The 121,896-nt window shown below is 43.0% G+C and overlaps 4 protein-coding genes across 8 annotated transcripts; 2 read left to right on the top strand and 2 right to left on the bottom strand.

Annotated features, from left to right (window-relative positions):
• Nucleotides 1-47,837: 47,837 nt before the first annotated feature.
• rps29 (ribosomal protein S29) lies at nt 47,838-51,873 on the bottom strand. Of its 3 annotated transcripts, XR_013888550.1 has the most exons (5): nt 51,747-51,873; nt 51,530-51,629; nt 50,568-50,687; nt 50,048-50,108; nt 47,838-47,984 (listed from the first exon to the last, which is right to left on the bottom strand). XR_013888550.1 is itself a non-coding variant. In XM_080202476.1 (3 exons), exons 1-3 carry the CDS (start codon nt 51,806-51,808, stop codon nt 50,679-50,681), a joined length of 171 nt encoding a protein of 56 aa, XP_080058602.1. In that variant the 5' UTR covers nt 51,809-51,873; the 3' UTR covers nt 50,547-50,678. The 3 variants fall into 3 exon arrangements, 1 of the variants encoding a protein (XP_080058602.1); XR_013888549.1 differs by lacking the exon at nt 50,048-50,108; XM_080202476.1 differs by lacking the exons at nt 47,838-47,984; nt 50,048-50,108 and having other exon boundaries at nt 50,547-50,687.
• A 14,473-nt stretch (nt 51,874-66,346) lies between these two features.
• On the top strand, nt 66,347-93,458 carry lrr1 (leucine rich repeat protein 1). 2 transcript variants are annotated; one of them, XM_080202478.1, is made up of 5 exons: nt 66,347-66,544; nt 75,430-75,623; nt 75,712-75,810; nt 89,595-90,322; nt 92,073-93,458. In XM_080202478.1, the coding sequence occupies exons 2-5, from the start codon at nt 75,435-75,437 to the stop codon at nt 92,323-92,325; spliced, it is 1,269 nt and encodes a 422-aa protein (XP_080058604.1). In that variant the 5' UTR covers nt 66,347-66,544; nt 75,430-75,434; the 3' UTR covers nt 92,326-93,458. The 2 variants fall into 2 exon arrangements, with proteins under 2 accessions (XP_080058604.1, XP_080058603.1); XM_080202477.1 differs by lacking the exon at nt 66,347-66,544 and adding an exon at nt 74,804-75,133.
• Nucleotides 93,459-97,703: 4,245 nt separating this feature from the next.
• On the top strand, nt 97,704-100,527 carry mgat2 (alpha-1,6-mannosyl-glycoprotein 2-beta-N-acetylglucosaminyltransferase). The gene has a single exon (XM_080202480.1). It carries the CDS (start codon nt 97,943-97,945, stop codon nt 99,248-99,250), a length of 1,308 nt encoding a protein of 435 aa, XP_080058606.1. The 5' UTR covers nt 97,704-97,942; the 3' UTR covers nt 99,251-100,527.
• Nucleotides 100,528-114,569: 14,042 nt separating this feature from the next.
• Nucleotides 114,570-121,609, bottom strand: dnaaf2 (dynein axonemal assembly factor 2). 2 transcript variants are annotated; one of them, XM_080202482.1, is made up of 3 exons: nt 119,463-121,609; nt 117,521-117,667; nt 114,570-115,643 (listed from the first exon to the last, which is right to left on the bottom strand). In XM_080202482.1, exons 1-3 carry the CDS (start codon nt 121,551-121,553, stop codon nt 114,984-114,986), a joined length of 2,898 nt encoding a protein of 965 aa, XP_080058608.1. In that variant the 5' UTR covers nt 121,554-121,609; the 3' UTR covers nt 114,570-114,983. The 2 variants fall into 2 exon arrangements, with proteins under 2 accessions (XP_080058608.1, XP_080058607.1); XM_080202481.1 differs by having other exon boundaries at nt 117,521-117,670.
• Between the last annotated feature and the right edge of the window lie 287 nt (nt 121,610-121,896).

The following is a 121,896-nucleotide window of genomic DNA, read 5'->3' on the forward strand; positions in this document are numbered from 1 at the left end:
GTAGGAAAATGTGAAATTGCTCACTTCAGTAGGAAGAATAAAAGAGAAGCATGTTATCTAAATGGTGACAAATTGCGGAGCTCAGGTGCAGGGGGACCTGGGTGATTAAGTGCATGAATCGCAAAAGGCTTGAAAGTTGGTACAGCACGTAATTTGGAAAGCTACTATATGTTACCATTTATTGCGAGGGGAATTCAATACAAAAAATAGGGAGGTTATGCTTCAATTATGCAGAGCACTAATGAGACCACATCTGGAGTACTCTGTACAGTATTGAACACCTTATTTAAGGAAGGATGTAAATGCATTGGAAGCAGTTCAGTGAATGTTTACCAGACTAATACCTGGAATGGGCAAGTCATCTCATGAGGAAAGGTTGGACCTGCAGGTGCAGCAGGTGGTCAGGAAGGCGAATGGGATGCTGGCCTTCATAGCGAAGGGGATTGAATATAAAAGTAGGGAGGTCTTGCTGCAGCTGTATAGGGCATTGATGAGGCCACAGCTGGAGTACTGTGTGCAGTTTTGGTCGCCGCACTTACGCAAGGATATTCTGGCCTTGGAGGGAGTGCAGAGGAGGTTTACTAGGCTGATACCGGAGTTGAGGGGGTTGAGCTATGAGGAGTGGCTGAATAAACTAGGCTTGTACTTGTTAGAGTTTAGAAGAATGAGGGGAGATCTCATTGAGACGTATAAGATGATGAATGGGATGGATAGGATAGAGGTGGAGAGGCTCTTCCCGCTCAGAAAGGACAGCAGGACTAGGGGGCACAGCCTCAAGATAAAGGGGGGGCGGTTTAGAACGGAGTTGAGGAAGAACTTCTTCACTCAAAGGGTGGTGAATCTCTGGAATTCTCTGCCCGTTGAGGTGGTGGAGGCTGCCTCGCTAAATATATTTAAGACGCGGGTTGATGGGTTTTTGATAAGCGAGGGGATTAAGGGTTATGGGGAGAGGGCGGGAATGTGGAACTGAGCCACGACAGATCAGCCATGATCTTATTGAATGGTGGGGCAGGCTCGAAGGGCTGGATGGCCTACTCCTGCTCCTATTTCTTATGTTCTTATGTTTATGTTCATTCTTTCACCCTCCCACCCACAGATCGGAGCTGTCATTCATTCAGACCACACCCAATTGCCACCCAGTGCACAAACATCAGCACCTTCCCCTACAACCCCCCTTCCACCCTGAACATCAGACCCTTCCCCATCTGCAAGAGCAGCGGGGCAGGGCAGGGGGAGCTGGCGGGAGATCCGAAATCGCATTCCCACGGGCAACATTAGTGAGCTCAGGATCACCCCCCACAACTGTGCTTCTGTCTACAAAGATGCTGCCTGACCTGCTGAGTATTTCCAGCAGGTTGTATTCTTATTTCAAGTTGTTTCATCGCTTCTATTTGCTTGATGCAGCAAAATTGCAACTGCGATATTTATGAAAAAATGTAACAGCAACAAAGTAACATGTAATTTAAAAAGAAAAACTTCAAATCGTTTTTGCAAAAATAATATCTTTTGACAGTCTTGGCTTTCCGCAGCTAAAATCGAATTATTGTTTCTCACTTACCTCAGCTAGTTATCATATTTTTTCTTCTTTTATAAGTGCAGAATTAGTTGGGACAAGTCCATGCTTCTTCTAACTGATTCCTATTATTCCTCATTATCTTCAGTGTTCCAATTCCCTGACTTCTATCTGGAATCAAATACTTACATTACTGAATTTAAACTGTCCTTTGACTTGTGTTTTCAGGCAAGCTATCTTTTTTTCATTTTGAATCAATTAGGTGAACTCTAGACCAATGGTTTATATTCCTTCTCCAAGACAATTTTATTAAGATGAATAATCTTCCATGCCTCAGTTATCTCCTAAGTAAGTTCCCCTATACGCTTGTGCATTTACATTCCAAAATCATAAATCAATTGATTTTCCAATTCATTTGGGCTGGCGAGCCTCTCATTGTCAAACTGTCGTGTTGTTAAACTTATTAATCTCTTTTTTTGCACTTCAGTTATTTCCATCAGGAAAAAAAAAGTGTTTGGCTGTCAGGCCTCAGTTCTTCAGCAAGTCATCGTCTATAGCTGGAGCACTTGTGGTCAAGGTGAACACAGCGTGTTTTCATGCTGCTTAAACGCAGAATACCTTCAATGAGTAACACAAATAATTAGTGAACCAAAAACTGCTCTCAATTAAAATTCAGCCACACTGGCTTTTCTGTGTTGTAAACAGTCCCTTAAGGGATCTGTATAAATCAAACCAGTGAACAGGCAAGGCAAAATTGAAAAGTTCATCTGCAATTATTTTCACTGCTTTGCACAGCTAATGTTTCTGAAAATATTTTGTGGGACAAAGCAGCTCATTTGATTGGTGACCCGTCCACCATCTTGACATTCATTCTCTCCACCAGCAGCCAACTTCTCCAGTGAATAGGTTGATCTCCACTGTGACCGTGGTAACAATGCTTCTAAGGTCATAGGGCCTTGTAATTTGTGCGGGAGGAAAGTAAAGTAACCATGCTTTCTACCCCATCTGCTGACCCTTGTTGGAAATTTTACATACGATAATCACGTAACAAATTGTTGAGCCCAGCAGTGATGTCCTCCATTGTTGTAGGATAACACTCACACCACACAAGTATGAGGCAAGTGACTATCGCCCATTGACATTTAACAAAGAACAAAGAAAAGTACAGCAAGGAAACAGGCCCTTCAGCTCTTCAAGCCTGTACTGATCATGATGCCTTAACTAAACTAAAAAATAAACCTTCTGCCCTTATTCCCTCCCTATTCATGTACCCATCCAGACGGCTCTTAAATATTGCTAATGTGCCTGCTTCCACCACCTCCTCAGGCATCCATCACTCTCTGTGTAAAAACATTTAATGGCATTGCCATTACTGTATCCCTCACCTTTAATGTGCTGGGACCATCTTTGATCAGAAACCAAACTGGACCCACTGGGTCAAAATCCTGGAACTCCCTCCCTAGCCTACCCAGCATTTTAAAATAAATAAAGACTGTGGCTACAAGAGTAAGTCAGAGGCTTGGAATTCTGCTGCAAGTATCTGACATTATGACTCCTCGAAGCCTGTCAACCATCTACAAGTCAGGGATATTCTCACTTGCCTGGGTGATTACAGCACCATTGTGGAAGTTAAAGTGGTCAGATTGAAGTTTCATAGTTTGGAAGTTAAATTCTGCAGAAGTTAGTGTTCAAGTTAAAAATTTCATGCTTTCTCTGTACAGCAATGAAACTGTTTATCAGTTCACTGACCTTCAAATGGAGTCAGTCTCTGCTATTTTTTCATAGGCCCCATAACATTTTCCTTTTTCGGCCTTCATCAGAGGGTGAACAAGGCCAGATTTTTTCCATAACAAATAACAAAGGCAAGATATGGGGATATGCTATGCAAATGAAGGATTAGCAGGAGTCAATTTTTTACTGAATGAGAAAGGGCGGAAGGCCAGGATTTAATTGGCGGTTATGCATGTCAGTGAAAGATGTGAAAAATCTCTTGTTCCTGATTTGCTGTAATTGATTACAACTGCCAAGCTGTTTCTCTGTAACCTCAGAACTGCTCCAGTCAATCCGATTTGGCTGTGGAGAGTTCTCCTTGTACAGAAGTAATTAAAGACCTTGCATTGGATGTATGGTGTCCAGCGCTGTCTGTGTAAAGAGTCGACTGAGTGCCTTTAGATTGCTGTTACCCAAGAGAACTCTGACACGGGCAACACTCAAGAACCTGGACAACATCCAGGACAAAACTGCCCACTTGATTAGACGCCCATCCACTGATGCACAGTGGCAGCAGAGTCTACCATTCACAAAATGCACTGTGGCAACTCAACAAGGGTCCTTTGACAACATAGTACTTACATTTATAACTGCAAATCTGTCTATTTTGTATTTTTTAGTAATATCTATTGTCTGAAGGAAGTTCAAATAAGGAATATTATCTGCATATAAGGAAACCAATATTTACAATGGTACAATATAACCAACAAAAAATTGATAGCAAATTGCAGGTCATTGTGAGTTTTACTGGGATTCTCGATAATTCCACTGAGAATTCTGTCATTTCACCATGATCCATGCTTTTCTGATCCAATGTAATAAATGTCAAAAAAAAGGAAAGAAATCTACAAAGTCCTTTGGGAAGTTGAAGACAGTAAGGCTAAAGTACAAAGACATCAGTGGATTCGGCCAGTTAAGCCAGGTTCGCAGATAACCTGAAGCAACGGTTCTAACTCAGAAACAATTAAAGAAAGATTTTTCACTTCGCTAGCCTCTTTGGCTAAGGCAAGACATGTCAAAGTGCTTCAGAGCCATTGAACGATATAATGGGCTCTTTTCTCCATTGATTCAATTGTCAAAAGCCAAAACATTAGCATACTTTATTTCTTATGTAGCAAAGCTGTGTGAAAAAAGAGATAGTTAGGCAATCAGAATCATTCCCTTCATCAATATTTCACCTCTTATGTTTTGATAACAAATGTACCTTCTGTGTCTGCTAAAGGAAAAGGCCGCATGTGATAGGTGGGATCAATGTCGGAATCCTACCGCCCCGCCCGCCACAGGAATCAGAGCGGTCAAGGGGCAGAAAATGACGAGGTCTATTGACCTCAGGCAGGATTTTCCAGTTTCGGGTAGAGTGAGGCTATGAAAACCCACCCCAAATGTCAAGAAAAAGTCATTCTTACAATTACCACTTCTTATCTCCTTTCAAATGCTGACACTGGAGGCCAGAGAGGGAAGTAGGAAAGTTCAGAGGCCCAACTAAGCCCAAAGATAGGAGTATTCTTTTGTCATTCATTTTCTCACTCCATTGACTCACTCATTCACTCACTGACTCAAAGAACATGCATGGAACGCATAATATTTTTCTCAACTATAAATCAAATGTCCTACACCTGCTCCTAATTCATATACTTGTGTGGATGCATTGCCACAGCATCCGAGTATTTGCTCTTTCTCTAACCCTATAGCTTTTCATGAGAAAGAGAGCAGTAAGGACATGGGGCCAAGTGCCAGTAAGTGGGGGTTCAAACGTTTCTCACAAACAAGTGCAGACCTGATGGCTCAAAGAGCCTGTTCTGCACTGTATGATTCTATGATTCTGAAACCAATTTCTGCAAATTATCAATATCTCATACCTGCCCATATCACACACTCTTACATTGGTAACACAACTGTACTCACTCCAAAGGATTCAGCTAATTCATACATACCAGTTGAACATGACCATTCATGCAGTGGGCAGGATATGCACTTAAGTGAAGATCTTTCAATAGCTTTCACCTTAAGGTGTTTCCTGCCTATAACTGGTCTTCCAACAACAAGGCCTAGGACTTGGTTCCTAAACAACATGGCGTATCAGAGAAAATGGTTGGCACTGGAAATGAGGGTGAGACCTCTGGATCTGTATCCCAGCCACCATTGAATTTTGCCAATAATTTTCACTTAGTCTCATCTGACCGTGAGAACCTGAGTCTGGCCTCCCAGGCTGGGAGTTCCAGATTTCATGCACTGGTCAGAGCATTAGTGGGACAGCGCACTGTTTGAGACCAGTCCGATGACAAAAATAGGTCGCCCTGAAAAGCTAGGCCTGTTCCATGACCTGAGACCCAATGGAAAGAACAAGAATTCAAGTTAAATTTCAAGTTAAAGTCCCTTATAGAGGGACTTCAAGGAGCAGGTGAATGCCACTATGTGTCTGGCTAAGTTTGGTAAGGCCATACCAAAGGTCTTCCCTAAGGATATCAGCATTACAGGTCTTCATCCCACATTCAATATATTGTAGTCAATATCAAAGTATATATTGTATGGTTGCTTAGCATTACAGAACTTGAATGTTGTTGAAAAGAGAGACATGTGGAAGTGTCAATTACAAGGGGACACAGGTTCAAGATGCGATGGGGGAAAGTTTAAGGGAGATGTGTGGGGGAGGGTTTTCACACAGAGAGTGGTGAGTGCCTGGAACGTGCCGCCAGAGGAGGTTGTGTAGCAACATTTCACAGGCATGAATAGGGAGGGAATAGAGGAATATAGTCTGAGTAAGGTCAAAAGTTTTTTTTTAGTTTAGTTAGACCATCATGATCGCTACAGGTTTGGTCCTTGTGCTGCACTTCTCTTTGCTATTTGTTCTGTATTGTTCTATTTGTTCTATGTTGTCCAGGCTTCCCATCTTGAACTCATCAGGATAATCCAAGGATGCATTGTGGTTGTTTGAAATTTGGCATTCTTGTGTTTGTCCAGATTGGTTTTAAACAAAAAGAATCAACAACATGTCTCTTTTCAGCAATATTCAAATTTTAGATAAAAATAAAGGCAGAACATTCCCCTCCCTCCGCTCTCTCCCTCTTGACCCCCTCGCTCTGCTTCCTCGCTCTCTATCCCCTCCCTCTGCACCCTCCCTCTCTCCCCCCTCCCTCCACTGCCTCCCTCTCTGCACCCTCCCTCCACTCCCTCCCTGTCTCCCCCTCCCTCCCTGTCTCCCCCTCCCTCCACTGCCTCCCTCTCTACCCCCTCCCTCTACTCCCTCCCTCTCTACCCCCTCCCTCTACTCCCTCCTTCTCTACACCCTCCCTCCACTCCCTCCCTATCTATCCACTCCCTCCACTCCCTCCCTCTCTATCCCCTCCCTGCACTGCTTCCCTCTCTAACCCCCCCACTCCCTCCCTCTCTACCCCATCCCTGCACTGCCTCCCTCTCTACCCTCTCCCTGCACTCACTGCCTCTCTGCCCCCTCACTCCGCTCCCTTCCTCTTTACTCCCCTCCCCCCACTCCCTCCCTCTCTAAACCTTTGCTCCACTCCCTCCTTCTCTACCACCTCCCTCCACTACCTCCCTCCCTATCCTCTCCCTCTGCTCCCTCCGTCCGCTCTCACCCTTTCTTATCCCCAACTTCCACTCCCTCCCTCTTCACTTCCCTTCCCTCCGCTTTCTCCATCTCTGCTCCGCCACTCCACTCATTCCCTCTCTACCCCTCCCTCCACTCCATCCCTCTCTACTCCCCTTCTTCTGCTCCCTCCCTCCCCGAACAAATTAATCTCCAACCCTTTGACTTTGTTCTATCTAATGATTGTTTTGAATCTTGCGTAAAATTCTGCAGAAAATCAACCGATGCATGTTTATAAATTTGATAATTTGACACCTATCTACATTTAATTGCCTGCCTATCTAGGGATGATTTGTTTTCAAATTCCTACCTCCAAACCAATTTCCTATCTGTGCCATTAATTCCATGACCACAATGTGAGCGAGCAGCCTCTTAACCAGGACCTTATTAAATTATTTTTGATCCATGACTAGAACACATATTTATCCTCCTCTAGCTACCACCTCAGTTGACTCTGTCAAGAAATTTTTATTAGGTTAGTTAGACATGACCTACTTTTTTATAAAATTATGCTGATCTCCCTCAGCAATATATATATATATTTCTTCAAGTACCCATTTACCCTGCACTGAATGCTAATGAATTCCGGCAACTCTCTCACAACTGACATCAAATTCACTGGCCTGAGCATTTTCCTCCTTTAATGAATAAGGATAGAATGTTTACTATCTTCTAAACCTCCAGTCCCTCAATCCAATGCACTTTTGAAGGTTGTAATCTCTGCATTCACAATTTAATATCTTTGGGGTGGAAATCGCTGACTTTGTTTATTCATGTGGCCATGATTGACCAGATTGGCATTTATTACAGATCCCTAGTTGTCCTTGAGGTGGAGATGGGCCTTCTTCTTCAACTTGCTGTCATCCTGTTAGAAAGCTGCTTTCACACCAGTGTTAAGTAAGGAAGTTCCAGGCTTTTGATTAAGTGACACTGAAGAAACAATGATATATGTCCAACAATGTACCCAAGGGTAGGAGAATCCAGACCTAGAGATCATAGTTAGAGGATAAGGAGTAAACCTTTTAGAACTGAGGTGAGGAGAAATTTCTTCATCCAGAGAGTGATGAATCTGTGGAATTCACAACCACAGAAAGTAATTGAGGCCACAATGTTGTGTAACTTCAGGAAGAAGTTAACCCTTGTGTAACCCTTGGGTTAAAGGGATCAAGGGATATGGAGGGAAGGGGGGGTGGAATTAAGATATTGAATTTGATGACCAGCCATGATCATAATGAATGGCAAAGTTGGCTCGAACAGCTGAATGACCTACTCCTCTAGTTTCTATATTTATATGTGTGGCTCAGAGACGAACGTGAACACTCAAAATGAAGGACTTTGGAACAAAACTGCAAATTGTAACCTGGCAGAAGTGAACCAGCTGTGAAGCTGGGAATAACTAGGGGTTCATTCTTGTATTGCTTTATATTTGTAAGAAATGTGTTGCATAGCAAAAGAACTAGAGGATATATCTCTCTTGTGCAAGTTAGTGTAACAATGCACTTTCAGACACTTCATGAAGGAACAAAAAGGGATTTAATTGGTGATCTTCAAGAGTAGCAGCATGTTTACAGCGAGCTCTAAAATACTTCTGCCCAGGAGAACTCCATCCCCTGTGTAATACCCCACTCTGAGTCCCAATTTGTCACCCAGACCAGGTGACTCATACTCTACTCTGTTGCCTTTAAAGGGACCAAACACCACAGTTAGTTAATGAAAAACTACCTTCTCTTTAGTCAGATGTTAGTAGTTGCTAGCAAAGTCATGTTAAGTATGTTGATTTTAGTTGTTTGTTACAGTAAAATGTTAAAACATAAATTTTATCCTTTGATTTTTTTCCATTGGTCAATGGAAAATGTATCTTTTTTTAAAGTTATCAGTCTCTACCGGGATTGTAACATAATAAAAGAGTTGAATTCCTTCCCACCTTTTCCTAATACTAAAAAATGTCTATTGAAATCAGACACTTGTTTATAAACGAGCTCCTCAAAATCCACACTCTCAGAGCTCTGCTGACTCGATATCGCCTGTTCAATTCCATCGGACAAAGTCAAATCCTACTGCAAAGATTCAAAAGATGTGTCACCCCAACAAAAACATATATGGGACCTGCAATAGGGGAATATGTTAACATTAAAGGAGTTCCACTTTATTAAGAATTACTTAAATTATAACACTAAACTGATCAGCCATATATATTTAAAATTTAAAATTCATCAAGACACGCGGAGCTAAACACTTTATCAATTTGTTCTATTTGCATTTTTGAATATAAAAGTACTTACACGAGCAATTTCAACACCAAACTCCTTTGTCATGTCCTAGAAATAGCACATGAGCCAAAGGAAGTCCTTCTGTTACATATCAAGAACTCCTGAACCATGAAGCAGAATTATTTGAGCACTTGTCTTAATTAAAAAAGCATTTTTGTCCCCTCAAAGGAAAGCAAAGTACTTACTCCACAGGGATCAGCTCACAGCTGGTTTTTTGACACAAAATGAAGATTGTTTTCTTATTCGAGTTTCCAAAGACTAACGGAATGGGTTAGACCTAAATCAGGGGCCATAAAATTTAAGGGACTGACTAACAAATCCAATAGGGAATTCAGGAGAAACCACTTTGCCCAGGAAGTGATTACCGCAAAGATTTCTTGAGGTGAATAGTATAGACGCATTTTATTGGGAGCTAAATAAAGACATGAGGGAGGAAGGAATAGCAGAATATGCTGATAGGGCAAGATGCAGAGGGATTTGGAGAAGGCTCATGTCGACCATAAACTATAGCATGGACTAGTTACACCAAATAGTCTGTTCCTGTCTTGCACACTTGAGGTTCTCCAATGCACAGAAAATGAGACTGCATATGATGATAGAAATAATTATTTACTGACAAAATATAAGTGAAAAGGGTCCATTTTATTTGTTTATATTTACACAAATATAACTTCTGAGTGTAGGCCAATTAATGTTAAATGAGAGAAGGCAGGTGATTGTACCTCAGCGTTGTTAACAAATCTTTGATATCCAATAGAACAATCCCTGCACAATTCCTCCAGACACACAACCTCAAGTTAGAGAGTGAGGGCACAATTATCCACCTCAGGCCTAAGCCCATTGGTGGGAGTGGGAAGTCATAGAATCCCTACAGTGCAGAATGAGGCCATTTGGCCCATTGAGTCTGTACTGACTCTCTGACAGAGTACCTTACCCTGCTCACCTCCACCCTAACCCGGTAACCTCACATCTTTACCCCACTAAACTCCTTAACCTACACATATTTGGACACTAAAGGGCAATTTAGCATGGCCAATCCACCTAACCTGCATATCTTTGAACTGTGGGAAGAAACCAGAGCACCCAGAGAAAACACACACAGACACAGGGAGAACATGCAGATTCCACACAAACAGTCACCCAAAGGCCAGAATTGAACCCGGGTCGCTGGCTCTGTTAGGCAGCAGTGCTGACCATTGTGGCACCGTGCCACCAAAAGACAGACTGACAATTTAATCCGTGCCATCAGGCTAAGTGAACCCTCTACTCTCTATACTCACCTCACCACATGGGCACTGGTGGCAAGGCCAGCATCAGTGCTGCTCACCCCTAAAAGCCCTTCAGCAGGTGCGGAGGTGCTGCCTCATTGCCCCACTGCAGTCCTTGTGGTCTGCTGGTAGGGAGTATAATGGGACTTGCTGACACAGCCACACTGAAGGCACAACCATTGAATTTAGAGTATATTTACTGGTGTTACAAGCTGGTTTACATTAACGCTGCAATGAAGTTACTGTGAAAATCCCCTAGTTGCCACACTCGGCACTCGTTTGGACACTGGGGGAGAATCTAGCATGCACCTAGCCAGCACGTCTTTCAGACTGTGGAAGGAAACCCATGCAGACACGGGGGGAACATGCAGACTCTGCACAGACAGTGACTCAAGCCGGGAATCGAATTCAGGTCCCTCAGAGCGCCAGGTGGAGGGAATTGGGGATTGGATCAGAGGGCAATGATGCCATGCCCCTGCTGCCTGCCCTTATCATTCTAGCTGCTGGAGCTCACTGGTCTGCGGCTCCTGCCAAGAATGATAGTAGCAGCGCATCATTCACATGGCACACACAGTTGCCAATGGGTCTGTGGTGGAGGGACTCACCATTGATGGTGCTTGGCAGGGGGTCAGTCAAGTGACCTGCTTTATCCTAGATGTTGTCCAGCTTTCCCTGTGCTGTTGGAACTACACTTATCCAGGCTCATGAACAGAACTTGTTCAAACCCCTCACCTGTGCCTTATACACAGTGGACAGGCATTGGGGAATCACAATGCTACACATCAGCCACAGAACTAACAACCTGCTCCTGCTCCAGAAATGCATCTATCTATCCTTATGCTGAAGGAGACAGGTATGAGAGGCAGAAGGCAGGTGGGGACATGCATGACACCCAGTCTCTCACAGATTTAGCAGCAAGTGGCCAAGGACAGTGACTGTGTCTGTGCCAGTGGCTAAGTTACCTCCCCCTGTGAGAAAACCTGATTAGTGTCTGCAGGTCAGAAGCTGAGTGTGAAGTTCTGTACAATGTAGGAAGCAGCTTAGCCGGTCACCCACTCTCTATTCTCTCCAGTTGTTCATCTTTCATCGTCGATGAGGACCTCGACACCATTTGTCATTTTGAGGCTGGTTGCGGTTTGTCCGAAGGTGACTGATCAGGCCAATTCAGGCATGGAATGTCCTGGCACATATTGGACAGACTAGTGTAGACACTGTAGTTGTTGCACTGGTGGCTCTGGACTTGTGCAGCTCGCGCTTAAGTTATGCTTCAGCAATACATCTTGCTTCGTAAGCTTGACATGCCTTGTGGATGAGGCAGTGAAAGGTAGGGCGGTCTTGTGCTAGTGTTTCCCAGGTGGTCGTGTCTATGTCAAGCAACTTCAGGGAGGCCTTCAGTGTGTCTTTGTAACGTTTTTTTCTGCCCTCCATGCGAGCATCCTCCAGCAGAGAGTTCCCCAAAAAGGAGCTGCTTGGGTATGCGCTCGTCTGGCATACGGATGACCTGACCTGCCCACTGGGTCTGTGCTCATCTCTCCAGTAGGAAAAGGGTGAAGCCACCCATTGCGCCTGAGCCCAGCTCCACTCCACAGGAGACAATGGAGAGGGAAAGGATGACTTCTCATCTGTACAGCATTGCAGCATTCACCTTCACCCTCCATCAGCCTAGAAACACACAGCTCAGTGACTGGTGGATCAGGACTAGGCTCAGGCTCACACACTGGGGGGGATCACTTCACACACCCATCCATGACAGGCAGAAGAGACCCCTGCTACATCTGAGTCAGATGATGTGTGCTCATGGAGAAGATGCAGCAGTACCAGCAAGGCATCTGGAACATTAGGCAGAGGCCTCAGCAGAGTGGCACCCGAGGCAGAGGCATACATCCACATGCTCTCTGATGTAGTGGCTCTGACATGTCAGCATATCAAATTCTCCATGGGGAGGACGGGGAAACACCATAAGAACATAAGAAATAGGAGCAGGAGTAGGCCATCTAGCCCTTCGAGCCTGCCCCGCCATTCAATAAGATCATGGCTGATCTGTTGTGGCTCAGTTCCACTTTCCCGCCCTCTCCCCATAACCCTTAATCCCCTCTCTTATCAAAAACCCATCAACCCGCGTCTTAAAAATATTTAGCAACGCAGCCTCCACCACTTCAACGGGCAGAGAATTCCAGAGATTCACCACCCTTTGAGTGAAGAAGTTCCTCCTCAACTCCGTTCTAAACCGCCTCCCCTTTATCTTGAGGCTGTGCCCCCTAGTCCTACTGTCTTTTTTGAGCGGGAAGAGTCTCTCCACCTCTATCCTATCCATCCCATTCATCATCTTATACGTCTCAATGAGATCTCCCCTCATTCTTCTAAACTCTAACGAGTACAAGCCTAGTTTATTCAGCCTCTCCTCATAGCTCAACCCCCTCAACTCCGGTATCAGCCTAGTAAACCTCCTCTGCACTCCCTCCAAGGCCAGAATATCCTTGCGTAAGTGCAGCGCCCAAAACTGCACACAGTACTCCAGCTGCAGCCTCACCAATGCCCTATACAGCTGCAGCAAGACCTCCCTACTTTTATATTCAATCCCCTTCGCTATGAAGGCCAGCATCCCATTCGCCTTCCTGACCACCTGCTGCACCTGCAAGCTGGGTTTTTGCAACTCATGCACAAGGGCCCCGAGGTCCCTCTGCACCGTCACCTGCTGCAGTTTTTCGCCACGTAAGTAATAGTCCTTCCTACCATTCTTCCTACCAAAGTGGACCACCTCACACTTGCCAACATTAAATTCCATTTGCCATTTCCTGGCCCATTCGCCCAGCCTATCTAGATCCTTCTGCAGACTCTCCACACCCTCCGCACAATTTGCCTTTCCCCCAATCTTGGTGTCATCAGCAAATTTCGACACCCTGCACTCGGTTCCCTCCTCCAGATCATCTATATAAATGAAAACCTGAGGCTGAGGCCCTTGGGGAACCTGGTCCAGCGGAATGCCCCAGTTTTTGCCAGCGATCCACTCAGATCTCTACTCCATTGTTGTAGCTTTGTGTGATCTTTCACAGCGGCTGCATGAGAGGGAGACAGGACCACTTTGAACTCCCTCCAGGTGCCCCTTCTCCTCATGGAGTCTGGGAGGGGCATTTGGGTACCCAAAGGGAAGAGAAGTATCAGGCAGTCACCCCTGGGGCTTCCACCCAGGAATCTCCAAGGGCATCCATGCATTTTGAATCCCCTGTGCCTGTGACCCCATTGGCTCAAGTTTCTGTGACCTTGAGGGAGCCCCAGAGCAGGAGGGCCAAAGACAGCCAGAGCATTCCAGGCCTTGGTCTCCAGAGGAGTCCTGCCAAAGTCATGAAACAATCTCTGCTGTGGATGTCACTCGACATAGTGGTAGAGTAAGAAAAGTTAAGAACTATTAGTTCACACTGGTGGCATGGATGTACAATCATTGTAAACAGCTATTGCCCCTTAGTAATTAAATTAATCATTGCATTTCACAGACGTCATCTGGGTCTTTCTTGCTGCTGCTTTTGTCATTGCCAGTGGGGGAACATTCCGGTCAGTTGTTGATATGAATATGCAAATCTGGTTCCGAAGACCTTTGGCAAGAATGGCAACATGGCATTATCCCGACATGGCAGTCAGTTCCCACCTTAATTTTGAATTGTTAGGAAACTTGTCACGAACCCCACCAATGGTGAGAGGGGAAAAGTCCTGTAAATCCAGTTGAGGCCGCTATTAAGACTCAGTGGTCTGGCTGTTCAACACTTTGGGATCATTTCTAAATATCATGGAATTTATTGTCTGCAGCAGATTGAACATAAATCAGCTCGTTCATTCCGTAGGCTCCTGACAGATGGCTGTTTACTAGTGTGCTATCCAGCTGGCTGCAAAGAAAAAACTGAATCTTCCTAAAAACAAGGATGACATTTCTCATCCTTGGGAACAGTCCAACTATGTCACCAATTGCCCACTTTAGGGGTAATTTCATAAGCTGACACTACTAAGTTGAAAGTACAATGTAACCCCCACTCTCCCAACTCTCTTTCCCTGATTCACATGTCTGCAGAGGTATCTACAATATCCACTAAATAGTGATCTGAAGAAAATCAAAGAAAAATAGCTAACTGATTATTTTTAAAAGAGTAGGGATGAAAGTGGTCTTTGCACAATAGGCGAAAGAAGCAGTAATAAAATTAAATCAATGGAAAATAAAACTGGATGGGGTATAAATTGGTTGCTAATTTTCTTTTGGTCATTCTGTGATATTGGAGTAGGTTAATGTCCACCCTTGTCATTTCAAACATCACTAATCCATCCCAAAAAATTTCTCCAGACCTCTCAGACTGGTTCAGATTGATGTTGGATTTTGGATCAAACCAGAAGTTTGCAAATCTACTGTGCAAGTGACCATCTTAAATTTCATACAAATACTATGGCTGGAATGTTACCACCATTTATGCCAGTGGGATGTTCCCATCCCGCTGCAGTGAATGGAGATTTGTCTGGGTGCCAAATTGTCCAACGTCACTGCAGCAGAAGCATGACATAAATGGCCAGTATGATTGTGCCCTATATAATTTGTAGTCCTACAGTCGCACACTTTTGCATTTTATTTCTGTTTTGCTCCTGATTTTAAGAGTATCTGTATTAAGTCTGTATTGAAGACTTAAAGGTACTTTGTCAAACTTGGTTTAAAAGTAAATGTGGTTAACATTTTGATTAAAACAAGCAATTAAAAGTCACGCAATCAGTAATGATATTATTAACCATAGACTTGTTTTTCCCGTGGCTATTTTTATACCGCTCACTTTGGCAATGTATACAGTTGTTATTTTGTCTAAATAATTGCTTTTCCTTTCCAGGCTAGACTTGTTAAAATAAAAGTTAATATTGTTTAACATGAGTTATTTACTTACTGCATTCAATGACCCTCGAACTATGAGCCAAGGCAATGGTAACTTTGCACATAGGGTGGTCAACTATGCTGTGGAATCAATGGAGCTTGATTGATGAGCAGTATAACCTGATTGATGGCATCAAAATCTGTATAAACAGTTTGAATATTGCAAAGTCTGCCAGGCTTGCAGTGCCTGCGAGAAAACATTTTACAAGGACTCATGGTTACCAGACTGCTGGTTGGGAAACACCTCAAAAGGCTGGAATGGAGTCAAAAATTGGACTTGGAAAGGAACACAACATCTAACGTTCAGGACTGCAACCAAAGGGAATTAGTCAATCACTCAATGCCACATTGGAATGTCCATCGATAAAGTAACCAGTTGGAGTGTCCATTTCTGTGTAAGACTATTCAGAGAATTGGTGAAATATCAACCAAGGGGAATTTTATCATTTTGGGAAGTTGACTTGAATGCTAAAATTTAAAGTCAATTTACTATTTTGGGAAACTGATTTAAAGATATCAATTTGAGGTTACCATTTGTGACACAGTATACTATAATAAAATTGTCATTCTTATTTTATATACAAAATGTTTGTTTTTCATTTCTATCATTTTAATAAAGTTTTTTTCCCTTTATTTTCATCATTAATATTGTTTGATAAATGTTTAATAAAAACTGATTTTTTTCCACACATTTTGGTATTATGTTATTCATTCATTAACTTCCGGAGTATTTCTGTGAGCCTAAGTGAGACACTGCAAGAGACCCTCACGCCCCCATACCTTGTTCTACTGAAATTAGGATATGAAAAGTGCTCCCTTCTTTTTTTAACTCATTCATAGGCATTGCTGGCAATATCTATTTGCTGGCAGTATCTATTGCAAATACCTAATTGCCCTTGAGAAAGTGGTGGTGAGCTGTCATCCTGAAGGCCTGCAGTTCATGAGGTGTAGGTGCACCAACAGCGCTGTTAGGGAGGGAGTTCCAGGATTTTGACACAGAGGCAGTGAAGGAACGACAATATGTTTCCAAGTCAGGATAGTGTGTAGCTTGGAGGGGAACATCCAGGTGGCGGTGTTTCCATGTGTCTGTTGCCCTTCTCCTTCTAGATGTTAGTGGTTGTGAGTTTAAAAGGTGCTGTCAAAGGAACCTTGCGAGCTCCTGCAGTGCATCTTGTAAATGGTACACGCTGCTGCCACTGCATTTCAGTGGTGGAGGGAGTGAATGGGGTGCCAATCAAGTGGGGCTACTTTGCCCTGGATGGTGTTAAGTTTCTTGAGTGTTGTTGGAGCTGCACCCATCCAGGCAAGTGGAAAGTATTCCATCAGATTCCTGACCTGTGTCTTGTAGATGGTGGAGGTTTGGGGGGGCTGGGAGGGGGAGGTGTTGGGGGGGTGTCATGAGGTAAGTTAGTTGCTGCAGGATTCCTAGATTCTGACTTACTCTTGTAATCACAGTATTAGTACAGCTTGTTTGGTTTCTGGTCAATAGTAACCCCCAGTAATCACAGTATTAGTACAGCTTGTTTGGTTTCTGGTCAATAGTAACCCCCAGTAATCACAGTATTAGTACAGCTTGTTTAGTTTCTGGTCAATAGTAACCCCCAGTGTGTTGATATTGAGAGATTCAGTGATTACAATGCCATTGAATATGAAGGGAATGGATAGATTCTCTCTTGTTAGAGATAGTCATTGCCTGGTATTTGTGTGGGGTGAATGGCCTTTGCCATTTGTTAGCCCAAGCCTGGATATTATTCAGGTCTGGCAGCATTTGGACATGGACTGTTTTAGTATCTGAGTAGTCAGGAATGGTGATGATTGTACAATTGTCAGTGAACATCCCTACTTCTAACCTTATGATAAAAGGAAGATCATTCATCAAGCCACTGAAGATGGTTGGGGTTAGGATACTCCACTGAGCAACTCCTAAGTGCTGTCATGGAATTGAGATGATTGACCCTCAACAACCAAAACTACCTTCTTTTATACCAGGCTTGATTCCAACCAGCAGATAGTTTCCCCCCTGCTTCCCATTGACTCTAGGGTTTCTTGATGCCATATTCAGTCAAACGCTGCCTTGGTGTCAAGGACAGTCAGTTTCACCTCACCTCTGGTGTTCAGTTCTTTTGTTTGAACCCAGGCTGTAATTAGGTCAGGAGATAAGTGACCCTGGCAGAACCCAAACTGAGTGTCAGTGAGCAAGTTATTGCTGAGTAAGTGCTGCTTGATAGCACTGTTGATGACACTTTCCAACACTTTCCATCATCAAGCTGATGATTGAGAGGAAACTGATGGGGCAGTAATTGGTCAGATTGGATTTTCCCTGTTTCTTATGCATAGGACATCACCATCAAATCATATCATCAGCTTTTAAAGCAATCTGCAACCCATTTAAGCATATAACAGCAGGTAGCCCTGACCTCCAGGTTTCCCATTGTCTGCTGACCACACCACTTCAAGCAAGTCAGACATATTAAAATTCAATCCAGTGTGCCATTATATATTCTGGTTTCTTAATATAGGTAATTATTCTGTTTGCTTGCCTTCTTAACATTGTTATACATTTGCAATTTTCCCTTTCTCATTTTGCATTCATTTCTGACGCTATGTGAGTCCAGCCAACAATGTTCACCACTCCTGCCTCCTGAAATATGCTCTCTATACAAGTCTTGCCAACCAAAACAACAGTAGACAGGTTGAGAAAGGTCATATGGCGTATTTCCAGGTTAAAATGATTAATTTGCAGCTCTTGTTTGTATTTCACTGGGCAGCTTAACAGCATCAGTGGCGCTCCCAATACACAAATTATGGCATTTGTCTTCAATCAACAGATTTGCAACTAATTTTCTGTCAAAATTATGAACAAAATAAATGCATCTCAATGTTTCATCGTGTTATAAAATTCAACTCTGCTAGTATTAGTTTTGTGTAAAGAAACAGTTAATCAGCACGCAATATTGAGTTATAATTTTATTTTATTATTTATTTATTAGTGTCACAAGTAGGCTTACGTTAACGCTGCAATGAAGTTAATGTGGAAATCTCCTACTTGCCACACTCCGGCACCTGTTTGGGTACACTGAGGGAAAATTTAGCATGGCCAATGCACCGAAGCAGCATATCTTTCAGTCTGTGGGGGGAAACAGGAGCGCCCAGAGGAAACCCGTCCAGACACGGGGAGAACGTGCGGATTCCACATAGGCAGTCACCCATGCCAGGAATCGAACCTGGTCCCCTGGCGCTGTGAGGCCATGATGTGGCGATGCCGGCGTTGGACTGGGGTAAGCACAATAAGAAGTCTCACAACACCAGGTTAAAGTCCAACAGGTTTATTTGGTAGCATTGAAAGGGCAGTGCTCCGAAAGCTTGTGGCTTCTGCTACCAAATAAACCTGTTGGACTTTAATCTGGTGTTGTGAGACTTCTTACTGTGTTGAGAGGCATCAGTACTAACCACTGTGCAACCATGCTGCCCCTTAGATGACTGGAAAGCTGTCAATCTTCATGGCCATCTTCATTTTAACAAGTCAAGGCTCATAAGGTCTGTTACTCCCATTCAGCTATTTAAACAATCATTACATTTGTAGGTTATTTTTGTAATGTCACATTCCTGTTTATGAGACTGCATCCCTCCGGTGAGGCAGACATTGATCGATAAGACAGGGCATTCAGCAAATCTCACCTCGCCCATTCTGAACAATCTTGTGTCCTCAAATTGCAGCGTTTGTTTCTCTCAGCTCTCCCAATGCCAATAGCTCGATGCAACATAGCAACATCTACCTATCCTCAAACTGAGTAAACCATAGGCAAAGGCAAAGGCAAAATACTGCGGATGCTGGAATCTGAAACAATATCGAGGTTGGAGAAACATAAAGGGGAGATGCCAGAGGTTATGCACAGCTTTGCATAGAGTTTGGAGGAGTCCATGCATGCCATGAGTTCAGTCACGTCTCAGCCATTGGAACGTATGACTTCCTCTATAGAGAGGTTGGCAGCCACCATGAAGAGCCAAGTCAAGCAATTGACCCCAACCTGCCTTCCATGGCTCTAGTCATGTCTTCAGTGCCGTAGTGGCTAGGTGAGAGAGAGATGAGGCACGTTGACCTTCCTCCAGGTGCAGCTTTTCCTCAGGGAGACAGGGAGGTGTCATTTCTACTCAGGTGGAGGAGGAGCAAATGTTAGTTGTCTCTCAGACGAGCAGCTTCTTATCTTTCTCTCCTCCATTGCCCCATTGCTTCCAGTAGGCATGGCCAAAGAGGTTAACCCTGCAGGTGTGTAGGGGAGCCCTTATAGGATGGAGCCCTCAAGGGCCTAGGCCTCTAGAGGACAAAGGCACAGTACGAAACAGAACTCCATAGTCTGCAGCTTGCCTCCATCTCAGCCAGTGATCTCAGGGTCACATCGTAACATACTGGGAGAAAGAGAATTTGTGTTCTTTTAAGGAATTCACAGATAATTGACCAAAATTTGCTTCCCATGTAAATATTGCAAAATATATAGTTTCCACTTAATTCATATGTGCACCATTTTCCTTTTTAGGGAAATGAGTTAGAGATCTAACTATACTGGCATGTTTTACAATTGGCTCTCCTGAAGTCTGAAGAGAATACCAGACAGCCTGTTTATTGTGTAGGAGTCTATGCTTTTGTGTGCTTGTGATCAATCTTTATTTAATGTTCATGTGGGTAGTCATTTTGATGTTCACCAGTCAATGGGACATAAAGGAACATGTGGGCTCTGCAAACAGTGCAAGTAGAATCTGCCCCAAATGCCACATCTTCAATCTCAATCCACGATTGTGATTTCAGTATTTTGCCCCCATCCTGATTAACTCAGCCCATACACCACATTTGCAGATTCTTCATTAAATTCTGTCCAAACTTACAGTTCCTTTGACCGCTGTATCAAAAACGCCTGCTGAGCTGATTTAAGTAGTAGCATTTGGAACTCAGCCAAGCATTTGTAATGAAATTTCAACCAATTGAAAGAGCTCGGCCACCTTTTTAAGCTGTGAAGGAAGAAAACAATTGTTTGCACTATAAGTTAATGAAAAAATTAAATCACAGGGACACTTGACACAACGTGGCAATATCGTTCAATGCTAAATATCATATTATCCAGTGGTTAATGTATTCTAATGCATCCAAAAATTTTTCCACTTTCACAATGCTGGTCAATTTAATAGTCATTTACCTTTTAAGGAAAAAAATGCTATTCTCAACCATTACATTAAAAATATATTTAACTTATCTAAACATTTCATTATGACATGCAAAGTTGACAACTGCTTTCCAGTATGGATGAAGGCATGAAAATGTGGTATGGGGCATGATCAATATATTTTGGTTCATCAACCAAGGTCTATCAAAAGGCACAAAGATTATATAGAAACAAATGACAGGATTCATTCCTAGCCTCAAATTATTGAGTTACATTGTAAAAGTGGAGAAACTAGAATTTCTTAGCCCTGAAACAGACAAAAGTCTTTATAAAAGTAACATATTGTAGATGATGGATCTTTAAAATAAGAACTGAAAACACAGGAATTACTCAGCCAGTCTGTCAGCATCTGTGGGGAGAGAAACAGAGTTCACATGTGAATAAAAGTCATGCATCTGCAGTATTGGGCAGGATCTTACAAGCCCTCTGGAGATAGTCTGGGAAGAATTAGGCCTTGTGAAATGGCAGTATATGGTTTGAGGAGTGGGGGGAGCCATTGTTGTCACACAACCATGAGGTATTGTCCGAGGAAGAAGCATCGACTGCATGGCTGCCAGCTGACCGGAGGTGGGCAGCCAATTAAACCAATTAGTTGATCAATCAATGGCCAATTCCTGCTCCTGCTGGCATTTCACTAGTTTCAAGACAGGCTCCTGCTACATGTAGAGACTGCCTAGTAAACTGTGCTGGCCTCCCAGCAACAAGTTCCTGGGGTGGTGGCAGAGAGGGGGATGGGGGGGCGGTGAGTTTCCTCAATGGCCAGTCCAAGGCCCACGGAAGGGCCCCCTCTGCAGCAGGTCTGCAGCTCCAAGAGGCAGGCCGCAATCCTCAATTGGACAGCAGTTGTGGCAGCAGCCTCTTAATAGGCCTCCACTAGTAACATGAATGAAGCCCAGTCCATCACACAGACCAATCTCCCATCCATTGACTCTGTCTACACTTCCCACTGCCTCGGAAAAACAACCAGCATAATTAAGGACATGCACCCCAGACATATTCTTTTCCACCTTCCTCTGTTGGGAAAAAGATACAAAAGTCTGATATCAAGTATCAACCGACTCAAGAACAGCTTCTTCCCTGTTGCCATCAGACTATTGAATGGATCTATCTCACACTAAGTTGATCTTTCTCTACGCACTAGCCATTACTGTTAACACTTCAATCAGGCCATTGAGGCAGGCTAGTGGAATATGAACTGCCTGATTACGGAGTCAATTGATGGGCGAATTAGGGAATCTTTTCCTTGTATTTAACCAGAAGTGTCAGTTCCTCTGGCACTCCTGAAGGTAGATTGCTGACTGATAGCATTCTGTGTACTGCTATTGGAATTGTAAATAAAGGGATTTTGATGAAGGTACTTCTGCCTCCAAAGACTTATTACATCTTCATTCTGCACTCTCTTCTTTCCTTCTCTATGCATGGTATGCCTTGTCTGTATAGTGTGCAAGAAGCAGTACTTTTCACTGTATACCAATAATACATGTGACAATAATAAATCAAATCAAATCAAATCAAATATACCCAAAGGCTCAATGTCACTTCTGGATGCTCAGGACCTGCAACTAATCCCAGTGGCGGGACTTCCAACTAGTCAGAAAAGCTCAATTCAAAACTGCTACTCTCTCCACAAATTGCCTGACTTGCTGAATATTTCCAAAATTTTCTGGTTTTATTTTAGGCAGCTATCTTTTTGAACTGCTCTCATTGTGCTGCATGCTTCCAATTCAACCTAGCCTTCTAATCACCCTGGATTGTCAAAATTCAAATCGAATTTGCCAAGAATAAATACTCGAAAATAAAAATCACGCCTGGTTTTAGTAAATGTGCTGCAGGGTGAGACAGATGTTTAGTCTTTCCTTCATTTAGCACTGAGTTGTGTCCAACAGTCTACTGGAATTGTCCCAGCTCTTCACAAAACAACAAAAAATATTAGAGATTCCAAGAGGTCAAACATTGTCCAAGATATTCGCCTGGTTTCTCAATAAGTTACACAGTATGAACTATAATCTGCATACAAAACAATGTGAATGTGCAGTATCCTCCATATATTGTATTCAGTCTAAATATAAATGTCATGGATGAACTTAACAAACAGCAGCTGCATAAAACAATTGGGACAAAATAGCAGCTGTGTTTTTTTCTCTAACAATGCAACATTCAAGCTACCAATTTAATGGACCAGATGATTTGAGTAGTTACCATTATTAAAGAGAACCAGATTGCAGATTATGGCTCCCCACCAAAGGCCTTCCTGTTATCACCAACTAAAACAGCAGAATTCATGGAAAATGTGATGTCCTGCCCAAAAAATATCTCTAGGTCATTACTCACCCAGTATAGGAGTATTTCAGAGAGCGAACTATTATGCTGGCTTCGTGCAGATTTCTCTTTATCAATACAGCTCAGCAAATACAAATAACTTGTTGGACAATTTAGTTTCTGATTGAAGGTGTATTTTATTGACCCAGGCTTGGTTTGCACCATTGAGGGAGACTGATTTAACCCAGTTCAAATCACCCTAATTAAATTATCAAGGTTGTCTGTAATTATATTCTTCAGAAATCATCTGTCCGCCACCTACTCTGTCCAGATTAATAGGATGGGCCAATCACATTAAGGTGGATTATTCAACTAGGCCAATGACATTTATTCTCTGGCAACAGCAGCATAGTGGTTAGCACTGCTGCTTCACAGCTCCAGGGACCTGAGTTCGATTCCCAGCTTGGGTCACTGTCTGTGTGGAGTTTGCACATTCTCCTCGTGTCTGCGTGGGTTTCCTCCAGGTGCTCCGGTTTCCTCCCACAGTCCAAAGATGTGCGGGTTAGGTTGATTGCCCATGCTAAAAATTGCCCTTACTGTCCTGAGATGCATAGGTTAGAAGGATTAGTGGGTAAATAGGTAGGGATATGGGAATGGGGCCTGGGTGAGATTGTGGTCAATGCAGACTCGATGGGCCAAATGGCCTCTTTCTGTACTATAGGGTTTCTATGATTTCTATGAACATGAGAATTCAGTGCTCCATAGGATCCGGAAGTTCTCACTCACTTGTTTCTTAGTAAACTCTATTATATAAATAATAAAGTTCAAAGATAACTTGCTCACTGTCTCTCCATAGAGTTCGAGAGTTGCTGCTCTCATCGTCTGCTACGCATCCCCTGTCAGCACTAAATGAATTGTCCCATTCATTTAATGTCTGGGAACCATATTGATAATAACTATGCTCGATTGTTCTTAAACCGTATTGTTCTTAAAGAATATGGTTCATCTCACTTAGTTTTCATCCCATTATGCCTTGGGGCAGTCTGTATTTGGTTAAGATGTGCAGAATTCCTTCAGAAATACATATTTAAAATCTCTACAGTGGTTCTATGTGTTTCTATGCATCTGTACCTTTGTAATTCCAGGTACATCATACCTGTTCTGTTCTATATTCGTTTCTAAATCAATCTACCCTGATTTTATTAGTCTTTTAGCATTAGACTATCTTTATTTCCTCTAAAACCCAGTGAACGTAATAATTACCAGAGGTGCTGGCAAAATATGGGAGTCAGAAAAGGGAAAGTAATTTTTTAAGTTTATTTATTAATGTCACAAGTAGGCTTACATTAACACTGCAATGGACTTACTGTGAAAATCCCCTAGTCACCACACTCTGGAACTTCTTCAGGTACACTGAGGGAAAATTTAGCATGGCCAATGCACTTAACCACCACGTTTTTTTTAGACTGTGGGTGAAAACTAGAGCACCCAGAAGAAACCCACACAGAGATGGGGAGAACGTACAGACTCTGCACAGTGACGCATGCCATCAAACCTGGGTCCTTGGTGCTGTGAGCCCACAGTGCTAACCACTGTGCCACTGTGTGGGTTTAAATTACGCATTGCTCTTCAGCCTATGAATAAAGGAACTGAATAATTATATTTTCAAAGAGTCCAAAGATGTGTGGGTTAGGTGGATTGGCTATGCTAAATTCCTCCTTTGTGTTGGGGGACTAGCTAGGGTAAATGCATGGGGTTGTAGAGATAGAGCCTGGGTGGGATTGTGGTCGGTGTAGACTTGATGGGCCAAATGGCCCTCTTCTGCACTGTAGGAATTCTATGATTCTATGAAAACTCCATTCTAATTAATAATATTTACAAGAGCTTACTTATTTAAAAAAAACCTCTTATCAAATATTGGAAAACCAATATGGAGAATTCGAATTCATTCATAATTGCCAGCACCACTCCTTCATCAGCAGATTCTGGCAGAATAATTTCACTGTAACCCTGTGAACCCACAGCGAAAGGAATTGTTTTTGAATGAAACTTAAGTGCATTATTGCAATAACTGATATTAATGTATAGAAAAATTCCAAACAGATGTAATGTTTATAGTTTTCAAAAACGAAGATACATAATTTTATCTTAGACAAGCTGTCTTAATCTTTGTTAGTCTAGTTCCATTGCTTTGTTCAGAATGACAAGTGAGCTAATCATTATTTATTGACTGTTGAATAAAAATGTTTCTGTTCTTTATATTATCCAGTGCCACAGGAGTGTCATTGAAACACTTGGAGAAGGTTGGTGTCAAATTTGGGGCAATGGTATCCCTCTGGCCTCAAGCCAGGAAGAAGTGAGTTTAAAACAGACTCCAGATACTTAAAGAAACCAAGATTTATTTTTATATGGAAGCTTTCATTACCTCAAGATATTCCAAAATGCTTAACAGCCACTTTCGACGCCCAGTCACAGCTGCAATGTAGGAAATAAGCACATAATCCTGGAAAACATTCCAGTTCAGCACAGAGGGGATGCTGCAATGCTGGAAGAGACATTAAGCCAGTTACACTATAAGATCCCATGTTGCTATTTGAAGAGGCATATAAGAGTCGTCCTGATCACCATTTTTCCTTCAACCAGCTGCATAAAAGCCATTAACCTGCCATGTTTCCCCACATTCTTACAGTGACTAGGAGTCAAAGATACTAATTGACACTGAATGCACTGAATATCTGACTGATTTTCACCAAATGTGCAGTGACAACCTTATGTTGAACACTTCAAATTCCTTGTATGGTTCAGTATTCATGGTACAGCTCACGTGGCAAGGCAGAAACCCAGTTATCAATAAGGTTTCATCTGCAAACTTTAGGCGGAATTCTCCCAAGTGACATAACAATGAGAAAGCAGGAGTGATCCCCATCGATCTCCCAGGAGCGCTCAGCAGCGCAATTGCCCCGCACTTTTTCAGAGAGTGGTGAGGTGCACACCATTATGGGGGGTGGGGGGGGTGCTAAACGCACCATTTTGCAAGGGCATCCAATCTCACAGTGCACAGGGAGATCCCCTCCCTCACCCCACAGATATAGGGACCCCTTCCCATCATTTGTGGCATGCTCTCCCTCCCCGACATGCGTCACCAGCATTGGGGCATCAGGGTCCGCCCGATGAGTACCCTATCATGACTCCAGACTTGTCCTCCCCATTATGACTCCCCCACTACATACGTCCCCACCCCCGTCATAGCCCCCACCCAGGACGCATCCCCTTTGTGCTGCCATAGCACACTGGCAGTGCCCAACTAGCACTGCCAGTGTGCCTGGTGGGCACTGCCCAACCATGCCCCTGGCCCATTGAATTTACATTGACAACAATCCCACCCAGACCCTATCCCCACAACCCCACTGATATTCAGGGGCAATTTATCACAGCCAATCCACCTAATGATGTGGCGATGCCGACATTGGACTGGGGTAAGAACAGTAAGAAGTCTCACAACATCAGTTTAAAGTCCAACAGGTAGCAAATGCTACAACAATGGGCGAATGAACACCACTCAAAAATCACCAGTCAGGAGTGTTGTCTTTCTGTTGGGGAACACTTCAGCAGTCAAGAGCATTCAGCTTCTAATCTTCAGGTAAGCGTTCTCCAAGGCGGCCTTCACAACACATGAAAATGCAGAATTGCTGAGCAGAAACTGATAGCCAAGTTCCACACACATGAGGACAACCTCAATCGAGATCTTGGGTTCATGTCACACTACCTGTAACCCCCATGACTTGTCTGGGCTTGCAAAATCTCACTAACTGTCCTGGCTTGAGACAATACACACCTCTTTAACCTGTACTTATCGTTCTCTCCACTCACATTGTCTGTACCTGTGGAGACTTGATTATCTGTAAAACTCGTGTTCCAACCATTATCTTATAAATTGAGTCTGTGTCTATGTATGCCCTGTTTGTGAACACAACTCTTCACTCACCCTAAGAAAGAGCAATGCCCCAAAAGCTTGTGCTTCCAAATAAACCTCTTGGACTTTAACCTGGTATTGTGAGATTTCTTACTGTGTAATCCACCTAACCCAAATTTCCCAAAGTTCCCAGAAGAAATCTATGCAGACACAAGGAAAATGTGCAAACTCCACATGGACAGTTACCCATTGCTGAAATTGAACCCAGGTCCCTGGCACTGTGAGGCAGCAGTGCTAACCATTGTGCCACCATGCACAAAGTTTATTTGTTAATATTTACTTATACATGTACTGTACCAGCTAACTTACAATAATTGAACTTCAGACCTTCGTGATCTAGACTGGGTAAATTAATTGGCCTGTTTTGGGGAAATAAATAGACTTTTTTTAGATCGAATTACCTAATTCGACAAATATCCAAGTATTTGATGTTCCTGTTCCAATTTCAGGCAAACTGCATTTCTTGTCAACCATTAACCTTTATTTTCTGGTAAGCATGTGCAAGGCACGACCAATCCAAAAATATATACTGCTCTTCAATAATTTACTAGACTCACATCCTTTGATATTATTTGTGAGAAAGGTCTTCAGACATTCCTTAATAACCATGGATAGGTACTCATAATGAAACAATGTAAGTTGGAGCATTATATACAACCAAACAATAAAACAAATGATGCATCGACAGGACATGTGTGCGAGACAAAGTCCTCCGCAGCAAAGCCCACGTGCAGGCACCCTGCTCCAATGCTTTTGTCAATCTTCAGTCACAGAATACAGAACAAAACATTGTAAGGAAATTAGGAAGAAAGAACCAACCTTCACTTTTGTTGGTAGCTTGCGGGACATGGACAGATAGATTTAAACAAAGTACTTCTTCTTTGTGCAGCTCACTCTCACGTTCTGGGCCCAGATTTCCTGACTCCATCAAGCCAACCCAAGATGTTTGGAAAGTTAGATTTTCATTCCGAGGGTGGGGAGTTGGGGATTGGATTAGAAGTCGCACCTGCCACCCCAGAATGCATGTGGAGGCTGCCTGTTGTGGAGGCAACATAGGGGACTTCTGACTATGTGCTCCAGCACTTTGTTGAAGTTTTTTTTAAACCTTTTAGCCCACACCCCTCCTCCACATGTCCTCTGTGCTTCATCAGTATCACTCAATGTCCCTTTACCCACCCTCCATGGATCCTTATATCATCTATGTCCTCTTATTCCCCCCTGTTGTCCCCTCATATCCCTATGTTAACCCACGCCCCTGCCCTCCACTCATATCCAGAGCTCTTTATAGCCCCTATGCCAACTTAGTGCCAACTCATGACAATACATGTCCTTACCCACCACCCTTTTCCCTTACTGTTCCCATGCTAACTAACCCAATATCCACCGTGGGCAAACCTCAAGTGCTATGTATCATAAAATAGAGTAACACATCCATCATATGCATTCTGATTTTTTTAAATCAATACATTGAAATTCCTTCAACTTGTGAAAACAAGCATTTTGCTTAAGCACTTATGAAAACAAATATTTCTATCCGAACTACCACTGAAAGCTATCAATCAAACTGCTCAGTTAACAGGTACCTACTGTGATACTGTTAAGTTGTTAAATAGCTCATGCAGCACAAATCCTATAATGATAACCTTCAGATTTATATGAACTGATAGACTGAAATATCAGGCACTTTTTTTACTACACATGTTTCTGACAGTGCCAGTGAGTTTTGACAGTTCTTTGACAACTTTGACAGATTCACAGTTCAAATTAGTCTATGTAATTTTTACTCACAATTAGTCTACTTTTAATAATCCCAAAGGGCACCTGATGAACCCGAACTGTGCCTTATCTCTTCCAAAGGTTTTCTGGACCATATCCAAAGGAGTGCCTTATAACAAATCCCCAAGTTTCAGAATTGCTCCTACCAGTTTCAAATTGCACACTTCAGATTTCAGATACCTACCTCATGAAAATTACACATCAGTGGAGGCAGCTGTTGATTAATAGTTGCCTCTGCAAACAACAGACGTGCAGGTTAAGACCTACCCAGATTCCACTCCCTCCCAAAAGTGGTGATAGTCAGGGGCTATGTTCAGAGACAGCTCTTCCAAATTCCGGCTACTGATATTTTCAAATAGACAGAAAGAGAACCTCTCAGTCTGCACGAAAATTCAGGCCTTCTTGATACATAGACCTGATTTAACCATTAAGTTGCACCAATTTTTGGGTGCGAAAACTTGATACAGTTGGGCGTGAGGCAAGTAGCATGATCCCTGCCCACCTCCACACCAGTTCCCCCTTTACCAAGGCCCAAAAATGGCTGCAATCGGAATCGCACCTGAAATGGGCACGATGGCCATTTAAATGCATTTGCATTTAATGCAAAACAGACATGCTCTATATAAATCTGATTTGGGCACTCCAATTAGTGAGGAGGTAAATGCCAAGCGTCTGACGGCTCTCTGCTTGAGATCAGTGGGGGAGAAAGGGGGCTCCGCTGCCTCTCTGCCTGTGATCAGTGAGGGAGAAGGGATGTCTGCTGCCACTCTACCTAAGATTGGTGAGGGAGAAGGGGCAGCCACTGCCACTTTGCCTGAGGTCAGTGGGGGGAAGGGGGGTTGGCTGCCACCCTGCCTGAAATCGGTGGGTGGGAAGAGGGGGCAGGGACCCACGATCGAGCCAGATGGCAGAGGCGTTGGGAGGATAAGGGGGTCAGTAATGTCCTGAGGTTGGGACAATGTCTCCCCTTGGGCTGGGGGAGGCATTGTCTGACCCGGGAGCAATGTGGCAGGGGAGATGCATTTGTTTATTTTTTCTGCGCATGCGCAGTTGGACACACTGATTGGAGCTGCAGGATTTTGGGTGTGTTAAGCCCCACCCACAGTCTTCTACAGCACGATTTGCAATCATTGATATTTTTGCAGGCACAGTGCGTATGGGAGTGCCAGAGGACAGGACTAAAATTCGAATCTGAAACACTCCCAGTTTCAAGTCCACCCAACACTTAGAATCAAAATGGTAAAATAGGGCCCATATATTCTTCCAGTCACTGAGGTGAGTAAAACAATTGATTAAGAAGAGTGGCACAGTGGCACAGTAGTTAGCACTACTGCCTCATAGCACCAGGGACCCGGGTTCAATTCCAGCCTTGTGTGACTGTGTGTAATATGCACGCTCTCCCAGTGTCTGCGTAGGTTTCCTCCAGGTGCTCTGGTTTCCTCCCATAGTCCAAAGATGTGCAGGTTAGGTGGATTGGCCATACTAAATTGACCATTAGTGTCAGGGCGATTAGTAAGGTAAATGTGTGCAGTTACATGGCTCGGGGCTGGATGGGATTGTTGTAGGTACAGGCTCGATGGGCTCAATGGCCTCTTTCTCCACTGTAAGGATTCTATAATTTGAAGATTTAGCTACCTTTATAATTTGTTTGTTTCATTTGTACAATTAGAAAATATAAAAACCTAATAATGTAAACAAAGGCAAATGGTTTGATCCACATTTACTAAAATATGGCCAAGAAATCATAAAATTTTGGTGCAGAATTTTTCTTTTTTTTAATAAACAGAATTTCAGTGCTGTTGACCAGGGACTCGTAATAAAGAATTTCTTCATGCACAATTACATGAGCAGCGACCTGGGCTTTTGTGGCAGTGCAATTTAGGTAATCTTCTGTCAGCTGTCTCTTGAGGCAGAACTAGGATTCAGGTGAGAGCAGCACAAGGTAATTTTCCCTTAAGTTTGTGCTCAATGCATCCCCTGATCCCACAGCAGAGATCAAGAACTTACCGTATGCAGAATCCCAAACATGAGCCTTTGTCTCACCATTTTCAGTGGCGTGCTGTGCTGAGACGTCTGATAATAGAACCTTACAGCACAGTAGGAAGCCATTTGGCCCATGATGTCTGTGCCAGAGCTTTAAAAGAGCTATCCGCTTAATCCCACTCCACAGCTCTTTTCCCCATAGCTCTGTCAATTCGTTCACTTCAGGTGGATGTATAGTTGCCTCTTGAAAGTTCTTGTGGAATCTGTTTCTGTCTTTTCAGATTATGCACTCTTAATCTTCACTATCTTCTGTGTGAAGACATCTCTCCTCATTTCCCATTTAATTCTTCGGCCATAAGACCATAAGACATAGGAGCAAAATTTAGCCATTTGGCTCATTGAGTCTGTTCCGCCATTCAATCATGGCTGATAGAATTCTCATCCCCATTCTCTCGCCTTCTTCCCATAACCCTTGATCCCTTTATTGATCAACAACCTATCTATCCCTGTCTTAAAGGCAATCAATGACCTGGCTTCTACAGCCCGCTGTTCCAATGAGTTCCACAGATTCACCACCCTCTGGCGAAAGAAATTCCTCCTCATCTCAGCATTAAAGGAGCATCCCTTCGCTCTGAGGCCATGCTCTTGAGTTCTAGTCTGTCCCAGTAGTGGAAGCAAGCATCCTCTCCCCATCCACTCTATCTAGCCATCTCAGTATTGTGTAAGATCCCCCCCCACCCCACTCATCCTTCTAAATTCCATCCAGTACAGACCCAGATTCCTCAACCGCTCTAATTATTGTAAACCTGTCTCCATCAGTTACAGACCTGCCAGCCACTGGCAACAACTTCCCCCTGTAAAATCCTCCTACTTTTATATATTGCTCCAAAAATTTCAATGGATCCTTCTCTCCCCACCACATTTACGTTTCCTGCAGTTGAGCCACTACATTAAGTTTGAAGATTTTCTCATTAAATCTACGCAAAGGCTAATCGAATAAATGGCAATGGGACTTTTCATTATTGACTTTTCTACCATCTGCTTGACTTTGTCAGTATGGTCCTCCCCACTGCCATAATCTTTCTATCCTCCTATCGCATACCAACTGTCCTGAGGCTAGTAAGATGCTGGAAAGATAGGCTCCTTCCATGTTCTTTAACAGTGATTTTCACTTATCCTACACAGCATGGATAGCCCACCTACCATTCCAAGAAATTACAAGCTGTTCAGATGCTACTGCACATCCTGAGGGCATTAAATATTTATTAAAGTGAAATGCTGCAGAAGGTGCCAAATTTCGTGACTGTTTCTCAATTCTGCTGCAGAATCCCAAAGGAAGCTACTCTGGTGCATAACCAAGTGCAGCTTACGCTACAAACAGAACAGAAGACAACGTTACATTTTCCTTAAATTTGTTCACCGTCCCCAAGTCTTTATTACTTGTAAGTAATGCAGTTGGATATAAATTACTAATATAAATTGTTATTAATATAAATTAATAAATATTAAAGCCAAAGATTGTGTTTTTTAAATCAATTTCATTTTTTAACTATAATGGCATATTAATTAAGTTTAAATGATGTACACTAAATGTACAAGCACTATAATACATCAACATAAAATGACTCCACATTGTTTTAACCCAAATATAGATTTTAATCTGACATTTTACTGAAGCATCTACTTGCATCTTAAGCATGATACAAACGATTAAGTACAAAATACCCTACAATTCAAACGTTTAAGAAAAAAAATCTCTCTGCAGGTGATTTTCTCCACGGTTGCATTGATTCAACAGAAAATAGTAAGTAAATGATGACAACAAAATATAAATAGATCTGGAAATTGGATCATGGTCGAATCAGGGCACAGTCCTGAGACAGCGCGTGCTGAATGAGGATGGAGGCAGCATGGCGAAAGGCTGCTCCATCAGCAACATCAATTATCTCATCACCAGGGAACTGCAGGCAGTCACAATCCCAGAGGGAGCCCATCTCCCCAGGATTCCACAAGGTTAAAAGAGAAGGCAGTCAAGAGTATAATGAGCTATAATGTAGCACAAGAAGGATCAAGTGTGCTTCTTCTGCCCCCAGTATAGGTAAGGTAAGGGGCAACTTTCAGTGGCCCTTTTAAGAAACCAACTGCTGCAATCAAATAGTGCCAAAGGAGAATTGAAACTAGCCTCTTTGTGTCTACGCAAATGAACAACAGCTGCTTGAGGCAGAAGCTCTGGATGCCTACATAGATTTTGACATCAGTATGGGTGGCCCATCTTCAGCATAGAATGAGGGTGTGTACACTGGGAGGTGAGGAGAGAAGAGACTCCCTGAGGAAACAGTATCAGGGAGTGGTCTTGTGTTTTTGGTGGGAGCAACACTCTGATGGGCTGTCACAGACATCTAACAACTGTTAATCCAATCTGGGACTGAGTACCAAACTAGAAGCTTCATGAACAGTTCAAAGTTGCTCCTTCTCTACACCCTAACTATGACTGTAACACTACATTCTGCACACTCTCGTTTCCTTCTTTTTGTACGGTATGCTTTGTCTGTATAGCACGCAAGAGACAATACTTTTCACTATATGCTAATACACGTGACAAAAATAAATCAAATCAAATCAAGAACAGTTTCAGCTAGATAGCGGGTGGTAATGGTTGATGATTGGTTGCACCTCCACTCAAGGAAGAAGTGGAGAGCTCTCAGACCATCCTTGTTGGGGTTAGAGATCTAGAGAGATTAGAGTCCATGGTGAACAGTAGCATAGTGGTTAATACTGCTGCTTCACAGCTCCAGGGTCTTGGGTTCGATTCCTGGTTCGGGTCACTGTCTGTTGGAGTTTGCACATTCTCCTCATGTCTGCGTGGGTTTCCTCTGGGTACTCTGGTTTCCTCCCACAGTCCAAAGATGTGAGGGTTAGGTTGATTGGCCATGCTAAGAAATTGCCCCTTAGTATCCAGGGATGTGTAGGTTAGAGGGATTAGTGGGTATAATATGTAGGGATATGGATGTAGGGCCTGGGTGGGATGGTGTTTGGTACAGACTCGATGGGCTGAAGGGCCTCTTTCTGCACTGTAGAGTTCTATGAGTTCTATGAAGAGACAGGAGTCAAGAAACTGGAAACTGTTCACTCAATAGCGGTGTCCTGGGTGTAAGTGGGATGATATTGGACAACTGGAGGAAAACTGGAGACAAGATGGGAAGAAATCAGCCCAGTGAAGCAGGTAGAGACTGAATCAATGGGTCTAGCAGGGCAGTCATGTTTGTGCATCTTGGGAAGGGGGTAGAAGTGACCTGCTTGGGCTTGGGAAGGGGAAACGAAGAGGCTTGAAGCCATGGAGGTCAGATCTCCAGAGGAAGTAAGGTCACTAACAGTCTGGAAACAAGGCCTTGATGTTCAGTGGTGGGCTCACGGTCCAGGGGGAGATAGGAGGAAATGTCAGGGAGCTGTCATTCAGATTCTGCTAGATATAGGTCAATGCGCAAGACAACACCATTCTTGCCTGCAAATTCAATAACAATGTTAGGTTTATATTTTAGAGAATAGAATGCTGCAAGCTCAGAGGAAGATGGACAGGGCGGCATGGTAGCACAGTGGTTAGCATTGCTGCTTCACAGCTCCAGGGACCTGGGTTCAATTCCCGGCTCGGGTCACTGTCTGTGTGGAATTTTCACATTTTCCTTGTGTCTGCATGGGTTTCCTCCGGGTGCTCCGGTTTCCTCCCACAGTCCAAAGATGTGTGGGTTAGTTGATTGGCCATGTTAAAATTGCCCCTTAGTGTCCCGGGATGCCTATGTTAGAGGGATTAGTGGGTAAAATGTGTAGGGATATGGGGGGTAGGGCCAGATTGGGATTGTGGTCAGTGCAGACTTGATGGGCCGAAGAGCCTCTTTCTGCACTGTAGGGTTCTATGGAGTGGAGAAATTAGGATGGCTGATGCCACATCAGCAGTTTTCAAAGAAAAGATGTAGAGGAGAGGGTAGAAGGAGGGGTCCAAGTGAAAGGAGGACACTGGATAATGTAGCTTGTTATGCAGGGGGAAGATAGTTGGCCAACGTTGGCCTAAGAATGTCTTGGAGATATCTGTAATTGAGGATGCGTCCAAGACACGAGGGTGGAATTTCAGTTGGATTCCCGGCGGAATAAGCCAGAGAGTATTGCCAAGGAAAGGGATGCAGCTGTAAAGGCAAGTTTTTGGTAGCTTTCATATCAAAAATAAGAAGAAAGATAGAGAGCAATCGAGGCGAACAAGATGGAAGAGACAATTGGAAATCCTGTTGGAGAAAAGAGCAGAAATCAGGCGAGGTGAGCATTCTTGGAAGAGAAGTGGCAGTGACCTATACACAGATAGAAAGCAAAATGCTGCATGTTGGAAGCTTGTGTCTAGCAATAATAACACTGGATCTCTAACAGTTCCTTTCATATCAAAACACCTCACATTTACGGAGTGATGTATGTTAAATTTGAGCTACAGAGAGAATTTGGAGGCTCAGATTCTTGCCTCTTTCATCAGCTGGGAGCAACAATACTCGACTCCCCATCGCTGGCTAAACTGCCCCCACAACAGCTTCATTATGTGTTTTTTTAAGCTTTACCTATTAGTGTCACAAGCAGGTTTACATTAACACCACAATGAAGTTACTGTGAAAATCCCTTTGGCGCTACACTCTGATACCTGTTCGGGTACATTGAAGGAGAATTTAGCATGGCCAGGACACCTAACCAGCATGTCTTTCGAACTGTGGGAGGAAATCAGAGCACCCAGAAGAAACCCACGCAGACACAGGCAGTACTTGCAGACTCCGAACAGACAATAACCCACATCGGGAATCGAACCTGGGTCGCTGGTGCTGTGAGGCAGCAGTACTGACCACTGTGCCATCATGCCACTCCTCATGCAAGTCTTTTTTATTTAGATTTTGCTTCTTTTGTTAATCCTTATTTTCTTGAACCACTATAAAAAAATCTGGACCTAAGTTACAAGTGTAATGAATGTAACAAGGCCCACAATGTGGACCTCTTAGAACACGAGTTCCCTGATTTAGGCAGCGTTGGCTTAACAAATCAGGGAGCCTTGTATGTGTACGTAATGTGGAGTGTCAGGATTACTGGCATTCCAGGTTTATACTCAGTACCACCAAGTATCTCTGTGAGCGTTGCTGACTATGTGAATAAATCTGACAAGAGCCATTTTAACGCAGCCACTGAGCAGCATGTCTTCACAACATTCAGAATAAACTCCACACTTCAAGAAGGAAAGTAAATTTATTCTAAGGATTTCAGATTTATTGCAGACAGTGACAAAGAAGAATCAAGCCTGGCACTTCCTTTGCTAAGGTCAACTAAGATTTACCACATATTCATCGCAAAAGTAACTGGGCATTCATTTATCAGAGATGCTTCTGAGCATTGCCGGGAGGAGAAATCCAAACTGTATTAATGTTGTGCCATCTAGCTGTGAATAATGGTAAAACACCCACCATTCCCGATCAAAGGCACATGTATTAGTCCTGTGAAGATACATCCCCACAAATGCTCTTCCTTCAGATCAAAATGGAATATTCATGTATTATTAGATTTATTAGATCTACTTCAATATAAAGTCAAATCTGTACTGGCAGATGATGCAGCAGAAAGGACAGCACAGTGGCACAGTGGTTAGCACCGCTGCCTCTCAGCGCCAGGGACCCAGGTTCAATTCTGGCCCCGGGTGACTGTCTGTGTGGAGTTTGCACGTTCTCCCCGTGCCTGCGTGGGTTTCCTCCGGGTGCTCCAGTTTCCTCCCACACTCCAAAGATGTGCAGGTTAAGTGGATTGGCCACGCTAAATTGGCCATTAGTGTCAGTAGGATTAGTGGGATTACACGGATACGGGCCTGGGTGGAATTGTGGTCAGTGCAGATTCGATGGGCCACATGGCCTCTTTCTGTACTGTCGATGATTCTATGAAAGGAACTTAAAGCTGGAATTTAAATGTTAAGTAGAAAAAGGTGGAAACACAGAGTGGCTCAACCAGCACCTGAGAGTTTGGAAGGTTAATATTTAAGATAGATCCTTCATCAGAAAACCATTTACATCTTTGCTGAGCTATTTTCATTCAGATTCCATGGGACACTTTTTATTGAACGCTTTTCTCTTGTATATTCTGCTCCAGCACCAGTTTAGAAACAATTTAGCTGTCAAAGATTGCTGGTGAGTTTTGTCCTCTTGGACTAAGAAGTGGGCAGGTGTGTTGGGGGGGTACCACGGGTGGGGGATGCAGGTAGGAAGATTTAAGGCCTCCCTGTGCATATTTATTCCCCAGTGACCAGTGTAGGAGAACACAGGGTGAGTATTCAGCTTAGTCCTGTGGGCCACCAGGAGCAAATAGCCACATAAGGCAAAGAGAGGATTACTAACATTGAGGAAACCACACACTTTAAATAGCCACCTTCAGAAAGGAGGAGAATAGAGAGGGAATATGAAAAATAAAGACTATTTACCTTTTAAAGTTTATTTATTAGTGTCACAAATAGACTTACATTAACCCTGAAATGAAGTTACTGTGAAAATCCCCCAGTCGCCAGACTCCAGCGTCCTTGGGAGGATTTAGGAAGAATTTCTGAAGAATTTTGGAGAATTTACACTGAGGAAGAATTTAGCATAGCTAAAGCAACTAACCAACACAGTCCGGCCCTGGGTGACGTGTGGAGTTTGCACGATCCCCCCATGTCTGCGTGGGTTTCCTCCGGGTTCTTCAGTTTCCTCCCACACTCCAAAGATGTGTTGGTTATGTGTTCAGACCGTGGGAGGAAACCCACGCAGACATGGATTGAACATGTAGACTCCTCACAGACAGTAATCAAAGCTGGGAATCGAAGCCGGGGTCCCTGGCTCTCCGAGGCAGCAGTGTTAATCACTGTGCCACCGTGCCGCTCGCATTGGGACGCATTTCAGAGGAAGCCACTACCCAGTGCCTCATGATTGGACCTGAGGAGAAGGATCGAGGCTGTTATTGTCTTTATGTAATAGCTGGGCCCAGTGTCACAATAATGATTTCTTCTTAAAACGACTTTCACAAGCTGTAACACATCAGCAGGCTTCACGCCACTGCAGAACTCCCCTGCAGTTCAACTATCAGTCTCGGCCTAGCGCAGTCTCAGTCAACGGGTGGGAAACAGATAGCTTCCAAATCAGGTCTGGAGTCAGACAGGGCTGCCCTCTCTCCTCCGTCCTTTTTGTGTGTTGCATTGAACCCTTTGCCCAGGCCCTCAGAAGCGACCCAGGCATCAAAGGGGTGACAATCCCAGGCAGCGGAGGCACGCAGGTCAAAGCCTCCCTGTACATGGATGACAATGGCTGTCTTCTGCTCGGACCCCTCGTCTGTTCGCAGGCTTCTCCAGGTCTGCGAGCAGTTCGAGCTGGCCTCGGGAGCCAAAGTCAACCAGGGAAAGAGCGAGGCCATGTTCTTCAGGAACTGGGCCGACAAATCCTTTGTCCCCTCCACCGTCAGGACAGAGTACCTGAAGATGCTGGGGATATGGTTCGGAGCGGAAGGGGCATGCATCAAAAACTGGGAGGAGCGCATCGCGAAAGCCAGGCAGAAACTGGGCTTGTGGGAGCAACGCTCGCTCTCCATAACAGGGAAAAACCTGGTGATCCGGTGTGAGGTGCTGTCCGTGTTGTTGTACGTGGCGCAGGTGTGGCCTATTCCCAAATCCTGCGCTGCAGCAGTGACGCAGGCCATCTTGAAGTTTATCTGGAGATCAAAGATGGATCGCGTCCGGAGGGAGGCGATGCACAAATCTCCAGAGAACGGAGGGAAAGACGTTCCCAACGCCACCCTCATCCTGATGGCCACCTTTGTGAGAGGCTGCATCAAGCTGTGCGTAGATCCTCGGTACACCAACAGCAAGTGCCACTACTTTTTGAGGTTCTACCTGTCCCGAGTGTTGAGAAGGATGGGTCTGGCCACACTGCCGCGGAACGCTCCGAGTAGTTGGACCATCCCGCAGCACCTGTCCTTCGTGGAGAAATTTTTCCGCAAACACACCTTTGACCACACGGCGATTAAGCAGTGGTCAGCGCGTAACGTCCTTGGGGCCCTGAGAGAAAAGGAGATGGCGGATCCTGTCGGATGGTTCCCTGAGCAGACTGTCAGTGTCATCTGGCAGAACGCCTCATCACCAGAACTGACAAACAAGCACCAAGATCTGGCTTGGCTGGTGGTGAGAAGGGCATTCCCCGTCAGATCCTTTATGCACACTCGAGGTCTCAACATCACCGCACGCTGCCCTCGAAGCGGCTGCGGGGCTGACAAGACGGTCACACACCTCCTTCTGGAATGCGCCTTTGCAAAGAAGGTCTGGAGTGAGGTGCAGTGGCATTTGTCGAGGTTCGTCCCGAGCAGCTCAGTGACACAGGACTCTGTGCTCTACAGGCTGTTTCCGGGAACGCACACCGAGACAAATATCGACTGCTGCTGGAAGGTCATCAGCTCGGTGAAGGACGCACTTTGGTCCGCCCGAAACTTGCTGATCTTCCAGCTGAAAGAACTGTCCTCGACCGAGTGTTGTAGACTGGCACATTCCAAGGTCCAGGACTACGTGCTGAGGGACGGGCTGAAGCTTGGGGCAGCCGCCGCAAAGGCACAATGGGGAAAGGCCACACTGTAAGGCCTTTTAACGGAGGCAGACCGAGGGCCCGGGAACTGCAGAATACCCTCGACCTGCGTAACTGTGTGTCAATCTGAGCACTAACGGCACACGGTAATCTATTGAGGCATGTATATAGTTATTAAGTATTGAAATGTAATCATTGTAATTAGTACAAATATGTAAATATTGAGACATGGATATAGTTTTTTAAGTACTGAAATGTAGTCACTGTAGTTTGGACAGATCTGCAAAAATGTTTTGATTCCACATTGCTTTGCTACTCGAAGCCCTGTACATTGTAATAGATTACTTGAGATTTTTATGAATAAAGTATATTTTTGGAAAAAAAAAATCAGTCTCGGCCTTTTGGCTAAGATCAAGTGTAGTATTGACATGCTGCACATGGCTGAAGTCATTAGGTTACATTTCAGCTTCATTTGAAGCAATTTTTAAAAGCGGCATCTCGGCCTTATGGCTAAGATGCAAATAAGATTAAGCCCTGGAGGAGGAGCTACACCTACTCCAATCAGCTTGGATCATGTAGATCAAGCCCAAGACAGGAGGTGTCTTGTCAGCTTGGATCAGGAATGTCCCAACTTGTTGGGACTCTGAATTGGGTTTAATTTGACTTGATTGGATTGGAATAAAGTTTATAAAAAAAAAATCAGTAACAGAGAGAGAAAATTATCAATTAAATTGCAAAGCTTCAACCCAGAAGAGAAACATTTAAAGTTAATCATGAGGACAACTATATGAAATCACTCAATAAAATCTGGTCTTTGAAACACCTACACAGCACAGGGACAACAGTCCCATAGACAAACTCATTTCACAAAATCCCTCAGTAATGCTGAACATAAATATTACCTAGCGCCATTTATTTGGCCCTTCCAGCATTTATATTAAATCCCTCTGAATTCTAACAATTAACGCCAGTTCATCATACTGGAAAAGGTCTTTTTTCTTATAATACCCAAACAATCACAGACAATAACCTCATGCCTTTCACAATTGGTCTTGTTCACAGTATAAATCTGATATCATAACTTACCCATTTGCCTTGAATGATGCAGTTAAGACTGCCGCACTTGGGATATCAAAGTTAACAGAAAAACAATGCGAGCTACAATAAAAGCAGTTTGCTCCACTGTTCAAGTCAGAGTTCTATGTAGCATGAAATTGACCTTTGATTTATATTTATCCAGCAATCCAAAAATCTCAGCCATGGGACTGGAATATTAAGCTGTTACCTGCTTCAGCTAGAAGCACCTTAGCACAAGTGGGCAGTTACTCCAGCTTTCACTATTAGTTCTCATCTATACTCTCAAAACAGGGGTGCTCCAGGGTTATTTAGTTACATGGTTTCAAAACATCAAACTATAAGTGCAAGCTTAGAACACTTGGCAGATCCCGAGCAGGCAACATAATAACTCACTGTGTACGCGATCCTTATCTTTCTTATGCTTCCAGTAATTGATTCCACTGGTGCCCACTGGCTAGGCAGGTAAAGAAATGGAGCTGGTTCTGTGTTGGTGGTCTCCATCAAGGTTTCTATAAAATAAAAGCAAAATACTGCAGATGCTGGAATCTGAAACAGAAACAGAAAAATGATGGAAAATCTCAGCAGATCTGACATCATCTGTGGAGAGAGAAAAGAGTCAACATTTCGAGTCTGGATGACCTTTCATCACATTATCCCACCAGGGTTTCTGTTTGTCCATTTCACCACTCTATATGAGTGCAAATGTCCCATAAAGGGTGGAAGATGGACTCAAATCATATGAATAATTGTGTAGCTTGAACAGGAAGAATTTGTTCAGTATGAATGTATGGGCTTTTTGAAATAGAACCTACCAGGTATGAATTTTTACAGCTGCCTTGCTGCCCAAAACCAGCTATATAAAAACATTTACAGATGCAACTGCTCAAGGTCTGTTGTAAAGGGGCATGAACAGTGATTTCACCATGTTCCACTCTATCATACACCAAATTTAATCTTTTTGATATTAGTCACAAGCAGGCTTGCATTAACACTGCAGTGAAGTTACTGTGAAAATCCCCTAGTCACCACACTCCAGGTACACTGAAGGAGAATTTAGCATGGCCAATGCACCTAACCAGCACATTTTTTGGGCTGCGGAAGGAAACTGGAGCACCAGGAGGAAACCAACACTGATACGGGGAGAATATGCAAACTCCACACTGACAGCAACCCAAGCCAGGAATTGAACCCGGGTCCCTGGTGCTGTGAGGCAGCAGTGCTCACCACTATAAGAACATAAGAAATAGGAGCAGGAGTAGGCCATCTAGCCCTTCGAGCCTGCCCCGCCATTCAATAAGATCATGGCTGATCTGTCGTGGCTCAGTTCCACCTTCCCGCCCTCTCCCCATAACCCTTAATCCCCTCTCTTATCAAAAACCCATCCACCCGCGTCTTAAAAATATTTAGCGAGGCAGCCTCCACCACCTCAACGGGCAGAGAATTCCAGAGATTCACCACCCTTTGAGTGAAGAAGTTCTTCCTCAACTCCGTTCTAAACCGCCCCCCCTTTATCTTGAGGCTGTGCCCCCTAGTCCTACTGTCCTTTCTGAGCAGGAAGAGTCTCTCCACCTCTATCCTATCCATCCCATTCATCATCTTATACGTCTCAATGAGATCTCCCCTCATTCTTCTAAACTCTAACGAGTACAAGCCTAGTTTATTCAGCCTCTCCTCATAGCTCAGCCCCCTCAACTCCGGTATCAGCCTAGTAAACCTCCTCTGCACTCCCTCCAAGGCCAAAATATCCTTGCGTAAGTACGGCGACCAAAACTGCACACAGTACTCCAGCTGCAGCCTCACCAATGCCCTATACAGCTGCAGCAAGACCTCCCTACTTTTATATTCAATCCCCCTCGCTATGAAGGCCAGCATCCCATTTGCCTTCCTGACCACCTGCTGCACCTGCAAGCTGGGTTTTTGCGACTCATGCACAAGGACCCCGAGGTCCCTCTGCACCGTCGCCTGCTGCAGTTTTTCGCCACGTAAGTAATAGTCCTTCCTATCATTATTCCTACCAAAGTGGACCACCTCACACTTGCCAACATTAAATTCCATTTGCCAGTTCCTGGCCCATTCGCCCAGCCTATCTAGATCCTTCTGCAGACTCTCCACACCCTCCGCGCAATTTGCCGTTCCACCAATCTTGGTGTCATCAGCAAAGTTCGACACCCTACACTCGGTTCCCTCCTCCAGATCATCTATATAAGTGGTAAATAGCTGAGGCTCCAGCACCAATTCCCAGTCGGAGTGGTGATGACTGCAGGATTTCCCTTCAATCCCACCCGAAATCGACACAGTTGTAAGTGACAAAATATGTGCACATGATCCTATTACATAACCATCCTCCAGCCTTCTTTGTAGAAATCACCCACATTTTATTGGAGGAGGTTGCCGATTTCTGTTGCTGCAATTTGTATGAACTCTTTTAGGATAGTGTGGTAATGCGGCCCCTTTAAGTGGGGGGTTTGATCCTTTGAGGGCCATGTGATTGGGTCGGGCCCAATGGAGAGGCCACACGGGGAGCAGAGCCAATTGGGAGCGAGGGACCTGTGTCCTGGGATAGGGAGGAACCTCGGATGGAGCCAGGGTGGAGAAGAGAGTAGATGTGTGTGGCAGTTCTGTCAGACCCTTATCTTGTACATACCTTTTATTGTTAATAAATCAATTATTGTTTGATGCCACAATGAGTCACCTTCAACTTTCCCACAGACAGGTTCTGTAAACAGACTTTGTTTGCCATAAAAGACATTACTTGCTCAAAAGTCCTGACCTGCCCCAACCCAGATCATAGAATCGTAGAAGTCCTACAGTGCAGAAGGAGGCCGTTCAGCCCATTTAGTCTACACCTACAACAACCACTATAATTTTCCCATCCCATCCTCAACAGGGGGGGGGTGGGGGGGGGGGCGGGGGCAGGGGGCATCGCTCGACAATCACCAGGCAAGACTGTTCCCTTCCTGTTGGCAAACACTTCAGTGGTCACGGGCATTCAGCCTCTGACCTTCGGGTAAGCATTCTCCAAAGCGGCCTTCACGACACACGACAGTGCAGAGTCGCTGAACAGAGACTGATAGCCAAGTTCCACACACAAGAGGACGGTCTCAACAGGGATCTTGGGTTCATGTCGCACTATCTGTAACCCCCGTGACTTGCCTGGGTTTGCAAAACCTCACTGACTGTACTGTCTGGAGACAATACACATCTCTTTAACCTGTGCTCAGTGCTCCTTCCACTCACATTGTCGGCCACTTTAAGACTTGAACAGCAGGTTAGGTGTAAAGATTTGCATTCTAATCAGTAATCTGTAAACCGTCTGTGCTGTTATATGCTCTGTCTGAGGCCAGAACTCTTCATTCACCTGACGAAGAGGGAAACCTCGAAAGCTTGTGAGTTTACTATCAAATAAATCGGTTGGACTTAAACCTGGTGCTGTCAGACTTCTTACTGTGTTTACCCCAGTCCAACGCCAGCATCTCCACATTATGACTGTGGGAGGAAACCAGGGCACCTGGAGGAAACCCACACAGACACAGGGAGAATGTGCAAACTCCTCTCAAACAGTCTGAGGCTGGAATCAAACCCTGGTCTGTGCCACCACTGTGCCACCGTGTCACCCACTGGCTAACATGGTCATTACATAAGAAGTCTCACAACACCAGGTTAAAGCCCAACAGGTTTATTTGGTAGCACAAGCCGCAAGCTTTTGGAGCAATGCCCCTTCATCAGGTGAGTGGAAGTTGTGTTCACAGATAGGGCATGCATTGACACAAACTCAGTTTACAAGATAATGGTTGGAATGTGATTGTGTTTGTGTAAATTGAGTTTGTGTCTTTATATGCCCTGTTTGTGAACACAACTCCCACTCCCTGATGAAGGGGCAGTGCTAGTGGCTTGTGCTACCAAATGAACCTGTTGGACTTTAACCTGGTGTGGTGTTTACCCCATTCCAACGTCAGCATCTCCACATCATAACATGGTCATGCCAGTGGACACTCCTTGCAACTGTGAAAGCTCTTCTTGAAAGCTGCCTATTCTTTCTATCTCAGCAGTACACAATTCTGGCCACTGGATGTCAATGCACAGAAAGGCAGAATAATAATTTATGAGGGAACAATAATATTCCATTGCACATCCTCCCCCCGGTGGTCAGAGTCAGTACTACAACAGTACAATGAAATCCACAGGACAGAGATTCACCTTTCTCTGTTCAGAGCTAGGAAAGAGGAAAGGGCCATTAATACTGGAAAATATAAAATATTAATCAAAACTTGAATTAAATAAATCTAAAAGAAAGAGTCTGAAAAGTCAGGGGGCAAATGATATAAATGGACCAAGTGATTGAAATATTTGAAATAATCAACAATCTATATTCACACAGCGTCTTTTGACCGTGCAATAAAATATCCCAAATGGTGCGTCACAGGGACATTATGAGACAAAATATGACACCAAGCCACATAGAGATTAATTAGGACAGATGACCAATTGTTTGCTCAATGATGTAATTCAAGAAGTGTCTTAAAGGAGGAAAGATGAGGCAGAAAGGCAGAGAGGGGTAGGGAGGAAGCTTCCAGAGCTTTGGGGTCTAGGAAACCATGGAGGTATGGTCACCAATGGTGAAACAATTAAATTCAGGATTCACGGGAGGCCAGAATTAAAGGGGCTCAGATATCTCACAGGACTATGGGGCTAGTGGAGATTACAGGGATAGTTAATAATTTATATAGCGGGGGCCAATCTTACTGGCTCATCAGGCTGGTTGATCAGTGTGACTAGCCAGTAAGATTGTGAGCAAGACATAAAATCGGGTTCGCACCACGTTTCTCAACGATCTTACTGGCTCCGACCTGTAAGAATAATCAGCCTCGCATCCAGGAAGGTTGCGAGGCTGATCTTAATATTGATAAGTTCATTGGAATGTTATTAGTGAGCCCAGGACGCAATAACCCTGGCTCACTTTCTGTAACAGTCTTGCTGATGGATATCCTCACCGGTGAGCATCACATACACTACCTGGCAACAGGAACCTGACGTGATGAGCTCATCGTCGGTGGGACTGGAAGCCTTTGCGAGCCCCTGGGTAGTTGGGAACAGGGATGGGCAGTGTCACTTGGGTAATGCCAGCTTGGACCACGGCACTGCCCAGTGGGTCCCTGGCAGTGCCCATTGGGCAGTGCTAAGGGGCAGGGCCTAATGGGGTCTAAGGGGGTGGAATCTGAAGGGGTAGCAGCTCATGGGGAATGCATACTCTGCAATCGGGGATCATCAGAGTGATGATCAACTCGGGAAGATGAACGAGACAGTTATCAGCTGGGGGGGAGGGGGGTGGTGGGGGGCAATCGGGGCAGCAATCGGCCTGGAGAGGAGTGAGCGGGGGCCGGAATTCGGCCGGGGAGGGGCACAATCAGGGAGAGGCAATATCCAGGGCTGGGGGGAGTGACAATCTCCCAGTGCACTGTGAACTCTTGACACAGTGCAGTGGGAGATCAGGGCGCATGGGCAATGGCGCTCTCAAGCAGTCAGCAGCTGACTTCCCGACATGAATAGACTCTGTCCATTCCCCCTACTGGAGAGACTCACACTTTGCCTCATTTCTTTTTCTAAGCGTTATAAGATTTGATTTTTTTTCTCGCACCGAGAAAACAGATCTAAACGCTCCCATTTTCACATTTGTTCAGCACTTAGAATTTTTTTGGTAAGATCAATCCAACATCTTTCAGAACCATTGGACATTTCAAAGAGCTTTATAGCCAATGCAACATTTGTGAACTGTTGTCACTGTTATAACGTGGGAAACACAGTAGCCACATTTTTCATAGCAAGCTCCCATAAAAGAACAATGTAATCTTTTATCTGTGAGGTGATAAATAATGCCCAGGACACCTCAGGAATAACCCCCCTATTCTTCTTTGAATGCTCCTTGGGATCGCTTACATCTGCCCAAAAGAGGAGACAGAGCTTCAATTTAACAGCCCAACGGAAAGACACCCAACAGTGTAGAACTCCTTCAGTACCACACTGGATCTTCCAAATGATCTGTGAGCTCGAGACCTGGATTGGAACTTGAGCCGAATGGAGACACTTAGGGGGAAATTGCAGAACACCTTTGAGGTGCAAGGGAGTGAAAGTTAACAGGGGCAACCAGCAATGTTAATTAAAGTTACAGGCAGGTCAGCCGTGATCTTATTGAATGGCAGAGCAGATTCAAGACACTGAGTGACCTACTCCTAATTCATGTTTGTATGAACCCAGAGCCCAAATGGTTGGAGGCACAGCTGCCAATTGTGGGGGAAAGGGGTGAAAACATAAAGCCATATTTGGAGGAATGCAGTTCTCAGAGGTAGGGCCAGTGGTCAAAGACAGGGTGAATTAAGATCAGGAAAGGATTTGAACATCCCAATGAGAATGTAAAATGTGAGACATTGAGAAACAACAGACAAGTCATTACCAAAGAGATGATTGATGAGCAAGACTTGGTGCATGTTCAGTATAAGCAAGTTTTGAAGCAACTGAAATCCATGGAGGGGGGCATCTGAGGGTTGCAACAAATCAGCTGAAGTAGGGGTAGGGAGCTTAGGTGGATTGGCTATGCTAAATTGCCCCTTTGTATCCCAGGATGTGTCGGTCCCCAGTGCCATGTGCAAGCGAGTAAAGAAAACAGGAGAATTGAGTGATTGAACACATGGCTGAAAAGCTACTGTAAGAGGGAGGGGTATTAGATTTCTGAAGCACTGGGACTGGTTCCAGGGAAGGTGTACAAGCTGGGCTGCCTACACCTGAACAGAACTGGGACGACTATCCATGCAGGGAGATTTGTTGGTGCTGTTGGGGTGGGTTTAAACTAGATTGGCAGGAGCATAGGAACATGGGGCAAATTCAGAGCAGGTAAAAGGAAGCGGAGAATAGTGAGTGACTGTGAACAACAGAAGCAGCACAGGTTAAAACATGTACAGCACAGGAACTTGATAGTGTTAAAAGATATATATATGTAAATACATGTAAATATAAGGAGCATAGCAAATAAGATTAATGAGTAGTGGACACAGAAAGATACATGGCAGCATGATATCATCACCATGACGGAAACTAGCTTAAGGAGGGGCAACATCTTGGATAAAGAGGTTTCAGGAAGACAATGAGAAGTTTAAAAAGGTTAGGATGTCACATTATTGGTTAAAGAACTATAGCTCTGAGGAGGGATGGTATACTAAATGAAGCAGCAGATTAAGCCATACGGGTTGGACTCAGAAATAAAAATGGGACAACCACACTGCTATGAACCCTCAAATAGTAGAAGGGACTTAGAAGAGCAAACACACAGACAAGTTTCCGAGTGCAAATAAAATAGGGTAATAGTTATTGGTTATAATAGGGTTATAGTTATTTACCCTAATGTCGATTGGGATATGAACATTGTGAAGGGCATAAAAGGTACAAAATTCTTGCACTGCATTCAAGAGAAAAAGCAGGGCCTACCAGACATGTACATGGTAACTTATCTGAAGTCTGCTACTGCCCTCATTTTCCACAGATGTTTTGAGAGAACCCCACAGAGGAAAGTTAAGAGAAAATGTTGCATTAAGTGTAACGTTACTTAATGTAGTATTAGCAGAAAAACAGAACTGTGCACAAATGATTTGTAAATTTTATTTACAAAACTGAAGCATCACAAAAGTTTGCTTCTTTCAAGTGAAGACAGTAAAAATTGTTCAATAAATGCTGCTTTCCACTTCGTACGGCATTCAAATGCACTCCTGCTCCTTTTGTAATTAGTCCAGCTGTAAAAGAAAGTAAAGTGTCATCAATAAAGCTTTGCTAACATTTACAGCTCAGGCTGATTTACAAAGACTTTAAGCTAACAAATACAGGTAAGGCTCTCAATGAGCACCTTGTCTTTACCAAGGAGACGGATGATGGAGACATTCCAGTTAAAGAGGAGTGTGAAATAGTAGCTATAATAAACATAATGAGAGGAAATGCTAGAGGGACAAGCATCCTTGAAGGTGGATAATTCACCAGGGCCAGATGGGTTGCATTCAAAGCTGTTAAAGGAAGGCAGGGATGAAATAGCAGAAGCTCTGAGGATCATTTTCCTACACTCATTGTGATGCTGGTGAGGCCCCAGGAGATCGGAGGTTGGCAAATGCCACACCATTATTTTGAAAGGGTGTGAGGGATAGGCCAGAAAATTATGGGCAGGTCAGTCTGAATTCAGTGGTGGGCAAATTATAGCTAACAATGGAGAGAGGATAACCTGCAGTTAGAAAGGCACTGATTGATCAGGTTAGTTAGCATAGTTTGTTTGGGGAAGAGCATGTCTTATCGACTGAATTTTTTTAAGTGACAAGGATTGATGAGGGTAGCGTAGTAGATATTTTCAACATTGATTTCAGAAAGACATTTAACAAGGTCCTAAATGGCAGACTGGGCTGAGAGGTGAGATCTCATGGGATACAGGCACAACTAATAGTTTGATTCCAAAAATTGTCTGTGATGGGTATCAAAGGATGTTTATGCAAGTGGAAAAGTACCCTATGTAGTTCCACAGGCCTTAGTCTTTTTTTTATTCTTTTGCGAGACACGTGCATCGATGGGTGGCCAACACTTATTGCCCATGAGGTGAATTGCTGCACTTCACGTGCTGCATGTTGACAAACAGTGCTGTTGGGAAGGGAACTCCAGGATTTTGACCCAACAACTCCAAAGGAACCACAATATAGTCAGGAGGGTGAGCAGCTCAGAGGGGAACTTGCAGGCAATGGTGTTCTCATGTATCTCCTGCTCTTATCCTTCCAGATGGAAATGGTTGTGGTTTTGGGAGGTGCTGTCTAAGGATCTTTGGTGAATTGCTGCTGTGCATTTTGTAGACAGTACACACTGCTGCTTAGCATCAGTGCTGGAGGGAGTGGATGTTGTGCCAATCAAGCAGGGGTCCTTGCCATTTGTTGTACATATTGGTGATTGGAAAGGCACATTAGGGGAACTTACACAACACAAAAATTGGCCCTGTAGCTGATAGCAAATAGTTATCAACTCCACCAGGATATAAATGGTTTAGTTGAGTGACAAACATAATTCTACCTATAAAGTGCTAGATAATGCATTTGGGGACAGCAAACAATACAAGGGAATACTCCCAACAATGTGCTGGAAGAGATTGAGGAAGTGAGTCTTTGGAATGTATATCCACCAGAACTTGAAGGTGGACAATAGAGCTCAAGGAATTCCTTTTGTTGTGCAAGGTATTGAATATAAAAGTAGGAACGTAATGAACCTGTATAGAACACTGATTTAGCAACAGCTGACATTTTGCATAATTCTGCTATTAAACAATTATACTGGGTAAGGAACCAGGTTCAATTCCCAGTTTGCACATTCTCCCACGTCTGTGGGTTTTCTCCAGGTATTTCGGTTTCCTCCTATAGTCCAAAGATGTGCAGGCTAGGTGGATTTGCTATGCTAAAATGCCCCTCAAGTGTCAGGGAAACTAGCTAAGTTAAATGCATGGGATTGTAGGGATAGGGCTTGGGTGGGACTGTGGTCACTGCAGATTTGATGGATCAAATGACCTCCCTCTGCACTGAAGGCTTCTACGAATGCAGAGATTTATAAGGATATTGTCTGGACTTTAAAAATTGCAGCTACGAGATTGGATAGGTAAGAGAGTTGTTTTCCTTATAACAGGGGGCCCAAGGAACTACCTAACTGAGGTATACTTACTGAAAGAGAAATTTAAGGTGACTGGTAGGATTAGAGAAAACAAGGAAAAGATTTTCACCAAGGATGGTCAGCATCTGGAATTCACACCCAAGTTGGAGACTGAAGCCAAAACACAACTCACTTAAAAAGGCACCAGGATCCACATCTGAAGTGCTGTAACCCGCAAGGCTACAGATCAGGTGCTGGAAAGTGGGATTAAAATGAACAGTTTAAAAAAAAACACGACAGGCTGAAGGCCTTCTGCTGCATCAGCTTTTCTATGCTTCTAGATCTCTTCTATGCCCCTTATCTCAGCATTTAAATTTTTTTCACCTAAAAAAGGTAATCAAGTGAGATGTAAATAGTGTTTACAAAGTCAGCATAATTTTGTACTTCCCATATTTAAACCAAACACCATGTTTTTGCTCCTATTCCCATTAAAATGGGGCTATATAATTCAGGTTGCCTCTATTCTCCCCACTAAAACATATCATTTCACACTTTGGTCCAGAACCTCATTGCTCTACATCCTATGAAGGTGCTACCATCTTCATTTTCAGATGTTGAGAACCCCAGAGGAAAATTGAGAAAATGTGACAGTGTATTTTGCATATTAGCAGAAAAACAGAACCAAGCTCAAATGAGTTGTAAATTTTATTTACAAAACTGGAGCATCACAAGTTTGCTTCTTTCAGGCGAAGACCGTAAAAGTTATCCAATAAATGCTGCTTTCTATTTCGTATTGCATTAGAATGCACTCCTCCTTTTGCAATTTAGTCCAGCTGCAAAAAAAATGCATCATCAGTAAAGCTTTGCTAACATTTACAACACAGGCTGATTTACAAAGACTTAAGCTAACAATTCAGAACTGGCCAAAAGCACATTGCAACATTTATCACACACACATACCTAGAAGGCAAACATTTAATACCAAATATTCACGCTCTACTTCAGAGAAAAAGATCAACACCACCCCAATTTTTATTCACAGGCTCAAAACCCACAAGAATTCAATTACAAGTTACAGGAGGATCGAAGTTTTACAACATGCAGTCTGCTGCATAAAGAATGATCTTTAATGATTTATGTTACAGTATGCAGTTTTTCACTTCATCTGCAAGTACACTGTCAGCCTCAAAAATACAAATGTTTTGTAAAGTGTTTAAGTCAAATCCAATTTGATCACTTTAAATATTAAGCGTCCTAAAGCTAGCAGAACGCATACTGAGTTTTAACCCCAGGAGCATTAAAATATTGACTACGTATCCATAGTAACGATGTTAATTAAAACAAGTTACAATGAATTGATTAAATGCGCCGAGCTCACACCATGAGGCGGCTCTGGGATTGGAATGCACCCAGTGGGTATTTTTCTACAAAGCCGATTATAAACTTTTTAAAGAGATGTGATAGTTTCAGTGATCAGCTCTCTGGTTCTAGCTCTGTACAGATTGTGGTGACTGATCGATGCCGGCTGTTATCCGCCCCCGAGGGGAAAATGCCTGGGTGGCGGCTCCTCCCGGACACCGGCTCCCAGCCGCCGCCGCCGCCCAGGTCTCGCCCGCTCAACATGTGCGCTTCGCAGCGCTACCCGCTACGCTAGGCCCCGGTCCCCGGGCTTTACCTTAACGAAGCCGATGTCTTTAGCGTATTGTCTGAAGCACTGGCGGCACATGTTGAGGCCGTATTTCCGGATCAGGCCGTGTCGGTTCGCACATACCCGGCTGCGGGGGGAGAAAGAGAGAGAGAGATGAGTTGGGGAGAAAAACGATAAAAGGTCCCAGCTTGGGACTCGACCTAGCCTGTAGCCCATTCACAGACTCCCGGGTCCGAGTACACACCATGAGCGGGAGCCCTGACCGAATTTCCTGGGGTGAGACCAGTAAAGCTGCTGATGACCCATGGCGACCAGACACAGAGAGAGAGAGGCAGGAATGCGCAGGCGCTCTTCAATCCCTTCCCGTCTGCCCCGGCACGCTCAATTTGAATATCACGCAAACAATGATTATCCATATGCTTTTATTTGAATATCACGCAAAACCGTGATTATGCATCGCTCATTTGAATATCACGCAACGCCGCTCCTCCGTCAAGTGGACAATGACGCGTGGTTATTTGCATATCTCGTAAAGCTTGATTGCGCAATACGCAGAGCGGCACGCGAATATTTGAATATCAAGCAACGGCGTGCTTACGTCTAATACATGACTACTTGTGCTTATTTGCATATCACGTAGCACCGTGCTTACGCAAATACTTTCGTTCGCGTAGCAGGCACCGCCGCGTGTCATTTGCATATCACGTCAAGCTGTGTTTAGAGAAAGTGTAGCGCAACTTGTGCTAATCTGTACTGGAGCCTCTGTTGTTTGTGATATATATAAATGATCTGGAAGATGTAGCTGGTCTGATTAGTAAGTTTGCGGACAACGCAAAGGTTGCTGGAGTTGCAGATAGGGATGAACGTTGTCTGAGAATACAGCAGGCTGTAGATAGACTGGAAAATTGGGTGGAGAAATGGCAGATGGCGTTTAATCCAGATAAATGAGAAGTGAAGCATTTTGGTAGATCTAATGCGGGGGGGGGGGAGCTTTACAATAAATTAGCAGAACCATCAGGAGTATAAGCACACAGAGAGATCTAGGTGTGCAAATCCACAGATCCTTAAAGGTGGCAGCACAGGTGGAAAAGGTGTGAAGAAGGCCTATGGCATGCTTGCATTCATAGGATGGGGCATAGAGTATAAAAGTTGGTGTATGATGTTGCAGTTATATAGAACGTTAGTTAGGCCACATTCGGAATACTGTATCTAATTCTGGTTGCCACACTACCAGAAGTACGTGGAGGCTTTGGAGAGAGTGCAGAAAGGGTTAACTAGGATGTTGCTTGGTATGGAGGGTCTTTACTATGAGGTGCGATTGAGTAAACTAGGATTGTTCTCCTTGGAAATAAGGAGGTTGAAGAGCAACCTAATAGAAGTTTATAAAATTATGAAGGGCATTGATAAGGTGGACAGTTGGAAGCTTTTTCCCAGGTCAGAAATGACAAACACAAGGGGTCACAAGTTCAAGGTAAGGGGGACAAGGTCCAATATAGATTTGCGGGGGACATATTTTACACAGAGGGTGGTGGGGGCCTGGAATGCACTGTGAAGCAAGGTGGTTGAGGCAGACACGCTAGGATCATTTAAGACTTATCTAGATAGTCACATGAACAGACTGGAAATAGAGGGTTACAAACGGATGGTCTAGTTAGGAACACATGATCGGTGCAGGCTTGGAGGGCCAAAGGGCCTGTTCCTTTGTTGTATTGTTCTTTGTCCTTTGTGCGTATCATGTAGACTTGAGACGATGTAACAGCAGCCCCTGTCCACAGTGTCCCCTTACTCATTGGAAAGTGAATTGGGAACCTCAGTGTGACTGCAAAGCCATCACAATACTGGTGCCCTCTTTATCAGGGTGAGGGACTGCCCAAAATTAATCTAACTGGCAGTCCAGTCAAACTGAAAGGAGCCAACGTGAACCTGTAACTAAAACTCAGTAGAGGGCTTAGGAAAAGGGTGGATGAATATCTATTCATAAGAACATAAGAAATAGGAGCAGGAGTAGGCCATCTAGCCCTTCGAGCCTGCCCCGCCATTCAATAAGATCATGGCTGATCTGTCGTGTTTCAGTTCCACATTCCTGCCCTCTCCCCATAATCCTTAATCCCCTTGCCTATCAAAAACCTATCAACCCACGTCTTAAAAATATTTAGCGAGGCAGCCTCCAGCACTTCAACGGGCAGAGAATTCCAGAGATTCACCACCCTTTGAGTGAAGAACTTCCTCCTCAACTCTGTTCTAAACCGCCCCCCCTTTATCTTGAGGCTGTGCCCTCTAGTCCTACTGTCCTTTCTGAGCGGGAAGAGCCTCTCCACCTATAACCTATCTATCCCATTCATCATCTTATACGTCTCAATGAGATCTCCCCTCATTCTTCTAAACTCTAACGAGTACAAGCCTAGTTTATTCAGCCTCTCCTCATAGTTCAACCTCCTCAACTCCGGTATCAGCCTAGTAAACCTCCGCTGCATTCCCTCCAAGGCCAAAATATCCTTGCGTAAGTGCGGCGACCAAAACTGCACACAGTACTCCAGCTGCGGCCTCACCAGTGCCCTACACAGCTGCAGCAAGACCTCCCTACTTTTATATTCAATCCCCCTCGCTATGAAGGCGAGCATCCCATTTGCCTACCTGACCACCTGCTGCACCTGTAGGCTGGGTTTTTGTGACTCATGCACAAGGACCCCAAGGTCCCTCTCCACCGTCGCATGCTGCAGTTTTTCGCCCTGCAAGTGATTCCTTCCTACCATTATTCCTACCAAAGTGGACAACCTCACATTTGCCAACATTAAATTCCATTTGCCAGTTCCTGACCCATTCGCCCAGCCTATCTAGATCCTTCTGCAGACTCTCCACACCCTCCACACAATTTGCCGTTCCACCAATCTTGGTGTCATCAGCAAATTTTGACACCATACACTCGGTTCCCTCCTCCAGATCATCTAATATAAATGGTAAATAGCTGAGGCCCCAGCACCGACCCCTGGGGCACTCCACTAGTCACCAACTGCCAAAATTTAAAGGAGTTAAGACCAGAAAGCAAGGCATGAACATGTCACCAAGCATTATAATGACAATTTACCCTATAAGGCTCGGATTGGAAGGTATCATTCATAGAATCCCGACTGTGCAGAAGGAGACCATTTGGCCCATCAAGCTTGCACCAACAACAATCCCACCCAGGCCCGATCCCCGTAACCTAGAGGTTTACCCTGCTAATCTTAATGGGGCAATTTAGGTGAGCCAACCCACCTAACTTGCACATCTTTGGACTGTGGGAAAAACGAAGCACCTGGAGGAAACCCAAGCAGACACAGGGTGAACGTGCAAACACATGGTCGCCCAAGGCCAAAACTGAACCTAGGACCCTGGCACTGTGAGGCAGCAGTGCTAACCGTTGTGCCACCATGCTTTGTAGGTTTCACAGAATTGCTGGAACACTACATTCTCTGTAGTACAGCAATTTAGTGGTCATTTCTCCAATCGATTATGTAATATCAGCAACAACAGAATGAGTAGCGGAGAATTATCTGTTTTTACTTAGGATACCAAGGACAATTGTACATTTCAAAAGACCATGCCTTAGCTTAGAAAATGATAAAGGTAAAAGGGCAATTGAATTCCTCCATCAACAGTTTTAACATTTAACTTTACAAAAACAGTCTTGCAATGTTGCACTACTTTGATGATCCATGACTATCCATTGGCTCAAATTTTATGCAATCAAGAGCCTTCCCATTAATGAAGGAAGAAAGAAGATGTTAGCATGTGATGCTCTTATGCACATTATAAGAACATAAGAGGAGTAGACCAATTGAGAATGCTCCATCATTCAGTAAATCATGTCTGATCTGGTTCTGGCCTCAACTCCACTTCCTTGTATGCCTCTCCCCACCACCCCAGTAATCCTTGACTATCCTGCCTAACAAAAATCGAACTTTTTAGAGGCAGAGTACCCAAAGTCACATGCAATATTCCAAATGTGGCCTTACCCTTTTATCTACACAAGGCTGAATGTTTCTGCTGTTAGTTAAAATTGCTTGAAATAATTCACTTAACATGATCATTATTGATAACAATTTTAAGTTATCTGAATGTTTTTGGCAAATGACCAGCCATTACGCTGAAATTATTTCATGGACATCCAATTATTGCACATTTTTTTTATTCCATTTGGCAGTGCCTCATAGTTATCCACATTAAAAATTTAAACCCATTCTTTAGCTCTCCTCTTAATATCAAATAGGAATGAATTTAGAACACAAAATTGAGTTATGTAACCCCATTTCTACAGTTGCTGAAGAGGAAGACAGTATGTGAGTGAACCCTCAGCTTGCACCAGTAAGATGTGAATCTTACTGTTATCATATCCATCGGCTGAATGGACTGATGCAATGCCAGAATCCCAAATTTGACCAACATATGTACAGGGAGTATCTTAATTAATGACTTCATGTCATAAGTGATGTGAAGCAAGATGTCTCTATTCAGTGGCCATTTAAATGACAACTGAACATCTTGCACAAGATATTTTTGACACTTTTACTCAAACAAGGTTTATGGAAGTACTATACTGAGCTTCTGGAGATTTTTTGATATATGCACACATTAAGGGAGGAAAGACCAGTGTTTGCACAGGCTTGGGATAGGACATGGAGTAGAGGAGGCAGAGCAAGGAGACTTCACAAGGAGGGGAGAAGTGCAGGTGGGTTCTCCTTAGAAGATTCTGCCCATAAATGGTGTTCTTGGAGCATTACTGCTACCTAGCCATGTGCAATTAACAATGGCTTTGGACGCTCTGGAAAACATCCCAGAGTTGTATTACTTCTTTCACATCTAAATAAAGTCTGCTTTAGTTTTTAGTTTGTTTATTATTGTCACAAAAGTTAAAGTTTATTTATTAGTCACAACTGAGACTTACATTAACACTGCAATAAAGTTACTGTGAAATTCACCATACTGTGAAGTTGCTATAGTCCAGAATCTGTTCGGGTCAATGCACCTAACCAGCACATTTTTCAGACTGTGGGAGGAAACCAGAACATCCGGAGGAAACCCACGCAGGCACGGGGAGAAAGTGCAAACTCCACACAGACAGTGACCCAAGCCAGGAATCGAATCTGGGTCCTTGGTGCCACGAGACAGCAATGCTAACCACTGTGCCACTATGTTGCAAGTAGGCTTACATCAACACTGCAATGAAGTTACTGTGAAAATCCCCTCGTTCTGGTGTAAAGACAGCCTCCCAGTGGCCATGAAAGTTATTACTACATTCTAGTAGTTGAGAATTACTATCTCAGTGGTAACATGTTCTTTATGTTTATGGGGAGTGACAGAGGAATTGCACGGACTACGAATTGGTGGGCAATCATGCCAAGAAGTTAATCTCAGGCAATGCTCACTATTCTAATAGCATTCACTATGTATTTATGCAGCACTAGTTCACAATATCAGCCAAATTCAGCCAATACATTCTGAGAAAGAGAATTCCACACACCAATGACCCTTTGGGATAAAAAGTTTCTCCTCATCTGATCTTAGAGGGAATCCTCTTCATTTTAAACTATGTTCCCTCGTTTTAGTCTCCTCCCATAAAAGGATACACCCTTCAGATGTCAACCCCATCGAGTCCCCTCAGCATATTATATGTTTCAAAAAGATTACCTCGCATTCTTCTAAACTCCAATGGATATTGGCCTAGCATGTTCAACCTTTCTTCACAAGACAACCCTTTCAAACAGACAGAGAGTCATAGAGGTATACAGCACAGGAAAAGGCCCTTCAGCCCATTGTGTCCACGCCAGTCAAAGACAAACCACACAACTGTTCTATTCCCATTTTCCACCACTTGGTCTGTAGCCTTATATGCTTTGGTATCGCAAGTGCACATCAAAATACTTATTAAATGTTTTGAGCATCTCTGCCTCCACCACCCTTTCAGGCAGTGAGTTCCAGATTCCCAACATTCTTTGGGTGAAAATATGTTTGTTCACATCCCCTCTAAACTCCTGCCCCTTATATTAAATCTACACCCCCTGGTTATTGATCCTTCCACCTAGGGCCCAAGGATGAGTCCAGTGAACCTTCTCTGAAATGTTTATAAAGCAATTTTTTTTGAGACAAAAACCGCACACAGTATTTCAAACGTGATCTTACCAAGACCATGTACAGCCACAGTAAAACTCCCCTGCAGGGATGTAGTTCTGAAGCTACATAAGGCTCTAGTCAGACCCCATTTGGAATACTGTGAGCTGTTTTGGGCCCTATTATCTAAGGGGGGATGTGCTGACCTTGGAGGGAATCCAGAGGCGGTTCACAAGAATGGTCCCAGGAATGAAGGGTTTGTCATATGAGGAGCAGTTGAGGAGTCTGGGTTTATACTCAATGGAGTTTAGAAGGATGAGGGGAAATCTAATTGAAACTTACAGAATACCGAGAGGCGTGGAGTGGATGTGGAGAGGGTGATACGGTGACACAGTGGTTAGCACTGCTGCCTCACAGCACCAGGGACCTGGGTTCAATTCCCGTCTTGGGTCACTGTCTGTGTGGAGTTTGCACATTCTCCCCATGTCTGAGTGGGTTTCCTCTGGGTGTTCCAGTTTCCTCCCACAGTCGGTGGATTGGTCACGCTAAGTTGCCCTTAGTGTCAGGGGACTAGTTAGGGTAAATGCATTGGGTTATGGGGATAGGGCCTGGGTGGGATTGTGGTCAGTGCAAACTTGATGGGCTGAACGGCATCCTTTCTGCACTCTATCATTCTATAATGTTTCCACTAGTGGGAGAGACTAAAACTCGAAGGCACAACCTCAGAGTGAAGGGACGCTCCTTTAAAATTGAGATGAGGAGGAATTTCTTCAGCCGGACGGTGGTGAATATAAAAGTAGGGAGGTCTTGCTGCAGCTGTATAGGGCATTGGTGAGGCCGCAGCTGGAGTACTGTGTGCAGTTTTGGGCGCCGCACCTGCGCAAAGATATTTTGGCCTTGGAGGGAGTGCAGAGGAGGTTTACTAGGCTGATACCGGAGTTGAGGGGGTTGAGCTATGAGGAGAGGCTGAATAAACTGGGCTTGTACTCGTTAGAGTTTAGAAGAACGAGGGGAGATCTCATTGAGACATATAAGATAATGAATGGGATGGATAGGATAGAGGTGGAGAGCCTCTTCCCGCTCAAAAAAGACAGTAGGACTAGGGGGCACAGCCTCAAGATAAAAGGGGGGCGGTTTAGAACGGAGTTGAGGAGGAACTTCTTCACTCAAAGGGTGGTGAATCTCTGGAATTCTCTGCCTGTTGAAGTGGTGGAGGCTGCCTCGCTAAATATTTTTAAGACGCGGGTTGATGGGTTTTTGATAAGAGAGGGGATTAAGGGTTATGGGGAGAAAGCGGGAAAGTGGAACTGAGCAGCGACAGATCAGCCATGATCTTATTGAATGGCGGGGCAGGCTCGAAGGGCTAGATGGCCTACTCCTCTCCTATTTCTTATGTTCTTATGTTCTTATGAATCTGTGGAACTCATTGCCACAGAGGACTGTGGAAGCCAGATCATTAAGTATCTTTAAAACAGAGATAGGTAGGTTCTTGATCAATAAAGGGATCAAGGGTTACAGGGAGAAGGCAGGAGAATGGGGATGAGAATCGTGATGTGGAGATGCTGGTGTTGGACTGGGGTAAACACAGTAAGAAGTCACACAACACCAGGTTAAAGTCCAACAGGTTTATCTGGTAGCAAAAGCCAATAGCTTTCGAAGTGCCTGCTGCCCCTTTGTCAAGTGAGTGGGAGTTCTAATCACAAACAGGGCATATAAAGATACAAATTCAATTTGTACTGGAACAATATATTTCGGGCAAACCAAAGAACGTCTTCCACCGAATTGATGACCCTCCAGCAACATCTAGAGATGCTTGTCTGAGTGTGTCGCTGGGAACAACCCATTGAATACAGAATCCTGTATCACAGAACTGCTCAAGATGAATTTCAACCAAAAGCACCTCATCTCGGAGACCGCAGGTATGGTTTAGATCATTTATTCAAACAAATGCCTAACACAACCCAATTTAAGTCAGTGCTCTGCCCTCTGAGTTGGTACATTGTCTCTGATACATTTATGTCTGTATGGCGTTTCCTCTGGGTGCTCCAGTTTCTTCCCACAGTCCAAAAATGTGCAGATCAGGTTGATTGGCCATGCTAATTTGATCCTATTATCAGGGGGACTAGCAGAGTAAATATATGGGGTTATGGGAATAGGGCCTGGGTGGGATTGTAGTGGGTACAGATTTGATGGGCTGAATGGCCTCCTTCTGTACTGTAGGGATTCTATGATTCTAGTCCCCTATCCTTTCATGACCAAGGGTGTTCTCGGTCACATCGACCCTCAATGTATCACAATAGTTGCAAATATTTTAGATTAACTGTCCCATTTTACAACATATCTCAGCTTTCCAGTGACTGACACCTATCTATCAATAATTGCTGGGTTCACACTGCTACAAGTAACCTGGGTTAGTTTTTGCTGTGTCCTTTGTCCAGGCTAACAGATGTCAAGTATCCCAGCAGCCTTTCCTTTATAGGCTCCTTCCTGCTACCTTTTTATGCCTAAAATTACTACTGATATCATGCTATGCTACTGCTATCCTGGGTTACCTTTGCTTTTAAATGACAAACATGCTCCACAGGCCATCACCTACTTTCCAATATTTAGTCTGTAGCCCTTTAGGTCTTACCACTTGAGGTGTTCAACTTATTATTTTCCTGTCCAGTAAATAACATTGAAGCTTGGGGCCGGGGGGTGGGGGGGATGGTGGTGATGGTGGATCCAGAAGAAGCTGAGAGGACAAAATAGGGACAAGTAAATGAGTTTTAAAAAGACCAGAGACAGGAAAGGTAATTAAATGCATCACATTTCTAAATTTTCCGTTCAACAAACTTTTTCATAAAACTCCTTTTAAATAACCAGGAAGTGACAATGGTCAAGATTTCCTTTGTGCATTTACAACAATAGCATTATTCTTTATGGGATTGCAACCTAATTATTCTACTTTTCCAAGATGCCATTGGAGGAATGACGTTGGCAAAATACTGCACATAATACTGACACAAAAACCAAAAATGCTGGAAATGCTCAGCAGGTATGACAGCATCTGTGGAGAGACAATAGACCCAACGTTTCGAATCAGGATGACCCTTCATCAGAGCTCCCTGAAACAAATGGAGGAATGAACTGTTTTGAGTGTCAAACCCGTTTCTGGAAGCCACACAATCCTGTGGATTTTATACAAAAGTCAATAACTAGATCTCTCTACAGGGTCTTAATAGGGTTGCAAACTCTGGTTGGATACATTCCCGACTGCATGTCCTCGAGGCTACTGCCAGTGGTTGCCCAACCCTGACGCCTACCTCCTCAAAGCTTTGCAACAGGTCCCCTTCCCTGTTCTGACGTTTGAAAACCTAGTAACCCCAATGGGTAATAAAAAGACATCTCTGGAGAAAATAAGATGGCGTTAGACTTGCGGGTATGTGAACCCAGCTGACTTCCAGCTGAAAGTTTAATTCTATCTGCCCTCAATTCATAGAATCAATGCAGAAGGAGGCCATTCAGCTTGCACTGACAACAATCCCACCCAGGTCCTATCCCCAAGTACTTAGCCCACCAATCTCCCTGACACTAAGGAGTAATTTAGCATTGCCATTCAACCTAACCTGCACTTCTTTGGAGTGTAGGAGAATCATTAGAAAAGCAGGAGTATGTCATTCAGTCCTGCTCCGCCATTCATTTAGATCATGGCTGATCATCAAATTCAACATCCTGATCCTGCCTCCCCCCTCCCCGTATCCCTTTAGCCCCAAGAGCCAAATCTAACTTTTTCTTGAAATCACACAGCATTTTGGCTGTGACGTGGAGTTGCCAACGTTCGAGTGGGGTAGGCCTTGAGGGGAGGAAACCCACGTAGACATGGGGAGAATGTGCAAACTTCACACAGACAGTCACCCAATGCCAGATTTGAACACAGCTGTGAGGTGTCTTTCAGGTTGTTCTTTCGGGTCGAACCAAGTAAACAAACTCAAAATACATCTGGACAAAGAAAAAGGGGGTGGATCCCCAAAACGAGGGGAAACAGCCCAAACAGAAACAAAAAGTACAAAGGAAACTTAAGACACGTCAAATCAAAATGTGATTGTCAGGGTTTATAAGGCACCTCAACCCCTGCAGCGCCCAACGGGCACGGAAGGCATCGACTGTGCCCACAGACACCGCGTGCTCCCTCTCCAGGGACACCCGGCCGCGAACGTAGCCGTGATAGAGGGGCAGGCAGTCGGGACAGACAGCCCCCACCACCGCACCCCCCCCCCCCCCCCCCACCCCACCCCCCGATCGTCCACTGCCTGGACCTATTGATGGCGTGTCTCACCAGGCCCAGGAGCAGGTTCACGAGGGGATCGGCATCCCGACCCTCCCCTCTCCGCACCGGGTGTCCGTAGATCAGGAGCGTGGGACTGAAATGCAAACAAAACATCAATAAAAGGTTCTTCAGAAAATCAAAAAGGGTGTCCAATCTATAACACAAAACGTAGACGTGGTCCACGGACTCCTCGAGGCCACAGAAAGAGCAGTCTCGGGAGCCCGCAAACCAGTGGATCCTACGGTTGTGCGGCACTGCTGCATGCACTGCCCTCCACCCCAGGTCCCTGAGGTAATTGGGGGAGATCCCTCCATAGAGCAACCTCCATTGGGGACCTCTGCCACCCGGCGGCAACAAGGCCCGCCAAGTTGTATCCGGGTGACGGGCGAGGACACGGTAGTGGAAGGTGTACAGCAGCAGCCCGTACAGGAAACGCCTCCGCACACTGGAAAAGGACATGGAGGACATTTCCACCAGACGGCTCATGCTGCGGTGCACCTGACCCGGGGAGGGGGGGTCTCAGCTTCGGGCCAATGTGAAATTCCGTCCGAACAGGGGAACGCTCGGACGGGATCACACCGCACACCTGAGCCGCCTCAAGCTCGCGTGTACTTTCAGGGCCAAGCACAACCGTCCTAAGGTCTTGGATGGCTTTGGCCGCGCACCAGACGGCCACCCCCGCGCGCTCAGCCAGCACGCGAGGGTTCATCCAGCCCGCTCCTCTGCCATCCAGCACGTCCCCGATCCTGGTCACCCCAGCGTCTGCAGCCTCCCTCTCCATCAGCCACCTGAAGTTATACGGCTGGAGGGGCGGATTCCTGAGCAAGGGCTCCCGCACGAGAGCCACTACTCCTGACGGGGGAGAACTGCGTCACGAGGCGAACGCGTTCCAGACGGTGAGGAGGTCCTGGTAAAAGACGGGCAACTCCCGCAACGATGACGGGATAAGCCCCAGATTGATATGCAGGAGCTGCACGTCGTAATTGAGGCTGCGCCACTGGCAGAAGAAATACGTCGCCAGGGTGCACCATCGTGGAGGAGGCTCGACATAAAGGTATCTCTGCAGGGTCTGGAGGCGGAAGGTCGCTATCTGCGTGCGGAGGCACACCAGACCTTGGCCGCCCTCCTCAAGCAAGAGATGCAGAACCTCAGCAGAGACCCAGTGCAGTCAGTTGTCCCAGAAGAAATGCACGAGGGTTCTCTGGATATTGGCGACAAAGCCAGGGGGAGGGGTCAAAGCGACCAACCGGTACCACAACATGGAGGCCACCAGCTGGTTTATGACCAGAACTCGCGCCCTGTAGGACGGCACTCAGAGCAGTCCTGTCCAGCGAGCCAGGCGGGCGGTGACTTTGGCCTCCAGCTCCCGCCAGTTCTCTGGCCAGGATTCCTCGGCTGGGCAGAGATGGACCCCCAGGTAGAGGAGGTGGGTCCTGCTCCAGGTGAAAGGCCTGAGCTCCTCCGGAAGGGGGTCCATCTCCCAAGGACCGACCAGGAGTCTGGAACACTTGGCCCAGTTGATCCTGGCGGAGGAGGCGGCAGAGTACACCGCCTGGCATTCTCGCATCCTCCGCAGGTCAGCCGGGTCCGTGAACATGAGGAACACGTCATTGGCGTAAGCTGACAGGACCACCCCTACGTCCGGGCCGCGCAGAGTCAAACCCGACAACCTCCTCCGCAAGAGGCACAGGAAGGGCTCCACGCATATGGAATAGAGTTGGCCGGACAAGGGGCAGCCCTGCCGTACTCCTCTCCCGAAGCGAAGGGGCGCCGTCAGCGACCCGTTAACCTTAATCAGACACTCTGCGGCAGAGTACAGTAATCGGATCCAGGCGACAAAGTGCGTCCCAAACCCAAATGCCCGCACAGTTCCAAGTAAATACTCGTGCTCCAGCCTGTCGAACGCCTTCTCCTGATCTAAAGACAAGAAGGCGCTGGACAGACCAGCCCTCTGGGAATGATGGATCAGGTCCCGGACCAGATGGATGTTATCATGGATAGACCGGCCCGGGACTGTGTAGGACTGGTCAGGGTGGATCATGTGGTCCAGCACGGATCCGAGGCGCGAAGACAAGGCCCTGGCAAAGATTTTATAATCCGTGCTGAGGAGAGAGACCGGGCGCCAGTTTTTCAGCAACTGGAGATCCCCCTTCTTGGGCAGCAGGGCAATTGACGGCCCTGCGCCACGAAAGGGGCATCTCCCTGGTCGCAATGCTCTCCCCCAGGACCCCGGCATAGTCGCTCCCCAGGACATCCCAGAATGCCCTGAAGAACTCCATGGTCAGCCCGTCGATTCCCGGGGCCTTACCCCGTCCAAGGCCATTTAGGGCACCGGTCAGCTCGGCCAGGGTGATATCGGCCTCCAGCTGACCGACGCCCTCTGGGCTGACCTGCGGCAGGTCCTCCCACAGAACTCTATGGGCATCCTCGCTGGACGAATCCGGAGAGAAGAGGGAGGTGTAATAATCCCGAGCGACGGCCCAGATGCCCTCCGGATCCGAGACGGGGGAACCGTCGTAGGCCAGCAGCGCAAGGAGCTGCTGACGGTCAGCCCGCCCTTTTTCCAGCGAGTAGAAGAAGGGGGAGCCGTGGTCCAGGTCCACTCGGAACTGGATCCGCAACCTCACGTATGCGCCGCGGGACCCGACGAGTTGCAGGTCCCACAGCGCGTCCTTCTTCTCCCTGTACTCCAGACGCAGGGCCGGGTCCGCGTCGGGCCGACCAAGACGTGCCTCCAGGTTGAACAGCTCCTTCTCCAATTCCTCGAGCCTGGATTTCTGCCTCTTTGTTGACCCCTTTGCGTACTCCTGACAGGGGTACGGAACGAGTCCAGGAAGCGCTCATCCTCCAGCAGCGAGTTGTTAAAGTGCCAATACGCGGACCCCCGCCGGACGCGGGACAGGACAGAGTCCATCCACGCCAGGTGGTGGTCCGTGCTCAGCACCTGGCGTGGAGGCCGAGGAGGCGCCGGACACGTACGCCCTCGAGATGTACAAGCGGTCGATTCTAGACACTCCGGCCCCAGGCCTCACGTAAGTGAAAGCTCTGGAGCCGGGATGGAGCTGTCTCCAGACATCCACCAAGTCGTGGGTCCAGAGCAGGTCCCGCAACTTCACCATCGCCGGGGTACGCCACCAGGGATTGGTGCGGTCCTGTGCCTCGAGGGTACAGTTGAAATCCCCCCCAAGGATGATGCATTCGCCCCCCCCCCCAAGACGGTGTCGAGATGAGCAGACACTTTCTGGTAGAAAGTCGTTTGCTGCGGTCCGGCGGCCGGGGCGTAGACGTTCACCAAGTGAATGACCACACCCCCCTCACGGACCGTCAAGTGCAGCAACCGGCCTGGCACCGGCTCCTTGACCCCCAAGATCTCTGGCTGAAAATGCGGGGCCAACAAGAAAGCCACCCCACTGGAAGCAAGCGTGAGGTGGCTCATGTAGACCCCCCCCTCGCCATTCCAGGAGCCACAGGGCTTCGTCCCGCAGAACGGTATGGGTTTCCTGCAGGAAACAAACCACATACTTCCCGTCACAGAGGACCGAGAAGTTCTGGAACCTGCGGGCTGGCTCACTGCTGCTGTTGATGTTGAGGCTGGCTATGGTCACCTTCATGGCAGAAGCACCGTGCCACCGTTACCACTTATCTAGTTATCTAAGGGGGCGCTGGTGCAAGACACGCCAGTCCGCTCCCTGCTGAGCCCATCGAGGAGCTCCTGTTCCCGACGCCGCTCTTTTCCAGTCAGGCCCGACGCGGCCCGGGAGCAGGCCTGCACGGACCGGACGAGCAGCGCCGGGTCCGACCAACGGTCGAGGGCTAGTCGGGCACTGGCAGGACGACCAGAATGGTCTTTGAAAAAGGTCTCGAGTTCCCCAGTGGGGATGAGGGGCGACTCGGTAGCGGACACGAGGGAGTCCCCCGCCTTGCTCAGGGTGGACTGCGAAACAATCCCCATGCCCCACCGCTGAGCAGCTTACCTCCTCGGGGCCATCGCCCTTCCACTCCGAGTTCCCCACCGCAGGGCATACAGCGGGCGACACGGCGCTGCTGACTAACCCCGGCTCCTCCCCAATCCCACCCCCAGGGCCAACATTCGACTGGGGTAGGCCTTGAGGGGAGGAAACCCACGCAGACACGGGGAGAATGTGCAAACTTCACACAGACAGTCGCCCAATGCCAGATTTGAACCCTGCTGTGAGGTAGCACTCCTAAACACTGGGCCGCCCTCTCTCCTTTGGGCTGGCTCGCCTTCTTTTTGTCTCAGCTTTCCAGCAGCTGCGAGATTTGGCTCTGCAGCGCCGCCCGCGGCTCCCGCGGGTACTGACTGCCACCGGGCCGAGCCAATGGGCGGGCGCCGTGTTGAGGTGTGGCGGGCGGCGCGGGTTTCCCAAACGGCGGCTTGTTTCTGGGTGGTTTCGCCGGGAGTTGGCGGGGGGGGAGGGGAATCCTGCTCTCTCCGGGGGAGAGGATAGGAGGGGAAAGCAGCGCCTCTCAGCCGGCCGAGCTTATACACAGACCCGCTGTCCAATGCCCCACGGAGGTGGCGGTCCGCCTGCAGCCGCGCTCATAAACCGCCATTTGTCAACTGGTGTCAGTCAGTCAGTCAGAGTCAGTCAGTGCTTCATCTCTAACCAAGCGGCCTGCGACTGGTGAGAAAGTCTTGTCCCAATGGACTTTTTACATTCCGCATTGCCTTCTTTGCAGCTTTCCCCACACGTTTGCTTCCTGACAACTTACTTCCAGCCTTATTTGCTTCTCAGGTTGTGTTTTGAGATGACTTGCCCTCTTATTTTATTGACGTTTTCCCTTATACTTTGTGAAATGGCAATGATGAAAAGGCAGGATCTGTGTTCCTTTTGAAAACTGACTAATTTCAACACCTCAACGGAAGGACTTTCCGCAAGTAATACGATTCCACCCTCCAGTCACTTCTGCTTCCCACTGCCAAGCAACTTGTGCATATATGTTACTCAATGGCAACGCTTCTGATGTTGTTGGAATATATGGGCAGCACAGTGGTTAGCATAGTTGCCTCTCAGCGTCAGGGTCCCAGGTTCAGCTCCTGGCTTGGATCACTGTCTGTGTGGAGTCTGCACGTTCTTCCCATGTCTCTGTGGGTTTCCTCCCACAGTCCAAAAGACATGCTGGTTAGATGCATTGGCCATGCTAAATTCTCCCTCTGTGTACTCCGACAGGTGCCAGAGTGCAACAACTAGGGAATTTTCACAGTAACTTCATTGCAGTGTTAATGTAAGCCTACTTGTCACACTAATAAATAAACTTAAAAAATGTGGTGGAGTAGACTGCCTTGACCAATTTTGGAGTAGCGTACATTGGATTTATTTTCTTTTGTGGCTGGTGATGGGGTCCTGAAATGAGCTTGCCAGACCAAAGTGAGTGACTTAGAATTTCTATATTTCAAATGAATATTCAAATAGATTTTACTTACATTAATCTAACCATTGCAAATAAAAATAAAAAGACTAGTCAGACAAATTTCAAAGAATCAAATGCTATTAATAACTTTGTACTATTCACTGCAATATCTTAGTGAACATTTTGCAATCCCAGCAAATTAATTTTAATGAATAAATTGTAGTAAATTTGGTAGGAATGTTACAGCATCTCCTCCTTTCACCACTTCCATTGCCCATTTGGGAGATGTTTCAACCAAGTGTCTGTGTTTAGAAATAAATAGGTTATTCCAAATGTTTCAGTTTAGATTAGGAAATGCTCTATTACAAACATTTGTATGGAAAAGAACTACCTCAGTGGGGTTGTGCTTCACTGAATTTATTGGTCACTGGCTCAAGAAAGTTCTCTGCCTTTGAGTTAGGTGATATTAACAGAGTAGCAATGGGAACCTTCAAATTATCTCTCCCTCTTCCCTAACTCTAAGGCACTATCAGACAGGGTTTCCATTTCTGATTGCTAGCTACAATCTATCTGTAAGTCTTTCATGTGACTATTTGGTGATGACTGGTTTGAGTTTGACTATGATACCCTTGCCTATGAAATTATTTGTTGATATTCATTGTGTTAGCTTATGTTTGAATAATGAACACGGGTGATGCCTGGATTGACAGGTACACTGGAAATGCACCCAAGAGGGGAGACTCCATGGAGAAGCTATTAAGTTTTCTTTTGAAGTGTACTTTCATTTGAATCTCTAAAGTTCTGAATATGTTCTGAATATTGTAGATGTTGAATTTGCTCACAAATGGGTACAATCTTTAGAAAGTTTTTTTCTCATCAGTTACCCAACGCAACACTCAAATTATAATTTAAGAATGTAATAAATTTAAGTCTAAAACTTTTGCAAATTTTAATTTGGAATTAAAAAACTGGAAATTCAAAAACTTTGATTGGAGTTGTCACCGTCATATTTGGTGCTCTAGATAGTATATCCCTGGCTGAAATTTTGAAGGAATTGTTCTCTTGAAAGCAAATTCAGCACTTGAATTTGATTTATTGGTAAATAACAAAATCACTAAACTTTGATCTGGGTGCTAGGCAGCATAGGAGCATAATATATTAACTCAATAAAGTAATGCATTGTATGGTGACTGTTGTATAACTGTTCATATTCATTTTGTCTGGCTGTCCATGTGAAACATGAAGTAGGTGGCAGTTCACACCAAGTCCTATTCACCCATCACCACTCAGTTTGCTGACCTACACTGGCTCCCTATCAGGCACCACCTTAATTTTAAAACTCTCATGCTTGTTTTCATATCTCTTTGTGACCTCCGAAAGTCCTACAACCCTCCATGATCCCTGCAGGCCTCCAATTCTGGACTCTTGAGAATTGATTAAAATCGGTGATGCTTCATTAGCAGCAGTACTTTTAGCTGAAAGGATTTGCCTTCCTCAGCCTCTCTGTTTCCCTACCTCTCTCCCCTCTTTAATGCTACTTAAAACTTTCTTTAATCAAACTTTTGATCATCTGTTTTAATATCTACCTGGGTATCTCAGTGTCTTCTGAAATTCTTTGGGACATTTTATTCTGTTAAAATGTGCTACATAAATGCAAGTTGTTATTGATAAGGACCCCCCTACAAGAGGCAAAATACACAGACCTCTCATTCTAAGAGTTTTCCTACCTTCAATAGCATTGCCAAAGAAGAAAAAGTTTAAAATTCCAGTGGATGATGTCAAAAAAGAGGCACATAGTCACATTATGGTTTGAGAAACAGATATTTTTCTAAGCTTATGAGAATCCTTGTACTAAATATGAACTTTTTTCTGGTGGCTGTAACTAGAATCTTTGCAATGTTGTCTGTCTTATGGTATTGATATTTTGTTTTAAAATATTATGGAGCTTCTCAAATCATTTGCTGTCATTTCTAATTTTATCAGCGAAGTGATGGAAGTGTTTTCAACAATGCTATCAAGCTAATTTTAATCAGCAACAGTCTATTCGCTGATGCTTAGTTTGGGTTCTGCCAGGGCCACTCAGCTGCTGACCTCAGCCTTGATGCAAACATGGATAAATGAGCTGAACTCAAGAAGGGGATGGGAGTGACTGCCCTTGACTTCAATGCAGCATGTGACTGACTAGCGTTGTGGAACCCTAGCAGATCAATGGGAATCAAGGAAAAAAATCTCTATTGGATGGAGTCATTCCTAGCTCAAGGGAAATGCTTTTTGTTGGAGGTCAATCGTTTCAGTCCTAGGACATCACTGTAGGAGTTCTTCAGGGTAATGTCATAGGCCCAACCATCTTCAGCTGCTTCATCAATGATGTTCCTTCCGTGATAAGAGCTGGATCAGCCATATAAACATTGTGGATACAAAAATATATGAAAGTACTTGGATGAGTAAACCTGTCCATCAATTATAAGCCATAATTGGAAACAATTCAGAGTGGGTTTACTAGACTAATACCATGAATGGTTGGATTGACTTATGAGGAAAGGTTGGACAGATTGAGCTTTGTATCCATTGAAGTTTAGAAGAGATGATTTGATAGAAACCTTTGAGATCCTGAGAAGTCTTGACAGGATGGATGTGGAGAGGATGTTTCCTTTTGTCGGAAAATCTTTAACTAAGGGGTCACTCATTTAAGATGGAGATCGATGAGGAGAAATTTTTCCTATTGAGGGCTGAGAGTCTCTGAATCTCTCTTTCTCAAAAGGTGGTGGAAGCAGAATCTTTGGATGTTTTTTAAAGTGGAGCTAAATAGATTCTTGATTAACAAGTGGGATGAAAGGTTATTTGGGGTAGACAGGAATGTGTGACCATGATCTACTTGACTATCAGAGCAGGCACAAGGGGCCAAGCCACCAATTCCTCCTGATTCATATGTTTGTAAGTCAGAAATAAGATGGTATACTCTCCACTTGCCTGGATGAATGTAGCTCCAACAACACTCAAGGATTTCAATATCATGCATAACAAAGCAGCCCACTTAAATTGCACCTAATCATCGCCTTTTAACATTCACTCTTTCCCCCAATGACATACAATGGCAGCAGTCTATCGTCTATAAAATACACTGCAGCAGCTCACCAAGGCTTCTTGGACAGCACCTTCCAAATGCATGATCTCTTCCACTTAGAGCAAGGACAGCAGATGCATGGGATCGCTATCGAATGCAAGTTCCCCCCCAGGCCACATACCAACCTGATTTGGAACAATGTCAGTATTCCTTTACTATTGCTGGAACTCCCTTCCTAACAGCACTGTGGGTGCACCCAAACCTCTAGCAGTTCAAGAAGGCAGTTTACCATCACCTTTCCAAGGGCAATTAAGTCTGAGCAATAAATGTTGTCTAGGCAGCAACACCCATTTCCCATGAAAGAATGCCTAAAAAAAAGTTTCATGTGTCTTGAATTACCTAGATTTTGGAGACCTTGTTACATATCAATAGGACTTTTAAAGAAGCAAATTAAAGAGACTGTTTAATTATTCTGAGGGGAAACACTAGTGAAATCAATAGCTAAGCAGTTTCAAAATCTTTAAAAAACTGCTCAGCAGAGCAGGGTGTACAGAGCTTGACTGACAGTTTTAATAGTTTATTAAAGGATTATCTGTTTCATTTCTGAATTGATGCTTATTGGTTTTTACAACTGAATGACAAACTTGAGGGTATTTAACTTTTTTCAGTGGGTCTGGATTTATGTTCACAATGAATAATTTTGATTGAGTGATGAGTGACAACATTTGAGAGGGAGGAAGTATTAACAGGAAGGCTAGTCATAGCACGAATCAATTCTGCCTCCCAGACTACCTGGGTCCACTACAGTTTGCCTACTGCTACAACAGACTCTCAGCAGATGCCATCTACCTGGCCCAGCACACAACTCTGGGACACCTAGACAACAAGGATACCCATGTAAGACTCCTATTTATTGACTGCAGCTCAGCCTTGAACACCATTATTCCCACAGAACTCATCTCCAAATTCTGTGGCCTGGGCCTCAGCACCTCCCTCTGACTGGATCTTGAACTTCCTAACTCACAGACCACAATCAGTAAGGATAGACAACAACATCTCCTCCACGATCATCCTCAACACCAGTGCCCCACAAGGTTGTGTTCTCAGACCCCTACTATACGCCTTATACACCCATGACTGTGTGGCCAAGTTCCCCTCCAATTCAGTTTTCAAGTTTGCTGACAACATCACCGTAATGTTTTGGATCTCAAACAATGATGAATCAGAACACAGGAATGAGAGAGAGAATCTGGTGAAGCAACAATAATCTCTCCCTCAATGTCAACAAAATGAAGGAGATTGTCATTGACTTCAGGAAGCGTAAAGGAGAACATGCCCCCATCTACATCAAGAGGGACGAAGTAGAAAGGGTTGAAAGCCCACCAACGCCGCTACTTTCTCAGAATACTAAGGAAATTTGCATGTTAGCTACAACTCTCAGCAACTTTTACAGATGCACCATGGAAAGTATTCTGTCTGGTTGTATCACAGCCTGGTATGGCTCCTGCTGTACCCAAGACTGCAAGGAACTACAGAATGTCGTGAATGTAGCCCAATCCATCAACTCTGTCTACACTTCCTGATGCCCCGGCAAAGTAGCCAGCATAATTAAGGACCCCATGCACCCCGAACATTTTCACTTCCACCATCTTCCTTTGAGAAAAAGATACAAAAGTCTGAGGTCACATACCAACTGACTGAAAAACAACTTCTTCCTGGCTACTGTCAGACTTTTGAATGGACTTGCCTTGCATTAAGTTGATCTTTCTCTACATCCTAGCTGTGACTGTAACACTAAATTTCTGCACACTCTCAATTTCCTTCTCTATGAACGGTATGCTTTGTCTGTATAGCGTGCAAGAAACAATGCTTCTCACTACATATGTTAATACATGTGACAATAATAAATCAGATTAATGATCTGGATGTGAATGTAGGAGGTATAATAGGTTTGCAGATGACTCAAAAATTGATAGTGTGATAAATAGTGAGGAGCAAAGCTTTGTGTTACAGGAAGATAGACTGGCCGATTTAGATGCGTAGAACAGTGGAATATGGAATTTAACCCTGAAAAGTGTGAGGTAATGAATTTTGGAAGGACAACAAACCAAGGGAATATATAATGAATGGTCAGACCCTAGGAAATACAGAAGATCAGAGGGATCTTGGTGTGTGTGTCCATATATCTCTGAAGACAGCAGGACAGGTAGATATTGGGTTAAGAAGGCAAAGGGGTATTTTTCATAACCGAGGCATTGACTGACAGTAGGGAGGTTATGATAGAGCTATATAAAATGCTGGTTAAGCCACAGCTGGAATACTGTGACATCTGGTTGCACTAGAGAAGGTGCAAAGAAGATTCACCAGGATGGAGCGTTTCAGCTATCAAGAGGTAGCTGGGGTTCTTTTCCTAGCAGAGAATGCTAAGGGGGGACCTGATTGAGGGACTTGCATAGGAAGGAATTTTCCTCTTAGCAGAGGAGTCAAAAACTAGAGGGCATAGATTCAAGGGGCAGGAGGTTTGTAGGAAATGTGAGCAAAACGTTTTTCACCCAGAGGGTGATGGGAGTTTGGAACTCACTACCTGAAAGGATGATAGTGGTGCGAACTCAAACAAAATGTAAGAAGCATTTAGATGAGCACTTGCAGTCCCAAAGCAAGGCTATAGGCCAAGTGCTAGAAAATGCAATTAGAATAGATAAGTGCTTTAATGGCTGGTGTGAACATGATGGCTGAAGGGTTTCTCTGCGTGCTGTAAAACTGTATGGGTGGAATTTTCCCATCCCATCTGCCATGGGAATCATTGCAAGCGGGACACGAACTATGCAAAGGTCTGTTAACCTCAGATGGGATTTTCCAACCTTGGGGCGAGCGCAGCTGAGAATTCTGCCTAATGACTGTTGTTAGATGTTTAATATTTTCATACCCATTTCAAAGACTGTGCTATTGCTATTACATGGTTCCTGAGCTATGTCCATTGTGGATGTTGGATGAGTAGCAATGAAGATTATTGGAGGGGGACATGAGAGACGTGGGAGGATGGGTGAAAGTTACTGAGTATTAGAATGTGTGAATACCTTGGCTGATGACCCTGATAACTGAGGCGGGCCTTCTAACCTTTCCAGCATGTACGCCCCTCTGATCTTGCCTCAGACCTGTCCATGGTGACAACAGACCCAAACCCTACCTGCCCACATATCTGGGAGATGGAAATATGGGAGAAGATGATGGGTTTGGGGCAAAGTTGAGAATTGCTCTGATTACCCTAAACCCAACTGAAAATTCAACTCCTTGAGTTCGATGGTGGAAGCTGGGAGGCCAGCCCATTCGAATAATGCACCTTGCACCAATTGATAACACCAAAAGTATAGTGCCACTGTTGATACCTTTGAGAAGTTAGTTTTTTTTACATTAACTACACAGTTTAAAAGGAGAAAATGGTTCTAATGATGGTGAAAGTACTAGATTCTAAAAGCCCATTTAAAGTCACAAAATATTATATTGCTCCTGGATGTGCTTAACTGACTTGTCAAGACAATTGGAGGTTTTATTTAAAGTTTGTGTAAGACTGGATTTACTACAGGCTTCTTAATTGTGTGTTTGTTTTCTAAGTGCATTTTTGCAGCATTTCCACTCCCTGAAATTTTAATTTTCCGAAAAAACTCAGGGAAAGGTTCCTGTTTCATTTTTTTTTTGTTTGCAACAATGTTATCTTGCAATGAGCTGTCAAGGTATATAAGCCGGAAAATAAATGCAGTTTAGAAAATACACTTGTTCCCAGGGGTATATATTAACACGCAACTAAGCACATTGACAAACTGGAGTAGCAACGGAAAGGAAATCCATACTGTACAGGGAGTGAGAAACCTTGAACCATAAAAAGCTATTCAAGACTTTTATTGCTGAAGTCTGAATGTATTTTTGCGTCCACGCATTTTTAAAAATCAAATTTGTCAAAATATTCATGTTATTGCTAAGATGTGTAGAAGATGCATCTTATTTAAATAAGATATAGATGATCTATCGAGCTGTGGTAAGTTTTAAAAGCACATGGTCGCGACACTTCGCTGGCCATCACAATGAAATGTCCTTGCCTCTTGACTGCATTGTCGATGTTTCACCATGGTACAACCACAATCGCACAATAAATAAAACGTGGTCAAAATGAATGGTTTGGACCGGTGTAGAAGGGTATTGGTGAAATACTTATGTCAGACATATGTGGCATTTGAGTTATGCTTGTTTTTGTTATGCAGCCTTTTCTCTTTTGTGTGCCTCCCCTACTGAACTCGAACCCGTGCAGAACGTGCAGTGAAATCGTTGTTTGTCCATTCAGTAATGTTCCCTGGTACAAAGCTGGGCTGTTCCCGCCTTTGTGAAAGTACACTACGTGCACGGACGACTGATTCTCATGGCGGTTTCGAGATGTAAATAGTGACTGAAAGCTCTTGCACCGGACGTGGGAAATTATATCTATTACTCAAGCGTAGTTAAAACGATGCTTTGATTCACGACAAAAACGTTATAAACGTGCGTAGTTCTGAAATACAGGATGTTGCGTAATTTTTTAAATAGCCAAATTGTCAGTTCGGGAGAACGTGACAAATTGAAACTTTAATGCAGTTCTTCATGTCGGCAAAAGAGACGGAGCACACGAATTACTTTATACTGGAAAGTAGGAACGACATCTTTTGGAATGTGAGCCCGTTTGAGCTTGAAGCGACTGAACTTTATCCTAGTTGGCACTACCCCAAAACGGGTTTACATCAGATTTTAAAGCACCAAGAATTACCACTGAGTAAGCTCCAATCTCCTAACCCTTGGAGGGTGTTGCCCTTGTAACTGTAATTGTCCCTGTGCCAGCGATTTGTCTCGCTGAAGGAAGGGGAGGGAAGAGGACGGGGTCTTTATTCGTTGTGTCACAGGCTATGGCTCCTATCAGTGGCTGTTTTAGCCAAGACAGCAACCAATCAGGAAGGAAAGCACACAGTACATCCATACTATTAACTTGTTTATGTGGTCGCCGTCCATGGGAATGCTGTGTGCTTCCAATGTCCAGAATTATGACTTCAATGAGTGACCATCTCATTACAGATACTATGAAACTTCAGTGCGAGGTGGAAGTCATCAATCGGATGCTTCCGACCTTCGGTATGAGAAACAGAGGGAGAGGAAACCGAGCTGTTCTGTCTGTGGGGAAACACCACGAAAGAAGCATCAAAAACAACTCTGCCACCGTTCATCTTTTGATCTGTACCTTAAAAGACAAAGCAGGCTGTAAATACAAGGTGAGTTAGTTATACATTGTGGAATAAAATCAATCAAGTGCACTTTGGAAAGTATCCAGTTAATATTTTCACGAAAATCTCTCGGCAGCTGAAAGAAAACATAGAGCAGTTTTTCACCAAATTCGTGGAAGAAGGAAAAGCAACCATCAGGCTAAAAGAACCAGCCGTGGATGTTTGTCTCAGTAAGGTACAGGCTGAATCTTTTATAATTTTATTTAAACTTTTAATTCAAACATGTTACGTTGGAATACATGTCAAATGAAGGTGATTCTTTGACCAGTTAGTAACAGTAGTAAATGTTGAAGACTGAAGAGCTTCTCCAGCTCAAATCAGCAAGACCAAAGTCATCCTGTTTGATTGCCAATAAAAAGTTAGCACTAGTAAGCACTGATTCCTATCTCCCATCCCAAGTTGTTTTTTTTTTACAGATCGAACCCACAGGTTCCATTATGAGTGACCTGATCTGAGGTTCACACCCTGGCTTTGATGTATCACCAGGGATACTTGCTTCAAACCTGTAATACCCTCTTTTGGGTGCCCCTACCTCATGGCCACAGTGCAGATAAAAATTTTAGCTATTATCACCTTATCAGTAGCCTTCTCATTTCTACTGTACAGATATGTCAACAGATCTAAAATTCTGCATCCTTTCCTGCAGAAAGTCCCACATACTTTTTCCACTCTCGTCCCTATTGCCTTGTGTATTAATTATAAAATCTGGTATCCAAATGCCTCCAGGATCTTGCTCCAATGTACTACCATAACTACCTTCATTTTGGTTCCTAGCTCTCACACTTCATTCTTTGTATCTTTGAATTTTCACTTTCTGTGCTGCAATCGGTAGTCGAGTCTTCAAGCACTCTGGAATTATTCTCCTAAACCTTTGCTTCTCTACCTTTCCCACATTCCAAAACTTTCTGCAACTTCTGTTTTCTATCATGTATGTTTCTGGTGTATGAGAAATCATCATAGAATCCTTACAGTGCAGAACGAGGCCATTTGGCTCATTGAGCCTGCACTGATCGCAATCCCACCTGCGCCCTATCACCATAACCCCACTTATTTACCCGACACTAAGGGACTATTTACCATGCCGATCAACCTAAACCACACATCTTTGGAGTGCAGGAGGAAACTGGAGCACCTGGAGGAAATCCATGCAGACGTGGGGAGAATGTGCGAACTCCACATAGACAGTTACCCAAGGCCAGAATTGAACCAGGGTCCCTGGCTCTGTGAGGCATCAATGCCAACCACTGTGCCACCCTGCTGCTGAGGAAAATGCTATGTAAATGCCATGGTTTGGGTAGCAGCTCTCTTGTCTCTGAGTCAGGTCAAGATTCAAGTCCAAAACCAGAATCTTTAGCATGTAATCCAGACTGACACTTAAGTGCATTACTGAGGGACTATTGCACTGTTGGTGCTGTCACTCATATGAGCTATTAAGCAAGGGCCTGTCTGCAGTGTCGGGTAGATATAAAAAAAATCCCACAGTACTATTTTAAGAAGAACAGGACAGACCTGGTCTATGTTTATCCCTCAACCGCCATCACAGGAATTCATGATCTGTTTCTTAATTTATTGCTTTTTATGGAATTTTGCTATATGTGATTTGGCTGTTGTTTCCTTACGATAAACCTGACTATACTGTGAAAGCACTGTTTTTTTTTAAAAGTACTGTTTAAAAGTTGCAGATTTTGACCATTTCTAATTCTCTTGTGTGATTCTAGAAAATGCAAAATTTTTAAGCAAGTTTATTCAACTGTGTTACTTTTGTACCTTTAAACTTTGAAGTACAGACTCCTACCTTAAATTAGAGCAATGTAATATGTACAATCCTTTATTTTGGTGTCTACTTCATTTAATCCTCCAAGATTTGAATCCACTTCAATATAAACTAGGTATTAATCGCATTGCCAGATCCATTTTTGTTTGTAGTATATAGCTACTTGAATAAGAATTGTTACTAGTCAGTGGGGAGGGGTGGGGGGAGAATCAATTGTAATCTTTTGATACATGGGCACCCGTTAGTGTTCCAGAATGTGTATGTACCTGATCCAATACGTTTCTTGCAAAGATAACCAAAGCCTAGGTATTTAAGAGTAAAGGAGTCTTACTGCACTTTTATATAACATTGGTGAGATTACACCTGAAGTACTGCGTACAGTTCTGTTCTCCTTACCTAAAGTAGGATATGCTTGCCTTTTTGGGAATGAGACAAAGGACACTTGGGATTGGGTGATTGTTTTATGAGGAGGGATTAAGTAGACTACGGCTATATATTCTGGAGTTTAGAAATAGGGGAAATTACCACATTGAAATACATTCAATTCAGAAGGACTTGACAGAGCAGTTGATTCCCCCTGGCTGGGAAGCCACTGTCTCAGAGTAAGGTGTTAGCTATTTAAAGTGAAATATGGAGAAATTTCTTCATGTAAACGTTTGTGAAGCTTTGGAATTATTGATCATAGATAGCTGTGGATACTCAGTTGATGAGTATATTCAAGACCAAGGTCAATACATTAAATGCTGAAGAAATCAAAGGATGTGAGGATAATATGGTGAGCTGTACCTGAGGTAAAAGATCCTCCGTGCATTTATTTAATTGTGAAGTAGGCGTAAGGGGCTGAATGGTCGATTCCTGCACCTATTTCTTATCTTCTAAATGGAAGAAAAATGGGCAAGACAGGATGTTGAAGCAGTTCCTGATAGCTGAAATGTGATATTAGCAGATGCCTGGGAGAATATCATTGTCCAATAAGAATGTCCTGAAAGACAGGGTGTAGATCAAAGGTGAAGGGAGATTTAAAATTAGATGGTGTAGAAAGAAACTGGACATGCTTTATAAATGAGAAATAATAGTCAAAAAACGAATTGTATTGTACCTATGACTGTTTTCTTGCAATATTTAAACTAGATTTTTTTTTGATAGATGTGTCCACAGCAGCAAAGTACTCTATGCTAACTGGAGATTCAAAATTTTTGAATTGATGATGCCATTTTATTACAATGCCACTTATTTTAAAATTTTCCTCCAGCCCTAACAGAAATATATATTACAATTTAAATGTTTACTGCCCACTTTTTATTGAAAAGAGTCAATTAACACTACACTCCAAAATCATTATGCTGTGGGAGGGTCACTTCTTGATCCAGACTTACTGTTAGAAGTAACAGCAAGGCTAACACTGCCATTGTTGAAGAATAAGTTGGACAGCAACTTCCTGTGCTATAATGTAGTTTATGCACAAACAATATAAATATGTACATAAATCTATTGATGCCCGCAATAAAGCTGCAAGTACAAATTTTCAATAATGGCCCCACATTGAAATAGTCAGCATAAAACTGCAAGTAGATCCTTTTGAATGTTGGTAAAACAACCAAATCACCCCATTCTCTCCTTGTATGACTCTATCACCACCAAACGGAAATTGGAAGCATCTAGAATGGTCAACAGCTGCCCACAATGGGAACTGCATTGAATCACAAACTGATATTCTCAATTGTGTTTAAACCTTTTGCAATCTCAAAAGCAGCCCTTTCAAAACAAAGACATGCATCCTTCCTCTGGAAACTACTTTTTCTTTCTCTGGTTTAAATACAATTCTATTTCCATCATGCTTATAACAGTTGGCCATTTCAATGAACTGGTGCCGGATGAAAGAGGCTTGGGAGCAAGACCATTGCTAATTCTGAGGTGGAGGATGAAAATTGTACCATCCAATTTTAGTTGGCTAAGAGCAAGTGTTTGACAAAGTATGACTACCAATAATGTGCAGGGATCTTGTAAAATTTGATTTGTTTCAGGGAATGTGGAAGAGTGACATTTAGACTTAATCTTGTAGCATATACTAAGGAGATAATATGCTGCTGTACGTGCAACTGGCACCTCCTTCAAAATTGGCCTTTTAGTTGCTTTCCTTTTTGGATGCCAATGCACTTGCTCTTACTACATATGAACATATGAGTTAGAAGCAAAAATAGGAATCTTGTCCTTTCAAGCCTGCTCCACCATTCAACAAGATCTGACTATAACCTCCTGCCTACCACCTTTTGCCTTCTTTATCATGAACCTATTTACCTATGCAATGAAATCATTCAAAGAACCTGTTTCATTTGCCTTTTGAGGAAGAGAGTTCCAAAAACTTACTACTCTGAGAGAAAAAAATTCTTCTCATCTCTGTCTTAAATAGGTGATCCCCTTATTTTTAAATCATTATTCCCTATTTCTAGATCATCCTACAAAAGGAAACTGTTACTGGTGCATTCCTGTTATTTAGCAGTAGGAGGAACTACTGGGATTTGTCTTGTAGAGATGATCATGTATGCTATCTTGGATTGCTACAGGTGACATTTCCATTGCTATATTTTCCGTTTATACAATATTGTCAGTTGCCCTGGATACAGAGGGTTTAAACTGTTGAATAATATTATCTGCTGTAATTTGAACAGTTGCTAAAACCACACTCTTTGTTGAATTGCTCTTCTAACTAGTTTGTTGAATTATGATCCTGTATTCTGGTCAGTGTACTCAGCAGAGATGAAACATGTCCATTTGGTTATATTCATATATTATATCCATCTCATTAGCACCACATCCACCGCTCTCAATATTTTGCTTCGTGTACTCAATAGGATGCTTATCTTGGAAAATATGCACTTCAATTTTACATTAAAACATGACATCTATGCTTGAGGGGCATTTGGGAAGGCCAGCTTCTTAAGCAACTGACAGTAGAAGTGGCTTTAAACACCTACCAGTTGATAAGTACAACTGTATTCATCTTCTCTCCAAAATACCCCAGTTGCAAATGTTGATGACTCTAACTTCTGTTTTCTGGTTGCCTGTCAGTATGGAGATGATTCAATATATTGCAAAAATATAAAGACAAAAATTGTTGGACTTATACTGAAGAAGGCTGTCCAAAAAACCCTTCAAGGCAAATATTTTCTCAAGCTATTTAGAGTGTTTCACAATCAAGGAAATTGTACTTTCACAGCTGTCCTTTACCTGGCAGTCCCATGTCCTTGTGCTGTGAATCCTGTATGATACCAAATTAAGTTTTAAAATAATGCAGCAGGGAAAAGGAAAAACAGTGAAACAGACAGGAAAGCTAAGGGGGCAAGGAGTATGAGAAAAAGATAAACAATTAAAGATAAAGGTATTTGAAAAGGAAAATAAGATCAATACTACAAATGGAACTAACCCAGATAAACTTAAAAGTAAAATTGGCAAGTAAGATTGCACACACATGCTAAAAAATGTTTAACAGGACATGATTAGAGTACAGATCAGACATTCCACAAGAAGTGATATCTATTAATATGATAGATATTCTGCCACACTAATATGGTATGACAGCAATTTAGAAAAGTATTCAAAATAGTAGCTGGGATTTCTGAATTTTGAAAAGTTTAGCTGTAATATAGTTAAATTTACTTTTAGAATTTCCTTTTGTTTGGACTTTTTTTCAATCTGTGGAATATGACTTTAAAATTAGTTATCTAGGGCATGAAAGTGGTACACTCAATAGTTAAATGGAATTTTTTGAGGCAAGTGTTTTGTTGACTACCTCACACCATATCTGGTGTTTATCTTTGGAAGTTTATCTTCTTTAGTCACCATGTGCCTCGATCTTCTGTTAGTGCATACTTGGTGTTGGCATAAAGCCTAGACTTCTTAGTAATTGGCAGCAAATTCAACATCTCTGAATACCTCTGATATTTGCCAAAATGTAAGCAATGCATTGTCTGGCATTGTTAATTTAACATTTTAATGTCAAGTTAAGTTTAGCTTAGATTTGTCTTCTGTGGCGAGTTTTTAGTTAGCTTCACGTGAAATAGATAGTCAAATTGATTATTTATGGGTAGATCTTTTTAGTTGAGGAGCTGCCTTTTTTTTAATTCCCAGTCCTCCTCTTTGCAGGTTTGGTTATTGCATTTACATTCAAAGCTCTGCAAAATCATTTTACATTCCAGTGCAATAACCTATCACTGCTGAATTGGCCTGGTCAAGTACTTTAAGAAAACAATCTTGGAATCAAAGCAATGGCATGAAATGTAAATTGTGCAAATTTTTATTAACTACATTATTACCCTTTGTATATCTTCAAAATGGGAAAACAATTTGAAAACAGAATGAACCAGGTATTTGTGCCAAGACTTGTTTTTACAGCAACATTTCTACCTAATTGTATCACAGACTATAATCAATTGAACATGTACTTCTTGCCTGGTTGAAATTCAATCATGTTTGACATATTCTTATTTGACCTATAAAAATTTGTTCAGTAGGTTAACTCCATATAGTTTGTGCAACCATTTCTGTAGATTAAAGAATTGTCTTGAATCCCAGTTAGTCTTTGCAAAATCAAAAATTGTAGTGTGACCACAGTGTCTACATAGAACCTTTAGAATCCTACAATGCCGAAGGCGGCCATTTGGTCATTGGCTGTCTGGCAGAGCATCTTACCCAGGCTCTATTTCCATAACCCCATTTATTTATCCCATTAATCCCCCTAACTTACACAACATGGCGCACTAAGGAGCAATTTAGCCTGACCGTTAAATCTAATGTGTGCACTTTTTTTGACATGGCACCAACAAATCTGAAAATAAATCAGTTTCACACCTGTGCTACATGAATTTATAAAGCCTACAAGTTAACCTGAATTGACAATACATGTGTTGCATTCATGAGAATTTCAAACTTATTGATGATTTCACACTCAACAGATTGTTGCATTTATGTAGAACAATATCCAATTTCATAGGACTTCACACAATCAGTATTTTGAAGTGTAGTGAATGTTTATATCGGCAAATAAGACCGCTATTTTACATACACAGGAAATCATAAACAGCGAGATGAATAATCAGTTACTTGTAGTTAGTTGTGATTTTTTTTTTATTATTCATTCATGGGATAGTCCATCTCTAATTGTCCTTGAGATAGAAGTGAACCTACATTTCCAGTCCGTGGAGTATAGTCCCATGATGCTTTTAGTAAAGAGATTCAGGATTTTTGACCCATTGATTGTGAAGGATCAGTAATATATTTATAACTAATAGTTCATGACTTGGAAGAGAAATTGGCGCTATTCTCGTGCACTGTAATCCTCCTCCTCCTAGGTGGTAGAGGTTGCAGGTTTGGGAAGTGAAGTCCTGGCAAGTATACATTGCAGCCATAAATGGTGAGGGAGTAATATTTATAACATTAGTGGAATGCTGACCAAGTATGCTGCTTTGTACTTGTGGTATCAAGCTGTTTGAGTGTTGTTGAAGCTGCACTCATGGACAATTTCATCACACTCCTGATTTGTGTCTTGTAGGTGACGCAAAAGCTTCTAGGAACGAAGAAATGAGTCACTTGTTGCAAAATGCCCACTCTGTTAACTAACCCCAGTATTTATGTGGCTGGGTCAGTTAAATTTCAGGTTGATGATGAAGGACAAATGTTGATTTTTTTTAACACCATGAAAGCCTACAGTCAGATTATTTTTCTCGTGTCCATCTGAACTTCTACAATAGGTTAATGAGATTTTGATTTAATGTTTCCTCAAAGAGTGGTACTCCAACAATGTCACACTCCTTCCATATACCACAGAACTGTCAGCACAGATTATTTACTTTAGTACCTGGAGTACAATCTGAATAAGAAGTCTCACAATACCAGGATAAAGTCCTACAGGTTTATTTGGTAGCAAAAGTTACTAGCTTTCGAAGTGCTTGCTGCCCCTTCGTCGGGTGAGTGGGAGTTCTGTTCACAAACGGGGCATATAAAGACACAAACTCAATTTACAAAATGATTGAAATGCGAATCTTTATAGGGAATCAAGTCTTAAAGGTACAGACAATGTGAGTGGAGAGAGCATTAAGCACAGGTTAAAGAGATGTGTATTGTCTCCAGACAGGACAGTTAGTGAGATTTTGCAAGTCCAGGCAAGTTGTGGGGGTTGCGGATAGTGTGACATGAATCCAAAATCCCGGTTGAGGTTGTCCTCGTGTGCGGAACTTGGCTATCAGTCTCTGCTCAGCGACTCTGCACTGTCATGTGTCATGAAGGCTGCCTTGGAGAACGCATATCCGAAGATCAGAGGCTGAATGCCTGGTTACAGCCTTCACGACACACGACAGCGCAGAGTCACTGAGCAGAGACTGATAGCCAAGTTCCGCACACATGAGGACAACCTCAACCGGGATTTTGGATACACGTCACACTATCTGCAACCCCCACAACTTGCCTGGACTTGCAAAATCTCACTAACTGTCCTGTCTGGAGACAATACACATCTCTTTAACCTGTCCACTCACATTGTCTGTACCTTTAAGACTTGATTCCCTATAAAGATTCGCATTCCAATCATTATTTTGTAAATTGAGTTTGTGTCTTTATATGCCCTGTTTGTGAATCGAGCTCCCACTCACCTGACAAAGGGGCAGCAAACACTCCGAAAGCTAGTAGCTTTTGCTACCAAATAAACCTGTTGGACTTTAACCTGGTGTTGTGAGACTTCTTACTGTGTTTACTCCAGTTCAACGCCGGCATCTCCACATATGAGTACAGTCTGGACCCAGACCACCTCAATTCACAGGGAAGGGAAAGAAACAATTGCATTGATATTATACCTTTCATGAACACAAGTCATCCCAAAGCAAGATGGCGCCGAAGATTGGTAACCTCTTGCCAGCTGTTGCCTGATACCCCCTAATTCTATATTTTACTCTCATTCCACACTTTTAAAACTCTACTCCAACTCTTGTATCTTACATTAAGTTGATTTTTCTCTACACCCTAGCTATGACTGCGAATCTACATTCTGCACCCTTTCCTTTCCTTCTGTATGAACAGGGTATGCTTTGCCTGAATAGTGCACAAGAAACAATACTTTTCACTGTATACCAATACATGTGACAACAATAAATCAGATTTTTAAAAAAGCTAATGAAATACTTTTGAAGTACAGCCTCCGTTGATATGTAGGAAAACCAGCAGTCAATTTTCAGAGCAAGCTCCCACAATCAAAAATGTGATAATAAACAGATAATCTGTTTTTGTGATTTTTTTTTAATGGAGGGATAAATATTGGTTAGGATTTTCAAAAAAAATGCCAAAAGATGTTTTGCATTGACCCAAGGGGGCAAGCTGGAGCCTTGATTTAACTTGTCGTCTGAAAGATGGCATCTTCATTGGTACTCCTTAAGTACTGCACAGGAGCTTCAGCCTTGAGTTTTATGATCATGTCCTAAAGTGGGACTTGAACCCACAGTCTTCTGACTCCTGAAGTGAGAGTACTACTGCCTGAGCCACAGCTGAAAAGAACACTGCAAACTAACATCAGAGTTCACCTGGAGAATAAAGCATTGCGGTGTTTTTCAAAAGTGGGGGTTGTGACGTGTGGATAGGTCACAGGATGTTGAAAAATGGGTCGCCAAACATAATCCCCAAAGATCGCCTGACCTTTTTTCCATTTTCTCTTTGGGTAAATTCTTGCTGCAGTACAGTGTATGACCACATGAGGCAAGAGTAAACGCCCCGTTCATGCACTTGGTGTCGATTCACTTGGCCCTTAATTGCTTTTCCTTTCTAATAAGCGGATTGTAGAAATGGATCAATTTGTAATTCGAAAGAGAGGGCCAGAGGTACCAACAGCTGATAAACCTACTGGCTAGGATCTTGCATCTGAACGCTAGCTGCTCTGCTAAGCCAACAACAGGACAGAACAGTACTAATGTTAGCAATGAACAGAGGAACCATTTGGTAAAAGTGGGTCATCGAAAAAAAGTTTGAGAAACATTTTTGGGTACATAGGCAGATGAAAACAATGTTAAGTGGATTAATTCTCTAATTAAAATATGCAGTAGAATGTTGCATAAATATGTTGAGTGTTTATCTGCTAATATTGCTAATAATCATTTCTAATCTTGTCTTTTTTTTAAAAACTGAATTATTGGAATTACTTCTGTGTTAGAAGACGGCTGGTGGTTTTAAACTTGTATCATTTGCCAATTTCTAACTTCAGCTATAAGGAATTCACTAATTGATGAAATAATCCATCAAGATTCATAGCATAGTCCATGATTGGGATGAAAAGTGTTTTGTTTTCATGTCTCTTTATGCTTCACATTAATTATTGTCTGCTTTCACTCATATGTAATAGTTCAAAACTGGATCGTTGAACAGAATTGAACAAGACTAGTTAGTTTCACTTGAAAATATTTGAAACAAAAACCCTTCCCACCAGGAAAGGCCAAATTAATCGTGGATAAAATGTATATAAATCATTAATGGGATGCTAAGTTGGAGCCTTAACTGGGGATAAATCAGTTGATGGGCCCAAATTGTAAATATCCATTTATTGGAGAGTGCTGAAGAAGCAGAAATGCCAATCTTTTGGTGAGATTAAACTTTTTTTCTGATCCAGTTCAGTGGATATCGTAAACTTATAAAATGATGCAACACAGAAGGAGGCCATTTGGCCTGTTGTGCCTGTGCCAGCTCTTTAAAGACCTATCCAATTAGTGCAACTCCCCACTCTTCTCACACTTTTTTCTTCAAGTATTTATCCAATTCCCTTTTTAAAATAATTGAATCTGCTTCCACCACCCTTTTTCAGGTGGTGCATTCCAGATCATCAAACTCACCACACAGTGTATAGTCTCATAAAAGTTGACCCTGTGAAATATGGTTTAAAAGAACAAAGTTTTTCGTATACCTAGTGTAAAAATCCATCTTAGTTTTTCAGGAGTCAGTCTGCATTGTGATTATTAAATCCCTTAATTACACTAACTACATTAATTTGGAGGTAGACATGGAGCAGTTTTAGATTTTTCCTTTGCCAATTCTATCGGCATTCTCCCAGCCAATAGACAATACTAATGTGTGTCACAATGTCTTTGAGAAAGAATAACAAATTTGCAGATCTATTTTAAAATGATAGTTCTAGCATTCACCAAGAAGACATATAATTGTGCAGCAGCAAGAGAGTTTATTACTTTGGAGGAAATAATTTGCGATTGGAAAAAGATATCCAGTAAATTAGAAAAAGCTGCCTGAAGATTAAATGCAGGAGTCGCATGGAGTAAAATGGAAAGACAACTTATTACCTAAATGGAGTAAGAGTTCAGGAATTTAAAAGTTTTAAAAAAGTTTTTTTTAATTAGTGTCACGTGTAGGCTTATATTAACACTGCAATGAAGTTACTGTGAAAATTCCCTAATAACCACAGTCCGGCACCTGTTTGGGTATGCTAAGGGAGAATTTAGCATGGCCAATGCATCTAACCACTAGGGGAGGAAACCAGAGCACCCAGAGAAAACCCACATAGGTATGGAGAGAACATACAGACTCCGCCAGAAATCAAACTCAGGTCCCTGGCGCTGTGAGGCAGTCTGCCCACTTTGGTGCAAAGAGATCTGAGTGTCCTCATGGAAGAGTCACAGAAACCTGGTATGCAGGGCTGCACAGTGGTTAACACTGCTGCCTCTCAGCTTCAGGGACCCAGGTTCAATTCTGGCCTTGGGTGACTGTGTGAAATTTGCGTATTCTTCCCGTGTCTGTGTGGGTTTCCTCCAAGTGCCCAGTTTCTTCCTACAGTCCAAAGATGTGCAAGTTAGGTGGATTGGCCATGGTAAATTGCCCTTTAATGTCCCAGGATGTGTAGGTTAGACAGATTAGCCATGGTAAATGTGTAGGGCAATGGGAAAGGGCTGGGGTGACGACCTGAATAAGCCACTCTGTCAGAGGGTCGGTGCAGACTCAGTGGGCTAAATGACCCCTTCTGGACTCTAGGGATTCTATGATTCTGTAAAAGCAAATGGAATTTTGGCATTTGTACCGAAAGAAATAGAGTAAAAAAGTAAGGAAGTGTTGCTGCAACTGTACAAGGCATTGGCGAACTGTGACATTAGAAGCAGTTCAGGGAAGGTTCACTGGATTGATTCCAGAGATGAAAGATTTGTTTTATGAAGAGAGATTGAGCAGTTTAGACCTGTACTTTCTACCTCTTAGAAAACAGATCTAATTGAGGCATATAAGGTGATAAAAGGTATTGACAAGATAGATTAAAGCAGACGCTTCCTCTTGTGGAGCAATCTAGAATAAGAAGTCATAGTTTTAGGATAAGGGGTAGCAGATTTAAGACAGATGAGAAAAAATTAATTCTCTGAGGGTCGCAAGTCTGTGCAATTCACTACCCTAGAATGCGGTGGATGCTGGAACATTGAGTAAATTTAAGGAGGGGTAGGCAGATTTTTAATTAGTAATGGATTGTGGGGTTATGGAGAGTGGGCAGGAAGGTGGAGTTGAGGCTGAAATTAGATCAGCCATGATCGTACTGAATCGGAGCAGGCTTGAGGGGTTGAATTGCCTACTCCTGGTTCTTGCGTTCTTTATGTTTCATCTTTAAGTTCAGGATTAGCACCCCATCCACCCCCTTAAACATTCATTGTCTCCACCACTAACATGGTGGCAACAACGTGTATCATTACAAGATGGGTACCATTCCTTTGTAAGCAACTTACAAAGGCTCCTTCAACGGCGACTTTAAACTTGCAATCTGTGCCATGTAGAAGAAGGGCACCAGATGCATGGGAAAATTGCCACCTGCAAGTTCCTCTCGAAGCTACACGTCGTATTGATTTGAAACTGTATCACCATTCTTTCACTGGCTCAAAATTCTGAAACTCCCTCCCTCGCAGCACTATGGGCGTACCCACACCAAATGGACTGTAGTGGTTCAAGAAGGCAGCCAACTATCACCACCTCAAGGACAATTGGAGATGGGCAATAAATGTTGGCCTAGTCAATGGCACGCACATCCATAAACAAAATTTAAAAATGGGATCTATGTATGACTATAGATGTGTGCAATGTAAAACGATGGAAATCCGCTTTGAATGTGAATTCATTTTTGTGTTGTTGATGCAGAAAACCTTGTGTACGGAAAATGTGATTAATAAGAACCTTTGAAAAAGGCAGGTGCAAATGTTCAATAAACCGCCACTGGACCCTGGAAGAGGAGGCAAAAAACAAGCAATGTTCTTATTCATGATTTCTACATAACAGTTAAATGTATGGTCAAGATTAGGAATAGACTATGCTGTATCCTGCAGTCAAATGGCCTTTTTAAACTCCTCTATAGAGAATGGCCATGGGAAGATTAACTGCAATCATTGAACCATGCCACAACATGAATTATTATCTTCATGAGAAGAATTAGGAAAATTCAGTGGAATAGTACTTGGGTTATAAAGTTCAAATATTAGTTATTGCTGTAGAGATGCAACTCAGAAAATAAAGGCCAAGCGTTTCTTTACTACTAATTTCTATTATTATTGCAGTGCATTATTTGTCTTGAAGCATCTCAATAATCATTTCAAAAGACTGGTCACAAATAAACTACTTACTTATAATCTTATTACAGTTTGAATACTACTGTGCCATAGGCTAAACTCAGCTTTTGTTTCAACACATGTTTAACTGAATAAATACCTACCACATTGCAGTAGTGCTTAACGTAGACTTAAAGCAGGATAAATACAAAACAGATAACCAATAATTCTTAGACAGTATGAATGTAAAGGTCAGTTACAGTTTAATTGTTTTCATGCAAGTCTACAGAAAACCTGGTCTCGTCTTATTGCTATTATTAGCTTTTCGTTATGTGTTATATGATTCTAATGAGAAAAGATTGAAATGTACTACTGTGGCTAACACTCTTACAGAAGCTCATTTTTACAAAAGGTACATTCTAACGAAAAATGTTTTAAAGTTTGATCTTGGCTTCAATTACTAATAATGAGAAAGACCAACTTATCAGCAATCTTACAGTAAGAGCATATTGTATCTTCAGGAATCTGGTACAGCACAGTTTAATGTGTAAAATTGAAATGCTGAAAAAAAAAATTGAAGGTAACATTTAATGTAATGTAAACCATTAACAATTGAAATATATTTTCTGTTAACAGGCAGATGTCAATAATTTGAAGAACTTCCTTTCCACTTTAAGGCTGGCTCACCGAGGTAGTGAAATAGAGACTATATCGTTGTCCACTCTGGCTCCAGTTAAGACCACTGAAGTTGAAAAGCCAAAAGCCAAAATGGTAATCACATCTAGAAAGGATTATCCTCTCACCACAAACTTCCCTTATTCTCTAGAATTTCTTCAGGTGTCCTACTGTAAACTAGCACGTGTGGATATGCGTATGCTTTGCCTTCGAAAACTGCGGAAGCTAGATCTTAGCAATAACCATATACGCAAACTTCCAGCTACCATCGGAGATCTCGCTTGTCTGTCTGAGCTTGTTTTGCACAATAACCACTTGGAGACATTCAGTGTTACGTTGTGTAGCTCCACTTTGCAGAAATCTCTGCAATTTTTAGATTTGAGCCACAACAGATTGCGTGCTCTGCCTGTTCAGTTCTGTCAACTACAAGAGCTCATTCATCTAAAGCTTGATGACAACGAGTTACTCCAGCTTCCTTACAGGATTGGGCGGCTAACTAAACTTCGCTTCCTCACGGCAGCACGCAACAAATTGCCTTATCTTCCATGTGATTTCCAGAAGTTGTGCCTTGAGAATGTGGATCTATTTGGAAATCTTTTTGAACAACCTAATCCATTGGCTCCAACAATTCAACTGCAGATTCCAATGACCCTATTAGAGATGGCAGCAAGAGCAACAGTAAATTACAGGTAAGGCATTTTAACAAAACAAGTAGATGCAGCTTTTAATAATGGCTTATCCCATTCGCTGAGCAGCAGCTTCACTTTGACCACATTAAAAATATGTTTCCCTTTAAATTCAGCCAAGTATTGGATTGTTATACAAGGATTATTTGTATTGCAGCACAGAAGAAGAACATCAAACAACAGATATGAAGCAGTGTGACTTCAGCTGTTCACTGCTGTAGAATTGCAACTGAATGATTCACAGAGTTCTGTTACTTCTCTGCCAACTACAGTGTTGATTCTAAACACAAATTTACTTTGAGGTTATTTCTAGCTATCACTTTAAAGCAAAAAAAAACACCAGAAAACTCTTGACTGTAAGAGGTGCTCGATGAATAAAAATTAATAGAACATTTTACTTAAAATCCAAAGCAAAACGTATTATCACATTTTTAACGTCCCTCTGGATTGGAAGAATAACCTCCCCTACTATTCTGTCATAGAATCCTTCAGTGCAGAAGGAGGCCGTTTAGCCCATCGAGCCCGCACCGACCACAATTTTCCCCAGGCTGTATCCCCATAACCCCATGCATTTATTTTAGCTGTCCCCCTGACACCTAAAGAGGAATTTGGCATGGCCAATCCACCAAACCTTGCATGTCTTTGAACTGTGGGAGGAAACCGGAGCACTTGAAGGAAACCCACACAGACATGGGGCGAATGTGCAAACTTCACACAGACTGTGACCCAAGCTGGGAATTGAACTTGGTTCCTGGTGCTGTGAGGCAGCTGTGCTAACCACTGTGCCACCCCAAATATCTCCCACAATATTCTTCACCCAGCAGACAGTTTCATATTTTGGGTCGGATGTTAGCAGTATTACCGACCAGACAGCAATTGTCAGCAGGTTATTTGACCTTGGACTCTGGGATAGATCAGAGCTGGTCTAGTCTCAGGATCGCTGGGCAACAATGAAGATTTGAAAAATCTGGTTAATTTTCATAGCCTCTGACAGCCCACACGAACCATCAACCACAGCCTGAGGAATCCAAAGCAAATTATCTGCAATGCCACCACAGCTAAAAGCAGGAGTAGGTCATTTGGCCCTTTGAGCCTGTTCCGCCATTGATTTTGATCATGGCTGATCATCAAATTCACCACCATATCTCTTGATCACTTTAGCCTCGATAGCTATATCTAATTTCATCAGATAATGTTTTGGTCTCAACTGCATTCTGTGGTAATGAATTCCATACATTCACCACCCCGTGGGTGAGAACTTAGCAAAGCCTACTGCAGCTCCCAGAATCAGGAATTTAGTAGATTCTGCCAAACTGAAGGTACTCTGTTTACATTGAAAGTTGTTGGTTTCTCCCAAGCCCAAGATGAATGTTGTGCATTTGATATGAGGGTGGATAGTTTGAGTATTAGGGAAAGCTTGGGTTCAGACCTAAGAAGCTGATATACCAATAGTACAGATTCTGAGCTGCCTTAGGGTTTTTTTAAGCAAAATCCTTCAGAATGCACAATCTGCTTCTTTGGTAGTTTGCTAAACCTGGAGCACTCAACATTCTGTTACGTAAACATATAACAATATGTGGAAACTGAGAGTTTGTATTCAACTTTCTTCACTACATTTTGAATTATACCCATCAGCAAAATTACCTGGGATGGAGTTGTTACATGTATTGCATTTGAGATTCGCTCCTTTTATATCTTGTTCTTTAGCTATTGATGTATTTTTTAACTAACTAGATTTTCTTTTCTTATAAAGAATTGCTTATGGACCACATATGCTTCCAGCTCACCTATGTCAAGATCTGGATTTGACTAAAACCTGCCTTTGCAGAAGACCTTGCTTGAACTCTTTCATTCAAGTGGTTGTAAATCTGAACTTACACCAAGTCTCCCATACTGTAGTTCTTGTGGACAACATGGGTGGCACTGAGGCCCCAGTTCTCTGTTACTTCTGTTCGTTAACCTGCTACTCTGAGTTCCTTGACAAATATCAACAACGCAACAGATGATCAGTGTGAAATATTGTAGGTAAATGATAGGTTGCAGTATATTTCCAAGACGCTTTAATTTTAAGAACTTGTATTAGTGAGATATGAGCAAAATCCTCATGAATGTACTTGATGGTATTCAGCCATCAGATCCAGCCTTGGTGCATATTCCTATGGTGACTGAAGTTGAAGAAAATGTCCATTTTAAGAACACTACAAACTATCTAAACTCCAAATCGGTGACTGGGACTGAACTTTTAACTTTAAGGTTCATGTCTTGAGTTGAAATGATTTTCAGCAGTTTGGGTGCTATATTTTGGAATCTTGCATTAAGCCTGTTTTCATAGAAAAAGTTTAGTATTTGAGGCTGTTTACAATCCTTTTTTAAAGAATTAAATTTGATGTGGACCATGAAATTGTGTAAAAGTTAAGTTATGCTTAACTATAGTTTATAAAAAGGAACATAACAGTATTCAGTGTATATAGATCACTGGCTGGATCATTTTCCTACAGCAGTATTTAAGCTTGAAGATTACAGTTGTCTTTTTTATTGATGACACTGTAATATATAAGGAATTTGTTCCAGTGTATTTAGTATTGTCATTTATATTTAATAAAAATTAACTTAATTCTGTGTTGGCTCCACTAAAATTACACCAGACGGACCAATATTAAGACTGGTTATAATGTGAAGCATCCTTGGGATTTTTAATTCTTTGTACAATTTTGTATTTCACATGTTTTATCATAAGTGATTTTCTATAAAGGGAAAATGTGTTGCGTCTTGCAATTTAGATGTGTTAACAATTTAGTCAATGGCAATAGTAGATCTAGTTTCAAGATGCCAAATATCTGCACTTTCCAGTTTCAGCAGCACCTTTTCATGTGAAGATATGTGAATCCGTACTTCTCAACATTTAACCAGTTTCATTGCCAACACTGTACAACGTCTAATTGTGAGGTCTTAACCACAAGTTATATATTTGGAGCTTTACTTCCTGTCGGAAACATCACATTTTTCATAAATAACATTTGGCACACAGAACTGTGTATCCATTTTTCAGTACATGTTCATTGTCTGCATCCAGCAATGCTTGGTTTTACCAATTTTATTCACTGATTTGTTAATCTCCTAAAACACTGCAGAATAAAATCCAAGTGTAATAGCAGGTGAAGTGTGTGTGTGTGTGTGTTAGTTAGTTGGGGGTGTGTGTGTGTGTGTGTGTGTGTGTGTTAGTTAGTTGGGGGTGTGTGTGTGTGTGTGTGTTTGTTAGTTGGGGGGGGGGGTGTGTGTGTGTGTTTTAGTTAGTTGGTGTGTTCATTTGTTAATTGTGCCATAGCCTACCTCTAAATCCAATAATTAATTGTGAGATAATTACGTTCTGAGTTCATTGGTGTATCGCACCGAGTATTATATCAAATCGGCTCACCCTTCCAGTGCTCATGTCAATTTTTGACCCATTTTCCCTTTTAAGATTTACTGAATTTGTTAAAATGCATCTAATTGGCCAGAGGAGGGGCAGGCACATGGCAGCTGAGTTGGAAATCACATCAGATAGGTAACCATTCATGTAATGGAAAAAATCTGTGCCAGAAAAGATGGATGAAGTAGAAGAAATATCACATTGGAAGGTCATTTGAAATTCTTCTGTGACATTGCTGCATTATTGAGCCCCTGAGCAAAGTTGTTAGTACAGCCCAATAGCACAGTGTGCGTGGGCCTGACAGTGAGGAAGTGGAGAGTATTCCATCACTTTTGACTTGGGCATTGTAGGTGGTGGACAGTCTCTTTGGGGGGGGGGGGTGGTCTGGTGAGTTACTGTCTGCAGAATTCCTAGCCTCTGGCCTGCTTGTAAAGAAGGTAAATTCACATGGGATACAGGGTAATTTGATAAAGTGGATTCAAAATAGGCTCAGCTGTAGAAGACAGAGGGTGATGACAGAAGGCTGCTTTAGTGACTAGAAGCCAGCGGCCTACCACAGGAATCAGTGTTGGGCTCCTTATTTTTCATCTTTTTTTCAAATAACATGTTAGTTAATCCTACCCCCTTCCCCCTGTAGGATTAGTAAATTTGCAGATTACATAAAAATTGGACAGGTGGTTAACAGTGAGGTGGAATGTCTTGGGCCACTAGAAGATACAAAAAAAAAGACAAAATCGTCAAATGGGCAGATAAATGGCAGATGGAATTTAACCACAAAGTGTGAGGTGATACACTTTGGAAAGAGTAATTTGATAAGGAAGTACTCAGTGAATGGTAGGACACTAGGAAGTTCAGTGGAACAAAGGAACCTTGGCATGTTTGTCTGCAGATCTCTGAAAGTGGAAAGGCATGTTAGAATGGTAAAAAAGGCAATATGGGTCACTTACCCTTATCAATCAAGGCATAGGTTACAAAAACAGAAATCATGTTGGAGTTGTATAGAACTTTGGTGAGGCCATAGCCAGAGTACTGTGTGCTGTTCTGATCACCACATTATCAGAACGATGTAATTGCACTGGAAGCGGTGCAAAGGACATTCACCACCAGGATGCTGCCTGGGATGGAACATTTAAGTTATGAAGAGAGGTTGCATAGACTTGGGTTGTTTTTGCTGGAGCAGAGAAGACTGAGGAGCAATCTGATCGAGGTGTACAAGACATGGGCAGAGTGGATAAGGAGCAGCAATTCTCCTTAGTTGAAGGGTTAGTTACAAGGGGATATAGGTTCAAGGTGAGGGGCAGAAGATTTTGGGGAATGTGAGGGGAAAACTTTTTTACCCAGAGAGTAGTGGTGATCTGGAATATGCTTCCTGGGAGAGTGGTAGAGACAGGTTGCCTCACATCCTTTAAAAACTATCTGGATGAGCACTTGGCATATAACATACAGGGCTATGGGCCAAGTGCTGACAGATGAGATTAGGTATTTCTAATGTGCCAGTGTGGACTTGATGGGGCTGTTCTATGCTGTATGATTCTACGCTGTTTTAGCTACAGTGTTTGTATGGCTGGTCCGTTTCAGCATCTGGTCAGTCGTAACCCTCAAGCTACTGATAGAACAGAGACTTTTAAATCTGAATTTAAATTTTCAAAATGGACATGGATTATCAACATGAATTCTGACTGACTAGTCCAGTAACATAGCACCATGTTACTGTACCGTGAACTGATATTCTCTTCATCCAAGAAATACTGTCTTCCATGACCCCCCATAAATTTCACATACTTGGCAGAAGACAGCAATCTGTCTAATCCATTAAATGCAGGTACATATCAGACAAATCAGATAATGACTGTGATGTTAAAATCCAAATAAGTACAGATACTATATGTTAATAGCAGTCTTTTGAAATTGGCTGATTGTAATCAGAACAATTATATACCCAGGCTCGTCCTGACATGAACACAATGGAATTCTACAGCCACATATGCAATCAACTACTATACACAATCAAAAACTTGATGCAAGCAAAGAAACTTCCATTGCATGCAGGACATTCTTTTCCTATTCAGTTAGTCTGGAAGGTGGAGGAAAATTAAACATCTATGAATAAATAGATGCTGCAGTACTGATTGTCCTCTGACAATGACAAAACATGAGGAAGTCACGTGGACAAGTTACAAAAGACCATTTGTTCCCAAGACAGTGCACATGCAAATAAGGAGTAGGACATGCAACCCCACTTAATAAGATCTGCAATCTTCCTTTCCAAGAAAAATCCCATTGTGGGGACGCTATGGTTGCCAGAGGAAATAGTCACAGCCCTTTCATTTGGAATCTCCAAGACCTGGCTTTAGAAAATGTTCATTTATAGGTTTTTCATTATCATGATGACTACTGTATCAGCGGATCATATCTGGTTCAGCTAATGCCAACCACATTCAAAACTATTGGCAAGATACAGATATGAACTATGATGTCAACGCTTCCAAAGTATAAGTATAATGGGTGTTGGCCCCTCTTTCCAACACAATTTAAAATTTATTTATTAGTGTCATGAGTAGGCATATGTTAACACTGCAATGAAGTTACTGTGAAAATCCCCTAGTTGCCACACTACAGCGCTTTGGGTACATTGAGGGAGAATTTAGCATAGCCACTGCACTTAACCAGCACATCTTTCAGACTGGAAGGAAACCTACGCAGACACAAGGAGACTGTATAGACTCCACAGAATAACCCAAGCTGGGAAATGGACCTGGGTCACAGGTGCTATGAAGCAAGTGTTAACCACTGTACCACAGTGGTGTCCTGGCATTGTGGTATGGGCACTCTTTTCAATTTGTGGAACACCCACATTTATTGTGTTCTTTTTTCAGCGTTTCTATTGATGTTGAGACTAACAGCCTTCCTTTGGAGGGAGAGAAGACATATATCACTTGTTGCACGATTGCCATTTAGACTGAAACTTGTGGAGGACAGGAAACCGGTTTAGTCACTCTCAGAACCCAGCCAGTAGGATCAGGTTTCAGACAAGAACAAGGTACACATTACACAATCGCAAATAAACTAAATGTAGCATCCGTGGAGAGGGCACAAGGTCAACATTTCAGGTAGTTGACCCTTCCCTCTCCACCGATGCCAGAGATGCAGAGTATTTCCCGCATTTTCTGTTTTTGTTTGAGATTCACAGCATTAGAGTGTTTAGCTCTAGTTGCAATGATTTGCTTTGAGACCCTGAGGTGCTGATTCCAGTTAAACCGCAGTAAACAGAGCGCGACCAGGTTGTCACGACGTCATCCGTCCGCGCCGCCTGCAAATTTCGGGCCTACGAGACCGAGAGTAGCCAGTCAACGTGAGATAGGCGGTGATGGACAGTCCGATCGACCATACAGCGTTAACCTTGTGGGTGGTGATGGATAGGAGAGCGGACCAAACAGCATTGGTCTTACGTGCGGGTGGGCGGTGATGAACAGGCGAGCGGACCAAACAGCGTTAGTCTTGCTGTGATTGACAGGCGAGCGGGCCACACAGCATGGTCTAGTGGGCGATGATGGGCAGGCGAGCGAACCAAACAGCGTTGGTCTTACGGTGATTGACAGGCTGGAGGACCATACAGCATTGGGCTTGTGTGCAGGGTGGGCGGTCCCCACAGAGCGCTCCAATGGGGAGAGGGTCGTGGCGGGCGGGAGGAGCGGGGTGACAGTTGGTGGCTGCGCAGACGCTGGGAGGCAGGTGAGGAGCGGGCTGGCCGTTAGCGAGCCGAATGCCGGCTTCGATTCAAATTCTGAGGCGGAGTGGTGGGGGAGGGAGTGGCTGAGGGGAAGGTGGGAGCTCTTCCTGGCCGCATCCCAACCCGGATTCACCCTGCCCTCCGTACTGCCATTGGCTCTCTTCCGGGAGTGAGAGGCTGTCGGAGCAGCTGGCCTTCTTCACAGTGTGTCTTCCCCTTCCTGGGCCAGAAACCTCCCCCCCCCCCCCCCCCCAACCAGGCCGCCTTGTCCCTGGGCCTCGGAGTAAAGTACGGCGGCAGTGCCGGCTGGAAGGGCTGTAGTGTGGGATGGCAGCTTGCCTGAGGCCGGGTGGCCGGCTGCGTGGCGGATGTCGCCGCGGGTTATAATCGGAAGTTCCCTCCCTCTCTGAGTCGCTGTTTATCAGTAACAGCCCCGCTGCTCTCAGTCACAAGGCGGCGGTCGCCGCTGGCTGGGTCGCTCAACATGAGGTTCCGCATCTACAAGAGGAAGGTGCTGCTGCTGGCTCTGGTCGTGCTGGTCGCCGCCTTCGCCTTCTGGAGCGGCGGGAAGCCCAGGAAGAGCGAGGCCTTTCCCAGGGACGAGGACACGTCCAGAGGTGGCGGGCGGACGGGCGGCGCACAGCCGGCCAGGAGAGCTTCCAACGAGTCGCAGGCAGGCAGGTTCGAGCGGCCCGAGGTCGACAACCTGACCCTGGTGTACCGCGGCATCGTCTACCAGCTGAACTTTGATCAGACGGTCCGAAACCAGGACACCATCAAGACGCGTCCCGCAAACGACTTGGTGCTGGTGGTGCAGGTCCACAACCGACCTGAGTACCTGCAACTCCTCGTCAATTCGCTCCGCAAGGCCAAGGGGATAGAAAACGTCCTGCTCATCTTCAGCCACGACTTCTGGTCCCCGCAGATCAACCAAATCGTGGCCTCGGTCGACTTTTGTCAAGTGCTGCAGATATTCTTTCCATTCAGCATCCAGCTGTATCCCAACGAATTCCCGGGACACGATCCCAGAGACTGCCCCCGCGACATAAGCAAGGCCAATGCTTTAAAAATGGGCTGTATCAACGCTGAGTATCCGGACTCGTTTGGCCACTATCGCGAATCCAAATTCTGCCAGACCAAACATCACTGGTGGTGGAAGTTGCATTTCGTGTGGGAAAGGGTAAAAGTTTTGGAAGATCATAAGGGTTTGGTGCTCTTCATTGAAGAAGACCACTATTTATCACCCGATTTCTATTACGTCTTGAAGGATATGTGGCGTCTAAAGGCTGAAAGTTGTCCCGACTGTGACATATTGTCCCTGGGTACATACGTACGTGTCAGCGATTTCGCAGATAAAACCAGTAAGGTGGAAGTGAAAACCTGGCGATCAACAGAACACAACATGGGCATGGCTATGACTAGAGACACGTATCAAAAAATGATTGAGTGCACAGATACTTTCTGTGAGTATGATGACTACAACTGGGACTGGACATTACAGTATTTAACGGTGTCCTGTTTGCCTCGGTACTGGAAGGTTATGGTGTGTGAAGCACCCCGCATTTTCCATGCCGGAGATTGTGGTATGCATCACAAAAAAGCTTGCATGCCATCTGTTGAAATCTCTAAAATTGACAGAATTATAAGCGGCAACATGCAGCATTTGTTTCCCGAAACCATGACAATAAGTGAAATATATCCATTGGCGGCAATCAGCCCACATGTAAAAAATGGAGGGTGGGGAGATATTAGGGACCATGAACTTTGTGCTACCTACCGTCGGCTCCAGTAATGATGTGACGAATTTCCATACCAGATCATGTTTTTAATAGTTGTTTAGCTTTCTCCTGTTACAAAAATACAACGATAGGATACAATCCTTGACTTTCAAAATTCTAACTAAATGGCTGCCCTGATGGCTTAGTAAATATACACCGAGAAGGTGTGATATTGAGGTTTACTGTGGTGGCCCCAGGTAAACCTGGTCTGGGTTAACGAGGAAAATTCAGCCATAGTGCCCATTTCTGATCACTGTCCAGTGACCATGCTGGAAATTTAATTTTGACACCGTTGGATAAGGACAGATTTGGCTCGGCTGCCAAATTTGAATATAGCTTTGTTGACATTCACTGACTGGGCTTGCATTTGAAAAATAAAGTGCTGGAAAACTACTGGTGTGTGTGGAGCTGTACCCAGTCATGAGTCACTGCCTTTACAAGAAGTGCAGCAGGAAGATGCATTTTGTTTTTTTTTAAAGAAAATAAGACTTACCATTTTCTTCATTAACTTTATGGATGTTCTGGTGACTGAAGAAAAGAAAATGGTGTATGCAACTTTTAAGAAGGCAAAGAAGCCAAAGGTGCTCATTTCATGCTATGAGTGTAATTTCACAGTTCTGTTTTCATTGTTTAGTTAACTTTACAGATGAGATTTCTTTGGCTCAGTGTTGTCACTTTGCTATTTTAATGTATCAATACTATAAGAAAAATACCACACAGTAATATGCCTTAATGTGTGGAACACTAGTGAATAAATCTACCATCAAGTTACTTTCACCACCAGTAAGAAACCCGCAAACAAAATTACTTACTTACTATTATATAAAACTCTAATTCTCCCTTCACATAATGCCTGGAACTAAAAAGCAAAAGCACTGGGTGTCTTTAAAAGTTCAAGTGGAATTAATTTGAAAAATTCAAAAGTGCCCCACTGTTTGCTCAAGTTTTAGTAAAGGAAAGATATCACCTACTGTGGCTGTGAAAATTTTGTCCACTTACCAATAAACTATTGATATCTTAGTGACAATACTGTTCTCTTAAAGCACAAATCTGTAACTGAGACAACAATGCAGTGTTTTCAGTTAAATGTTTATAATAGCATTCAAAAAAACTGGCATGTCTATATTCCCAGTAGTTGGAATTAATTGGGTTCAGCCAACTTAGCAGATGCTGCTTCATGGCACTTTGAAATACCTGAAGTGATCCACTGTTTAAAAACAAATGCCTTGGTTGTAATTTTTTTTTTGTATTTCATGTACAGCCACCTCAAATAAAAGGAACAGAAAAGCAATTCTTTGTGAAATGTAGGAGATATTATTTACTATGTGCTTTAACATTTGCTTAGGCTTTTCTCGTTACTACACTGCAATTTGCTTTTTGAACACTTCTTCTCTATCAGTTGCACCACTGCAGTTTAAAAGTTATAAGGGTAGAAGGAAAGAGTCATGGGCAATTTTTTTCTAAAGTATTTACACATTCTATGTAGGAAAATAAAAACTGACATATTATTCATTCACAGATATGTGTTGCTAGCAAGGCCAACATTTATTGCCTGTCGGTAGCTCCCTTTGAGAAGCTGAATGTAAGCTGAGACCTTGAACTGCTGTAGTCCATGTGATACAGATAGACCCACAGTGCTGTTTTTGAGTTTCAGGATGTGCTCATAAAAATATATTTTCCCATATCGAAACTGAGTAAGATTGTCCATGCTGCTATGTCGTTCTAGCAGTATCACTTGTTGGGAGCACCACCTTGTGCCAGTGTGATTGAACAACAACTTTAGATCAAAATTCAAACTGTGGGACACAGAGATACTAGTCCTGTAGAGCTGCACAAAAATATTCTGTACATGTAATATCACTGGAATAGTTCAGCAAAACCCCACTCTTGCCTCAAATGTCATGTCAGGTATGAAAAGGTCATCCATCTAGATGTGTGTATTTTTCCTTTAGCCTTCTCTACACGAACAGTTTCATATCACAAGGTTCATCTTCTATCCCCTTGATCCACTTATTCAATTCCTGGCTCACGTAGAAACTAATCTTGTTAATGTCTTGCGGCACTTTCCATTTTCCTTTCAAAACCACCAAAGTTGCTTCATTCCTCACCAAACAAAATACTCCTGGTTTATTTGTGGTCTCCAGCTACCACTTTCTCAGGCATTATGTCTCCTTTCAAAACTGCTATCTTTATCCCATTCCTCAATAAAAAAAATATGATTTACCTCCAGCAATTATTAGTCCATCATCAATCTCCCTTTTTCTGAGGTCCTTGAATTTGCTGTCAATATCACATCCAACCTTCTTTGTTCAATTCCCTCTAATCTTACTTTGCTGCTACAGTGTGGCTATCCTTGCTAAACTTAAGACTTGAGATTTTCTGTGTTTGTAATAGGTTATCCTCCATTCTCCAACTGTTAATGCAGTTAACCATACCATTTTGTCCAGATGTGCTGTTTTCCATTTTATGGCCCTGCTTCCATATGATAGCACTCTTAGCACTCTGTATAATATTCCTGACAACTACTATTTGCATGCTATGCCATAAACTGTGGAATTGCAAGGTTCCTATGTCCTATGTTTGCTCATCTGTTTTTCTCATGCTGACCTTTCATAATATGCAACAAGGAAAAACATAACATCTCATTTTAATATAATGATCCAAGAAACTTCACAGGTGCATCATAAAGCATAGCAGGACACTGTATAATAAATTGGGTGTTTGGTGAAGAGCAGATGGAGGTATTCGTTTTTCAGCTTCTAGCAGTAGGTTGAGTTTTGTTCCTTTGTTTCCAAGCTAGGAGAGAGCAACTCAACTCATAAGCTAATTGGACACTGGATATCCAGTATCCATTGTAGGGGGCTGCATAAATCGTGTAAATATGAATGTAGTTGGCTGACCAGCATTTACAGGCAGCATGTTGGCACAATGGTTAGCACTGTTGCCTCTCAGAGCCAGGGACCCAGGTTCAATTCCAGCCGCAGGTCACTGTCTGTGTGGAGTTTGCACATTCTCCCCATGTCTGTGTGAGTTTCCTCCCATACACCAAAGATGTGCACGTTAGGTTGATTGGCCATGTTAAATTGCTCCTTATTATCGGGACAAGCAGGGTAAATACATGGGATTATGGGGACAGGGCCTAGGTGGGATTATTGTTGGTGCAGTCTTGATGGGCCGAATGGCCTCTTGTATAGTAGACATTCTATGATTTATTGCCCATTCCTAGATGCCCTTGTTCAAAAGGCAGTTGAGAGTCAACCACACTACCATGGCTCTGGAGTTACATGTAGGCCGGGTCAGGCATGACAGCAAATTTCCTTCCCTAAAGTACATTAGTGAACCAGCTGGGTTTTTCCGACAATCAATGGTTTCAGGGTCACCAGTAGATGAATTCAATAGTGTCCCCAGAACACTAGCTGAGTTTCTGAATTAATAGTCTAACGATAACATAACTTGGCCATCGCCTCCCCCTTGTCAATGCTAATCCCCCAGGATGTTGATGGTGGGGGTTTCAGAGATAGTAATGCCATTCAATGCCAAGGGGAGAAGGTTAGATTCTCTCTTGTTGGAGACAGTCATTGTCTGGCACTTGAATATTACTTGCCATTTTTCAGCTCAAGCTTGAATATTGTCTAGGTTTTGCTGCATTTGGACATGATCTGAGTCAGTATCTGTGCCATCATCAATGAACATCCCCACTTCCAACCTTATGATGGAGGGAAAGTCATTAATGAAACAGCCGAAGATGTTTGAACCTAGTTAGTCCTGCAGTGATGTCCTGGGACTGAGATGAATGACATCCAACAAACACTACCCTCTTCATTTATATCAGGTATGACTCCGAACAATGGAGAGTTTTCCACCTGATTCCCAATGACTCCAGTTTCGCTAGAGCTCCTTGATGTTACATTCAGTCAAATGTTGGCTTGATAACAAGGACAGTCACTCTCACCTTTCCTCTTGAGTTAAACTCTTTTATCCATGTTTGGACTGAGGCTGTAATGAGATCAAGAGTTGAGTCTCCCTGGTGGAATCCAAAACTGAGCATCAGTAAGCAGGTTATTGCTGAATAAATGCCACTTGAAAGCACTGTTGAAAAGTCCATCCAACACTTTGCTGGGTCAAGAGTAGACTGATGGGATGGTAATTGACCTGGTTGGATTTCTCCTTTCTGTGGACAAGATGTATGGGTACTTTTTCATATTTGCTGGGTAAATGCAAGTGTTGTAGCTGCACTGGAACAGTAAGCGCAAAGCTAGGTCTGGAGCAGAAGTCTTTTGTATCATTGCAGAATATTGTCAAAGCCTTTGCAATATTCAGTGCTTTCAATTGTTTCTTGATATCGTGGGAAATGAACAATCAAGTTTCTCTAACCTCTCCTCATAGCTAATGCCCTTCGTACCAGGCAACATCCTGGTAAATCTTTTCTGCACCCTCTCCAAAGCCTCCACATCCTTCTGGTAGTGTGGCGACCAGAACTGAATACTATATTCCAAGTGCAGCCTAACTATTTTCTATAAAGATGCAACATGACTTGCCAATTTTTAAACTCAATGCCCTAGCAATGAAGGCAAGCATGCTGTATGCCTTCTTGAGTACCTTCTCCACTTGCATTCCCATTTTCAGTGACCTGTGTACCCGTACACCCAGATCCCTTTGCCTATTGATACTTCTAAGGGTTCTGCCATTTACTGTATATTTTCTGTCTGTATTAGACCTTCCAAAATGCATTACCTCATTTGTCTGGATTAAACTCCACCTGCCATCTCTCCACCCAAGTTTCCAACTGATCTATATCCTGCTGTATCCTCTGATGATCCTCATCACTCTCTGCAAATCCACCAACCTTTGTGTCATCTGCAAACTTACTGATCCAACCAGTCACATTTTCCTCCAAATCATTTATATAACAAATAGCAAAGGTCCTAACACTGATCCCTAAGGAACGCCACTTGTCACAGCCCTCCATTCAGAAATGCACCCTTCCACTGTTATTCTTTCTTTGACTGAGCCAGTTTTGTAAAACCTTGCCAGCTCACTTCTGATCCCATGCAACTTCACCTTCTGCACTAATCTGCCATGAGGGACCTTGTCAAAGGCCTTAGTAAAGTCCATGTAGACAACATCCACTGCCCTACCCTCATTAATCATCTTCGTCATTTCCTTGAAAACGCGATCAAGTTCATGAGACACAACCTCCCCTTCACAAAACCATGATGCTCCTCACTAATACGTCCACTTATTTCCACGTGGGAATAAATCCTGTCTCGAAGAATCCTCTCCAATACTTTCCCTACCACTGATGTAAGGCTTAGCAGCCTGTAATTACCTGGATTATTCTTGCTACCCTTCTTAAACAAAGGAACAACGTTGGCTATTCTGCACTCCTCTAGGACCTCCCATGTAGCCAGTGAGGATACAAAGATTTCTCTCAAAACCCCAACAATTTCCTCCCTTGCCTCTCTCAGTATTCTGAGGTATATCCCATCAGGCCCTGGGAAATTGCCTACCTTAATGTTCCTCAAGAACCCCAATACCTCCTCCTTTTTGATCTCAGCATGACTCAAACTATCTACACATCCTTTCCCACACTCATCATCCACCAAGTCCTTCTCTTTGGTGAATACTGACGCCAAGTACTCATTTAATACCTCGCTAATTTCCTCTGGTTCCACACACAGATTTCCTCTGTTGTCCTTGATTGGGCCAACCCTCTCCCTGGCTACCCTCTTGCTCTTTATATATGTATAAAAAGCCTTGGAATTTTTCTTAATCCTGTTGGCCAATGCTTTTTTGACCCCTCTTAGCCCTCCTTACTCATTGCTTCTTTCTATTTTCCTTGTATTCCACGCTTGTTTCATGTGTTCCCAGCCTCCTAGCTTTGACAGTTGCTTCCTTTTTCTCTTTGACTAGGTTCACAGTGGTCTTGTTATCCAAGGTTCCCAAAACTAGCCATACTTATCTTTCATCCTTACAGAAATGTGCCGGTCCTGAATCCCTATCAACTTGCACTTGAACGACTCCCACACGCCAGATGTTGATTTGCCCTCAAACATCTGCCCCCAATCTACATTCTTCAGTTCCTGTCTAATATTGTTGTAATTAGCCTGCCCCAATTTAGCACATTAACTTGAGGGCTACACTTATCTTTATCCATCAGTACCTTAAAGCTTACTGAATTGTGGTCACTATTCCCGAATTGCTCCCCTACTGAAACATTGACCACCTGGCCAGGCTCATTCCCCAATACCAGGTCCAGTATGGCCCCTTCCCTAGTTGGACTATTTACTGTTTTGAGAAGCCCTCCTGGATGCTCCTTACAAACTCTGCCCCATCCATGCCCCTAGCACTAAGTGAGTCCCAGTCAATATGGAGGAAATTAAAATCTCCCACTAAAACAACCCTGTTATTTTTACAGCCTGCCAAAATCTGCCTACATATCTGTTCCTCTATCTCCTGCAGTTGGGTGGCCTATACTAAACCTCCAACATTGTGACTACACCTTTCCTATTCCTGAGTTCTACTCATATTGAAGTTACTGTAAAAATCCCCTAGTCACTACACTCTGACACCTGTTCAGGTACACTGCGGGAGAGTTTAGCATAGCCAATGCACCTAACCAGCACAGCTTATGGACTGTAGGAAGAGACCAGAGCATCTGAGGAAACTTACGCAGACACGGGGAGAACATGCAGATTCTGCACAGACAGTGACCTAAGCCAGCAATCAAACCTGGGTTTCTGATACTGTGAGACATCAGTGCTAACCACTGTGCCACAGTGTGCATTAACCAATGGTTCATCCCACACATTTGAATGAAGTATTTATTGTTGGCAGCTATTTGACTATAGATAGAGGATTGTAAAATATTAAAGGAAACACTCATTGAGAGAGTGAAAGTACAAACATTTGCAGCTTTGAATGTGGGTAAATCCATAGGCCCAGGTGAAATGTTTTTCAATCTGTTGAGGAAGGCAAGGGAAGAGATATCAGGAGCATTGGCAGTAATTTTCAAATTCTGAGATGCAAGAGGACTGGTGGACTTCTAACATTGTCCTATTAATGAAAAGGGGAGGTAGGGATAGATCAGGAAATTATACACCAGTCAGTCTAACCTTGATTGTTCCGAAGTTATCAGAAAAAATCTGAGGGACAGAATATCTGCACCTGGGTAGACGTAAATTAATTAATGATATTCAGCATGGATTTGTTAAAGCAAGGTCATATTTGACAAATTTAATTGAATTTTTGAGGAAATAACCAGGAGTGTTGATGAGGGTAAAGCATTCGATGTGGTCTCTTTGAATTTTAACAAGGCATTTGATAAAGTCCCTCATGGCAGATTGACCATCCAAGGCAAAGTGGCACACTGGATCCAGAATTGGCTGAGAGGGGGAGGAAACAGAGGATGATGATAAAAGGATGTTACTGTGACTGGAAGCCTGCTTTCAATAATGTTCTGCAGGGCTCAGTGCTGGAGCTCTTGCTATTTGTGTGCACATTAATGATTTGAACTTAAATGTATGATCGAGGGATTTGTGGATGATACGAAAATTAGTAGGGTGCTAAATAGTGAGGAGGATAGCTATAGATTACAGGAGGATATCAACGGACTGGTCAAGTGGACAGCAGTGGCAAATGGAATTCAACCTGGAAAAATATGAGGTAATGCACTTGGTGAGAGCTAACAAGGCAAAGAATTACACTATCAATGGTAGGACCCTGGAAAGTACTGATGATCAGAGGGATCTTGGAATGCCTATGCAGATTCCTGAAGGTGGCAGGGCAGATACATAAGATAGTTAAGAAGACATATGCTGAATAAACTAGGCTTGTACTCGTTAGAGTTCAGAAGAATGAGGGGAGATCTCATTGAGACATATAAGATGATGAATGGGATGGATAGGATAGAGGTGGACAGACTCTTCCTGCTCAGAAAGGACAGTAGGACTAGGGGGCACAGCCTCAAGATAAAGGGGGGGTGGTTTAGAACGAAGTTGAGGAGGAACTTCTTCACTCAAAGGGTGGTGAATCTCTGGAATTCTCTGCCCGTTGAAGTGGTAGAGGCTGCCTCGCTAAATATTTTTAAGACGCGGGTTGATGGGTTTTTGATAAGCGAGGGGATTAAGGGTTATGGGGAGAGGGCGGGAATGTGCAACTGAGCCACGACAGATCAGCCATGATCTTATTGAATGGCGGGGCAGGCTCGAAGGGCTAGATGGCCTACTCCTGCTCCTATTTCTTATGTTCTTATTAACCAAGGCACAAAAAATAAGAGTAGGGAGGTTATGATAGGACCCATATAAAGTACTCATTAGGCCACAGCTGGAGCACTGCATTTAGTTCTTGTCACCACATTATAGGAAGGATATAATTGCACTGGAGAGGGTGCTAAGATTTACCACGATGCTGTCTGGGCTGGAGGGTCTGAGCTGTGAGGAAAAATTGGATAGACTGGGGCTGTTTTCCTTGGCGCAGGAAAGTTTGAGAGGTGATCTGATAGTGGAATCCAAGATTATGAGGGGCATAGATAGGGTGGATTGGAAGGCACCTTTTTCATTAGTGAAGGCATCAGTAATCAGGAAGCATAGATTTAAGGTAATGGATAGAAAGCTAAAAACTGAGTTGAGCAGAAGCTTTTTTACACAGAGGGTAATGAAAGTCTGGAACTCTCTGCCTAAAGGGTGGTTTAGTCAAAAATTCTCGTAACATTTAAAAAGTATTTAGATAGTCACTTGCGCTACTATAACCTCCAGAGCTAGAGGCCAAGCACTGAAAAATGGGATTAGTGTAGTCAGATCTTAATTGACTGGCTTGGGCCAAATGGCCTCTTTCTGTGCTGCAAATGTCTATGGATCTATAAATCGAGGTCCTTAGCAGGATCCACAGCTGAATAGCTTCTTCAATAACCCAGCTGAAGCCAAGGCCACCCTAGATAAAGGATCAAACTTAGAACATATTGCATCTTTATTTAGTCACTTAAAGTGCGCGGCTTTCATACTTTTACATGGAACACATGTTATCTATAAGTATTCTGGTTCTCAGTGTAAAATACAGGGAACAAAAGGCACAGAATAATTTATATTTAATAAGAGAAACACGATCTCTGGTGCAGGATTTGCTGTCTTGCTTAGCTTGCAAGCAACAAATACAGGAGTGAGTCATGGCACATAAATGGGTCATAGATCCTCATTCTTCTTTTAAAAATACATTTCAGGTTTTAACTTCAGAAACACGTCATAGTTTGGCCTAGTCACTCCAGTAATGTGGCTATGTTCAATTTATTTTACTGGCTTAAAGCTGGGATAGACATAGACATTTCAAATTAAAAAATGAGTGATGGGATAGTGGAAGGACAGAAAAAGACAATTTTTAAAAAATACTGCATAGAAAGACACCTCATGTTGCCATTGATTCTTTTGGCAATCATTTTAAATTGGTGCCCTCCAAAATGGGAGCCGGAGTCCAGATGGCTGTGTTGCCTGCTCTGGGCTGGGGAGGGGGGTGGGGGGACACCCAGTGACCATGGTTCCATGTAGAATGATATAGATAAAACTGGGAAAAAGGTTCTGCTGAGGGAACATGAGCAGATGGGGGCTAAATTGAGCAGAACTTCAAAGGTAACAATCTCTGGATTACTAGTTGAGCCACAAGAAAATTGACATAAAGTAACTCAGATTACAGAGCTAAATGTATACCTCAAAGATCAGTATGGGAGAAATGGGGCACTGACAGCAGTACTGGCAAAAGTGGGAGCTGTACCATCGGGATGATCTTTATACTGGGAACGTTCAGACGAGTCATATAACTAAGGCAGCAGAGGGGACTTTGAACTAAATAGTGGGATTATTAAATAGTGAGTGTTTAAGTTTGGGCAGATGTGGTAAATTAAAGAAGACAAGGCAAGACAGCAAGGTAGGTATAAGGGAAATAATGATCAGAGTGTGGCAGGAAGGGACAGAGGCTACTAACCTGACAGTGCACCAGAGACGAGGTTTGATGTTACAAAAATAGCAAAAGAACTAAACCAAAGACTATTTGGATGCACGTAGAATTTGTAACAGATAAGTTGACAGTGTGAGTAGGAATAAACAGTTATGATCAGATGGCCATGGGCAGCATGGTGGCATAATGGTTAGCACTGCAGCCTCACAGCTGGCTTGAGTCACTGTTTGTGTGGAGTTTGAATGTTCTCCCTGTGACTGCATGGATTTTGTCCAGCATCTCAGGTTTCCTCCCATGGTCTGAAAGGTGTGCTAGTTAGGTGCATTGGCTATGCTAAATTCTCCCTCAGTGTACCCGAAAAGGCACCAGAATGTGGCAACCAGCGGATTTTCACAGTAACTTCATTGCAATGTTAATGTAAGACTAATTGTGACATTAATAAATTAAATAAAAATTCCAGCAACATGACTGCAGGATGAACAAGATAGGACCTGAATATTCAAGAGAACTTGACAATTATGATGGATATAAAGGTAGAAAAACGTAGAGGGGTAGCTCTGTTAATTAAGGGTGACATTGGTACAATAAAGTTATTTTACCCTAGTTCTGGAGATCAAGGTGCAGAATCAATTTGGGCAGTGATGAGAAATAGTAAACATAAGAAGTCACTTGTGGGAGTGATTTCTAGGCTCCTCAACATAAACAACATTGTAGGACGGGATATACACGCAGAGATAATGGGGCTCTGTGAGAAAGATACAGTGAAAATTCATGGATAATTTCAATGTACGTATGGATTTGCTGTATCAGATTGGTAAAGATAGTCTGGATGATGAGTTCATTGACCGTTAAAACAGCATGTTCAAGCATCAACCAAAGGGCAGACTATACTAGATCTGATAAAGTACAATGAAACAGTATTAATGATTTTGTAGTGACTCTTTCATTAATGAGTCCTAGTTAGCAGTGATCACAATATGATTCTCACACTGAGTTTGAGGGAGAGAGGTGTGGATCCAAAACTAGTGTTCACATTAATTAAGGGCAATTATGAGGGCATGCAGACAGAGCTGGCTACGGTTAACTGAGAAATTAGGGTAAAGGTTAGGTCAGTAGAAACGCAGTGGCTTATATTCAAGCGCTATTTCAGAATACTCCAAAAAAATACATTGCAGTGAGAAAAAAATTACTAAGGGAAGAATGAATCATCCATTGCTAACTAAAGAAGTTAAAGATATTATCAAATTGAAAGAAAAAGCATATACTTCACAAATGTGAGTAGCAGGTCAGAGGATTAGGAAGAATATAAAGAACAGCAAAGAATGACTAAAAAAAGGGAAAAATTAGAGTATGAGAGAAATCTAGTTAGAAATATAAAAACAGTAAGAGTTTCTGCAGATATTTAAAAAGGAAATAAAAAGGAAAGCGAGCATTGGTCCTCTGGAGAGTGAATCTGAAGTATTAATAGAAAATAAGGAACTGATGAATGAATTGAGCAGAAATTTTATGTGCCTTTACTGTAAAAGATACAAATAACATCCCAGAAATAATTGTGAATAGGAAGATGAAAGAAGGAGCTTAAAACAATTACAATCACCAGGTATAGGTTACTTAGAAAATTATTAGAACTAAAAGCTGACAAGTCCCCAGGTCCTAATGGATTTCATCCTTGAGTATTTAAAGTGGCTGCTGAAATAGTAGATGCATTGATTTCAATTTTCCAAAATTCCCTTGATTCTGGAAAGGCCGTATCAGATTGGAAAATAATGAATGTGACTCCCCTATTCAAGAAAGGAGGGAGACAGAGAGCAGAAAACTACAGGCCAGATAGCTCAACATATATAAGGAAATTGCTGGGATCGATTATTAAAGTTATAGCAGGACACGTAGAAAATCTTAATGCAATCAGGCAGAATCAATATGGTTTCATGAAAGGGAAATCATGCTTGACTAATTTATTGGAATACTTTGCAAAAGTAATGAGCAATGTTGATAAAAGCGGACGCATGGATGTGGTGTCCTTTAATTTCCAGAAGGTATTTGACAAGGTGCCATGAGAGAGGTTACTACACAAATTAAGAGCTCGTGGTGTAGGGGGCAACATATTAGCATGGATAGAGGATTGGTTAGTAAAAAGGAACCATAGGTGAGCCATAAATGGGCCATTTTCAGGTTGGCAAGATGTGACAAGTGGCGTCCACAGGGATCAGGATTGCAGCCTCAACTACTTTGTATCAGTGACATGGATGAAGGAACAAAATGAATGGTTACTAAATTTGCTGATAGGTGCGAAAATAAGTTGTGAAGAGGACATAAAGAGTCTGCAAAGAGAGGACAAAGATTTGACAGATGAAAAACAGCGTATTATTTCAACAGCAAAGATTGTAGAACACTGAAGTAGAGGGACCTGGATGTTCTGGTACATGAATCACAAAAAATTAAATCACATGCAGGTACAGCAAATGACTGAGAAGGCAAATGGAACCTTGTAGTTTGTTGCAAGGGGAATGGAATATAAAAGTAGGGACATTTTGCTATGCTTAGTAAAACCATATCTGGAGTACTATGTACAACTTTGATTTCATCTAAAAAAAGGAGACAAGTTAAAAGTAGTTCAAAGAAGATTCACTCAACTGATACCTGGGATGCAGGTGTTTGTTGGTGATGGGGGTGGTTTAGCTTACGAGGAAATGTTGGACAGAGTGGGCCTATATATACCAATTGGAGTTTAAAGAATAAGAGGCAATCTTATTAAACATGTATGATCCCGAGGGGATTTGACAGTGTGAATGCTGGATGAGATATTTTTCCCTTATGGGAGACTAGAATTAGGGACAGTTTAAAAATAAGCCAACTTCCATTTAAGAAGGAGATGAGAAGAATGTTTTTGAGGGTCATGGCCCTTTGGAATTCTCTTCCCTAGAGACCGGTGAGGCAGGGTTATTGAATAGTTTTAAGGCAGCATTTTTGATTAACAAGGAAGTCAAAAGTTATTGGGGGGTAGGCAGAATGTGGAGTTGAGACCACAAAATCAGATGAACCGTTATCAATGGCGGATTGAAGGGCTAAATGGTCTACATATATTCCCAATTCACATGTCCATATGTTCAACGCTTCTACCAGTGATAACAATTTCTAACTACTGTCTAAACCTCTTATGAATTTGGACACTTCGATCAAAACTCCCTTCAACTTTTGTCTTCAATCTATCCACACTGGAACCATTGTGGTAAATGTTTTGTGCACTGTCTTCAAAGCCTTTATATCCTTTCTAAAGTGCAATACCTGAATTGGATACAAACTCCAGTTGAAGCTGAATCAATGTTTCATAAAGCTTCCTTGCTTCTGTATTCAGTAAAGTCTAGGGTCTTAAATACCTTTTTGTCTACTTTCTCAACATATCACATTTAACACGTATACCCTCAGTTCTCCCTGTTCCTGCATCGCCTTTAGAATCTTAACCTTTATCTTATCTTGCTTTTCCTCATTCTTGCTACCAAAATGTATAATTTCACACTTCTTTGCATTAAATTTCATCTGTCACCTGTCCCCATTGCCATTACCCATTAATCAAGAACCCATGCCTGTGTGTTCTTGAAGCCAATCACTGTCTTCTTCAAAGTTCATAATATTGGCAAACTTGTGGCCTGTACGCCCAAGTGTAGGTTATTAAAACAGATTTTATAAATCAGTGCTCCTTGTACTGACCCAAGGGAATCTCACATCCATCCTCCAGCTCAAAAAAAAACACCATTCAACATCATTCTCTGTTCACTGTCACTCAGCCAAATTCATTTCTGTGCTTTAAAATATAACCCAATCTCAATATTGCAAAAGCCTGAACAAATGTTAAATCAGTTACTGTACAATAAAGTTGAAGTTTCCTTCCTAAACAGATCAAACATTGCTTCAGTCAAATTGATATAACTCAATACTCTGGAATTTAAATGCAGAATGTGTTCTGTGGTCACTAATAATCTTAACACTTCCATCAGCAGGATTGATTTCCTCAAGAATTTGTGATGCTGCTGTAGGTTTAGTAAACCCAGGAAAGTTGCCACTCTTCTGGTCACTTGGAAGGTCATTTTCAAGTACATTACCATCCACTTTTACACATCTTTTAAAATTCACTGCTGTTACTGCCCCTTTTGTATCACAGGCTTAGAATTTGTTGGCAAGTCTACATAACGCTTTTTCTTGCACCTTTTGGAAGCCCCATGTACACCTTATTGGTAACAATTAACTTTATTCTTTCTAATGAGGTTAGTTTTCTTAACTAGTCCACACCTGTCCAACTCTGCTAATTTTGTCCTGGGTTAATGTTTCTAAAAGCTTTCTACAACTCTGATAAACCAACTTCACTGTAGTTGCTGGGTTTATCTTGACAGCCTTACTGAAGGGCATAATATGTACAATTTTTCAGTCCTCTAGCACCACTCCTATACTTAAGGATCAGAAGATTGAGGTAGCATTGTCTGTTTGGTTAAAAAAAGTGGGCAATGTACTTCAGATGAAAATTCCCAATCTTGACTTCCCACCCACTACACCCCTCCTCAATCTATCTCAGGCAATATCCAATTTATATGCTTCCAAATCTTCAACTGATTTCCCATTCGTTAATGCTCTCATTTCTCCCTACCTTTAAGATTCTCTTCCAGTCCTATGCCGGTGCCCAAATTTTCTACTCTTGCAACCTTGATCTACTGTGCCCACAACTGGAATTTCCTTAGTTCTTTGTCGTTCCCTAGCTTCAGCTACATCTGTCCACCTTTACCTTTGAAAATCATCTCTAATGTCCATCTCATGCTCAGCTCCAAGTTCCAACTGAAATAGCAGTGCAAAGTGCCATTTGGTAGATCTCATCAATGAAAATCTCCAATGGAGACTGGAAAATGCTGAATGTAATTCCTAATGTTTGCACCCCCTTTTTTGAAAAAAAAACAAGGATTAGAGAATCATAAACCAGTAGTTTAAATTTAAGCTCCACATGAATTTTAGCAAAAACCATGGTAGTGGGTCTTACACTTCTCTCAGGAAGGCCAAATTGCTGTGGCAACATGGAGCTTGTAGTCTGCAGTTAAAGAACATGATGGCAGAGGTTTCAACTTTCTTTTGCTCCCATAGCTGATGGGAATCTCTCCTGCTGTTACTGCCTGCCACCGTCATGTGCTAGAAGGATATGCAGCTTGATATGAAATATATTACGAACATATTCACCTTAGCCAGCAAGTCCTAAGTAGGACTTGATGCTGGAGCTTCTTACACACACCACAAAACCTCCAAGTAAAATATTACTATATCTTAATAAGATAAACATTAGCATGAAAGCTAAAGTGATTCAAAAATAATTTTATTACAAATTGGTTTTGGTATTAAAAATGTCATTCACATATAGAAATTAAAATAAATTTTAACAAACAAGGTTTTTTGTACTGTATACTTGCTAAAGTTAATTAACTTGAATTCAACAAAAATAGGTGTTATAATACATAACTAGAACTATTTAAAATTAACTGTTCCTGAGAAGTCTACAGAATTACTAAATAACTCCTGCAGACTTAATTACAAATCATTTCATGGTCACAGAAATTACCAAGTTTCATTGGATGGCCATCAGCAAACATTCAAGTTATTTTATGATTTGGTATAAAATGTAACAGTGCAAACCAATCTCAAATACAATATACTGCAGCTTTAAGAATATAACCCAATCCTGGTATTGCAGGAGTCTGAACAAAAATATTAAATTAGTTACTGTACAATAAAGTTGAAGTTTCCTTCCTAAACAGATCAAACATTGCTTTAATCAAGTTGATATAACTCAGTATTCTGGAAATTGAATGCAGAATGTGTTCTGTGGTCACTAATAATCTTAACACTTGCATCAGCAGGATTGATTTCCTCAAGAATTTGAGGTGCTGCTGTAGGCTTAGCAAATTCAAGAGAGTCGCCACTTTTCTGGTCACTTGGAAGATCATCTTCATCAAGTACATTATCATCTACTTTTACACACCTTTTGAATTTAACTGACTTTTTACATTTCACGGATCCTGGATCTACAACATGCGTCATACTGAGCTGTGAGGGTGGTATAATTGACTGACTTTTAACTTCAATCTCACTATTACATTTACTCCCATCAACAGGAGTCAAACAGTTACTGCTAATCAACTGATCCATCTCATCCCTTAGAATTTTCATTCCAGTTCCTTCTGCTGCGTTAGATGCCTGTGTAAAATTATTGCCAGTGTCTGACTCTGCAACTAAGTGCTCGAGGTTAGACACAAACTCCACAGCATCATTTTCCAAAGGTGTTTCCTTCTCCAATCTGTTATCCCCTGCAGTAGATTCAGAGAAGCAGATTTCTTTTGCATGCTGCTTAGCTTTACAAGTTTCACTGTGGTTGATTCTATCTGGCTTCAGAGAAGCTCCAGGAGAGTTGGTGTTATTAGCCCCTTGTTGCTGAAATTATAAAACTGACATTAGTATTTATCTGAATTAGAACTTGAAAATGTTAAAATTGTAAAATAAATCGCATCATCGATCAATTACCAATTTGCAAGGCCTCTGAACAAATGCAGCAAGGGATTTGGTAGATTTAATTTTACATAGCAATCGTTCCATGGTATCATTTAACTGTTTCTGCAGTTACCTCTTTGTTGGCTTTGAGGGAAATGATTGAGATGTGGAATGCCATTAATAATTACAGGATTAACAAAAGTTGTCATGACAATGATGTCACATAGTAATTTCAAAACATCTTCACAATGCATTACTAAAACACAAGTAGAATAGAAATCTGGAAAGCACAGCCTGAAGTAGATCCAACAGTAACTTTCAAAATGGAAATAGATGCATAATTGAAAAGGAAATGCAATGATAAGAGGAAAGAGCAAGGAGTTTGGGACAAATTGGGCAGCTCTTTTAAAATGTTGCACGGGACCAAATAGCCTCTTACAAGATTCAAAAACAGAAAATGCTGGAAAATCTCAGCAGGTCTAACACCATCTGTGGAGACAGAATAGAGCCAATGTTTTGAGTCTGGATGTCCCTTTAGAGTTTAGAGCTTTGAGTCCTCTATAATATACTCTAGCATTTTCCCTACTAATATTAAACTAACCAGTCTTTAATACCCTGTTTTCTTCCCCTTTCTTTTTTTTAAAAAAATAGTGAGGTTACATTTGCCACCATCCAATTTGCTGGAATTATTCCAGAATTTTGAAAGATGACAACCAGCATATCCACAATTTCCACAGCCACCTTCTTTTGTGCCCAGAGATGTAGATTATTGGGCTCTGGGGATTTATTGGCCTTTATCCCTCCAGCAGTTTGTTTAGTAAGACTTATTTCCTTCAATACCTCTTTCACTAGACCCTTCATTCCTTCACATTTCTGGGAAGTTATTTGTGTCTTCCACTGTGGAGATAGACTAGTAGTTTAATTGCTCTGCCATTTTTGTTCCCTATTATAAATTCTCCTGTTTTTATCTACAGACGTTTGTCTTCCCTAATCTTTTTCTTTTCATATACTTATAGGAGCCTTTACAGTCCACTTTCATGCTACTCTCATACTCTATTTTCCCCTTTTAATCAATCTCTCACTGTACAAAACGTTACTCTAAAAAGAGAAGCACATTTTTTGTGTTTGATCATGATTCATTACTTGCTTAAAATACTTGGTTCAGGTGGTGGTTATTTGAATACATTTTACATAAAAACATCTGATACCAATTTGGTCTGTTTCTTGGTTATGTTAATTATACTGATGTAGTTCAGGTAACAAAGATTTTCATTTTCTGCTAAAATACAATGTATTTAGGTGGTGTATTGATAGGTGGCTGATGGACTGTCTGGCCATCAGCAATACTAGATACTTCGAGAGTACTTCTTTCCAAAAGGAAGATGGTTAGAGTCAGTCCCAGGTCTGACCAAGTTTGTGCACCGCTAGGTGAAATTAGTTGGGATAGGAGTCTGGAATTTTTCTTTGTTAAACACTGACACCCAAGCAAAATCCCTTTAAGTTCATACGTTTGGATATCGGGCAAGGATGGGATCAGACTAACTGTAACAATCACTGCAGGTTCACAAAGGAACAACGGTCATTTAGATGATAGTAGATGACAACTTGGACTCATCCTTCAGCAAAGACGAAAGATGGAAATAGCAAAAGAAAATGCAAGCAAAGAATACACACAAGTTGATATGGAGCAACCTACTTATGCTCTGTGAAACATTTCCACAACCTTTGTGTTCTTTTTAATTGGTTGTTGAAGAAAAGGATCATTTGTAAATGGCACTTTTTAAAATTTGACTTTTAGAATTTGATTTTACATAACCTACCTTTGAATGAAAAACGAGGCCACTTTCACTGACTTCTGCCACATTAATTACTATTGGATGTTCCTCAGTTACTTCATTTGGGACTGGATCCTCCTTCAAGGAAGCACTCAGGAATTGATCAACATTTTCTGAAGTTACAAATAACTTCTTCTAAACAGAAAGAATGCTTCATGTTCACATATTCAGTACAGGACATCTGACAAAAGCAAACTGCATTATGCATCCACTTTTACAAATAGTACTCTTGTTAGAATACACAATTCTTTCAAATCTAAATCTAACTTAATTAATTCTTAAAGTATATTTTAATATGCAGCATCTTTACAAAAGGAGTAAACCTAGATATTTAGTAAAAGTGGATTTATTTTGTATTATATAGTATAAATCTGTTTTATAAAATGTATAATCTTTTAGTACATACAGGGAAGCAAACAAACTGATAGTGTTAAGAAACTTGACACATCAACTTCACTTCCAATTGGCCAAGTATCTTTGTAATTTACATTTACACACATTCAAATTACAAGTGGAAGGCTAATCAGCCTGAATTATCACATAGTATAACCACAATGTCTTTTTAAAAGTTTTTGCCACTCAATTGTATAATTAGCTTATGCAACACATCATGGACGTATGACAAGATGAAGGAGCAGATTGAATAACTACACCAACAAGAAGTCTTTTTGAAAGCTGCTGTGTTGATAATTTTCCATGCGAGGCATCATTCTATTATGCTGTATTTGCTGCTCACACTGCAGTCTCCTTTAAAATATGGAGTCCAAACTCAGATTGAGTGATGGTTTTGCTCAAAATCTCCATTCTGGTTGCAGTTTTACCTTTCTGTGGTGGCACTTTAACTTCCTCTCCTTTTCCCATTTTGACTTCTCCAATTTTCATGTCCAATACTCTTCAAATCATGCTCAACGCTAACAATAGGAACGGTATCAGCTGTGTAGAACACTCTTTGGCCCCAGGGTGAGAGAGTAACTTCAGACCTTGATTACATCCTTCTTATTTTCTGATTAAATCACCCACATTTGCTTATGCTTACAAGGGTTAGGGACATCTAAATACTTCTACAACCAAACAGGCTGACAAAGATTTTGAAAGAATAAAGAATGGGCTGGAAACAAATAAAACTTTGCCTGGGAAATTAGGCTTCAACAGGAGCACCTTAACTAGAATTAGCTTCCAGCTTCTTTGTTAATGAAAATCTAGAAATTAACCGATTAACCCATTTTATTAAGATAGCGAAATGGTAAAATCCAAATGCTTCTCATATTTATGGCCCACTACTTTCCCCCTAAAATTCCCCACTGGTTACTTACAACAAATCTGGTTAAGAGATGGATGTACATTACATGCATGTGTGCTGATGTAATAAGCTAAAGGTACAACTGACTGGCAAAAACTTTTAATATGCGTGCTAAAACTGTGTTTGCAATGAGCAGACATTTCTGAAATCAGTTTCCAGTAGGAGGTGGTGCAAAGGTATTGCAATGTGTATTATTTAAAGGGACCCTAGTTATATTTAGCTAGAGTTGTGAGGTTTACATTTTTTATATTTATGAAATATCAGTTAGCTATGTGGCAAAGCTACAACTGCATTAATATTGCTATCATACTGATAGTTCTTGGAAGGTTACTGGACACCAAGAATTGCTCGTGTAAATACCAAGGTATTATTTATCTCGGACATGGCCGATATTATTTGCTTTTACATAATTTTTTTTAAAAAATCATTTTGAATGCTCCTTTAAGTGCCTACTTTACCTTTCAATAATCGAGTGGCTTGATCCCAAAATAAACATTAGGTGATTTTAAAATGTTTTCAGCATTTCTTTTACAAAAGCTGTCAACAAAAGGGTAAATATTCAGGACAGAAGAATGAATGTAACATCATGTTTTGTTTACATCTGATTTCTGGGACTGGAACTGTTACCTGTAAACAGCTGCAAGTATCTCCAGCGTGAAAGCTCTGCCACATGCCTCGACACTCAGGTGATTTTATTAGCACCACTGCAGCATTCTCCTTTGATATATTAAGTATACTTTCTGCAGTGTCCAGCTGATGCTCTGGAGGAAACTGAACAATCAGGGAATACAAGGTGTCAGAGTCTTGTGTCCCAAATATAACACTACATTCCTCAGTATGAAGTACTAACTTGAAACTCTCTTCGTTAATATTTTGCACATGCAGTAACAATGTAATAGAGTCTTCATTTTGATGGTAGTGGAAATCAGGACACACTGGTTTAGTTTCCTTTAAATAGTTATCTAAGCAGAATTCAGTGTTTGCAGGTGACTCTCTTTGGAGATGGTCAGATTCATCTGACTGGAGATGATCAGTTACTTGCCCACCTGCAGAATGATTGCATGCCTTTTCCTTAGTCCCAGGGAAGTCCTGACCGCGCAAAGCAACTGTATCTTCTTTGGCATCATTTTTCTGTTCATCAGAATCTACCTCCGAAAGAATTTTGGGGCAAGCAATCACATCATTTGTTTGTACAAAATTATTTGAAACCAATGCAGTGTCTTCAAGTTCTGACTCAGTAGATGTTTTTATTTGGCCCAATTCAGGGTGTTCATTGTTCTGAGATGTTTCCAAATTGGGACAAGCAATCATATTTGCTTTTACAAAATTGCTTGAAACTGACAGAACTTCCTCAACTTCTGACTTAGTCGATGTTTTTATTTGGCTAAGTTCAGGATGTTCATTGTTCTGTGGCGTTTCCAAATTGAAACCTTCAAAGGCACTAACCAGTTCAGACTCACCTTCCGATTTTAAGCAAGCATCAGAGCACTCTCCATTTTGTTGATGGGAATATCCTTCAAGCTGATGTAATTCTGATTCACAGAGTGACTGGGCACTCTCTGTGGACTCACCGTTCTTCATTGTTTGATCAAGGTCGTCACTGTGATCTTGGTTGATTTCTGTGACACAGGCTTGCTTCACAGGTAGCACAGGCAAAGTAACTACAAGCTGTCTCTTGGCTTTGTTAAATTTGGCCGACCCTTGATTTTCATCTACGGGATATGGCAGAGGCAACTCAAGCTTGTAAGCTGGCTTCTGCGACTCCAAACTCAACAGTTTCTCGGTGACATCTAAACAAGCAGCTTCAGCAGACTTGAGCAAGGGGAGGTCGATGGTGACCACCAGTTCTTTCGGTCTGGTGCTGGGAGCGGCGTCCCGAGCGTATCGGTAATCTTGCAAATCGACGTGCGATCTGTAAACGATGGAGTGTTTGGGTTGGGTAAATTTGCTGTCTTGCACATTTGCGTTCTTGCCTTTGGCTGCAGCTTGTGAACTCTTGCTCGTTGCTTTAACTTTCGCGCCAGGGGCATGTGCTGACTTTGGAGGATCAAAGGGGTAAGGATACCTGAGCGGGTCGTCATCCCCTTCTTCTGGAGGGGGCTGTCTGGGACCACCGGGGATGGGTTTGCGAATGACGGCGGCGTCAGGCAACCCCTTGTACTTCATCTTTAAAGTCTTAACGTTTCTGGGATCCAGTTTCGCGTCCAGCTGCTGCTCGATCACCTCGATGGCGGTTTGGTCCAGCATTGTTTTGAACTTGCTGTTTTTGCCGGCCATGTACAGGGTGTCGGGGTGAAAAACCACATCGTAAATCATGTGCTTCCTGCCACCGGGTCCCAGGTCCTCCCTGCCGGGGGCCAGACTGTAAGGGAGGGACCAGTGCTGCCCCGCCGCCCCGCCATCCCCCTGGCCGGCCCGGCACGTAGGCTTGTGGATCAGCTCGTTGCTGCAGACGTTGATGAAACACTTCTTGTCGCCGTTGAGGCTGGTTTTGAGGACGTAGCCGGGGCGGGGGTGCACGAACTGGATGTCCACCCCCCTCTCCCGCTCCAGCTGGCTGATCTCCTCCTCGTACTTCTGCCTGTTCTCCGGGCTGGAGATCTCCTCCGCGTACTCGCACAGCATCTTCCTGAACTTCTCATCTTTGAAGGCCTTGGCGAAGCGGTCCACCTCGTCCGGGGTCAGGTCCAGCTCCTCCAGCCGGGAGCTGGACGACATCTTCCAACCTCCACTGCCACCGAGCCCGATCGCAGCACAACCCTCAACCGCCAGCCTCAGAACATATCCATCCGCCCGGCCATAGCGCCATCCCCAATATCAATCCGCGCGGCCGCAGCACCATCTCTATATCCGCCCGCCCGCAGCACCTTGATGACGTCAGCGCCCTCACGCCAGTCCTACCCCCTTCCCAGGCATTGTTTTAGCCCTACCCCACCCATCTCCTCTCTCTCCCTTTTTATCTTTCTGAACGGAACAGCTGTTTATCGTCACTGGTCTTTCAAGTCGAAAAAATATTGCCCGTCGTGGGGGGGTCACTAATTTGCGGCGGATGCGCACACCA

The sequence above is a fragment of the Carcharhinus amblyrhynchos genome, chromosome 14 (assembly GCF_965287045.1).
Source record: "Carcharhinus amblyrhynchos chromosome 14, sCarAmb.v2.hapA, whole genome shotgun sequence".
NCBI classification, from domain to species: domain Eukaryota; kingdom Metazoa; phylum Chordata; class Chondrichthyes; order Carcharhiniformes; family Carcharhinidae; genus Carcharhinus; species Carcharhinus amblyrhynchos.

Coding starts and splice junctions, on each gene's coding strand:
- lrr1 (XM_080202477.1), top strand. CDS start 74,953: ATGCAGTTCTTCATGTCGGCAAAAGAGACGGAGCACACGAATTACTTT. Junction 75,624..75,711: donor AAGCAGGCTGTAAATACAAG/GTGAGTTAGTTA, acceptor ATCTCTCGGCAG/CTGAAAGAAAACATAGAGCA. Junction 90,323..92,072: donor AGAGCAACAGTAAATTACAG/GTAAGGCATTTT, acceptor TTTCTTATAAAG/AATTGCTTATGGACCACATA.
- rps29 (XM_080202476.1), bottom strand. CDS start 51,808: ATGGGTCATCAGCAGCTTTACTGGTCTCACCCCAGGAAATTCGGTCAG. Junction 51,630..51,746: donor GGTCAGGGCTCCCGCTCATG/GTGTGTACTCGG, acceptor CTCCCCCCGCAG/CCGGGTATGTGCGAACCGAC.
- dnaaf2 (XM_080202481.1), bottom strand. CDS start 121,553: ATGTCGTCCAGCTCCCGGCTGGAGGAGCTGGACCTGACCCCGGACGAG. Junction 117,671..119,462: donor ATACTTGCAGCTGTTTACAG/GTAACAGTTCCA, acceptor CTTTCTGTTTAG/AAGAAGTTATTTGTAACTTC. Junction 115,644..117,520: donor GCCTCGTTTTTCATTCAAAG/GTAGGTTATGTA, acceptor TTATAATTTCAG/CAACAAGGGGCTAATAACAC.
- mgat2 (XM_080202480.1), top strand. CDS start 97,943: ATGAGGTTCCGCATCTACAAGAGGAAGGTGCTGCTGCTGGCTCTGGTC.